Genomic DNA, 112793 nt, shown 5'->3' on the forward strand with positions numbered 1-112793 from the left:
AGCAGCCCGTCTAATTCTATACATGGACGTTGGAATCGAGTGACTTGTACATCACCAAGACGACACATTTGCCAAATACCTCTAGGTTAGTATTCTTTCAAATATTAATGATTTGAGTCGAATAAAGAGGAACCATGCAAAATGTTGCCTTCATTTTTTCCTCCATCGTTACAGTCAGAGTAATTCAATTGAATATATAGTAATCAGAAATAATTGCATTATCAAGATCATTAATTCTGAATAGGGTGCCGAGAAACGGATGAATGACACCCTAATTAAATATGAATGACATTGAAAAAAGTCCGTTGCCCTGCCTGTAATCCAGTTGGATTAGAGCTAACAAATTATCAATCAATCTTCAAAAAACCAAATACATGGTATTCAGTAATACTATAGATTCGTTGCCTCTTGATATATGTATTGAAGATATTCAGCTGGAAAGTGTCTCGTCAATCAAATTCCTGGGTGTCCATGTAAATAACAAACTCTCCTGGAAATGTCACATTGACAATATTTGCAAAACCATCTCTCGTAACATAGGCATCATAAATAGGTTAAAAACATTTATTCCTGTTACCTCTCTACTAACTCTATATTCTTCTCTTATATTACCATATCTCAACTACGGAATCCTGGTTTGGGGCAATACACACCAAAATTTACTAAACAGAATATTACTACTACAAAAGAAAGCTCTTCGTATCATTTCATTTTCACATCCCCGTTCTCACACTGACCCGCTATTCCTCGAATATAATTTGTTTAAAATCCAAGACTTGTATTTATTTCAACTAGGACAGTTTATGTACAACTATAAAAACGACATGATTCCCTCCGTATTCCACGATATGTTTCTTCAAAATAACAGTTATCATACATATCCTACCAGACATGGCGATCACTTTCATCTACCAATGCTAAGAACTATTTTTGCTCAAAGTACTTTCATTTTTACAGCCCCAAAATTTTGGAACTCTCTCCACAATGATATTCAACAGGCCCCCTCCATTAACTCCTTTAAGAGAAAATTAAAAGTATTTTTGTTAGTATCCTACAAACGAAGTTGATTTGTTTGTAGGTCCTGATTGTCTTGTATCCATCTTGTATTTAACACTAAATTTTCCTTTATCACCCGGGTATCAATCCCAAATCTGTGTTTTCATGCTAGCGCTCTCGTTGATCCATGTTCAAATTTTGTTCTCCCCCCCTCTCTCTCCCTCTCCCTCTATCGGTCAGCCTAATTCTTTTTTCTCTCTCTCTCTCCTCCATCCTCTAATATGTCACTATATTGTTTTCTTTGTTCGCGTGTCTGTATGTGTGTGTGTCTTTGATAATACATGTCCAATAATTTTGTCACCTTATTTCCAATTTTTGCTATCATTTCCTTTCTTACTCTAAAATAGTTTTTCATATTATATTTATCACATTTTACTTTCCCATTTTTATGATATTGTATTTTCGTTCAGCCGAATGAATTTCCATATTTACTTAATTTTTATTGCTTTGTCTTGTCTTAATTGCTTTATATAAATTATTTATTCAACTAGCTATAGGGGATCCACGCTCTACAAGCAATGCTTTTTTAGTGGATCCCCTCATTTCCATATACGCTTTTTTATACAATCGTTTGTTATATAATTATGCTAAGTTAAAAATTATTTCTTATTCGTACTTTGATTTGTTTTTGCATTCGATTTATATTTGTTTTGGAAATGAAATAAACCTCTTGAATCTGAATCTAATATCGCTTACACGAATAATGAACAAAATACCTAGATCCATAACAGAGGTCATGGTGAAAATGAGGTGCCGGGTTATGTGTCTCTGTGGCAAATAGGAGAAAAAAAGGAAAAAAAATAGAGAATTCGATAAAAGCCATTTTTGCATACTATGTGGGTTTCAAGTTTATGCTGAAACACAAAATTCAGTATCTAAATGTAGAGAAATTATAAAAGTCCAGATTTTTTGAGGCAGGACAAGCACCAATTATTAAAAAAAGAATCCAGTCCAAAATTTATGCTCTATTTTTAAAGTAACTAAAACGCATTTTGATTCCTTAAATGCTATACCAGTATACTGTGAGAAAATGGGTTGTACTTGTGTTTTTGCATGTAATGATCATAGTAATGTTGAATACAATCTCAGCCAAACATTCCAATGAATTTTGCATGGTTCCTCTTTATTCGACTCAAATTGTGTTTACCTTCAAAATAAAACCCCAAGAATTCCCATAGAAAAGCGATAAAAACAAAAAGTAGAAAAGCATAAGAAATTTAGGGAAAAATAAAATACATAAGAAAACATATATGATGTTAACATGTACTCCACTACGTATTATGGCCAAAATGTCCTTTTCCCCAAAAGTTTTAGTTCATAATACATTTTTCTTTCATGATGACACTAAACAATATACTACCTGGGTTATATTTAGATTACTGCCCCAGGGGAATGGGTACTTAGGAGAAAACCTCAAATCCCTGATTATTTAGTGGCCTATGGGAAAGTTGTCCTTGCCCTTTGTCACAATTTACTTACCAAGTTGCCAATTTGAAATCTACATACTATTAGTGATCTCAATTTTAAAGCAGCTATAACTTTCTTATTGCTTGTCCGTTTTCTTTCAAACTTTACCATACTATTTAATCAATTTTTCTCCTTCCCAACACAACATATTATGGTCAAGGCTGGATTCCCCTTTAAGAAAAATAAATCTTAAAAACCGAGAGTAAGACCCTATCTTATTCTTATTCTTGTGGAATAACAAGAGTATGAAAGCGTAGTCTTTCCTCCAGACCCGGTTAATCAAAAAGTGAATTTGGAGGTACAACCGAGGGTCAGCAGACCCGCTGTTTGAATGATAGCCTCTCAATTTTCCGCACAAATAAACTTCATCTACGAAATCTTGTGATCACTGTCGTTCAAAATTCTTGATGATCATCCACTTTTTATTCGATATAAGGCCAAGTAAAAAAAGAAAGTAGTTGATCGTCCGGGTTTTTTGAGAGCAGTGATGCATTATGAAAAATACGAGACATTTGACTTCCTCCTGCTCGTACGCACGGGCGTCCGTCGATATAACACATAATATTTTTATGAAAATATGCACCTTTTTTCTTAAAAGTTGATGGAGAGGGGGAAAAATTAATCGTATCAAGTCGGGGTATTCAGTAATGAGTACAGGAGAAACTATATTTCACTGATTTTCATGATTCATCCCATTTGATTAACTCATCTATTCGTGTTTTGTGGCTAATCTTTCCCTTACGCATTGCTTTTTGGCAGAAGTTCTATGGAAAATGCACCTTTTTTCACACAAACTTTGAGACACTCTGTATTCATTCCCCCCATTGCTCGAGAATGAATGGGCAGTTAACGACGGGGTTAAAGATTTATTGAAGAATGGAATGTATATTTCATGAAAATGAAAGCCATTTCCCCCATTGGATGTTATCTTCAATACGTGTTTTTTAGATGAAGTCAGTTATCGAATATGCTCTCCTGGCATTTGAGGTCTCTATCGGTGACGTCACTCAGGATCGTCATGCCTGGACCATCGGCCAGGCAGGGGTCGCAATGGTATATGATTTATGCATAATGCACTCGACAATAATCTTGTCCTCCCGTTCAAATGAATGTGAAACTCATATAATTTCCATCAGAGCATTCAACAGGAGTACTGTAGTACACATTTCTTTGTTATAAGTGAATTAAAGTCCCTCCAGTGAGTTTGCCTCACCCCTATTGTGAAAATGTACACCCCTGTTGTAACACAGTTGTACACAGTCAGCTGTTTGCACTCAGGGTCACTCCGTGACCTGTGTGTGCGTTCAAGAGTTGTACACGATTTTCTGTCTCATTTAGGCAGAAATCTTTCATAATGGGGAAGTCCTTACTATTTGCTATTTTTTTTTAAAAACAAGGAGGCATTTTCTCGGCCCTTTTTTGACATCAGTGATGAGGGAGGTCCTATTTTTTTACTATTTTTTTTGCTATTTTTTATTAAAATAGTTGTCAGGCCATGCCAAGCTCGAAATATGTGATCGGTGCATGCTCAATATTAATAATAAATGAGTAGAAATGTATATATATATATATATATATATATATATATATATATATATATATATATGTATATATATATATATATATATATACATATATATATATATATATATATGCATAATATGCAATTGATTGGAAATCGATGGAAAATGTATTATGTGATAAAATTCTATTGATGTATTTATACTGATGTATACCGGTACTGTATTGTAAAACAAAACGTTCATGTCAAGTGAATGATTTAAACATTATTCTATATTAATATATATATATTGTAAAGGTAAAATGCATGGGGGTGGGGCCATTTTATTACCATGGAGCCATGTTTAGTTTTCCAGAGCCAATCTCTTTTTTTTTTAGCTCTGGGCATGGTTTCACATCGCAGTTTTCCAGCTGCTTGTATATTCATTTACATGTTGTTTAATACTGTTCAATTTTTATTCATTTTTAATTGACATCAAATGTTAAATGATGATTGAGTTAATTGTTAATTGTTCTCATGGGCCTAATGTTTATTATTTTCTTGTTTGTAACTGTAAGTGTTAGATACTAATTTTTACAATTTTCCATCAAATTGAATAGCTCAAGGAAGAATAAAGTTTATCAAATTTGAACAAAATTGGCACTTCTTGGAATCCCATTAATTATTTTAAATCTTCATAAAGAATAACCCACTTGAAATTATTTTCTTAAATATTCGATGCACTGCCTGCTGACGTTAGAAAATTCAATTCATTTCACAAATTCACATCTTGCGCCAGCACAGTCAATAACATCATCCCAGCACACAAGTCATGCATTACCCAACAGAGTCACAACAAGCAGTCAATCACCGTAACACACATCGAAGTACAGGTGCTATCACTCACCAAAAACCCCGCCGAAATACAAATTTACGTCATTAAAATTGATTTTTCTGCGCCATATTTCCAAAGTATGCGACGGATTAGTTCAGATTCAGAAAGCGGGGTCCCCGAAAATGCACTAAAAATGAAGAAATCCGTGATCTTCCCCGAGTTTGCAAACTTTATTTTCACGCTAATTCATGATGGTATCTTCAAAATTCCAATAGAAAAACAAATCAGAATTTTTTTCTTTCTTGCAGTTACGGCGATATCGGACTTTGCAATTGTTTTTGAAGTTGCGAGAGAGTTCCCAAAGCACATGAGAGTAAATCGCTCGCCAATTTTGTGATTTTTTTCGCTATGCAGCAGCCATAAAAAATAGTAAATATCAAGAAAATTGATGCTGCAATGAAAAAGGGAACATCAAAAAAGGAACATCATTTTTCTTTTTAGCCAATTTTTGAAAATAGTAAATATCAAAAATTTCCATGCGGCGGCCAAAACAGATGCGCGCGAGGACGATCAACTACTTTCTTTTTTTACTTGGCCTTAAGTTAGCCTGCGTGTTTACAATTTGAGTCGAACGGACCTCTCATTAACTGTAGTCGGGTAGAAGACGTGCGCAACCTACCCAGGAACTGGTTAGCAGTAGATCAATAGGCTTACATTGTAGGACTATTTATGGAAGATAGAATTTGTCTAAATTGTTTACACAATCAGCAATGACTAGGTCTACAAGTCAAAGAGGGATACCAGGCGTTTCCTTCGAAAGCATAGTGGGAATAATTAATCCTCGGTTGGACAGGCAATAATAAATATTTTTCCTCGGGGCTTCGCCCTTCGGAGAAAGTAGTGTTTGCCAGTCAAACCTCGGCATGCTCGGATAGATAATTCCCACTTTACTTTCTCAAAGCCTGATATATTGCTATAATACACGCGGTAAATAGACATAATGTACGAGATGAGAGAGCTTTAAGACTAAGTTTCTCATTAGACATCGCTTCAAAAATGGATGTGTCTTACAGAGATAACATCGTTTTCAGAATACGAATTCGGATAGATTTTAAGGGTATAGTATTTCAATGATATTTAATGGAAATAAAATATTTAATTTCATCTCAGATAAAATAGATCTCAGAATACCATCCCAGGACAATAGATTGGAAAATGGAATTATCTGAATGATGTTTCAGAATTGATTCAATCATTGTGCTGCTACAGTTTTCGGCTAGAGAGCTGAAGATGCCATACAAAATAATTTATAGAATGCAAAAAAACTTTCGAATGAACTATCTGATCCTACTTTAATTAAAAAATTGGTTTCAATATATCAGTATCTTAGCTTCTAGAAATCTCTATCACTTGTAAATTTTTTGGTAGCTTTGGACTTTGAAATAAACCATAGGAAAAGAAAAAGGCCGACTATAAAATTTTCTGTTTGCCCTCTTTGTTCAACTGGAGTGAGGGCACTGGGAACGATTTACCTACCTGGGGGTGCTGAGGTGAATTTCACAAGTTCACCTCAGGCAAAAAAAAAATGGTTTCAATACAGAATGAAGCTAGTTTCGGTCCCGAGCTATTTGAAAAGCCCAAAAAGAAAATGGTTTCACTGCAAACTGAAGGGGGTTTCGGTCCAGAGAATTTGAAAAGCAAAGAAAAAAAGGGTTTCCCTCCAAAATGTGGTTCATTTTGGTTACATTTCGGCCATTTGTCCTTTTTAGTATGTACTGCCTATGGAAAGTAATACGCCCCAAAGCCCTTGCTTTCGAGAGCCATACATGATTATTAGAGTCACATACACCAGACTGCCAAGTTGGACTCGTGTAACGATCTATACACACACATTAATTCTGTTGTTCATACATTTATGCCTATAGACAATAGTAATGTATGCAACACATTGTACTGTGAACACATAGAGCTTTCTTTCCAATCCAATTCAAAGTTCATTTGATAAAGCGCCTTTTCCGTTCGGTTCCAAAGAGCTGCGCAGTCCTTGATGAAGCCACTAAAACAATAATTAAACACATCAGAATGGTTTGCTTAGTCTATATGCAATTCATTATCCTCTACAGAAAAAAATAGATGATATTATTTACAATCCAATCAAAGGTTATTGTGAGCTGAATTAGAATACTCCATGCGAAACCCCTGTTAAGGTAATTGTACCTTGAGATTAACGTGATACAGGAGTGATTAAGTCTTAAACTCCGCTAACCCGGTTGTTTAATTTTGGCCCTTACGGCTGCCCATAGAAATTTTCATGAAACTTGCGCTCAACTTACGCGGTCTTTTATAATAAGCCGGGAAAAAAAAATCGATATTCAGTTCATGATTTGAGAAGCGTGGTCAAATATTTAAAACAGTATGTAATTGTTAAGGTCAAGTTTAGCTTCAAACTTAAGCATAGGTTGAGCTTCAAATAAAGCCGGTTTGTCAAGGAACCGTTTCCCCCACAAACACTATGGTAAGTACTGTGAACTTAGTTTCGAAATTCATTTACCTAGGGCTATGCCATTGTACATGGATCTGTTGGTATATGGTTAGAGTAATCTGTAATATCATTAATATGAATATGTATAATGTATTTATGTATGTTTGTGTATGGGGGTGTGTATGCATGTATATATCAAGAGTTTAGTTGCAAAAGGGTTAGGTCCGCTTTTTACCAATCCGAGAAAAACCAAGATTTTTTATCCTCACTTACTGCAATGCTCTTATGAGTAACTAAATTGTCATGATGTACTACCCTATCATGTGAACATAAAATTGGGTATAAAAGAAATCTACCGGTCTCCAAATTTTTCTATATATTCTTTAAAAAAAATCATTGTGGACCTAACTCCTTTTGCAACTAAACTGAAATGAATCCAATCTAGTTTGATATTTTTCTTTGCCACTTTCATTCACGTTTTCATGTGAATTTTAAATTTTCGTTGCTTTCATCAGAACACTCAAAATTGAGAGGATTTGAGACAAAACTATAAAAATATATGAACAATGGACCTAACCCCTTTTGACAAATGAGTTCTTCAGAATAGTTTGTTTGCGAAAGGGGTTAGGTCCACTCCAAGAAAATAATTTTTTATTCTCCCATATTGCAATATTCTTATGCGAAACTAAATTTTCTTGATACCCTACCATGAGAACATAAAATTGGGTATAAATAAATCCACCTGTCTTGATATTTTTGTAAATATTCTTTTCCAAAGAATTCTGTGTGGACCTAACCCCTTTTGCAACTGAACTGAAATGGACCTAACCCCTTTTGAAAAAAGGGATTTTTCTTTGCCATTTTAGATCACTTTTTAATGGGAATGTCAAATTTTCTTTGCTATCATATCTTATAGAGCTACTAAAAATATGTACATTGAGACCACAAAAAAAATCAAATCTGAAGAAAAATGGACCAAACCCCTTTTGCAAGTGAGCTTTTCATATGTATGTGGGAGCTATATCTTATAATTTATAAACTCTTAGTAAGTAAGTATACGCGGGCTCTTCCAACACAGAACAAGAACAGATGGGGAGGAATGTTTTGCTCAGGCTGGAATGAAGTTCTGTGCTCTACTGTCTGATCTTAGGAAGGCATAATTCATTGCTTACAGAAGCAATTGGTTGGTACATAGATAATCAATAAGAAAGTAATGTATTCATGTAACAGATCCAATCACATCAAATAGTCTTAAAATAAATATTTAGGATTCAATCAACCAGGAGAGGGGGGGGGGGGGGGGAGAGTCATTAACATAGCCGAAGAGAGGACCAAGAGAAATGATAACAGAAGGAATGGTTCAGTGAGGGATGCAAGGAATGAGGATAGATGAGGAAAACAAAGAAGATGGGGATACCAAGGATAGATGAGGATAACAGTTAATGGCAACATGGCTGATAGAGACTGAGGATAAGAGGAAAGGATTAATTTGGAGCAGAGCAATGTCCTGTAAATGAGAGTGGGGGTTAAGGAGGTGAAGTCTGGCTTAAAAGCAATGAAGAGATAAAAAGATCATTATTCCTGATTACTAAAAAAATCTGCAATGAAATTTATTAATGTACAAACTTACAATATACGTATATATATATATATATACATGTGTGAAGCTATACATGTACAACAGCTTTGGCAACTCTTTTATTTAAATATTGTAAAGAAATGGATGAAGAGAACAATGGTAGACGTAGCTTAAATCAAGGTTCCCCAGAGCTATCTATCCTTTGGAAAAATTGGTTATGCCGAAAAAAATCCAATCACATCAAATAGTCTTAAAATAAATATTTAGGATTCAATCAACCAGGAGAGGGGGGGGGGGGGAGTCATTAACATGACGGCTTGTCATTGTTCAAAACCCACCTTCACCCGACAAAGGTAACAGGTATAGTGTCGAAAATCTGTCTTTCTGACGGTCAATCGGATCTCGGTCGGCCTAGCCACTGGCCCGTCTCTGTGGTCTAGTGGTTAAGACACCGGCGCACAGTGGGCCAGGAGAGAGCAAAAGTGCGCCCAAACTGGTTTTTGGTCATGAAACAAATTTTGTTTTTTTCATGTTTTAAGCAAAGATAAGAACCTGTAGGATGTCTCCATACAATATTTCTCCATGAAATAGATTATTAGTTGCCCATTTTATTCAATATTACCGGAAAAATGACCCTTTACGGCTACCGCATGTGAAAATGACACGTTTTTAGATATTTCACTGTTTTAACAAAACGGATCGCTTAATTTATTTCTAATTCACGGTACTCTTTGATAAATGATTGTTTTAAGTGATCAAAAATTTTCAAGATAAAATGATGATCCCTTTTGACAAATGAGTTCTTCAGAATAGTTTGTTTGCGAAAGGGGTTAGGTCCACTCCAAGAAAATAATTTTTTATTCTCCCATATTGCAATATTCTTATGCGAAACTAAATTTTCTTGATACCCTACCATGAGAACATAAAATTGGGTATAAATAAATCCACCTGTCTTGATATTTTTGTAAATATTCTTTTCCAAAGAATTCTGTGTGGACCTAACCCCTTTTGCAACTGAACTGAAATGGACCTAACCCCTTTTGAAAAAGGGATTTTTCTTTGCCATTTTAGATCACTTTTTAATGGGAATGTCAAATTTTCTTTGCTATCATATCTTATAGAGCTACTAAAAATCGAATTGAATTGAATTGAATTGAAAAGGTTTTATTCAAAATAATTGCACGTTGCAGCCAAAAGGCTGAATTGTGTACAATTTACAGGTATATACATGTATAAATAGGTGATTTAAAAACATCAAAACTTGACATGATTAAGAGAATATAATGCAACTTAACAAAAGAACAACTAGAAGACTGAAAGGTGGTGGTGGTGGAAGAATGCCCATTGACAAACATCGCCACTCAAATTCAAACAATAAAAACATAGATTTAAGCAAGTAACAAAAGAACTAAAGACAGGAGGGTGTCCGGGGACGAGCGAGCAGTCAAGTTTAATGCACAGCTCCAGCCAGGGAATGCCAATCCCTCAACAACACCATTCAACCTGGGCAATGGAATTGGTTATTCAAATCCATCGCTCAGGCGGAACTTAGGGTCAGCTAACCCCACTGGAGCTATGCATTAATAGGACCGACAAACAATCTCTTACAAAAAAAAAAAACATTCACATTCACATTCATAGCACACTCATTCATCCAACAACCATAAACACGTTAAATCAAACAACTGCACCCACCAACCCAGCAGTCACCCCTCACACCTTGCACTCATTAAGCATACAGATTAAAAAAAAAGAACCAAGGGGGGGGGGGGTGAGTGGTCGCCCGTCCCAAGAAACCGTCCTGCTCAATCCTGAGAACGATTACTTAAAATTTGAAGAATGACGCAGTTTGTAAAATAACACATCTTCCACCACATGAGAAATCTTAATTAAAATGAGTAAAATATTGGCATAAAAAACATTGTTTCCCTTTAGTTGTTACAATGTGAAATACATGCATTAAAATCATGACTAATAAAAACCTGTAAACCTATTCAATTGTGTTTGAGTTTAAAAAGTTCTAAAAATTGTAAAATTTCCATCTGAAGCTTGTGAGCTAATAATAATAACAAATTAGTATTAGGCGCGATATATTAGCAAAACACAACTTGCACAGTAGATGTTTGTAGACCTATGTATATCAACCGGGTAACTATCTATATTAAGGAACTCTAACTTATTTCAAGTTAGCGTTTCATAAATTTATAAAGTAAGGTAATGGGCTGTTTTGGAAACGTTTGGTTTTACAATGAAACTGACGATATTTAAGTCTTTTCCTCAATGAGTAATCAACATCGTTGTTCATAGGTAGCCAATGGTTACAAAGTGGGCTGTTGGCAAGGGATACAGCAAAGTTCGTACACAATTGTTTTCGTCTTTCAGATAAAGATTGTAAAGAACACACTTCTAAAGCATCAGTATAATTAGTGTATTTTTCACCGAGCATAATTTTGCATGCTCTTGACTGAATACGTTCTAAACAGGAAACTTGGTTTTGTGTTAGGTTTCCGTTAAAAACCGGTACTCCATAATCCAAAATTGGCCTAATGTAACCCTTATATACTGTTATCAAATCGCATAGTGGTAATTTATACGTTTTGAGACAACGAAGCATATAGAGCTTTTTATTACTTCGACATAAAAGGTCTGATATATGACTTTCCCATTTCAAGTCAGACTGAACAATTATACCTAGTATTTTAGCTTTTTGCACTGTTCTCAAGCATTCATTTCCAATAAAAATACGATTTTGATCAACAATATTTCTAGAGAAAATTATATGCATGCACTGACATTTAGATGGATTAAGTGTCATATTATTGCTAACGGACCACTGGTCGAATTCAGAGAGCACGTTTGGTAATTTGGATGGTTGAAATTGTTTGCGACTTTCAACTCGTGTGAGGTCATCAACATATTTAAAATATGGAACTTGAGATTTTATACATGCATCATTTATCATTATTAGAAAGAGAATAGGCCCAAGTTTTGTACCTTGAGCTACACCTGCATGTGATGCTGACCAATCTGAAAACTGACCAAGGTATTTGACTCGTTGTTGTCGATTTTCGAGGAAGTCCAAAACCCAAGAAATAAGACATGGTCTAACTTCGAGGTTAAGTATTTTTTTTGCAAGGATATTGTGATCGATTCTGTCGAAAGCTTTTGAGAAGTCTGTAAATATGAGAGTTGATATAGATTGGGATTTTTCAGCATTTTCATACAATGTACAAAAATCTGTACATTGAGACCACAAAAAAAATCAAATCTGAAGAAAAATGGACCAAACCCCTTTTGCAAGTGAGCTTTTCATATGTATGTGGGAGCTATATCTTATAATTTATAAACTCTTAGTAAGTATACGCGGGCTCTTCCAACACAGAACAAGAACAGATGGGGAGGAATGTTTTGCTCAGGCTGGAATGAAGTTCTGTGCTCTACTGTCTGATCTTAGGAAGGCATAATTCATTGCTTACAAAAGCAATTGGTTGGTACATAGATAATCAATAAGAAAGTAATGTATTCATGTAACAGATCCAATCACATCAAATAGTCTTAAAATAAATATTTAGGATTCAATCAACCAGGAGGGGGGGGGGGGGGGGAGAGTCATTAACATAGCCGAAGAGAGGACCAAGAGAAATGATAACAGAAGGAATGGTTCAGTGAGGGATGCAAGGAATGAGGATAGATGAGGAAAACAAAGAAGATGGGGATACCAAGGATAGATGAGGATAACAGTTAATGGCAACATGGCTGATAGAGACTGAGGATAAGAGGAAAGGATTAATTTGGAGCAGAGCAATGTCCTGTAAATGAGAGTGGGGGTTAAGGAGGTAAAGTCTGGCTTAAAAGCAATGAAGAGATAAAAAGATCATTATTCCTGATTACTAAAAAAATCTGCAATGAAATTTATTAATGTACAAACTTACAATATACGTATATATATATATATATATATATATATATTGTAAGAAATGGATGAAATGGATTGTAAGTAATGGCGGCTTGTCATTGTTCAAAACTCACCTTCACCCGACAAAGGAATATATAATTGGTATAGTGTCGAAAATCTGTCTATCTGACGGTCAATCGGATCGGGCTCGCCCTAGCTACTAACCGTCTCTGTGGTCTAGTGGTTAAGGCACCGGCGTTCAAAGCTGGGGGCCCGGGTTTGATTCCCGGCAGAGACATTTTTTCGGCATCACCAATTTTTCCAAAGGGTAGATAGCTCTGGGGAACCTTGATTTAAGCTACGCCTACCATTGTTCTCTTCATCCATTTCTTACAATATTTAAATAAAAAAGAGTTGCCAAAAGCTGTTGTACATGTATAACTTTACACACACACACATATATATATATATATATATATATATATATATATATATATATATATATATATATATATATATATATATATATATATATATAAATGTGTGAAGCTATACATGTACAACAGCTTTGGCAACTCTTTTATTTAAATATTGTAAAGAAATGGATGAAGAGAACAATGGTAGACGTAGCTTAAATCAAGGTTCCCCAGAGCTATCTATCCTTTGGAAAAATTGGTTATGCCGAAAAAAATCCAATCACATCAAATAGTCTTAAAATAAATATTTAGGATTCAATCAACCAGGAGAGGGGGGGGGGGGAGTCATTAACATGACGGCTTGTCATTGTTCAAAACCCACCTTCACCCGACAAAGGTAACAGGTATAGTGTCGAAAATCTGTCTTTCTGACGGTCAATCGGATCTCGGTCGGCCTAGCCACTGGCCCGTCTCTGTGGTCTAGTGGTTAAGACACCGGCGCACAGTGGGCCAGGAGAGAGCAAAAGTGCGCCAAAACTGGTTTTTGGTCATGAAACAAATTTTGTTTTTTTCATGTTTTAAGCAAAGATAAGAACCTGTAGGATGTCTCCATACAATATTTCTCCATGAAATAGATTATTAGTTGCCCATTTTATTCAATATTACCGGAAAAATGACCCTTTACGGCTACCGCATGTGAAAATGACACGTTTTTAGATATTTCACTGTTTTAACAAAACGGATCGCTTAATTTATTTCTAATTCACGGTACTCTTTGATAAATGATTGTTTTAAGTGATCAAAAATTTTCAAGATAAAATGATGATCCCTTTTGACAAATGAGTTCTTCAGAATAGTTTGTTTGCGAAAGGGGTTAGGTCCACTCCAAGAAAATAATTTTTTATTCTCCCATATTGCAATATTCTTATGCGAAACTAAATTTTCTTGATACCCTACCATGAGAACATAAAATTGGGTATAAATAAATCCACCTGTCTTGATATTTTTGTAAATATTCTTTTCCAAAGAATTCTGTGTGGACCTAACCCTTTTGCAACTGAACTGAAATGGACCTAACCCCTTTTGAAAAAAGGGATTTTTCTTTGCCATTTTAGATCACTTTTTAATGGGAATGTCAAATTTTCTTTGCTATCATATCTTATAGAGCTACTAAAAATCTGTACATTGAGACCACAAAAAAAAAATCAAATCTGAAGAAAAATGGACCAAACCCTTTTGCAAGTGAGCTTTTCATATGTATGTGGGAGCTATATCTTATAATTTATAAACTCTTAGTAAGTAAGTATACGCGGGCTCTTCCAACACAGAACAAGAACAGATGGGGAGGAATGTTTTGCTCAGGCTGGAATGAAGTTCTGTGCTCTACTGTCTGATCTTAGGAAGGCATAATTCATTGCTTACAAAAGCAATTGGTTGGTACATAGATAATCAATAAGAAAGTAATGTATTCATGTAACAGATCCAATCACATCAAATAGTCTTAAAATAAATATTTAGGGTTCAATCAACCAGGAGAGGGGGGGGGGAGAGTCATTAACATAGCCGAAGAGAGGACCAAGAGAAATGATAACAGAAGGAATGGTTCAGTGAGGGATGCAAGGAATGAGGATAGATGAGGAAAACAAAGAAGATGGGGATACCAAGGATAGATGAGGATAACAGTTAATGGCAACATGGCTGATAGAGACTGAGGATAAGAGGAAAGGATTAATTTGGAGCAGAGCAATGTCCTGTAAATGAGAGTGGGGGTTAAGGAGGTGAAGTCTGGCTTAAAAGCAATGAAGAGATAAAAAGATCATTCCTGATTACTAAAAAAATCTGCAATGAAATTTATTAATGTACAAACTTACAATATACGTATATATATATATATATATATATATATATATATATATATATATATATATATATATATATATATATATATATATATAAATGTGTGAAGCTATACATGTACAACAGCTTTGGCAACTCTTTTATTTAAATATTGTAAAGAAATGGATGAAGAGAACAATGGTAGACGTAGCTTAAGTCAAGGTTCCCCAGAGCTATCTATCCTTTGGAAAAATTGGTTATGCCGAAAAAAATCCAATCACATCAAATAGTCTTAAAATAAATATTTAGGATTCAATCAACCAGGAGAGGGGGGGGGGGGAGTCATTAACATGACGGCTTGTCATTGTTCAAAACCCACCTTCACCCGACAAAGGTAACAGGTATAGTGTCGAAAATCTGTCTTTCTGACGGTCAATCGGATCTCGGTCGGCCTAGCTACTGGCCCGTCTCTGTGGTCTAGTGGTTAAGACACCGGCGCACAGTGGGCCAGGAGAGAGCAAAAGTGCGCCCAAACTGGTTTTTGGTCATGAAACAAATTTTGTTTTTTTCATGTTTTAAGCAAAGATAAGAACCTGTAGGATGTCTCCATACAATATTTCTCCATGAAATCGATTATTAGTTGCCCATTTTATTCAATATTACCGGAAAAATGACCCTTTACGGCTACCGCATGTGAAAATGACACGTTTTTAGATATTTCACTGTTTTAACAAAACGGATCGCTTAATTTATTTCTAATTCACGGTACTCTTTGATAAATGATTGTTTTAAGTGATCAAAAATTTTCAAGATAAAATGATGATCCCTTTTGACAAATGAGTTCTTCAGAATAGTTTGTTTGCGAAAGGGGTTAGGTCCACTCCAAGAAAATAATTTTTTATTCTCCCATATTGCAATATTCTTATGCGAAACTAAATTTTCTTGATACCCTACCATGAGAACATAAAATTGGGTATAAACAAATCCACCTGTCTTGATATTTTTGTAAATATTCTTTTCCAAAGAATTCTGTGTGGACCTAACCCCTTTTGCAACTGAACTGAAATGGACCTAACCCCTTTTGAAAAAAGGGTTTTCTTTGCCATTTTAGATCACTTTTTAATGGGAATGTCAAATTTTCTTTGCTATCATATCTTATAGAGCTACTAAAAATCTGTACATTGAGACCACAAAAAAAAAAATCAAATCTGAAGAAAATGGACCAAACCCCTTTTGCAAGTGAGCTTTTTATATGTATGTGGGAGCTATATCTTATAATTTATAAACTCTTAGTAAGTAAGTATACGCGGGCTCTTCCAACACAGAACAAGAACAGATGGGGAGGAATGTTTTGCTCAGGCTGGAATGAAGTTCTGTGCTCTACTGTCTGATCTTAGGAAGGCATAATTCATTGCTTACAAAAGCAATTGGTTGGTACATAGATAATCAATAAGAAAGTAATGTATTCATGTAACAGATCCAATCACATCAAATAGTCTTAAAATAAATATTTAGGGTTCAATCAACCAGGAGAGGGGGGGGGGGGGAGGGAGAGTCATTAACATAGCCGAAGAGAGGACCAAGAGAAATGATAACAGAAGGAATGGTTCAGTGAGGGATGCAAGGAATGAAGGATAGATGAGGATAACAAAGAAGATGGGGATACCAAGGATAGATGAGGATAACAGTAAGAGGCAATAAGGCTGACAGAGACTGAAGATAAGAGGAAAGGGTTATTTTGGAGCAGAACAATGTCCTGTAAATCAGAATGGGGGGTAAGGAGGTGAAGTCTGGCTTAAAAGCAATGAACAGATAAAAAAATCATTATCCCTGATTACTAAACAAATCTGCAATGAAGTTGAATAATGTACAAACTTATAAATAAATAAATAAATATATGTATATATATATATATATATATATATATATATATATATATATGCATATACATCTACTTACATATGTATGTGTTGTGTGTGTGTTACGGGTTTGTTTGTGTATCTATACATAATATCCTTGTTTATTATTTCCCCCTTTTCCTTATATTTGTAAGCTCCCCCAGACCATTTTTATTGATATACAAGCCGCTTTTATTTCTATCAACTTCCAATCTACACTGTGAATCGTTCATTTCTTGATCATGGTACCTCTAAGACCTTTATTTGATTTGTATTGTTTTATATTACTTTGTATTATGTTTTGAATGGAAATGAAATAAAAGAATTGAATTGAATTTATTATTTATTATGATAGTTTAGGTTCTATACCATTATAGCATTTACTTATTGTATTCTTTTCCTTATCCTGATTTTTAAAAGGATTTCAATATCCGCTTTGAATGATATAAAAATAAAATGCATAGGTTATGTCATTGTCCCTTCACAGATGGCTATTTGTATGCATTTTCTATTAATTTTTCATCTAAGCCAATACATGCTGAGTGATCGAGTATGAATGCAAGATTGTAATGTCATACGCCGCCGTTGTTTGTGACTAGGTTTAATGATTGCATAAGTTATGTCCTACTTTCTCCCAAAGAGCCATGTCATTATTTTTTTTGCTGCTCCTTATTTTGAATTCGTTCGAGAAGACAAATTCAATATTTTGTGTTTGTGTTTCCTTATTACAGTACATGGTATAGATGTATCTGTGATATACAGAAATGTATCTGATAAAATTCTGATATACTTGTACATATTTCTTAATAGCAGACTGTCTTGACAGCAGTCTTGTTAAGTCTCTTTACATGGTTTCTGGTATTACACATCGTGTCTGGTGATGCATGCTTTAATAGCTCGGAATCCGTCAGTCGTTGTCTATGTTACAGCGCGCCACCTCGTTTGCCACCGCAGCCCAAGTTTTATTGTAAGTAGAACGTTCCTAAAACTTTACATTTCTGAGAACACCTAAACCCCAATCATGCAAACTCACAACCTCACCCCCTCCCACAAACACAAAGCATCATTCGTATGTATACTTGATAGAACTATTGATTTTACAATGCATTAAGATAGGGCATAGCAATGACGTAAATATGTAAACTTGCAATGGTAAATTGCGTAGGCCTATATAGTACTTGGGAGTACTTTGCAAATTCTTAAATGTTTATTCGGGTGATGTGTGTATGTACGTGTATAGGGTGTGTTTACCTGTAACTAATCTCACATAAAAATCCTTGTATTTAATATTGTAACGACGACTCGGTTTGTCCTACGAGTCTCGCTATAAGAGTCTAAAATAAATGTCGAGGATGGCCAGAGCTTAAATAACACAGTTGAAGCGAATAACAGTCATTACACAGGAAATTAAAGTTCAGTAGTTTATTACTTCTCAAAACTTAATGAAGGTGCAACAGAGTATGTGATGATGACAATTAAACAAACTCCAGCGATACATTGAATATGATAACTGAGATAACGTCGAACGATGCTGGAACAATCATAAGAATTTTACTTGTGATAATTCTGAAGTATACATACGACTGGAATCATGAAGGAAACTCTGAAGTAAAACTCTTAACTCCAAAACTAAAACTAAGAACTAAAAACCTAAAACTAGCTAAGAACTAAACTTGACTGAGATGCTGCTCGCTTATATACACTTTCTGGACATAGCATGAAGGTCATCCCCAGCACACAGCGAAAACCCAGATTCAGAGAGGGGAGAGAGAGAGAGGGAGAGAGAGGATAAATCATTCCAAACAAGGATAGGATAAAGTCAAGTAATAGAATAAGCACATAACGAATCAGGGTACTAATGGATAATTCGTTTTTCATACCCGTTCAGCGTACAGCGAAAACGGAAAATCAGTACGTGGTTCGGTCTTTGAAAACAAAAAACGAAATCACAGCGTGAAAACCCGTGCTGTGATTTCGTTTTTGTTGATCAAAAACAGAATAGGAAATCAGAAATGTTTTGGGCTCTCTCTGATTTCTCATTTTATATTTGTGTTTTTATGTATCAAAAACAAAACCAGAACACGCTCTCCGCTCCGTGATTCCGTTTGTAAAAACGAAAACAGCGAAGACGAGATCAGAGACTCCCTTTTCCAGTCCCTGCAACGTGATTTCGTTTTTCGTACAACCTACAGGCATATTAAAGAGCGCCCTCCAGGAGGTGAGGCAAGTTTCAATGGAGGTTTTAATAAACTGTACCACACATATTATGTTGAAGCCAGTTTAAAAGGAGGTGAGGCAAGTTTCAATGGAGGTTTTTATAACTGTACTCTAAATTATGTTGAAGCCAATTTAAATGGAGGTGAGGCAGGTTTCAATGGAGCTCAGTTTTTTAAAAGAATAAACTGTACCACACATTGTGGTGAAGCCAGTTTAAAAGGAGGTGAGGCAAGTTTCAATGGAGGTTTTTTTTTCAAAAGAATAAACTGTACCACACATTATGGTGAAGCCAGTTTAAAAGGAGGTGAGGCAAGTTTCAATGGAGGTTTTTTTTTCAAAAGAATAAACTGTACTACACATTATGGTGAAGCCAGTTTAAATGGAGGTGAGGCAAGTTTCAATGGAGGTTTTTTTTTAAGAATAAACTGTACCACACATTATGGTGAAGCCAGTTTGAAAGGAGGTGAGGGAGGTTTCAATGGAGGTTTTTTCGAATAAACTGTACTACACATTATGGTGAAGCCAGTTTAAAAGGAGGTGAGGCAAGTTTCAATGGAGGTTTTTTTCAAAAGAATAAACTGTACTACACATTATGTTGAAGCCAGTTTGAATGGAGGTGAGGCAAGTTTCAATGGAGGGTTTTTTTTTAAAGAATAAACTGTACCACACATTATGGTGAAGCCAGTTTGAAAGGAGGTGAGGCAAGTTTCAATGGAGGTTTTTTAAAAGGAATAAACTGTACCACACATTATGGTGCAGACAGTTTAAAAGGAGGTGAGGCAAGTTTCAATGGAGGTTTTTTTATAAAGAATAAACTGTACCACACATATTCTGTTGAAGCCAGTTTTAAAGGAGGTGAGGCAAGTTTCAATGGAGGTTTTTATAATTGTACTCTAAATTATGGTGAAGCCAATTTAAATGGAGGTGAGGCAGGTTTCAATGGAGCTCAGTTTTTTAAAAAGAATAAACTGTACCACACATTATGGTGAAGCCACTTTAAAAGGAGGTGAGGCAAGTTTCAATGGAGGTTTTTATAACTGTACTCTAAATTATGGTGAAGCCAATTTGAATGGAGGTGAGGCAAGTTCCAATGGAGGTTTTTTTAAAAGAATAAACTACCACACATTATGGTAAAGCCAATTTGAAAGGAGGTGAGGCAAGTTTCGATGGAGGTTTTTGTCTCACCTGCGAAGCAAAGTGAGACTATAGGCGCCGCTTTTCCGACGGCGGCGACGGCGGCGGCGGCGTCAACATCAAATCTTAACCTGAGGTTAAGTTTTTGAAATGACATCATAACTTAGAAAGTATATGGACCTAGTTAATAAAACTTGGCCATAAGGTTAATCAAGTATTACTGAACATCCTATTAGAGTTTCATGTCACATGACCAAGGTCAAAGGTCATTTAGGGTCAATGAACTTAGACCATGTTGGAGGAATCAACATCGAAATCTTAACCTGAGGTTAAGTTTTTGAAATGTCATCATAACTTAGAAAATATATAGACCTAGTTCATGAAACTTGGACATAAGGTTAATCAAGTATCAATGAACATCCTGCATGAGTTTCACGTCACATGACCAAGGTCAAAGGTCATTTAGGGTCAATGAACTTTGGACGAATTGGGGATATCTGTTGAATTCCCATCATAACTTTGAAAGTTTATGGATCTGATTCATGAAACTTGGACATAATAGTAATCAAGCATCACTGAACATTTTGTGCAAGTTTCAGGTCACATGATCAAGGTCAAAGGTCATTTAGGGTCAATGAACTTTGGCCGAATTGGGGGTATCTGTTGAATTCCCATCATAACTTTGAAAGTTTATGGATCTGATTCATGAAACTTGGACATAATAGTAATCAAGCATCACTGAACATTTTGTGCAAGTTTCAGGTCTCATGATTAAGGTCAAAGGTCATTTAGGGTCAATGAACTTTGGCCGAATCGGGGGTATCTGTTGAATTACCATCATAACTTTGAAAGTTTATGGATCTGATTCATGAAACTTGGACATAATAGTAATCAAGCATCACTGAACATTTTGTGCAAGTTTCAGGTCTCATGATTAAGGTCAAAGGTCATTTAGGGTCAATGAACTTTGGCCGAATCGGGGGTATCTGTTGAATTACCATCATAACTTTGAAAGTTTATTGGTCTAGTTCGTTAAACTTGGACATTAGAGTAACCAAGTATCACTGAAAATCCTGTGCGTGTTTCAGGTCACATGTCGAAGGTCAAAGGTCAATGAACTTTAGCCGAATTGGGTGTATCTGTTGAATTACCATCATAACTTTGAAAGTTTATGGATCTGATTCATGAAACTTGTACATAAGAGTAATCAAGTATCACTGAACGTCCTGTTCCAGTTTCAGGTCACATGATCAAGGTCAAAGGTCATGTAAGGTCAATGAACTTTGGCCATGTTGGGGTTTTTTGTTGAATAACCATCATATCTCTGTAGGTTTATTGGTCTAGTTCATAAAAAGAGGACATAAGAGTAACCATGTATCACTGAACATCTTGTGCGAGTTAGAGTAGTATGCAAAGTCAGCACTGCTGCTATATTGAACCGCGTGATGCAGGTGAGACGGCCAGAGGCATTCCACTTGTTTAAAAATAATAAACTGTACCACACATTATGGTGAAGCCAGTTTAAAAGGAGGTGAGGCAAGAATAAACTGTACTACACATTTTGGTGAAGCCAGTTTAAATGGAGGTGAGGCAAGTTTCAATGGAGGTTTTTTTTTAAGAATAAACTGTACCACACATTATGGTGAAGCCAGTTTGAAAGGAGGTGAGGCAAGTTTCAATGGAGGTTTTTTAAAAGGAATAAACTGTACCACACATTATGGTGCAGACAGTTTGAAAGGAGGTGAGGCAAGTTTCAATGGAGGTTTTTTAAAAAGAATAAACTGTACCACACATATTCTGTTGAAGCCAGTTTTAAAGGAGGTGAGGCAAGTTTCAATGGAGGTTTTTATAATTGTACTCTAAATTATGGTGAAGCCAATTTAAATGGAGGTGAGGCAGGTTTCAATGGAGCTCAGTTTTTTTTAAAAAGAATAAACTGTACCACACATTATGGTGAAGCCACTTTAAAAGGAGGTGAGGCAAGTTTCAATGGAGTTTTTTATAACTGTACTGCACATGATGGTGAAGCCAATTGAAAAGGAGGTGAGGAAAGTTTCAATGTAGGTTTCTTAAAAGGAATAAACTGTACCACACATTATGGTGCAGACAGTTTAAAAGGAGGTGAGGCAAGTTTCAATGGAGGTTCCACTTCCTGCACCGTGATTTCGTTTTTTGTACGAGCTACAGGCATATTAAAGAGCACCCTCTACGATAATTATACACGTGAACGCAGCGCCTGCAGGTGACATGAGCCTAATTACATCAGGAGGGCTCAAGATATTCGTTCGACCCAACCCATTCGAATTTTTTTCAATTTGATGTTGCTGATTGTAAAAACTGTATGAATATGATTCAAAATCTAACACTGATTCTAGAAATGGTAACTACTGAACTTCCTTCGCCCAAATTGGGAAGATAAAAAAGTGACTTGGAACTATTTTTTTGACTGGCGGACTAATTAGGGCTATTTTACTGTTTGAGTCGATGAATTTGATCCATTCATAGTTATCTTCATAAATGGCAATTTATTTTTAAAATGAGCTGGCTACGCTACCCTTTCCTGGTCAGATATGGAATGCCAGATATATATCCTATCCAATGGTAGTAAACATTCCACCCTCTAATTTCACATTTATTTTTTATGAATTTTTCAAAAGTGCCATTTTAACACACAAGTCTATGGGGAATATTTTACGCGCGTGACACCTGCATCGAGTCAGTACAAACAGTGCAGGCATTTTTTGATACTACCACGTGCGTGATTGTGAATCAAGAAGTTGACGAGAAGCTACAAGATGGCCTTTTCAAGTGTGTCCATTGAAACTTGCCTCACCTCCTTTTAAATTGGCTTCACCATAATTTAGAGTACAGTTATAAAAACCTCCATTGAAACTTGCCTCACCTCCTTTTAAAGTGGCTTCACCATAATGTGTGGTACAGTTTATTCTTTTTAAAAAACTGAGCTCCATTGAAACCTGCCTCACCTCCATTTAAATTGGCTTCACCATAATTTATAGTACAGTTATAAAAACCTCCATTGAAACTTGCCTCACCTCCTTTAAAACTGGCTTCACCATAATGTGTGGTACAGTTTATTCTTTTTAAAAAACTGAGCTCCATTGAAACCTGCCTCACCTCCATTTAAATTGGCTTCAACATAATTTAGAGTACAGTTATAAAAACCTCCATTGAAACTTGCCTCACCTCCTTTCAAACTGGCTTCACCATAATGTGTGGTACAGTTTATTCGAAAAAACCTCCATTGAAACTTGCCTCACCTCCTTTCAAACTGGCTTCACCATAATGTGTGGTACAGTTTATTCTTTAAAAAAAAAACCTCCATTGAAACTTGCCTCACCTCCATTTAAACTGGCTTCACCATAATGTGTAGTACAGTTTATTCGAAAAAACCTCCATTGAAACTTGCCTCACCTCCTTTCAAACTGGCTTCACCATAATGTGTGGTACAGTCTATTCTTAAAAAAAAACTCCATTGAAACTTGCCTCACCTCCATTTAAACTGGCTTCACCATAATGTGTAGTACAGTTTATTCTTTTGAAAAAAACCTCCATTGGAACTTGCCTCACCTCCTTTTAAACTGGCTTCACCATAATGTGTGGTACAGTTTATTCCTTTTAAAAAACCTCCATTGAAACTTGCCTCACCTCCTTTTAAACTGGCTTCACCATAATGTGTGGTACAGTTTATTCTTTTTAAAAAACCTCCATTGAAACTTGCCTCACCTCCATTCAAATTGGCTTCACCATAATTTAGAGTACAGTTATAAAAACCTCCATTGAAACTTGCCTCACCTCCTTTTAAAGTGGCTTCACCATAATGTGTGGTACAGTTTATTCTTTTTAAAAAACTGAGCTCCATTGAAACCTGCCTCACCTCCATTTAAATTGGCTTCACCATAATTTAGAGTACAATTATAAAAACCTCCATTGAAACTTGCCTCACCTCCTTTAAAACTGGCTTCAACAGAATATGTGTGGTACAGTTTATTCTTTTTAAAAAACCTCCATTGAAACTTGCCTCACCTCCTTTAAAACTGTCTGCACCATAATGTGTGGTACAGTTTATTCCTTTTAAAAAACCTCCATTGAAACTTGCCTCACCTCCTTTCAAACTGGCTTCACCATAATGTGTGGTACAGTTTATTCTTAAAAAAAACCTCCATTGAAACTTGCCTCACCTCCATTTAAACTGGCTTCACCAAAATGTGTAGTACAGTTTATTCTTGCCTCACCTCCTTTCAAACTGGCTTCACCATAATGTGTGGTACAGTTTATTCTTTTTAAAAAACCTCCATTGAAACTTGCCTCACCTCCTTTTAAACTGGCTTCACCATAATGTGTGGTACAGTTTATTCTTTTTAAAAAACTGAGCTCCATTGAAACCTGCCTCACCTCCATTTAAATTGGCTTCACCATAATTTATAGTACAGTTATAAAAACCTCCATTGAAACTTGCCTCACCTCCTTTAAAACTGGCTTCACCATAATGTGTGGTACAGTTTATTCTTTTAAAAAAACTGAGCTCCATTGAAACCTGCCTCACCTCCATTTAAATTGGCTTCAACATAATTTAGAGTACAGTTATAAAAACCTCCATTGAAACTTGCCTCACCTCCTTTCAAACTGGCTTCACCATAATGTGTAGTACAGTTTATTCGAAAAAACCTCCATTGAAACCTGCCTCACCTCCTTTCAAACTGGCTTCACCATAATGTGTAGTACAGTTTATTCGAAAAAACCTCCATTGAAACCTGCCTCACCTCCTTTCAAACTGGCTTCACCATAATGTGTGGTACAGTTTATTCTTTAAAAAAAAACCTCCATTGAAACTTGCCTCACCTCCATTTAAACTGGCTTCACCATAATGTGTAGTACAGTTTATTCGAAAAAACCTCCATTGAAACCTGCCTCACCTCCTTTCAAACTGGCTTCACCATAATGTGTGGTACAGTCTATTCTTAAAAAAAAAACGGCCATTGAAACTTCCCTCACCTCCATTTAAACTGGTTTCACCAAAATGTGTAGTACAGTTTATTCTTGCCTCACCTCCTTTCAAACTGGCTTCACCATAATGTGTGGTACAGTTAATTCTTTTTAAAAAACCTCCATTGAAACTTGCCTCACCTCCTTTCAAACTGGCTTTACCATAATGTGTGGTACAGTTTATTCTTTTAAAAAAACCTCCATTGAAACTTGCCTCACCTCCATTTAAATTGGCTTCACCATAATTTAGAGTACAGTTATAAAACCTCCATTGAAACTTGCCTCACCTCCTTTTAAAGTGGCTTCACCATAATGTGTGATACAGTTTATTCTTTTTAATAAACTGAGATCCATTGAAACCTGCCTCACCTCCATTTAAATTGGCTTCACCATAATTTAGAGTACAATTATAAAAACCTCCATTGAAACTTGCCTCACCTCCTTTAAAACTGGCTTCAACAGAATATGTGTGGTACAGTTTATTCTTTTTAAAAAACCTCCATTGAAACTTGCCTCACCTCCTTTTAAACTGTCTGCACCATAATGTGTGGTACAGTTTATTCCTTTTAAGAAACCTCCATTGAAACTTGCCTCACCTCCATTTAAACTGGCTTACCACATTCTGTGGTACTGTTTATTCTTTTTAAAAAACCCTCCATTGAAACTTGCCTCACCTCCATTTAAACTGGCTTCAACAGAAAATGTAGTATACAGTTTATTCTTTTGAAAAAAACCTCCATTGAAACTTGCCTCACCTCCTTTTAAACTGGCTTCACCATAATGTGTGGTACAGTTTATTCTTTTTAAAAAACCTCCATTGAAACTTGCCTCACCTCCTTTCAAACTGGCTTCACCATAATGTGTGGTACAGTTTATTCTTTAAAAAAAACCTCCATTGAAACTTGCCTCACCTCCATTTAAACTGGCTTCACCATAATGTGTAGTACAGTTTATTCTTTTGAAAAAAACCTCCATTGAAACTTGCCTCACCTCCTTTTAAACTGGCTTCACCATGTGTGGTACAGTTTATTCTTTTTAAAAAACCTCCATTGAAACTTGCCTCACCTCCTTTCAAACTGGCTTCACCATAATGTGTAGTACAGTTTATTCGAAAAAACCTCCATTGAAACTTGCCTCACCTCCTTTCAAACTGGCTTCACCATAATGTGTGGTACAGTTTATTCTTTTTAAAAAACCTCCATTGAAACTTACCTCACCTCCATTTAAACTGGCTTCACCATAATGTGTAGTACAGTTTGTTCTTTTAAAAAACCTCCATTGAAACTTGCCTCACCTCCTTTTAAACTGGCTTCACCATAATGTGTGGTACAGTTTATTCTTTTGAAAAAAAACCTCCATTGAAACTTGCCTCACCTCCTTTTAAACTGGCTTCACCACATTGTGTGGTACAGTTTATTCTTTTAAAAAAACTGAGCTCCATTGAAACCTGCCTCACCTCCATTTAAATTGGCTTCAACATAATTTAGAGTACAGTTATAAAAACCTCCATTGAAACTTGCCTCACCTCCTTTTAAACTGGCTTCGACATAATATGTGTGGTACAGTTTATTAAAACCTCCATTGAAACTTGCCTCACCTCCTGGAGGGCGCTCTTTAATATGCCTGTAGGTTGTACGAAAAACGAAATCACGTTGCAGGGACTGGAAAAGGGAGTCTCTGATCTCGTCTTCGCTGTTTTCGTTTTTACAAACGGAATCACGGAGCGGAGAGCGTGTTCTGGTTTTGTTTTTGATACATAAAAACACAAATATAAAATGAGAAATCAGAGAGAGCCCAAAACATTTCTGATTTCCTATTCTGTTTTTGATCAACAAAAACGAAATCACAGCACGGGTTTTCACGCTGTGATTTCGTTTTTTGTTTTCAAAGACCGAACCACGTACTGATTTTCCGTTTTCGCTGTACGCTGAACGGGTATGAAAAACGAATTATCCATTAGTACCCTGATTGTAACGACCAATACACTGACCACAAGGTTAAACTAGGAGTTTGGACATTAGGAGTAGAGGGAGAGAAGTCTGAAGGGCAGGGCAAAGTCGAAGTGAGGAGAGAGAGAGCGGAGGGAGTTACTGAACATAAATGTGTAGCCAAGGTAATAAACAAGAACGAGTTTCTGAAAGTAGTCGCAAGGTTAAAGGGAATTACACAGGTTTGAATGTCACTGGAAAGGGAAAGAGAGGAGGGATGAAAGTTACTGGAAGGGTAAGTGAGGAGGGTTGAAAGTCACTGGAAAGAGAAAGCGAGGAACAAGAGTTGAAAGTCACTGGGAAGAGAGAGTGAGGAACGAGGGTTGAAAGTCACTAGAAAGAGAAAGTGAGGAGAGTAAAACTATCCGATAGATGCAAGGTCGTAAAGAAGGGAGATGCACTGTTCGCATTTCTCAAAGACGAAGGCAAGCCAAATAGAATACAGAGTGGACAGACCAGAAGAGTTTGACCCTGAGCAAGTTACAGTACAAGAGAGGGCTTGGCTGTGTGCTGGTTACTGGGCAAGTTGAAAGTGACATTCACAATTGATCTTAGCAAGACATTCATTACATAAATGAGTATAATACAATTTAATATAATAATCAGTACTAATTAAATGAATATCGAACATCAACCAAAATGCGTGACAATATTTCCATTTGAAATCACTCTTCGTTGAAGGTGTTGAAGTTTTATTTAAGCCTTCCATCAGGTCTACGCCATGTTCATAAATCCTGAGCATAGTTTCCCAGTGTGACTCATAAACGTCGATGCCATGTCCATATCTAAAGTTAGTCCATGCCCAAGCCATTGCACTTAGCGCTTACATGGTAGCATGCAATTGAACTTTGGACAAATACTGATAATGTTACGGATACACTTGATTATCGTATTAAGGCTATCAAAGTTTACTTCAACATATCTTTATCATGTAATCAGAAATATTGAAAGATTTTCTCTTAACTCTTCGGAACATGACAAAAGGACTGTTTCCATAGTTTCGGAAAAACGATTTGAATTGGTATGGACAAGGAAGGTGTTCGAAGCGGGACCCATTCGTAATTCCGAAGCTTCGGATATTTCGAAGGTTCGGTATTCCCAAGGTTCGTAAGTCTGAAAACAAAATAAGGTTCGTAATTCCGAAGGTTCGCTACAAATGTTCGGATTAACGAACCCTTTTACGTTTTCGGATTAACGAACATCGAGGTATAGGCAATTTACGTGTTTTGGAATTACGAACCTTCGGAATTACGAAGTGTAATCGTTCGAAGCGGGACGCGGGAAAAAAGGGACAGTTATCAGTGGGTGGGACGAACAATAACCTTTTCTTTATTTATTTATCGGGTGAAACGTCGTCGTTCTTTTCAACCTTGTATGATTTTGACCCGAAAAAAGTTATTTTCATACTAGCAGAACTAAGCAATCTTTCTACAAATAGATAGACTTTTTGGGCACCAGCCTAGATATACACATGGATAACTTAGATGACAACAGAAACTCAACTGAGAAGTTTTTATTTTAAGATTTTTCACAATGCTATTGGAGTCAATACTTTTTTGTTCAAGATAAGGAAACGAGATTGTTATTTTTGCTCAGAAGAACCTGGAACATCGGACCATTTATTTTGCAACTGTAATAATGTAGGCCTATGTGGGGATCGACGATATCTACATCTTTGGTATTCCTATGGGTAAGTGTAGGAAATAAGGGTTCGCAACTCGAAACAAATAATCATTAAAAATGTCAATAAGTTTACTTGTTATATTGCTTACGAAATTGAATAGTGTCCCTATACCCCTTTTGCTTGGGAGAAATATATCTTCTTTTCTTCTCAGTTTTATTGACATTTTCGTTATAGTGGTTTTCTTCACGCAAATGATTAACCATTGGTTTGTATAAACGTTGTTTTTCCTCATAATAATAATAATAATAAAAATAGGAATTTGTTTAGCGCCATCTATCTAGAAATATTCTATTCCGAGGCGCGTTATTATTACCCCGGCTTTAGCTTGAGCTGCCTTTCAGCGCTCGTGCATTCATTGAATTAATCCTGCCGGGTACCCATTCACCTCAAATGGGTCGAAGAAAATTACGCCATGGCTGGGAATCGAACTCACGACCCTCTGTTTCTAAATCACAAGACTTATCCACTGGGCTACAACGCTCCTCATAAAGATCTTTCCCCCTTATGATCTGTAGAGGTTGGCCTATGCCATCTATATTTGCAAAATGCGATCAGTGAAAACGAATCAAGAATGACGTCTATAGCAGTAAACTGTTTTACTTCGACGTAGGTTTCACTGAACTTAGAATATAAGGTAATTTAACTTTTGTTTTATTATCCATCCATCTATAATGGATAGATTCGTGACATACATCAATGTAATACCACGTATTATGAGTCATTTCGCTTGAGTCAATCTTTTTAGAATACAAATATATTTTTTTCTTGAGTATCAATTTTATTTTTTCTACACTTAGTGAAAATACAAATTAATGAAATGTTTTGCATTGTGGTTTTTCTTCTCCACCAGCGACACCCGCAGCGACATCCCCCGAGCCAGTGTCTACTTCTTCATCACTTATATCTTCAATATCTTCGGCTTTATCTCCACATTCTGTTACTTCACGTTCCAATATTCCAACATCGCACATTGCTACGTCAACAGAGACAACTTTTCAAAGTCCATCGTCCTCACCATCGACTTGCTCCGAATCATATAGAGGTAAATGACGGTAGTATGAGTACCTGAAGACACTGTCAAACCAAGGTCCATGGTCAAACTTGGAAGATATCGGTCGGCATTCATTTTTGCAATGATGTTTCTATTTTGTATCAGCTGCCCAAAGAATGATATTCTAAACTTGTTTTTTCTTGTGATTGCTTGCTAATTCGAAATAAATTATAAAATATGCCAGATATTCCTTTGTTACTAAATATGTTTTTGCCAATCTCTTCCTATTAGAGAGTTTGTTGTGAGAGTGGTGGGTGTGTGTGTTTCGAGGGTTTATTTTTGTGTGTGCATCCCTGTGATTTAAAGGAAACAAAAATATACGGAGAGAATCCATTTTATCAGAAAAAAATAAAATGAAAGGAGGAATCTAAAGCATGTTTTATCCAAATTGGTTATAGAACAAGAAAGTTTGACAAGTATCGTAGTAATTTCTATGGGAGATCCTCATATTGGCAAACATGCTTCAAAATGACTGATTTTGTGGATAAAAGTTTCTATACAAAAATTTTCACATTTCCCCTATATTTTATATATGTCACATAATCTCCGGCCTTGACATACAGTATGTGGTGTGAATTATATTTGTGCGCGCGCGGGAGTGCGCGTGGGTGTGGGTGGGTGTGTACGAGGGTGTGTGCGTAGGTTTTGAGGGTGTTTGCATGTGCCCTATGATTTAAAACCATCCATCATGATCAGATGATGATCATACTTTTATTCTTTTTTTATTCCAAGGGATGGCGATTGGTTTCGGAGTCGTTTCATTGTTTCTGCTTTTGTTTGGGATTGTGATCACCTTACTTTACATAAAGCTTAGGTATGTATTTACACTTTCAAGAAAAAAATGCAACTGTAACAATGATAATAATAGGGGGAAAAGTTTATCGGAAGTTAATAGGATTGTTGATTTACCACTTCGGGAATGGATTGGTGCGTTCTACAAATATGCGTATTTAATACTTAGTTATTTAGCCATCGCCATTTGCTGAGTGCTTTGCTTGATGGCAGAAGGTTCAGTTTCCATTAGCCTTTGTTGTAACTGTGCAAGGGGTCGAATCCACCCCCCCCCCCATTACAGGTAGACTCTCCACCAATGAACCAGCATCCCCGGTTATGCATGTGCAACTGACGGTGTTCTATGTTTTCATGATTTTTTAAACTGAATTTATTTTCATTGATCCAAACAGATATAGCAAATATTCTATATAAAAAAACGTTTCGAGAAAGGATATCATTTTTCAATCTAACTTATGTCAAAATGTATTAAACACAATAAACGATCACACCACGATGACGTATTTTACGTAATATAAGAAAGCACTATATGCATTAAATCAATTTAGCAATATTAGTTGTTGCTATTCCTAACAAGCATACAAGATAAATTGTAACATTTACCTAAGAAGAATTTGAAGTACAGAACGGAATACCGACGGTCATGAATGAATAAAGTCATGTTCGTGTTCATTTGGAATTAACCTTGGAACGAGTAGAGCTGAGATCTGACAAATTGTCGATTGTTGTTCGCCCTCTTCGTCTACGACGTTTATCGTCTCATCATCATCATCATCATCATCGTTGTACGGAAGTAGGCAGTCCTGTAGTGCTTCCGATCATTCCTTCAAGATTACTTAAACTGGTCTTTAAAAACAACTAAACGTGTGTGGAGGGCGGATATTTATGGAAGTATTTGGTGCATGGACGACCAGTGTTTGTCCAGTCTAGTTTTGAAAATGTTTAAAGTAGATGCCGAGATTACAGAAGAAGGAAGACTGTTCCAGGAGTCAACCACTCTCTGACTAATACTGATTTTCCTTAGCGATGAGTTGCTTCTATATTTGTACAGCTTCATGAGATGACCTCGAGTGCTTTGGCCCACGGGTGTAAAGAAGAGATCTGGCTCAAAGTCTGTCAGTCCATTCATAATTCTATAAACTTCAATCATATCACCTCTGGATTCTGTTGTAATGTAGAGAGAACGTGTTGAGTTCCTTCAGTCTTGTTTCATACGTTAGATGCTTCAATTCAGGCAATAGCTTGGTGGCTCTTCTCTGGATCTTCTCTATCTTGATGGCATCCAATTTGAATCTTGGATACCAAATAACATTGCAATATTCAAGTAGAGGACGAACTAGTGTCTTAAACAGGACAGGTAACGTTTCTCTATAAAAGTATTCATAACAAGTACTCCTAGGTCTCTATCAGCCTTGGTCTCTTCAAGTATCTGGTCGTCGATGTTATTGTTTTTGCAACCCATGTGCATAACTTTACATTTGGACAGGTGTTTGTCCATTTTGTGGCTTCATACAGATCTTCTTGTAGTGATAGATGTTGGCTATTTGAAGATACCTCTCCATAAATCTTGGTATCGTCAGCATAGATCTGAATATCGTTGAAAACTCTGTACGGAAGATCATTGACGTAGAGGATGAAATGTAATTAACATAGCCAGTTTGTCTACTATGATCTGACAATGCGTTTTGATTATTGTTTAGCGCATAATTAGATTTTAGCATAATCTTGAATAAGGCTTAATAAAATCCTGGAATTACTTAATCTATTTGATTAGATGATCTGTTAATGAACCCGATTTAATAGAAGGACACTGTATTTTTTGGGGGTTTCATGATCCTACCACGCTGTCAGAAGTCCCTTTCGGGGGGGGGGGGGGGGCAGTCAAATTTATTGCTCGATACATGGTAATTGGTTATATACCAGCTTGGCGTTTACCAGCAAATGCTGTCCTGCCGAGTTCCTACGGGAGTTACCACAAACAGAAACCTGATTATTTCTAAACACCGCTTTACGAGTTTTTTTTTCTATATTGTGTGCAAATAACCTTCGGATCAAGTTTTTCGCGGACTCTACACATTTTGGCCCCTAAACAAGTTGTCGCCAGAACTTGACCCGGAGGAAAAGATACCATAAACACGTTAGTAAAAAAAAAGAAAGCTTTGGAAAAAAATACCCTAGATAGGTTTCAGTCTGCAATTGACCATTGACCAGTCTTTCAAAACCATCCTTGACCAGTCTTTCAAAACCGGCGTTGTTTTTAATACCCTATTAACGAGTGGCATCCACGGCCCGCGTCCAAAACTGAAAAAAACACACCTTTAAACGCGTTTTTGGGGGTCATCATGCATGTGTAAAGCAATACATTTGACTGCCCCCGGGAGTACCATGTGCATAGGCGGCGGAAGCGGGGGGGGGGCCTGTCCCCCCCTAAATGTTGTTTTGATAACCTTTTTTTTGCTTGTCAACTTTGTTCCTGCGTCCCCCCCCCCCCTAAATTCACGTGGACCTCCCCCCTGAAACGTATGTTTCCCCCTAAAATTTAGGTTGATGACCCCTTTTTTTGCTTCTCAAAAAAATTTTGGTTAGCAACTCATAAAATTTTCATTCAAAACCTTTTTTGGGGGCGCTTGTCAAATCTTTTACCTGTGTCCATCCCAAAAACTTCAGGTTGACACCCCCTAAATTTTCTGGCTTCCGCCGCCAATGACCATGTGTAACGAAGTAGTTGAAGACTCATTGCAAATACTTGACCACTATTGAAACAAAATTCTTATTGTTTTATTCAGGTTCGCCTACTCGAAAAGCAAATTGCAGCAGCAAGAGAGGCCATACATGGACTTGGTGCCTTCTAGCACTCCAACGGCAGCTTATGAAACTATGGGAACTCGATCCGTGTCAAAGGTCGGGGACGGGTCGTATGGGAACCAAACGATGGTGGCTCAGCACCAACATATGAATGAGAAACCAACTACAGAAGATGAATATGAATATGCACTTCCGGTTTAAATTAGGCCTATTCTCTTAAACCATGGACCCATAGTAGGTCCATGCTTAAAGATAGGAATCTGCAACATGAACCGGGGTTTAAACGATATTCACAGAGAGTGCCTGGTGGAAGATGGAACTACATTCTTTGCCTTGACGCATTTTCAACTAGGATAGTCCTTTTTTTGTTGAAACTGTCATGAGGTAAACGCGTAACGTATGTGCGACATGGTCATTTTATTGTTTATAAAATCCAGTTATTAGCTCATTGCATGTTATTAAAACAGTAAACTATTTTTGTGTTTCTAAAAGACTTTCAATTAACACCACGTAATATCCACAGGCGGTGTCACACGTCTTAGTTACTATACAGTGCGTATCAAAAAAAAGTTTACACTTAGAAAAAATCCTGTGAAATTGTACATTTGGAATATCCTGAAGATTTTTCCACATTTTAACATTGGTACAGATCCATTTAATCAAATGACGATATAACTGTCGAAAAATATTTCCGCTTGAGTGAGCACCACTTACTTTTGAAAAGCTGGTGAAAAATCATTTGCGCAGAACTTTGAAATAGTTATGCAAATAAAAGTAGACATTAATCATGAAGAACACGTGGAATTTAGCTAGTAAAATTGATTTGAAGATCTCTTTAACTTTTTAAAACTTGTTTCCTTTCCCAAAACCCTCCGAAGAGTGCATTGCGCCCCATCCCACTTCCCCACACACCGAGGCCATCGTGACGATATTTGCTTTACACTGAGCTGTGATTTACATGAGATAACTTAGGCTTGATTTTCATTGTGTTAATCATTTCCAAGCTTGGGAAAAGTGTGGAGAAACAAGTATTAAATGAAAAATGAAATGTAAACCCACTTTAAATGATAAAAACTTAGTGAAAAAATGCTAGAGATGTCCGATTTTAACTTTTCTTCAGATTCAGTTATGTCCTCAGATCCAGCTGGCACAAAAATGGTAAAGGTTGTGCTTACTAAGTGTTGAAATTTCAATTTAGGTGGAAAATTGTTACAAAATGGTTGAATGTATCCGTTTTATTTCAATTGACTGAAAGTGCAAGGGAAATGTAAGAGAAATGTTTCGCACGGTAAGTTTGATGTCACCCTTTCCCCTTCACACAGCGTGAAAACGAGCATTTCTGCGCAAACAGATTTCTGCGAGCTTTACAAAAATGGACAGTGCTCACTCAAGTGTAACATTCTGTCAAAACTTTTACTTTCATGTGATAGATGAGACCCTAACCCAAGATTATATGTCAAAAAATTACCCACATGTTGTATATTTTTTAATTCCCAGAGCTTTTTCAAAGTGTAAACTTTTTTTTGATACGCACTGTAGAGTCTATTAGAGAGTTGCTTTTAGTTTAGTAGGGAAAACCACGTTTTCCTAAGAAAGACCATAGATCTCCGTTTAGGCAGTAAAAGTTATCTGAGGGAATCCACGTTAGTGACGAGTCTACAAGCCCAGCTGCCCCCCCCCTCCCGGTTCTCCATCGACATGATACGCTATTCATGTCAATCTCCGGGCTCGATCTCATCTGTAATCGTCGAAGTCCGATCCGAGGGGCATCGCCATCTGCGGAGGCCAAGGAACCGTCTACCAAGCCAGGGCCAAGTGGAACAACGCCAGCTGCGGAAGCCAGGGACTGCCGCCGAGTGCATGGAGTGCGGCGTGTCGCATCCAGACGGACGATGATTCCTCTTTATTTTGCCTATGATCATTTCAATATCCGTATGTGTCATATATCTTCATATACAAATCAAAGAAAATATTGAAAAGAGATTTAAACAGTAAATCTTATATAACATTACACAGCTTGTTTATATTTTCTTTATTTGGTGTCTCAAGTAGCAATTAATAAATAAAAAAAAGTCACGTGACAGTTTTTTACCAATAAAACAAGCAACTTCAACGCTAGCCACCGTCTCTTCACGACTCATTTGCTGGCTTCAAAAAAAAGGGTGTCGATAGCGACACCAAAACTTCTTAAAGTGATGAACCCTCCTTTAAGGTCTGCATATAAACATTCTAGTCCGTGCTTAGGACTTTTATATTTGTTTGTCAAAATTTTTCGGGAATGAAATATTTGTCTGACAAAAAGTGTGAAATCGAGTCTAGATCACCTTCATTCACGATTATAATCAAATTATCCCTAACAAGGTGTGTCAGGATCCGATTAAGTTAGCCTGCGCGTTTACAATTTGAGTCCAACGGACCTCTCATTAACTGTAGTCGGGTAGAAGCCGCGCGCAGCCTACCCAGGAACTGGTTAGCAGTAGCTCGACAGGCTTACATTGTAGGACTAGGTATGGAAGCGATAGAATTGGTCTATATTGTTTACACATCAGCAAGGACTAGGTCTACAAGTCAAAGATGGATACCAAGCGTTTCCTTTGAAAGCAAAGTGGGAATAATCAATCCTCGGTTGGACTGGCAATAATAAGATATTTTTCCTTCGGGCTTCGCGGCCCTCGGAGAAAGTAGTGTTTGCCAGTCAAACCTCGGATAGATAATTCCCACTGTACTTTCTCAAAGCCTGATATGTTGCTATAATACACGCGGTAAATAGGCATAATGTACGAGATGAGAGAGCTGTAAAACCGAGTTTTTCATTAGACATCGCTTCAAAAATGGGTGTGTCTTACAGAGATAAAATCGTTCTCAGAATACGAATTCGGATAGATTTTAAGGGTATAGTATTTCAATGATATTTGATGGAAATACAATATTTAATTTTATCTCAGATAAAATAGATCTCAGAATACCATCCCAGGACTAAAGATTGGAAAATGAAATTATCTGAATGATGTTTCAGAATTGATTCAATCATTGTGCTGCCACTTCGGCTAGAGAGCTGAAGAGGCCATACAAAATAATTTATAGAATAAAAAACCTCTCGAATGGATTATCTGATCCTACTTTAATTAAAAAAAAATTGGTTTCAATACATCAGTATCTTAGCTTGCAATCTCTATCACTTGTGTATTTTTTTTGTAGCTTTGGACTTTGAAATAAACCATAGGAAAAGAAAAAGGCCGATTATAAAATTTTCTGTTTGCCCTCTTTGTTCGAATGGAGTGAGGGCACTGGAAACGATTTACCTACACTCTAAAACCACTGAGTAAAATTTTACTCAAATTGGGTAGAAAGGGAACATGCATGTTTGCTGGGGATTTTTTAACCCAAAATTTGGCTATTTCAACGCAACATTGTGTAAAATTTACAACATATTGGGTATCTTTCTACCCAACCAACATGCATGTTCCCATTTTACCCAATATTGGGTAAACCTTCTTTAGAGTGTAACTGGGGATGCTGAGGTAAATTTCACAAGTTCACCTCCAGCAAAAAAAATAAAAATAAAAATGGTTCCATAATACAGAAGCTAGCTTCGGTCCCGAGATATTTGACAAGCGCAAAAAGAAAAGGGTTTCACTGCAAACTGAAGGGGGTTTCGGTCCAGAGAATTTGAAAAGCAAAGAAAAAAAGGGTTTTCCTCCAAAATGTGGTTCATTTTGGTTACATTTCGGCCATTTGTCATTTTTTAGGATGTACTGCCTATGGAAAATAATACGCCCCAACGCCCCTGCTTTCCAGAGCCATACATGACTAGAGTCACATACAGCAGACTGCCAAGTTCGACTCGTGTAACAATCTATACACACACATTAATTCTGTTGTTCATACATTTATGTATGGAAGCTTAAAAGTGCCACCGAGATGTTGAGATAATTATCTCGGGAAGTCGGCATCTTGATAGCAAAAGATAAGATGACGAGATCCTGGATCTCATCATGTCGACATCTTTTAGAAGAGATGATGAGATGACAAGATCCTGGATCTCATCATGTCAACATCTTTTAGAAGAGATGATGAGATGACAAGATCCCGGATCTCATCATGTCAACATCTTTTAGAAGAGATGTTGAGATGACAAGATCCCGGATCTCATCATGTTGACATCTTTTAGAAGAGATGATGAGATGACAAGATCCTGGATCTCATCATGTTGACATCTTTTGGAAGAGATGATGAGATGACAAGATCCCGGATCTCATCATGTTGACATCTTGTAGAAGAGATGATGAGATGACAAGATCCTGGATCTCATCATGTTGACATCTTGTAGAAGAGATGATGAGATGACAAGATCATCTCATCATCTCATCATCTTTTCTACAAGATGTCAACATGATGAGATCCGGGATCTTGTCATCTCAACATCTCTTCTAAAAGATGTTGACATGATGAGATCCGGGATCTTGTCATCTCATCATCTGTTCTAAAAGATGTTGACATGATGAGATCCAGGATCTTGTCATCTCATCATCTCTTCTAAAAGATGTCGACATGATGAGATCCAGGATCTCGTCATCTCAACATCTCTTCTAAAAGATGTTGACATGATGAGATCCAGGATCTCGTCATCTCAACATCTCTTCTAAAAGATGTTGACATGATGAGATCCAGGATCTCGTCATCTCATCATCTCTTCTAAAAGATGTCAACATGATGAGATCCAGGATCTCGTCATCTTATATTTTGCTATCAAGATGTCGACTTCCCGAGATAATTATCTCAACATCTCGGTGGCACTTTTAAGCTTCCATATTTATGCCTATAGACAATAGTAATGTATGCAACACATTGTACTGTGAACACATAGAGCTTTCTTTCCAATCCAATTCAAAGTTCATTTGATAAAGCGCCTTTTCCGTTCGGTTCCAAAGAGCTGCGCAGTCCTTGATGAAGCCACTAAAACAATAATTAAACACATCAGAATGGTTTGCTTAGTCTATATGCAATTCATTATCCTCTACAGAAAAAAATAGATGATATTATTTACAATCCAATCAAAGGTTATTGTGAGCTGAATTAGCATACTCCATGCGAAACCCCTGTTAAGGTAATTGTACCTTGAAATTAACGTGACAAAGGAGTGATTCTGTCTTAAACTCCGCTAACCCGGTTGTTTAATTTTGGCCCTACCGGCTGTCCATAGAAATTTACATGAAACTTGCGCGCAACTTACACGGTCTTTTATAATATAAGCCGACAAAATCGATATTCAGTTCATGATTTGAAAAGCGTGGTCAAATATTTAAAACAGTATGTAATTGTTAAGGTCAAGTTTAGCTTTAAACTTAAGCATAGGTTGAGCTTCAAATAAAGCCGGTTTGTCAAGGAACCGTTTCCCCCACAAACACTATGGTAAGTACTGTGAACTTAGTTTCGAAATTCATTTACCTTGGGCTATGCCATTGTACATGGATCTGTTGGTATATGGTTAGAGTAATTTGTAATATCATTAATATGAATATGTATAATGTATTTATGTATGTTTGTGTATGGGGGTGTGTATGCATGTATATATCAAGAGTTTAGTTGCAAAAGGGTTAGATCCACTTTGTACCAATCTGAGAAAAAACAAGTTTTTTTTATTCTCACTTACTGCAATAATCTTATGAGAAACTAAATTGTCATGTACTACCCTATCATGTGAACATAAAATTGGGTATAAAACATATCTACCCGTCTCCAATTTTTTTCTATATATTCTTTTAAAAATCATCATTGTAGACCTAACCCCTTTTGCAACTAAATTGAAATGAATCCAATCTAGTTTGATTAAAAAAGTGATTTTTCTTTGCCATTTTATTCACGTTTTCATGTGAATTTTAAATTTTCGTTTCTTTCATCAGAACGACAAAAAATTTAGAAGATTTGAGACAGAAAACAATTAAAAAATTATGAAAAATGGACCTAACCCCTTTTGACAAATGAGCTCTTCAGAATAGTTTGTTTGCAAAAGGGGTTAGATCCACTCCAAGAAATTTCTTTTTATTCTCCCATATTGCAATATTTAATATGCGAAACTAAATTTTCCTGATACCCAACCATGAGAACAGGCGCGCCGGAACACTTTCAGTTTTTTTTTTTGGGGGGGGGGGGGCAAAATCCCGAAGGGGGCACAATATTTTTGACAGCGTGAGATACCGAAGCGATCGAGCGGGAGAGGCTATGGGACCCCCCCCCCCCACGGTAAGGATTTTGTGTAAAATGGAGTATAAAAGTTGCGTTTCTACACTGTAAAAAATATTGGGCAAAATTTTAACCAGCACGAGGGTAATTATGTATCCAACCAATTTTGGGCAGTATTTTACACAATGCGGGAAGCATATTGTCCAGTATGGTTAAAAAATAAGCAGAAGTTACTTTAGAATGAGCAAATTTTCATCACACTGGATAAATAATAATGCCCAAAAGAAATGCCCAATGTTGGTTGGATACATAATTACCATCATGGAGCATTTTTACCCAATATTTTTAAGAGTGTAAGTGCATTCAAAAATAAATTTCTTGAGAATTAAACAGTCTTGGAGTTCTTTTTGCTCCTTCTGACCCAGCCTGGTGTTTCTTCATGACCAGGGTCGCAGTTCCAGCAAATTGCGAGCCTTATTGCAAACGAAATTGTTTCAAACCAGTGTAATATAGGCCTTTTAAAGACTTTAACATGTTTAAGATGACAAACATGACCGTACGCAGCCGGGGGCCGCCGATCGAGAGGGCAAAATTCACCAAAAGTGTGCACGAAATCCTTCAATTTCATTCTAGAAAATGCAAAAGCTCTCCCATCACAAATCCCCTCGCTCTTACGTTTCTTCGAAAATTTAGGTCTTGCAGCCCACCCACTCCCGGGATGTTGTTTTTTTTATTTTTGCAAACGTCCATGAATAACAAAAGCTGGGATGAACCAGAGAACATAGCTGCCATCTCGATCTGATTAGTAACAGGTAATGGGAAGAAGTTTTGGAATCTAAAATACATAAGTGCTATATATGAGCTGAAATAGTATCAGACAAAACGCCTTCCAATCATGCCAATGAAAAGGAATAGAGGAAATACGGGGCTGTGAAAATATCTTAAGATTTTTTTTTATAGTAGAGCACTACTGTAACGCTTATTTTTTTCTTTTATATTCTTTACATTTTTATTCATATCTCGGATAATATCTTCCGGTCAAGAAGACACTTTCACAGATGATTTTATTTTTTTCATGTCTAAACATTATCTCTAAGTTGCTTTCGAGTGGGATTCACCATTTTTACAAATTATAATCCTCTACACATGATTATTCTGAGTGTAATTTTCTGATAACATGTCTATATTGAGTTGAAATGACCTTGGTATTTTCTTTAGGGCACTGAATTGTTATTATTATTTGTTTGGCGTCACCTGTGCCTGGGAGGCGAAAAGTGAACTGAATCACTATGATCCACAGGTCTCTCCTCCCGATATAACTGATTGGGGGGGGGGGGGATGCAGGTGGACCTCGACACCGGGGTTTCCCCCTACTCTTATACGAATAGTGCAGTGGGTTCTTAACGTGCCAAGGTGGTGACTCTCCTCTACACGGGGCCTCCATTTAACGTCCTATTCGAGGGACGGAGTGTTTTCCATTGTAACATAGCCTGCATCTATGAAACATGGGAGAGACGTTTACACACAACGCACTGACTTCAGTCATCCGCCAAGGGTGGACTCGAACCTACGATCTTTGGTTCGACTTCGACGGGCAGACGCGTTACCGACTGAGCCAACACCGCTCTCTTGTTATCACTGTATTAACTCAATTTATATTTAGTTGAAAATGAAATAATTGAAACAAGTTTCTCGAGATGTTATGGTTTCTGGGCTTGACAGCTATGACATAGATTCCATATCTTACTCGAGTAACTAGTGTTCACGCGCGTTAGTTATATCGGGTCCGGTCTGAGCGTTTCTGGGCGACCGCGCGTTTGTTAGACGACACAGCCAGCATCATAGAATTATAAACCTAATCATTGGTGGACCACTATCAAGTTGCCATTCGCTTTTAGTCTGAAATGTATTCATTAAAAGGTTAAACGTTATCACACTGTAATAAGATGGAAAAGGGGCTTATCAAAGCTATGTTTCACAGAGGAACTGTTCGTCAAAAGACGCGAGGCTTACTATGATAATGTATTTGCCCCGTCAGGGGCAAAATTTTTTTCATTTTTGACAATGGAAATGACAATTTTCAGGCAGAAACAAGAACACATGGAAAGGTATATTTGCTCAGGATGGAATGAAGTTCTGTGCTCTACTGTCTGATCTTAGGAAGGCATAATTCATTGCTTACAAAAACAATTGGTTGGTACATAGATATTCAAATTACAGGTAAATGCTAGTTTTGGTAACGATATCAAAATGAGTTCGTACAGAATCCAAAGAAATGACCACCAAAGTGTCTGTTTGTATAAATGAAACGTTTGTGCCAAATGAAGCTGGAAGAAATTGTGTAAATGCTGAGAAATCAACAAATAAGCACATGATTTGGGTAGAGCGTCGTGCCCGACATTCAAAGCAAAAATTATACACAGTCCCACGTGCTCCTATCTGTGTTGGGGATCTTCAGTCTGAACATTTTTCAGCGTAGATTTCAAGACTTCTAGATCCTCGATGATATACTGACAATTAAGCCTTGTTTTACAGACTTTCTCATCATGAAATCAGTGTTTACTGCAACTACTGGAATTTCTCTTTAAGTAGAGTATAATACTAAGAAAGTAATGTATTCATGTAACAGATCCAATCACATCAAATAGTCTTAAAATAAATATTTAGGATTCAGTCAACCAGGAGAAAGTGGAGAGTACATTAACATAGCCGAATAGAGGACCAAGAGAAATGATAACAGAAGGAACGGTTCAGTGAGGGATGCAAGGAATGAAGGATAGATGAGGATAACAAAGAAGATGGGGATACCAAGGATAGATGAGGATAACAGTTAAAGGCAATCATGGCAATATGGCTGATGGAGACTGAAGATAAGAGGAAAGGGTTATTTTGGAGCAGAGCAATGTCCTGTAAATGAGAATGGGGGTTAAGGAGGTGAAGTCTGGCTTAAAAGCAATGAACAGATAAAAAGATTATTATCCCTGATTACTAAACAAATCTGCAACGAAGTTGAATAATGTACAAACTTATATATATATATATATATATATATATAGTAAATAGTGGTAGTAAAATACGAGCTGTGATTGGCTGGATTTGTACCACGTGACCTCCCTTCAAAAAGTTATATTGTACATATGTACAATATAACTTTCGATTTTTGGATGGCAAAATCCATGATGGGGGGCTTAGATTGAGGGATCTATTTACTATAATAAATAGTGAACGTTCTATCATACAATATTACTGGACTATATGAACTCCAAATATAAAATTATTCCTCGTGCAAGCCTATTTCACCTCGGCCTTCGGCCTCGGTGAAATAAACCTGCACTCGGGATAATTTTATATTTGTCGTACATATAATCCAGTATATTGTACAATAGATTGTACACTATTTATATAATAATGTATATATGTAGTGTATATATATATATATATATATATATATATATATATATGTATATATATATATATATATATATACATATATACAGATATAATATATATTATGTATGTGTTACGGGTTGTTTGTGTATAATCTATACATAATATCCTTGTTTATTATTCCCCGCTTTCCGTTATATTTGTACGCTCTCCCAGACCATTTTTATTGATATACAAGCCGCTTTTATTTCTATCAACTTCCAATCTACACTGTGAATCGTTCAGTTCTTGATCATGGTAACTCTAAGACCTTTATTATTTATGATGATAGTTTAGGTCCTATACTATTAGAGCATTTTACTTATTGTATTCTGATCCTTATCCTGATTCTAAAAAGTATTTCAATATCCACTTTGAATGATATAAAAATAAAATGCATAAGTTATGTCATTGTCCCTTCACAGGTGGTATTTGTATGCATTTTCTATTAATTTTTCATCTAAGCCAATACATGCTGAGTGATTGAGTATGAATGCAAGATTGTAATGTCATACGCCTCCGTTATTTGTGACTATATAGGTTTAATGATTGCATAAGTTGTGTACTACTTTCTCCCAAAGAGCCATACCATTTTTTTATGCCCCTTCATTATGTTTGTGTTTCCTTGCACATCTTATTACAGTACGTGGTATAGATGTATCTGTGATATACACAAATTTATCTGATAAAATTCTGATATACTTGTACATATTTTTTAATAGCAGACAGTCTTGACAGCGGTCTTGTTAAGTCTCTTTACATGGTTTCTGGTATTACACATCGTGTCTGGTGATGCATGCTTTAATAGCTCGGAATCCGTCAGTCGTTGTCTATGTTACAGCGCGCCACCTCGTTTGCCACCGCAGCCCAAGTTTTGTCGTAAGTAGAACGTTGCTAAAACTTTACATTTCTGAGAACACCTACACCCCAATCATACAAACTCACAACCTCACCCCCCCCCCTCTCACAAACACAAAGCACCATTCGTATGTATACTTGATAGAACTATTGATTTTACAATGCATTAAGATAGGGCATAGCAATAACGTAAATATGTAAACTTGCAATGGTAAATGGCGTAGGCCTATATAGTACATTGCAAATTCTTAAATGTTTATTCGGGTGATGTGTGTATGTACGTGTATAGGGTGTGTTTACCTGTAACTAATCTCACAGAAAAATCCTTGTATTTTATATATCCCTTTTAAATCACTCTTCGTTGAAGGTGTTGAAGTTTTATTTAAGCCTTCCATCAGGTCTACGCCATGTTCTGAGCATGTTTCCCAGTGTGACTCATCATAAACGTCGATGCCATGTCCATATCTAAAGTTAGTCCATGCCCAAGCCATTGCACTTAGCGCTTACATGGTAGCATGCAATTGAACTTTGGACAAATACTGATAATGTTACGGATACACTTGATGCTATCGCATTAAGGCTATCAAAGTTTATTTCAACATATCATTATCATGTAATCAGAATTATTGAAAGATTTAACTTTTCGGAACGTGACAAAAGGACTGTTTCCATGGTTTCGGAAAAACGATTTGAATTGGTACGGACAAGGACGGTGTTCGAAGCGGGACCCATTCGTAATTCCGAAGCTTCGGATATTTCGAAGGTTCGGTATTCCGAAGGTTTGTAAGTCTGAAAACAAAATAAGGTTCGTAATTCCGAAGGTTCGTTAGTCCGAAAACAAAGTGAGGTTCGTAATTCCGAAGATTCGCTAGTTCGAAAACGTAATGATTAACGAACCTTATTTCGCTTTCGGACTAACGAACCTTATTTCGTTTTCGGATTATCGAACCTTCGGAATAACGCCACAAATGTTCGGATTAACGAACCCTTTTACGTTTTCGGATTCACGAACATCGAGGTATTAGTCCAGGATAGGCCCCATAGAAAATCTTAGAAAATCATAGAAAAACCAAACCTTGTTTTTTTATATATACAATATTTTTTTATGGTTTTTTGTAAATTCGAGGGTGCTGATTACGAATCTGAATGATGCCACTCGTGTAACCTTGAGCATTTTCCGCAAATTGGCAAAATCCAATATGGCCGCCAAAATATGCAAATTACCCATGAAACTCATAAAATTGTCCGCACATTGGCTGTGAAATGCATGAAATTGTATGGCAGGAGTGAAATCCTGATACTCAAAATGGCCGCTATAGGCCATTGTATACGCTATCATGTACAATACGAATAGGTAAAACTAATTTACACAAAAAATAATGAGCACTAAACTGCAAAAATCGCGATATATGAACGAAGTAATATATGCAAATCATCATTACTAATGAGATATATTATTTATTATGTCAAATATGGGAACATTGCTGCATTTTGATATAAAAAATAGCCGCCACTGGCCCAAAGAGTATTATGTACAATGGCAATGGCCGGGGCCAAAAAAATGACAAGATTGAGCATTCAAATGCATATTATTAAGATAAATGAGTGGAATACTGACTAAAAACATTATTGTAAATATGCCATTTATGTGATAAATGCTGTATTTTGAAATTCAAAATGGCCGCCATAGCTCCTATATTCATCATGTACAATGCGAATTGAGAAACCTATTTTCACACGAGTAAGAAACATAAGATGATGTAATTGTGATCTCTGAGTAAAATATTGTCTGACAACATGTTTTATAGCAAGACATATCATTTTTTGTCATGCATGAGATAAATACTGTGTTATGAAATTCAAAATGGCCCCTATAGGCCGTAACAGTATTATCTACAATGTGAATTGGGACATATAATTTTGGAAGAATTTGGATTTGCTTGACTATGACATCCATATAATCCTGTTGTATGAGTAAAATGTTATTTAATTTTTTTTTTAATCATAGCATTTCTTCTTCCATAAAGGTGATAAATACTGTATTTTGACATTCAAAATAACCTCTACAAGCCCTAACTAAATTATGTAACATACGAACAGGGAAACTAATTTTCACAAGAGTGAGAATCATAAAATGCATATAACCATGATAACTGTGATGTACGAGTAAAGATATTGTCTTAAACATTATTTCTAACTAAATACATCACATATTGGTCGTGGGCATGGTGGAGGTAATAAATGCTGTACTTTGAAATCCAAAATGGCTGCCATAGGTCCTAAAAGTATTGTGTACATTGTAACATGGGACATATGATTTTGACAGAATTTGGCTTTTCTTGACTCGAAATATTGCATATAATTGTGAACTGTGATGTAAGGGTGAATTATTGTCTAAAACCATGGTTTCTAACTAGGTATATCATAATGTTGTATAATTAAGGTGACAAATGCTACATCTTTAAATCGAAAATGGCCACCATAGGCACTTATCGTATAATATACAATATGGATGGAGACAAATAATGTTCACAAAAAGGGCACATGGCAGCCATTTTGAATGTTGAAATACAGTATTTATCACCTAAATTACATAAGATATGATATATTTTGTTATAAATCATGTTTTCAGACAACATTCCACTAATACATCACCATTTGACCAAGCAAAGCCAAATTCTGTTGAAATGATTTGTTCCCATTCATATTGTGCATAATACCGTAAGGGACTGTAGCGGCCATTTTGACTTTAAAATAACCGTATTTATCACCTAAATGGCAGAATAAATGATATATCTTAATAGAAATTATGCTTTCAGACAATATTTTACTCATAGATCACTATTACGTGCATTTATGGTGCTCACTCCTGTGAATATTGGTTTCCCACTTTGCATTATACATAATACAGTTAATGTCGATGGCGGCCATTTTGAAAGTCGAAATACAGTATTTAACACAAACTTGAAACCTGAATGATATATTTCGTTAGAAAATACGTTTGTAGACAGTATTCAATTAATTTATCACATATATATGCATTTTAGCGCTCACTCTTTTCTCCCTTTTCTCATTGTGCATAATACTTTTAGGGCCTTTGGCAGCCATTTTGATTATCAAAATACAACATTCACTACATACTTGGCCTACTAATTATATATTTCGTTAATAATTATGTTTATAGTCAGTATTCCACCTGTTTAATCTTCATAATAAGCATTTTAGTGATCACTCTTGTGAATTTTTTGGCCCCCATTGCCATTGTACTTAATACTGTTTGGGCTAGTGGCGGCTATTTTAGATATCAAAATACACCAATGTTCCTATATTTGACATAATGAATAATATATCTCATTAGTAATGATGATTAGCATATATTACTTCCTTCATATACCGCGATTTTTGCAGTTAAGTGCACATTTTTGTGAAAATTAGTTTTACCTATTCGTATTGTACATGATAGTGTATACAATGGCCTATGGAGGCCATTTTGAATATTAGGAAAATATTTTTCTGTCAAAAATTATTTTTTAAGATTGAATTTCACTCCTGCCATACTATTTCATACATTTCACAGCCAATGTGCGGACAATATACATGTAATGAGTTTCATGGGTAATTTGCACATTTTGGCGGCCATTTTGGATTTTGCCAATTTGCGGAAAATGCTCAAGGTTACACGAGTGGCATCATTCAGATTCGTAATCAGCACCCTCCAATTGACAAGAAACCTTAAAAAAATATTGTATATATAAAAAACAAGGTTATGTCTCTTCTATCCTGGACTAGTATAGGCAATTTACGTGTTTCGGAATTACGAACCTTCGGAATTACGAAGTGTAATCGTTCGAAGCGGGACGCGGGAAAAAAGGGACAGTTATCAGTGAGTGGGACGAACAATGACCTTTCTTTATTTATCGGGTGAAACGTCGTCGTTCTTTTCAACCTTGTACGATTTTGACCCGAAAAAAGTTATTTTCATACTAGCTGAACTAAGCAATCTTTCTACAAATAGATAGACTTTTGAGGCACCAGCCTAGATATACACAGGGATAACTTAGATGTAGAACAGAAACTCAACTGAGAAGTTTTTATTTTAAGATTTTTCACAATGCTATCGGAGTCAATACTTTTTGTTCAAGATAAGGAAACGAGATTCCCCCAATTGTTATTTTTGCTCAGAAGAACCTGAAACATCGGACCATTTATTTTGCAACTGTAATAATGTAGGCCTAGTCCCTCTCTGGGAAAAATTTGATAGATAAAATGTATACTAATTCTGACATCTCCCGGGAATTAGTATTCTCAAAATTAAATTATTTGTTAGGTGTACATACGGGAAGTAAACATGACTCTTGTATTAATGTTCTATTTTTGTATTTTGTAAATTTTACATTTACTAATGTAAATTTCAGGAGAAAAGAGCTGAGGTTTGAGGTCTTTATCTCAATGGTTAAGTCAAAACAAAATGTAGAATATAAGATAGCTAAAACAATACGTTGAGTGGTCTTTTCAAGAAATGGAGCATACAGTTTTAGTAAATTTATCCCGGTTCAATTATTTTACTTGTTTTGTACTTGTTATGCAGTAATGAGGGTCCTCTTTTTAAACGTAGGAAAGTATAAAGAAAGTAAAACTTTATGCAAGCGTTTAACATTGGGAAGACGTGCGTGTGTGTGTGTATATGTGTGTATGGGTGGGTTTGTGTATGTGTGAGTGGTACATGTATGGTGTGAGGATGGATGTTTGTGGCTGATTATTAAGTTAATTTGAGATAATTTAGCTTGTTAATATTAATGTGTTTAAATTGTCTTGAACTTATTGTCAGCCTAGATATTGTTTGTAACTGTTATTTTATGAAAACCAATAAAAACAGAAAAACAGAGATAGACTTTTGCCTTTATTTTTCAACGCGTCGAAGAGTGAGATTTCAAAAAGGTATCTGCACATGCTGTACAACATCTACATAAACTGTTAGATTACTCTACTCCGCAAAAAAACAAGCAAAAAAGGGGGTCTTTAAACAAAAATCAAGGATTTCTTACCAGAAAAAAAAATGACAAGCAAAAAACTAAAAATAAAAAAGGGCTTCAACAAAAAAAATCGATTAATTAGGCTTCTCGGAAGGGCAGGGGCATGTTCTGGATCAGTCGTGACTAGTCAGGGGGGGGGGCAGGGATACGTCCCCTGCATGAGTTGAGACTCGCCAGGGTCTCTCCTCCCGTCATGTACGCTAGTGGCCCCACCCGTTTCATTCGATTTTTTTGCTACCATAGGTTTAGCTACTGTTTTTTATAAATAATTTTATAATCACCATCATGAAAGACCTAATACAAATATTCATTTGGTTCCTTTTTTCATACAACTGTATACAGGTGATGCAATCTTTTCATGTGTCTTCGATCATGGCGATAGTCTAACGAATGAGACCTTCTGTGGAATGGAGCAGAGTATAGATAATGATTTTGACTGGAAACTAACTTCAACCTCTAACAAATCAGACACAGGACCTCAGTATGATCATACAGGAAACCTTGATGGGGAAGGTATGAAATTGTATTAACAAGATAGAACTTCTCAAAACGAAACAACAAATTATGACCCCCCTCAGTAGGATAACACCCCCTCCCCCGTATTGCATTCACGAAATAAATGATATGAAAACGAGAGTAATGGTGATGTAACTCAGTAAATCCTTTTTTATGGTCATTTTATCATATTTGATACTTTTTATCAAAATGATAATGAAGAGGCTTTTGCTAGATTAAACACAGGATAAATCCGGGATCGTACAAAATTTCAAGAAGACAGGATCCTGATATTTCTGCATTAACCATTTAAACGGAGTAAAGTATCAAAGTGATATAGACAAACACAAACGCAAATGAGGAGGATCGAGGTATCATCCTTCTTTCCCAAAGGCGATGACACAAGCAGGGGGGGGGGCTGTGTCTTTTAAATCTATAATACCCCTATAAGCCAATTGGAAAAAAAATATGACGTGACCTTTATGTCGTTTTGCCTCTCCCTTATCAAAATATTCTTCATTTTCAACCGCTCATTTATTTTGTTCGGGGGTAACATTTTTAAGGGCAGGGACGGACGCAATTTTTTTTGCCTCTTGCATAAAATCGAGCACGAATCGCGAGCCTATTTTAAGCCCTACCGTTTTGAAAAGGAACGTGTTTGCACTGACTCGTGAAGATGATGTCTCACCAAATAAATAATGCAAGCGCGAAGCGCGAGCTAAATCTTTTATGAAACTGAGATAACTGGACGTTCTAAGCACTTTTTTGTCACCATGAACAATACGGGTATCCATTAAAAAAGTTGATGTGAGCTTGTAGCGACAGCCGAATTCTGTAATGCAGGATGCGAATCTCGTTAAAAATAATGGCCTGAATCACAAAAATAACAAATTTTTCAGCCTCTTGCTATTTAATTGAACAGATGACATGTTTATCTAAATGAACAGCAACCGTGATTCCGAAGCACGAGCAAAATTCTGCATTTTATAGAATGTCCTTAAAGATAAATGTTAGTGACTAATATTGTTCTTTTGTTGGGAACAGGCAGTGACATGATAAGAAAATATTTTAAAATTTGAAGAGTGATAAATGCTATTTTGGAGTAATTTACAGCTTGGGTAGGATGTATGGCAAGATTAATTACTACATTTTCACTTAAGGGGGGGGGGGGGTGGCGCAATTGCCTCATATGCCCCCCCCCCTCCCCCTTCCCATTGGTGCCGCCATTGGTCTTAATTGTTCGAAAAGTGCTCAATGTCGTACCACGTATTAAAACCAACAAACTTGAGATTTGCTAAAGCAACTGTGTAATATTTTTTTTTCTCATGGCCAGGGATGTTCTTATGGTCAGACTCGAGAGATGCATGCCCTGGTTCGAAGGCTACTATAGCAACCCCTCCATTTAGTATGACACGCGATCAAACATTGGTTTCTTTCTGGTATCATATATACGGGGTAAGTACAAGGAGCATTGATACATTTATGCCCCATTCTCTGAAAGAACATTATATGCATTCTGAACACACAGGGGGTGGGGGTGTATTACACAAATTGTTAGAATGCAAGGTAACCTGAATTTATGAGATGGGGGGGGGGGGTCATTAAACCCCTTTTTATCTCGGAACCGTATCCGCCTAGCAGCGAATCCGCCGCCACACCGGCACTTGTAATTGGACAAAATTAATGGTAAAATGAAATGGATTTTGCCGATAAATGAAGACAAACTGATATAGTCTCCTTTTGTAGTTACAATGTATTTCATATTGTTTGAATGGAATTAACGAGTACAGATAGCTATGGACATGATGGAGGGTGCACCCTATACACGCTCCGCTTTCTTAGCAGCCTCCTACAATTCCAACCTATTTTATAATTTTAATCATGATTATTGTACAAAGAAATTTTGCTACTGTGGGTTTTTTTTTAAATGTTATATAAAAATGTACGAAACAAATGTTAATGTTGGAATGGGAATAAACGAAATAAATTGAAATCACAGTTGAGCGAACAGAACTTACCAAAATGTGCCGTCAACGTCCTACACTTTTTTTTTAAATGCAGTTACCCAAATGTGTCGTTACATAGTAGGCCTACGGCACATTTTGGCAAATTGCGCAGTTTACCAAAATGTGCCGTAATACATGTACATGGGTGTACCATCGGCACATTATGGTAAACAGATTTCTTTTACCGATATGTGCCGTAGTTTTACACATTTTCAGTAATTAACAAAATGTGAAATTTACCAAAGTGTGTGGTAACAGGCCTCCTATTGGTGCAATTTACCCAAATATTCCCTCGTTCTGAATTCTTGGTGCGCGGAATTCTATGTTTTTTGCACTACGTCTACGAATATCAAGCTCTTTCGAGACTCTTTTTCGTAACTATATGAGCAAGAAAATAAGATATCTCACTTTTTATTGTCATTTTCTTTCTTTTCTCACTTTTGTTCATTCATTTATCAAGGACTTTTATTCATTCATATCTTAATCTTATTTTTCTAATTCATTTTATTCTATTCTTAATATATTCTTATCGGTTTTATTTACCCGATAATATAAGACGGACGACTGCTAAATGAATCGGACCTGTTAACGTGTAAATAATTCATATTTAAATTCTAGGATGGAAGACTTGAGATTGCTGAATGTCAAGGAGGGAATGTGGTTCTTAGTCTAAATGGACATGTTGGACATGTTGGAGATCAGGGAAACCAATGGCATGAACAAAAGATGTCAGTGTATTGTGCAAACCAACCAGTTCAGGTATGGAAAAAATAGTCAAATAAACACACCGATGTCCAATCATAAATGCGTGATAGTTTGAAATGCGACCATGCATTTAATACAGTTCGAATTAATTTCAAATCATCTAAATATATATTTGTATTATATAGATCAAGAATCCCAATACTTACAATAGACCGGTATGATAACAAATACATACGAAATTTTGAAGAGCTCACTTGCAAAAGGGGTTAGGTCCATTTTTCATCAAATTTGATTTTGTTTTGGTCTCAATGTATAGATTTTTAGTAGCTCTATAAGATGATACCAAAGAAAAGTTTAAATTCCCATTAAAAAATGATCTAAAATGGCAAAGAATTTTTTTTTTCAAAAGCGGTTTAGGTCCACACAGAATTCTTTTGGAAAAGAATTTTACAAAAATATCAAGACATGTGGATTTATCTTATACCCAATTTTATGTTCTCATGGTAGAGTATCATGAAAATTTATTTTCGCATAAGAATATTGCAATATAGGAGAAAAAAAAACATTTTATTGGAGTGGACCTAACCCCTTTTACAAACAAACTCTTCTGAAGAGCTCATTCTGTCAAAAGAGGTTAGGTTCATTGTTCATAAATTTGATTGTTTTCCGTCTTCAAAACCTATAAATTTTTAGTCGCTTTGATGAAAAGAAAGAAAATTTTGAATTCACTTGAAAACGTGAATAGAAGTGGCAAAGAAAATCATTTTTTTTAAACTAAAAATAGATTGGATTCGTTTAAGTTTTCTTGCAAAAGGGTTAGGTCCACAATGAAAATTTTTAAAAGAATATATAGAAAAAAAAATGGAGACGGGTAGATTTCTTTTATACCCAATTTTATGTTTACATGATAGGGTAGTACATCATGACAATTTAGTGTTTCATAAGAATATTGGAGTAAGTGAAAATAAAAAACATGTTTTTTTCCCGGAATGGTCCAAAGTGGACCTAACCCTTTTTGCAACTAAACTCTTCATTTGTTATAGTCTGTAGAAATAATGCCTGGCGCTTATTCTATGAGGTAAAAGTAGCATCATCTCTATAGATTCACAAACATGACTGAATAAAATCGAAATTCCCATTTTTTCCCTTATCTAAAACATGACAGAAACAATGCTAAAATCAATGTTTATCATGACATTACGCTTCAATATGTAAACTGTTAAACATTTCAAAGTTATGGAGTCGAGACATTATTTATTGCTTTGCCATGGCATATGACTCTTTTTTGCGAAAATTTCGTCTTGGCCATCCAATTTACCCTTTCTATCATACATCGTACAATAAACTTAATATGACTTTTTTTAAAATTTTATTTGTGAATTATTTCAAGTTTATAATCTAAATTCTGAATTATTTTAGCAATTTTGATAGCGTTTTCTTTGTTCGTTCATCAGCCTAACCCTAGAAGGACTTGGCTATTTAAGATGTATTGAGATGGGGGGGCATGATGCCCCCCCCCCCCCCTCTGGTCGGGCCGCCGTTCGCGCGATCGCGCCGAAATTTGGCACGCGCATTCTTCACCACATAAACTACAAGCCAGTATAATAAAACAAATCTGAGAATAGATATATTTTTTTTATTTATTAATATTTTTTTCCTTATACATTTATAAATTTCTTTGTTTTTAGAATTTCTCATGCATTTCTTTGTTTTCTTTTTCATCTTTTTTTCACCGGAAATTGTTATAGGAAATATGAAATATTCTAATTTTCTCCTCATTGTCACATGAAACAACGATTAATTCATCCCTGAAGCTATATGGTTCAGTCAAGTTTGTCCTTATTGTAAAATATGAAATAAAAATGAAATATTGTATAATTCAAATAATAAAAACAAAAACAAAAGAAATAGAGAGTGAAGGACATCATCAACCGTCTCATTGGCATGTCACTGAATTGTGCATATCACTGTTTTGTGAAAACTGAGCGAATTTTTTAAAAATGTCACAACTTTCTTATTTTACATCTGATTTTGATGACATTTTCAGCGGTATGCTAGTTTGATTTTTTTTCTGTTCATCTGACTCAAATCTTTCTGGGGTGGACTTGACCTTTAGGGGTCACTAATCTAACAATTTTGATTATCTTCATTACAAATAATCCCACGCCCCGATTAATTTATATAAATTAAATAAAGTCGTTTTATGGTGAATCAATTAAAAAGTGGAGGAAGGGCAAGATGAAACTGCAGATTCTATCTTAATAGCTCGGGAGCAAGGACCTGTGAAAATGAGTTCGTACGACCCAAACCACCGAAAAGGTTTGATAACATAGGTAGTTGGTATAGACCCTCTAGATCACTGCTAGGTAGGTAGTAGTCTAAAATTGTGGCATTACTTTTTTTACTACCCTTGAATTTAAAGAGCAATGTAAAATAGCAAAAAAATACAAATCAATATTTTTTAGGGGAAGGTAGGATGTAAATTGCCATATTTCCGCTTGTATTTGTCATTTGTCAATGTTTTTAAACATTTCAGATTTTTGTGTTCAAGTCCTATCTTACCCCTTATTCTCCTGACTCTCATGAACACATTGCTGAGATCCACATGATAAAGTCAAAATGCTGCACTAAGAATTGCAATCCATGATAACTCATGCATTAAATTTCAATTAAATAACTCATTAAATTTTCCCAAACAGCAAACTGTTCACAACTGATCATTAATTCATCAAAAAACGCCTCAACTTTGCAAGTTCCAAAAAAACCTGATAGAAATTGGAAGGCTAATTCCGATCCAGCCTAATTTTCCTACCCTTTGTTTCAGTGGGCAGTGCTCGCTCAATCATGAATAGTTTGCAAAGTTTTTGGTGTTATTTGAAAGTTGGTTTTATTGGATTTCCATATATTAAGTCTCCCTCACCCCTCAAGTGTTATATTTTTTTTATTTGGCAGCCATTTCAAAAGTGTATAGCTTTTTTTGGACGCGCTGTATTTGGCAAGTTTCAATATTAATCAAGTTTTCAATGCTTTGTATGTTCAGTGCATGTTTAGTTATCATGAATTTTCCGGTCACTTTTATGTATTAAACTTTTAATATTGATAAATCATGTATTAAAAGAATTGTGCTCGTTTTTCCATTAAAGAAACATGAATTAACTTTGACATTTGATGATGGGTTCTTGCATAGCGCCGGTATCCGCCTCAGCTGGGCGCTCATGATGGCGCTTGCTAAAAAATAAGAGATATCTCACAAATTTTCAATGTCTTCAAACAGTGCTTAGGATTATCATTCAGTTCAAGTACTGTCCGAGTAATGCTACAATTGAGTTATTCTTGCAATAAAGTTGGGGTGGGGAACAAAAAGGTTTTCAGGTAAGACTCAAGAGTTGATTGGGTCTCTGCTCTCCATATAACTTGGGGAAGGCTATTCCACAGCTTTGGTCCAGAGATGTAAAAGGTTCTGTCACCCCAGGTTGTGTTGCTGGGAGATTCTGTCAGCAATGCTTGATCTGCTGATCTGAGACTGTGTGTTGGTCCATGCTGAGATAAGAGCTCTGATATGTAGGGTGGAGATTTATCGTTAAGCGCTTTAAATACAAGGACCCCAAGTTTATAGGCTATTCTCTGGTTGACAGGCAGCCAATGTAGGTCACGCAGAATTGGAGTAATGTGTACACTCTTTCTTTGAAGGGACACAAGACGTGCAGCCATGTTCTGCAGACGCTGAAGTCTCTGAACTTGATATTGAGTCAAACCAGTCAAAATTGAGTTGCAAATGTCAAAACGGGTTGTTACAAAGGCATAAACAAGGAGTTAAGCAACTTTCTTAGTTACATGCTTGCGGATCCTTCCAAGATTACGGATAGAGATACAGGCAGCCTTGGAAGTGCCTGTGACATGCTGCTCCATTGTAAGTGAGGAATCAAACACCACTCCAAGGTTTCTCACTTGATCAGAAGGCTTGATTAAAGAGTTGCCAATTCTTAGATGGTTTATTGTAACTTTGGCTCGTTGTTGACGAGATTCCACAACAAGGAATTCCGTCTTGTCCTCATTCATCTTGAGATAGTTATTAGACAGCCATTCCTGGAGGTCAGCTACACAGGATTCAAATGAAGTCCTATTTGACTTCAGTTTGAGATGAGTTGACGGTACAGTAAATCTGTGTATCATATGCATATCGATGGTACTGGAGTCCGTGCCTCTTGATGATGTGAGATATGGGCGAAGTGTACATGCTGAACAACTGCGGGCCGAGGACAGAGCCTTGAGGAACGCCATACTTCAGCGTTGATGAGTCGGATCTGGTACCGTCGACGGAAACATAGCTCGTTCTTCCTGTCAGGTACGACTCCGCTGATTCCATATACATGTAGGTCACTAAGTCGATGGACAAGAATATCATGGTCGACAGTGTCGAATGCTGCTGAAAGGTCCAGTAGGACTAGAAGCGATATCTTCTTTTGATCCATGCCGGAAAGTATATCATTCTGGACTCTGAGGATTGCTGTCTCGACACTATGATTGGCACGATAGACAGACTGGAATGTATCATAGAGAGAATTATCTGTGATGTATGAACTCAACTGGATCATCACGACGCGCTTCAGTGTCTCGCTCAAGAAGCTGATGTTGGAGATCGGGCGATAGTTGCTCATGTTCTCTAGATCCAGTTTTGACTTCTTCAGCACTGGATTAACTTGTGCAACTTTCAAAACTTCTGGGACTTCTCTGGATTGTAAAGAAGTATTAATGATTGATGTCACAATAGGGATCGAAGTAGAAGAACAGGATTTGAGCAACAGAATTTGGATAGGATCAAGATCACATGATTTTGGTGGTGAAGATAATACAATGCGTCGTACCTCTTCGAAAACCGACACGTCACTACGTGATGACAGTATTCCAGCAGAAGGAAGGCTTAGGTCAGTAGAAGGAAGGCATCCTTGGCGGATGTTTGAGATTTTTTCATCAAAGAACTTACAAAATTCTTTTGATAGCTGTTCCTTTGACTGGTGCTGTGGGAGAAGAGTCTTGCTCTTGCGATGAAGGACTTTATCAGCAAAACTGTCTTCTCTGGCCTGTTCATTCTCTGTGAACAGGTCATTGTAGCATGTTGACTTTGATTGACGAATGAGTCGATTGACCTTCTGCTTCTGCGATGTATACATCTGCCGATGAATCTCAAGTCCAGAGTTTCTCCACAAGGTCACTAGGCGACGTCTTCCCCGGTTTTCAATATGAAAGCTGCTCTTGAACCATGGAGAATGGGGTCTCAGTACCACTATAAGTGTCTTCATTGGAGCATGACTACCGAAAATATTTCCAAGGATGATGTTATACTGCTCAGATTGTGATGACAATGAGTTAAGTTTGAACTCTGTATTGGAAAGCTTGGAAGACTTTATATCATCACCGAGAGCCTCCTTTACTGATGGCTGATACATTCCTTGTTTTTACTTCAACCTTCTGGTTCTGAGGGTGCTCAAGATGCAGCGTGAGGGTTATTGCTGAATGATCAGCTATCCCATCAATGACATGCAGATCATAAAAAAAAACGTTATCAAGTTAACATTTACTATTACCTTGTATGCACCGCTTTGCTCGAATTACCTAATAGATATTTCATTTTGTATAGAATTGATGTTTTTGAGAACGGTTTATCATTTCTTTGTCTTCTTCCTATTATCATTATTATCCTTATTTTTTTCTTCTGTTTTTTATCGTTTTTTTCTTCCCCTTCTCCCTTTCCCTTCATCTTCCTGGGGAGCGTTTCATAAAAGGACTTGTCAGACGTTTTATCCGATAAGTCCTATGTTATCCGACAGTTACTATAGTAACAATGCTTCTCAACCAATCAGAATCCAGGAAAGTTGTCAGATCTGACAACTTGTCGGACGAAAATATTGATGAAACGCCCCCCAGTTCTTCTTTCTCCTTTTCTTATATTCTTCAATATTTTTTTTTTGTCTTCATGACTCGCCCTTTTCTAAATTTTCTTCTTTTTTTTCAAAACGGCACCAGGAGCGGTGATCTCCTGTAAATTCTTGTTATTCTAAACATTAAACATGTTTCAATTTGCAGATATCTTTCACATCAACGATAATATCAGAGTTGTCCGATGTGGGGATCGACGATATCTTCATCAATTACATTCCACTGCGTAAGTATAAACTACAAATAACGGTACGCAACGAAAAAAATATTTTACATTTCTGATTGATTTTTTCAATGAATACTGTAAAATGAGCCCTAGGAAGCATTTCGTTGAAGGACTTGTCGGACGTCATGTCTTGTTATATCAGACAGTATAACCGTGTTTATCAGCAAACCAGAATTATATGTATATATTTGTCAGACAACAACTGCTGCATGGCCCCGGCAAGATTTTTCTGGGGATGCTGCTTATTGTGTTACACCATACACAGCACCCTTGGGAAATAAATTATAATAATACGCAACAGTTATATAACGATTAATACAAATGTTTCTAAGCGCTGCATATTATTACCCCGGCTTAAGCACGGCTACCCTGATCGGGCGCATCAAGCATTCAATAAATTCCTTCCTACCGGGTACCCCTTTATGACACCTGGTTCGAGAGTGGCAAATGTAGATAAACGCCTTGCCAAAGGATGCTAGTGCTGCGGTGGGATTTGAAGTCCGGACCTTGTGGTTCACAGGCCGGAGACGTGTCCACAGAGCCACAACATCTCTACAAATTAGGTTGACATGCTAAAATGTGGAGATTCGAATGAACTCAACTTCATTTTGGAATACAAAAAAACTTTTTTTTTCGGGGGGCGGGGTTACACCCACAAATGTAATAACTCATGGAATGATCAAGACTCTTTAACCATATTTCCATGTAAATATTCATATCTGAATGGTGCGCACCTTAAAACCCAAGAAAACAACAACAGCTATTCATTGTACATAAGATCAAAAGTCTTTTTTTTTGCCGTTTGTTTTTCATGATTTTTTGATAATTTGGTCCGGAGGAAAGACTACATTTCCATGTTATTCGACATTCAAAAGATCACAGGGTCTTTATTATCATTAATGTTATTATGATTAATTTAAATTTTGGTTTGCTATTTGAAATATCTAGGTCAGGAGGAAAGACTACGCTATATTTCTATGTTATTCAACAGTGAGAAGATTTGACTGTTGTGTCTTTGCTTCGAAGTTTGTTTAAAGGGGTGGTCCGGACTTAAAATGTTCATAGCCCATTAGATAGAGTAAAATTCACTGAGCAAAATGCCAAAATTTCATCAAAATCGGATAGCAAATAACAAATATATTGAATTTTAAAGTTAAGCAATATTTTGTGAAAATAGTCGTCATAAATATTCATTAGGTGGGCTGATGATGTCACATATCCACTAGTTCTTTTGTTTTTATTACATGAAAACAGGTTTATTCAATTTTTTTCCTCCAAGAACTAGAAAAATTGGATTGACAACTGATTTAGTGCATTAGATATTTATTGCTGAAACTTATTTTATCATAAAGGAGACATATTATTCACACAAGTATGAATTAATGACGAAATTATGATTTTATGTAATAACATAAGAAAATGGAAAGTGGAGATGTGACATCATCAGCCCACCTTATGAATATTCATGACGACTGTTTTCATAAAATATTGCCAAACTTTAAACTTCAATAACTTTATATTTGTTGACCGAATATGAAATTTTCAGCATTTTGCTTAGTGAATTCTACTGTCTATTAGGCTATGAACATTTTCAGCCCGGACCACCCCTTAATAAACTGTTTTATATAACCGGGTCTGGAGAAAAGACGGTGACTTTGCACTAATGAACGCATTTTTACTATGCGGTTTTAGTTAAGAACAGATTCGTCTAAAATCCTTTCAAATTCAATACATTTGTGGGTAAAGTCATTATTAAATTTGTGGGCGATCACAAATTATTACATAATATGTGGATAAAGTCTATTTTTATATTGTCGGGTATAATTGTTACATTTTTGGGCGTTGTTACTTTTGTGGGCGTTTATTACATTTGAGGGTGTAACATGGGGCTTTATTAGATATCTGCACTCTTTAAATACCGTTCCCATACCTTTCCTGAAGTGTTAATGACCAATCCCCTACCCTGGAAAATTCAAAAGTATAATAATGGTGTTTGAAAACATTACAAATAGTTCAGTAGTAAACTCCCTTTCCATCACAAATTATCATCTTGACCTGGAGATTGGCCCCAAACAAATGAATAAAAAAGAAAAGAAAAATCATTTCCTGTATTAGATATATTTGTAAAATACATGTTACAACACGTCGTCTCGGTCACTACGCTTGATTTTCATTCTAGTCAACCTTTATTAATTATATAACGTGTTTTTTTTCTTGAGCTCTCACTTATATTTATTATAAGGCTTAACATTTCAGCTAGTGAAAACCAGGACACAAAAATGTCTCCTTCTGTTTTTGTTTTCTTTTTCATCAGGGACAACCGCCGAGCCAGTATTTACTTCTTCAACATCTTCGGCTTCATCTCCACATTCTGTTACGTCACGTTCCAATTTTCCAACATCGCACATTGCTACGTCAACAGAGACAACTGGTCCATCATCCTCACCATTGACCTGTCCCGAATCATGTAGAGGTAATTGCAATTATGGTAGTATGAGCGATTGAAGACTATCAAACCTGGAAGACCCTGGTCTGCATTCATCTTTGCCATATTGTTTTTATTTGTAGCATGTTCTTGCGGAAAAGTGATATTCCAAGCTCTTCTTTTTTTAATTGTGCTTAAAAACAATTCTTTCCTTTTTTCATTTATTTCGCCTACACACTGTAAAAAAACTTGGGTAAAATTCGAACGTTTAAAGGTTTAAAAGATATAAGATATCAGTCGAGTATGATTAAGGTTAAAGGTAAAAGGTCACTTCAGATCAAATAGCTGGGTAAGAATTTATATTTTTTTAATTACTGAAAATACTTGATAACAATAAATGAAACTTGTATGAGATCTGTATTTGATATCACAAATGACATGAAATGACAAAGCATGTTTTTAAGTCAAGGCCAAATGTCAATTGAAATCAATAAACTTTACTTTTAAATTAATGGGGTTTTCATTAAAAAAATATTCATCTTACAAGTACGGTAGCTTTCAAAGTCAATACTGCTGCTACATGTATATTGGTTTGTGAATTTGATTTAGTTTACTTTGACAACATTTTACTGACCCTAAATGACCAATGATCTTCTCTAAGTGCCCTAAGTGACCTGGAATTCCATTCGATTAGGTGATACTCGAGAACTACATTGCATTATAATATGTCCTGATACTTTCAGAGTTGTGATGACACTTCAAAACATAATCCTTACTTCTATCCTATGTTACGTTGAAAGAGCGCATTTGATTGTCCAATTTGGCTCAGTAGGGAATAAGGGTCACGTGGTCCAGTCGTTAGAGCATTAGACTCATAATCCCAAGGTTGTGAGTTCGAATCCCAACTCTGCCATTATCCCCACTTTTAGTAGACTTGTTAAGAGGTTGAACGCTGCATTTTTGAGTACAAATGTCCCACTTGGCACAAATGTTCCTTGAGTCAAAAGAAAAAGATTTATCCAAAGAGACACGCTGTATCTATGCGAAAAAGCAAGTAATTTGCATACATTTGCATATTAGGTCGATATAGTGAAAACAAGTATTTAAGAATATATATATATAACCAGAACTGCCCTAAAATTGGAAATAAAGACTTAGGGTAAGAAAGGGAAGAAAACTGTCATAAAATAATTGGGATATCCTTTTTTATTATTACCTAATTTACATAAATTATGCAAATTATAATTTAAAACAGAGTATTTTTTCATGAATCCTGAATTGTTTTTTAAGAAAAAAACGGCAACTAATACACAATGTCAACATTCTACATGAAAGAGAATATATTAGCGAAAACATCGATATGCTTCATGACAGTATTTAGTGTCTTAATTTGCTTAGAAAGAGGGCAAATATGTCAAAATGTATGACGTGATATTGCGCTAAAACGAGACCAAAACAACCTCTATGTCACAGTCACACTCACGAATCGGACAATAAAGCGATCAATGGTATGTCATTCGAGATAACACAATCCCAACACAATAGCTTCCATCGGCTTCTCGTATCGCTTTTGTTGGTGTGTCTGCCACACCGTAATCTATGATACATACGGGCAAAATGCATTTCGGTATCGGTAAAACACTATTAATTTTGTTTTATTTGTTTCTAATTTGTTTTTCTTGGAAAATTTACAGGAGACATTGCTTTGCAGGTTACTGCTTTAATGAAACTCTGGCACATGAATCATGACGAATGTATCTTACCTCAATCCATATTTTAACTTTATTAAAATATATATCTTTTGGAGACCCCGAAGTGGCAAAACTGCATCCCCCGGCATTCCCGCCACTTTACAAAACCTGTTTGACTTGTATATAATCGACTTGGAAAAGACAGATGTATGAATATGAGACATCAGTCAACATGAAAACAATAAAAACATAATAAAAAAACATGTTTCCTGAAGAAAGTTTTTTTGTTTATTTAAGCCTATGCCCACGGGAGCCCTCCGAATTTACCCCATCCCCTCTCCGTATTTCGACTTTAAATAAAAAAAAATATTGTGGTTTAAAGTCATAGGCAAGGCAAATTGCGTTTTTTTGGGGGGTGTAAAATAAAGCAACTTTATATCGATATTTTTATATTTACATTCATCATTATTGATATTATTATAATTATTGTTAATATTATTATCATTATTATTATTATTGTTGTTTTGCCGTTTGTAATAGTGCTCTCGCACAGTAAAGGCTATACCCCAACAGGAGCATGCCTGGGATACCTTTTCCCTTTTTGGTTTTATGTATTGAAAAATAGTTTATTGTCTTTAGAACTCTTAAAGATTACTTTTGTTTGTATTGATATCTTGGAATAGATTGAGGAGAAAATACTCTACAATTGACATGTAGAGGAGCTGTGGTACATTGAAGAACAGCCACACAGCCCTTTATTGATTCCACTCTATGTTGAATTTAAATATTTTTAGAGCCCAATCGGAAGAAAGATGCATTTCTACTACACACAGTAAAGCCTCTTTGCGTTCTCCTCTTGAAAAAAAAAACATAGAAGGCATTGTTTTATATCTCATAAAATAAGTTCGTGTACGTGACGGTGGCCTGTCGAAGTTGCCCAACCCTTTATTTTGTTTTGACAATATATATTTAGAATATCGTCTAAATGAAGCCCTCATCTGGAAAAGGGCACTTATTAAAGGCAGCATCTACATTATATAGAGGAGGCCTTGGCACTGGGAAGAGGGGGCTGAAGCTTGTTCAATTTCTTGGGACCAAAATTTTACATTGAACCTTTTTTGCTTTTCAAATTTACATCAAGAAATTTAACAAGCAAATAAACAAAAAGGATTGCACTACAAAATGAAGGATTTTTGGGTAACGTTTTTTGCCGGAATTCCAGGGGGTGCTGTCTATAGAGAATAACACACGCAGCACCCCCCCCCTTCCGGAAAATCTTGCGGGTGCTTAAGCCCCCGCTTCCCAGTGCCAGGGCTTCCTCTATATAATGTAGATGCTGCCTTTAATAAGTGCCCTTTTCCAGATGAGGGCTTCATTTAGACGATATTCTAAATATATATTGTCAAAACAAAATAAAGGGTTGGGCAACTTCGACAGGCCACCGTCATGTACACGAACTTATTTTATGCGATATAAAACAATGCCTTCTATGTTTTTTTTTTAAGAGGAGAACGCAAAGAGGCTTTACTGTGTGTAGTAGAAATGTATCTTTCTTCCAAATGGGCTCTAAAATATTTAAATTTAACATAGAGTGGAATCAATAAACAGTGATAAAGGGGTTTGAGTATTTTAGAGCTTACGTGTGACTTTTCTTAGATGTACCACAGCTCTTCTACAAGTCAATTGTAGAGTATTTTCTCCTCAATCTATTCCAAGATATCAATACAAACAAAAGTAATCTTTTAAGAGCTCTAAAGACAATAAACTATTTTTGAATACATAAAACCAAAAGGGGAAAAGGGTATCCTAGGCATGCTCCTGTTGGGTTATAGCCTTTACTGTGCTAGATGATTATTACAAACTGCAGAACAATAATAATAATAATAGTATTAATAATAATATTGATATAGATAAATATGAAATATAGATATAAAAGTTGCTGTATTACACCAAAAACGCAATTTGCCTTGCCGTTGGCTTTAAAACACGTTTTTTTTTATTTAATTTCATAATACAGAGAAGGAATGGGGTAAATTCGGAGGGCTCCCGTGGACATAGGCTTAAATAAACAAAAAACTCTCTTTAGGAAACATGTTAACTGATGTCTCATACATCTGTCTTTTCCAAGTCGATAATACAAGTCAAACAGGTTTTGTAAAGTAGCGGGAATGCCGCGGGGAATGCAGTTTTGCCACTTCGGGGTCGCCAAAAGATATATATTTTAACAAAGTTAAAATATGGATTGAGGTGGGGGTACATTCGGCATGATTCATGCGCCAGAGCTTCATTAAAGCAGTAACCTGCAAAGCAATGTCTCCTGTAAATTTTCCAAGAGAAACAAATTAGAAACAAATAAAACAAAATTAATAGTGTTTTACCGATACCGAAATGCATTTTGCCCGTATGTATCATAGATTACGGTGTGGCAGACACACCAACAAAAGCGATACGAGAAGCCAATGGAAGCTATTGTGTTGGGATTGTGTTATCTCGAATGACATACCATCGATCGCTTTATTGTCCGATTCGTGAGTGTGACTGACATAGAGGTTGTTTTGGTCTCATTTTAGCGCAATATCACGTCATACATTTTGACATATTTGCCCTCTTTCTAAGCAAATTAAGACACTAATACTGTCATGATGCATATCGATGTTTTCGCTAATATATTCTCTTTCATGTAGAATGTTGACATTGTGTATTAATTGCTGTTATTTATAAAACAGTTCAGGATTCATGAAAAAATACTCTGTTTTAAATTATAATTTGCATAATTCATGTAAATTAGGTAATAATAAACAAGGATATCCCAATCATTTTATGTCAGTTTTCTTCCCTTTCTTACCCTAAGTCTTTATTTCCAGTTTTAGGGCAGTTTTGGTTAAATATATATTCTTGAATACTTTTTTCACTATATCGACCAAATATGCAAATTTATGCAAATTTCTTTCTTATTTGCATAGATACAGAGTGTCTCTTTGGATGAATCCTTTTCTTTTGACTCAAGGAACATTTGTGCCAAGTGGGACATTTGTACTAAAAAATGCAGCGTTCGCCCCTTTTTTTGCAGTTAACAAGTCTACTATTTGCTGACAGCAGCAAAATGCTGTCCTATCGAGTTCCTACGGGAGTTACCCCAAACAATAACAGAAACAGAAGCCTAAAGGGAGGTGATTGAACGCTGATGAAGTTTTCAGAATACGAATTTAGAAGTCTATTAGCGCTCCATGACATAGGTAACATATGAGGAAAGTTACGAGGAACCTTATCAGACATTTCAGAATACCCCAAGTACAATAGCAGTCTGTTGATTTATCAATTTGTCACCAATAATTACAAAATGATTATTTAATGCATTCGCAATATTAAATTGTCAGACAATGTTTGATCATCAGGAATAATAATTGAGTCAATAGGTTTAAAATTAAGTTTCTTACACATTGTATTTCTTATTAATTTCCATGTAGAATGAATATTGTTTTTCACCTGTTTAAATTCATGTGTGTAGCCTAATAATGAGATTGACTGTACGCACCTTATAAGTCACTAAATTCATATATTTTGCTATTTTTTATTTAGATTTGTCAGATTTCTAATATATTTCTTGTGTAGTTTATTATTTTTATACATAATTTTGTTCATAAGATAACTGGTCTTTTTTGTGGTTGTTTGTTACACTACGTTTTTACATTTGCGGGTGATATTGTTACATTTTTTGGTAAGGTGTTCATACATCCATGAGCGTTGATTACATTTGTGGGCTTTTATTACATTTGTGGGTGTAACAGGGGGCTGTATTTCAAATCTGCGCTCTTTAACAAACCGTTCCAATGCCTTGCCTGAAATGTTAATGACCGATCATCCACCCTGGAAAATCCAAGCATAAAATAATGGTGTTTGAGTACATTACAAATGGTTCCGTACTTAAATTCCCTTGCCATGATAAAATGTCACCTTGACCATGAAATAGAACCCCCTCCAAAAAAAAACACGAAAGTATAAAATGAATAATTAAGAAAAATGAAATATCATTTCCTGCATTGAGTGGATATTTCCGTGAAATACATGCTACAGCACGTCATTATTGGTGAGTTCCATTCTAGTCAACGTTTATTAACTATATAACTTTTTTTCTTTTAGAGCTTTCTCTTACATTTTTAATAGGCTTAACCTTTCAGCCTAGTGAAAACCAGGAAATGAAATGTATCCTTCTGTTTTTTTTTCTTTCCATTAGTGACAACCTCCGCGACTGCCGAGCCAGCATTTACTTCTTCAACATCTTCGGCTTCATCTCCATATTATGTTACGTCACATCCCGATGTTCCAACATCGCACATTGCTACGTCAACAGAGAGAACTGTGACCTACCACCCCAAAACCAATAAGTCGCCAGGTAGGGTTCTCTGTTGATAGCCAAAATAGTGATTTAGTCTACAAATTACAAAAAATAAAAATCGTCAAATCACGGCAGGTGTAGCAATGTTTAGCGATAAATTAATCTTTGATTCCGACAATAAAAAATGATAAGAATAGACACCTTTAGTATTTGAATAAAATTCACAATAATTGTGAGTGAACGATGTCATCATTTCCCCATCTGTATACTGTCATAACTTTTGTAAATCCGATTTTTAAAAAGATTTCGCCGGCTTTTAATATAATGCTCGTCTTATTTTTTAAAGATCTTTTCATTCAAATCAGCATTTTGTTGGAGAAGATTTCCCATATAGTAAAAAAAAGGAAAGTATGTTATCTTTTTAAATAAGCAGGAATTAATAGAAGATCTCCCTCCATCGAGCAGGGAAGCGAGTTTAAGAGGCATATAAAATACTGTTGAAGAAAAAAACAACGAAAACTACAATGGATTCAAATAGATGAATGTGAAAATAAGAACGCGCTCGAAAAAAGAGAAAAAACAAGATAAAGGTACAAGAAAAACGAGAGAGAAAGTGACACGACAACGAACTCCAAACTCTGATGTTAAAACTTTTAGCATTATAATATCAGCAAAGCTTCGTTGTATCAAGATCATGGCGCAGTGCACCTGCAGCAGCTGGGCGCTGCGCTGTAAGCCAGCAAAGTGAAGAGACATTGCGCGCTAGTACTAGTATAACATTAAATATTACGTCGAAAGAGCGCATTTGATAGACCAATTTGGCTCTGTAGGGGAATGGCCTAACGGAGATAACTGAGTGCTGGTTTTCAGAATAGGAATTGGAGGTCTATAAGCATGATTACCGCTCTATTAAGTGGGTAACTTATGAGGAACCAGATGAAAATTTTCCGAATACCTCAAGTACGGATGAAGAGTTGATAGCAGTATATTGATTTATCACTTTTTCACCAATAGTTACAAAATAATTATTGAATGCATTCGAAATAAAATTGAATTGTCAGAGAATGTTTGAGCATCAGGAGTAATAGTTGAGTCAATAGATGTAGAATTAAGTTTGTTACCCATCATATTATTTAGTTATTTCCATGAATAATGAATAGCGTTTTTCACCCGTTTGAATTCATGTGACTGTGTAATTAAAAGATTTGACTTTACGCAGCTGATAAGTCACAAATTTAAATTTATATTTTGTTTCGTTCAAAATTATTTGATTTTTAACATATGCTTATACAGGTTATTTTTTACACATAATTTTTGCGTAAGGTATTACACGTAATTTCGTTCATAAGGGTTTATATGATTGTTTAATAACTTGGTCAGGAAAAACTGCTTTATTTTCTTGTTATTTCCTGGCGCAAATATTCACTAATGAATGATACGCGCCGTATGAGCTAAAAACAACAACAACAGTTATTCAACATAAATAAGATCGCGGGGTCTTATTTTATCATAATGATTAATTTTCGGTTTTGTTTTATTATTTGCTATTTGAAATATCTGGGTCTGGAGCAAAGACTACGCTATATTTTTTTATGCTTTTCAACATTAAGAAGATTTGATTTTGGGGTCTTTGTTTCGAAGATTCATTAAATGTTTTCTATAACCGGGTCATTAAATGTTTTCTATAACAACAGTTATTCAACATAAATAAGATCGCGGGGTCTTATTTTATCATAATGGTTAATTTTTGGTTTTGAAATATCTTTTCCTGTATTCAGTGGATATAACAGTAAAATACATGTTACAACACGTCTGCCCAGTCTCGAAATGTCTCCTGTTTTGTTTTGTTTCTTTTCCATCAGGGACAAACTCCAGGCCAGTATCTACTTCTTCAACATCTTCGGCTTCATCTCCACATTATGTTACGTCACGTTCCGATATTTCAACATCGCACATTGCTACGTCAACAGAGAGAACTGTGACCTACCATCCCAAAACCACCAATAAGTCGCCAGGTAAAGTTTTCTCTTAAAGGGATGGTCCGGGCTGAAGTATTTATACCTTAATAAATAGAGTAGAATTCACTGAGCAAAATCCCCCCCAAAAAAAAAAATCATGAAAATCGGATAAAATATAACAAAGTTATTGAATCTTAAAGTTTAGCAAAATTTTGTGAAAACAGTCGTCATGAATATTCATTAGGTGGGCTGATGATGTCACATCCCCACTTGTTCTTTTACATTTTATTTTATCAAATTATGTTTATTCAATTTTTTTCCTCCAAGAACTAGAAAAATTGGATTGACAACTGATATAGTGCATTAGATATTTATTTATTGCTTATTTAGTTATAAGGGAGACCGTGACACATAATTCACACAAGTATGAAATAATGAGAAAAAAATATGATTTTATGTAATAACATAAGAAAACGGAAAGTGGGGATGTGACATTATCAGCCCACCTAATGAATATTCATGACAACTGTTTTCACAAAATATTGCTAAACTTTAAACTTCAATAACTTTATCATTTGTTATCCGATTTCGATGAAATTTTCGGCAGATTTCTAAGTGAATTCTACTCTACGTATTAACATATAAATATTTTCAGCCCGGACCAACCCTTTAATAGCCAAATTAGTAATTATCCTTCGAAAAAAAATCATTTCCTGTATTCTGTGGATATATTAGTGAAATATATTACAACACGTCTTCTCAGTCACTACGCTTGATTTCATTCTAGTCAACCTTTATTAATTATATATGTATAACGTGTTTTTTTTCTTGAACTCTTACCTACATTTTTTAATAGGCTTAACCTTTCAGCTAGTGGAAATAAGGAATCGAAAAGTCACCTTCTGTTTTTTTTTTCCTTCAGGGACAACCTCCAAGCCAGTATTTACTTCTTCAACACCTTCGGCTTCATCTCCACATTCTGTTACGTCACGTTCCGATATTCCAACATCACACATTGCTACGTCAACAGAGACAACTGTGACCTACCATCCCAAAACTGAGATCCTCCACCCCAAAACCACCGATAAGTCGCCAGGTAAGGTTATCTGCTAATATCTAAAATAGTAATTTGGTCTCCAGAATCCAAAATAGATAAATGAAAAATTGCTACATCACGATAGGTGCAGCAATGATCAGGGATGAATCAAACTTTGTTTCTGACAATTAAAGATAAGAATAGACACGTCTATTAATTGAATAAATATTCTCTCATAGAATAAAATACACACAAATCGTGAATGATCAATGCCATCATTTTCCCATCTATAAAATGTCATAACTATTGTACATCCGATTTTGATAAAATTTCGGCTTTATCATGCTTCTCTGATTGTGTAGATCTTTTTATTCAAATCCGCATTTTGTTGGAGAAGATTTCCGATATGATAAAATTGAAAGTATGTAATTTTCTTGTAAATAAGTAGGAATTAATGTTAAAGAAGATTCCCCTTCCCCTGGACAGGGTGCCGAGACAGAGGCAAATAAAATATTGTAAAAGAAAAAACAAAGAAAAAAAATGATTCAAATAGGTAAAAGTGAAAATTAGAAATCGCTAAAAAAAAAAATCCAAGAGCGCATTTGATTGACCAATTTGACTCAGTAGAGGAATGGCCTAAAGGGAGTTAATTGAGCTCTAATATGGTTTTCAGAATACGAATTGGAAATCTGACCAGACGTCCCTTATTTCCCGGGATTGTCCCGTATTTGCTCCTTTGTTCCGGCGTCCCGACAAACCCTTCCCGGGACGTCTATTTGTCCCGTATTTCAGAATATTTAACAAAATGTAGTTAATACATTAAGTGACGAATTTTCATTAAATAACCAACAGATGACGAAGCAGATTAAATCGATAACTGTAAACTTTTGCAAGTTCTGCGATGATTTTCTTGCTAATTCATTGCAAACGAACTGGGCTCCTGCCTGTGTGTGGCAGGCTACTAGCTAGGAATATAGGATCGGAGCAAATTCTCAATGGTGCAAACAATCTCACATGATAAACAGTTTTTCCAACAAAATAATCACAAAATCGGCGGGAAATTCTTATAATTATATTATGGATTCTCAGATTAAACGGACTTGGAGATGTAATCAGAGGAACAAGTTATGGACTCTATATAGATCTAGTTGTTTCAGCTTTCGTTTTGAATTTTGGTGTGTATGATGCCGCGATGTTTTATCTAATTTTTAAGTTTGACAATATGTTTCACTTTGAAATTTTATTCATTTCTAAAACATTTGACTTTTTAAAACTTTTGATATACATTTAAAATAAACACAAAATAATATTATGATTTTTATTAGATGATTGGATTTTTTTTGGTTTGCTTGATGTTTGAACTTTTTTCCTTTTGCTTTCTTTTCTTCCCTATCCTTCTGCTTGCCCTATATTGTTCCATTTATCTTTATTTCCTATCTATCTTCTCTGAATATATTTTGCTCTCTCTCTGTTCATTTTTCTTTCTTTCCTTCTTTCTCTCACTTTCCCTTTTTTTAAATCAAATTTCCATTTTTATTTCCTTCATTCTCATCTTTCCTTGAAATTACGTTGGCTTCATGTTCTCTTCCCCTCCTGTTTCTTTTCGTTCTTTTTCTCCTTCCATTATTTCATCTATTTTCGTTCTCTCCTCCCTTCATTCTTCCCTTCCTCCCTCTCTTTCTTCCTTTCTTTATTTTATTTTTTCCTTCTAATTCTTTCCCTTATTCTTTCTTTCCCTTCCTTCCTTCCTCCCGCCCTTCCTGTTTTCTTCTTTCTTTCAAAGAATGAAGGAAACATATTTCTTTCCTTCATTTCTTTCCTCCTCCTTTTTCTTACCTTTTCCCTTTAATTCTTTCATTTATTTCGTCTTTCACACATTTATTCATCTTCCCTTCCTTTCCTTTTTCTTTCTTTCTATATTCATTTTAAAGAATGACGGAAACCCTTTTTATCTTGTTTATTCTTTCTTTCATCCTTTTATTCTAACTTTCTGTTATTTTTGTCTTTATTTTCTTTCCTTCTCAATTCATCTCTTTTCTTTCTCTCCTTCATTCTTTCGTTCACACTCCCAATTCTTTATATTTTTTGTACTAGTCTAACACTTTGTGTGGGCTTCTTGGTTGATCTTTGTCAATTGTCCCGTATTTAATTGTGTGAAATCTGGTCACCCTGTCTATTATAGCGCTCCATTAAGTGGGTAATTTATGAGGAAAGTCATGAGAAAACCTTATGAGACTTTTTTTCAAGAATACCTCAAGTACAGACGAAGAGTTGATAGCATTATATCGATCTATCACTTTTTCACCAATTCTGAAAAAAAGATTATCCTAAAGGGGGTTAATCAGAGCTAATAGAATTTTCAGAATGCGAATTTCGAGGCCTATTAGCGCTCCATTAAACGGGTAACTAATGAGGAAACCTATTAGACTTTTCAGAATACCCCAAGTAAAACAGATAAAGAGTTATTAGCAGTATGTTGATTTTTTAATTTTTCACCAATAGTTACCACATGTTTATTAAATGCATTCGCAATAAGTGAATTGTCAGACAATGTTTGATCATCAGGAGTAATAATCGAGTCAGTAGGTTTAGAATTAAGTTTCTTAATCTTTATCGATTTCCATGCAGAATGATTAATGTCTTTCACCTGTTTGAATTCATGTGTGTAAGAAATATTTTTGACTTTACGCAGCTGATAAGTCACAAACTTCCCTTTTTTATATTTGGCTTCATTCAAATTTGTGGGATTTTTAATATATTTTTAAATAGTATATTACTTTTTATCCATAATTATATATAATCATAATTACATAATCATAAGGGTCTTCTCGTTATTGTCCCTTTTGTGATTTTCAAATAACCGGGTCTTGAAGAAAGACTATGCTATACTTTCATGTTATTTAATATTGATAAGATCGCGGATTTGTTTATATTATTATTATGATTATTATTTTTTTTATTTGCTATTTGAAATAGCTGGGTCTGGAGGAAAGACTACGCTACATTTCCATGTTCAAAATTAAGAAGATTCGATTTGGGCCTTTGTTCGGTAGATTGTTTAAATGTTTGATATAACCGGGTCTGGAGATAAGACTGTGACTAGTGCTATATGAACGCATTGAGATAGGGTTTAAGTTGAGAACAGGGGGGCGTTTCATGAAAGGACTTGTCAGACGTTTTATCCGACAAGTCCTGTCTTATCCGACAGTTACCATAGGAACAGTGCCTCTCAGCCAATCAAAATCATAGAAAGATGTCAGATCTGACAACTTGTCGGATGAAAATATTGATGAAACGCTCCCCAGATTCGCCAAACTCCCTTCAAATTAATTAAATTTGCGGGTATATGTTTTATTACATTTGTGGGCGATCAAAAATTATTACGTTTGAGGGTAAAGTGCATTTCTTACATTTGCTGGCGAAATTGCTACATTTGTGGGTAAAGTGTTATTACATTTGTGGGTGTTTATTACATGTGTGGGTAAAACAGGGGGCCGTATCACACATATGCACTCTTAAAAATCGTTCCCATGCCTTGCCTGAAATATTAATGACCAACACCCTGGAAAATCCAAACATTAAATAATGGTGTTTGAGTACACTACAAAAAATTCAGTGTTAAACTCCCTTGCCATGATGAAATGTCGTCTTGACCTTGAAATAGACCCCCTCCCCCAAAAAATAATTATTAATAAAAAATAATAATAATGAATAAAATAGATAAATACATAAATATAATAGTAATACTAATAATAATACCAATGATAATAAATGAATTTCAAAAAAAAATATCATTTCTGTATACAGTGGATATATTAGAGAATGCATGTTACAACGCATCTTCTCAGTCAGCGCTTGATTTCATTCTAGTCAACCTGTATTAATTATTTAACTTTTTTTTTCTTGAGCTCTCACTTATATTTTTTTATTAGGCTTTACATTTCAGCTAGTGAAAACCAGGAAACGGAATGTCTCCTGTTTTCTTTTCTTTTCCATAATTCAGGGACAAGCGCCAAGCCAGTTTTTACTTCTTCAACATCTTCGGCTTCATCTCCACATTCTGTTACGTCACATCCCGATGTTCCAACATCGCACATTGCTACGTCAACAGAGAGAACTGTGACCTACCACCCCAAAACCACCAATAAGTCGCCAGGTAAAGTTTTCTGTTAATAACCAAAATAGTAATTATCTTACGAAATAAAATATCATTTCCTGTATTCAGTGGACATGGTAGTAAAATACATGTTACATCACGTCTTCTCGGTCATTATGCCTGATTTTTATTCTAGTCAACCTTTATTTATTATATAACGTGTTTTTTTTCTTAAAGGGGAAGTTCACCCTGAAGAAAACTTTCTTGTAAAAATAGCAAAAAAAATAGTAAAAAATATTGGTGAAGGTTTGAGGAAAATCCGTTAAAAAGTAAGAAAGTTATTAGAGTTCAAAGTTTTGGATTTGTGACGTCATAAACGAGCAGCTGTCCCATGTGTTATGTAATATAAAATGCATAAATTTCAAATTTTGTATGGTTCCTGATGACTTAATTTTGTTTTCTTTTCATGATCGGGTGTGAAACGATTTGTCTATTGATATACAAAAGTTACAGTGAAAACCATTTTCAATTTTCTGAGAAAATGACATTTTATTGATTTTTTACCATTCGCTATGTAGGAATGCTGCTCGCATATGACGTCACAAATCAAATAATTGAAATTCTAATAACTTTTTAATTATTTGATGAATTTTTCTCAAACCTTCGGCAATATTTTTAATTGATTTTTCTTCTATTTTTACAATAAACTTTTTGTCAGGGTGAACTTCCCCTTTAAGCTCTCATTTATATGTTTTTTTAATTGGGCTGAACCATTCCGCTAGTGAAAGCCAGGAAACGAAATGTCTCCTGTTTTTATTTTTTGTTTCTTTTCCATCAGGGACAAGCTCCAAGCCAGTATTTACTTCTTCAACATCTTCGGCTTCATCTCCACATTCTGTTACGTCACGTTCCGATATTCCAACATCGCACATTGCTACGTCAACAGAGAGAACTGTGACCTACCACCCCAAAACCACCTATAAGTCGCCAGGTAAAGTTTTTTGTTAATAACCAAAATAGTAATTATCTTACGAAATAAAATATCATTTCCTGTATTCAGTGGATATGTTAGTAAAATACATGTTACAACACGTCTTCTCAGTCGGTTTGCTTGAAGTTCATTCTAGTCAACCTTTATTACTAATATGACGTGTTTTCTTCTCTTGAGCTCTCACTTATATTTGTTTAATATGCTTAACCTTTCGGCTAGTGAAAATAGGAAACAAAATGTCTCCTGTTTTCTTCCCACCAGGGACAAGCTCCGAGCATGCCGAGCCTGTATTAACTTCTTCAACATCTTCGGCTTCATCTCCACATTCTGTTACGTCACGTTCCAATATTCCAACATCGCACATAGCTACGTCAACACAGAAAACTGTGACCTACCACCCCACTAAGTCTCCAGGTAAAGTTTTCTCTTAAAATAATTAAGTCTCCAAAATCCAAAAATGAAAGAATAACTTATCTGAAAGGGCAATTCTTATTCCTGTTCATACTGTGGAAATTTGAAGTCTTGGAAGATTAATAAAACAAAAGATACAAAGGTTTCTTGAACACTACTTTTCCCAAACTGCTTTTACTGAGATTACGCAGTATGCACATCTCACACACTTGAGTGAACCCCAAACTTCAAATCTTGTTTTCTCCTTATTTTTTAAGCTATTGCTGAATTTCCTCTGCATTCAATCAAGTACTTGTAATGGTTATTGTTGGTCAATTTTAACACATTATGTATCATTTTAACGCTTAGGGAAATAATTTTCAAGCTCAATAAAAATCTCAATATTCATTTGAGTCGACTTATTGTTGGTATTGGAATGGCAGGTCTATCATCCTCACCCGAATCACATATAGGTAATAACATGTACGGTAGTGTGAGTAATTGAAGAGACTCAAACTTGGAAGATCTCGGTCTGAATTAATCTTGGCCATAATGTTTTCATTTTGTAGCATGCGCCTTCGGAAAAGCGATATTCCAAACTTTTTTTTTTATTGTGAATGAATGCGAATCGACATTAAACCTTTGCTTAAAAGACAAATTCCTTCGTTTTGGCATTTTAATACGCCTAGGACTATACACTGTAAAAGAAAACAATATCGGTTAAAATTGTAACCAGCATGGGGTAACTTGTGTGTGTGTGTGGGGGGGGTTGAGTTCGCCTGGTGGATGCCTTCCCACAGAGCTCTTAGTTTCTATCTGCATGATCTGTATTTTTTATTGTTCATGCATATGTTCTCTCATTATTGCTACGTGATATCTTTGTTCATGTCTTCAGGATCCTACTAGACCATTATGGTCACATTTCGTTCTATATTTTTCATATATTTGATATCTTAGGATTTTTTTAAAATTTCACCATTCCATTACTTTGTTATAAATAGCCATTTTCACATGCATGTTGAACAATTGTTTTATAAGTTAAAGCACAGTCTAAGGTTGTGCGCACTAATGAAGGTGGCTAGCCTGACAGCCTTTGTATCTATTGTTTTCATTTTTATTATGTCTTACACTACTGATTCAAGTGCTTAACTTGTTCATTATACTGCCGGTACGTGTAGTGCTGTTAAACCTGAACCATAATGGTAAGCATAAGTATGTGGGTACACCGATTCAGCGGAATGCCAACTCTGTTTCTAGATTTCGCATTTTGCTACGGATCTCGGGAGACATCAATCCTAATCCTGGGCCTTCTTCTAGTGGATCTTACCTTTCAAGTTGATTATATTACATCACATTACACATAAGACGGACACTTCATGCACTGAATGTTAGGGATGGTTGTTCCACTAGAAGATAGCTGGAACCCGGGGGGGGGGGGCCACTTACATTGACGAGTGGATACCATGCGCGACTAAAAAAAACACGTAAAAAGGATGTACTTTTCACGATAGGGCACGTTACGTACGTAACGTGATAAGGGTGTCAAAAACACAAAAATAATGAAAAAAGGGTATCTATTTCGCTAGGAAAATTACGTGTTTAGGGTCGAATTTGCGGGGATGATAAAACAAAATTAAAATGTTTTATAAAGGATGTCCTTTTTGCCCCAACACTTCGTGTTTAGAGTCTGATTTGCGCGAGGTGTAGAAGGTGGGGTCGTACTTAACCAAATAAGGTAAAGCCGACGACTGAAGGACCCGTCACAATAAAACATTCCTGTACTTGTTTAGGGGTTCATTTCAGGGAATATTTGTCAAGAGTATCGTTTTGTTTCCAATACTTGTTAAGGGTAGGGTTTCACACGCCAATACTTGTTAAGGGGTGCATTTTCATAATATGGAAATTACGTGTTTAGGGTGCTTTTTGAGACCCCATGGTCGCGCATGGTATCCACTCGTGAATGGAAGTGGCCCCCCCCCCCCCGGGAGCTGGAAGAAAATCCCACTGTATGGGACCGGTAGGTGTCTCTCGAAATTTGTAGACCATGCAGAAGGCGGACGACTCATCGGGGTAAGCAGAGGCGTCGATTATGGGGGGGGGGGCAGGGGGGCGATCGCCCCACCAATGAAAATATTGGGGGGCAAACATATCATTTTGCCCCCCAATAATTCCGCATGTGCTAAAAATAAAATAAGATTGTAATGTTACACAGAAATCAGCAAGCGAGATTGAGATACACAACTCGTTCTTCGTCTAAAATCGTGCTCAATTTGTCCACTTTTCAGATTGAAATATCAAAAAATTTCAGCTCGCGCTTCGCGCTCGCATCATTTTTGTAACAAAAACCCACAATTTCCATGATTAAATAGGTGAATATGGTCCCGTTTTCAGTTCTAAACCTCAAAAGAACTCCCACTTCGATTTGCAATAATCTTTTGTTGGATATAAAAACGTCCATTAAACTCAATTTTTTAACGTCGAATTATCAAAATTTTCAGCTCGCGCTTCGCGCTCGCATTAATCTGCTGGTGAGATATGTATATATATATATATATATATATATGTGTGTGTGTGTGTGTGTGCGTGTGGGTGTGTGTATATATATACATATATATATATGTACACATATATATAGGCATATGTGTGTGTTTGTGTGACGAGCGCCTTTGGACCTTTGGAAAATTGATTCATGATTTTGCCCCCCCATCTGAAAAATGGATCGACGCCCCTGGGGCTAAGAGAGGAGGGCGTTGTCGCTTTAAGGGGCATCTTGAATTTGGCAGCATTAATTCCCGTTCTCTCCGTAGAAAAAAATCAACTATATATCAAAATTTTGTTATAGATTACAAATTAGGTTTTGTCTGTAATCATAGTGAGACATGGCTGACATCAGATGACGATGCAGTCGTTGGTGATCTGTGTCCTGACTCCTACACTTTCAAGCATTGTCCCAGGGTCTCTTTGCGTGGCGGTGAAATGACTTTTCTTCACAAGGACAGTCTCCACGTTGCCACTATTAAGCCGCATGAAAAAAAATCGACAATTTCGAATGTCTATCCGCAACCATCTCCAACCATGTTAATTGTATGGACATCTCTGTAATCTACAGGCCACCTGGCGGACAAAGTTTTTCCATATCCGTAGATGAATTCTCTGAATTCCTGGATAGAAGCATATATCGAACTCCACCTTTTATCATCACTGGCGACCTGAACATTCACTAGGCAATAACTCTTCACCTAACACACTGAAGATCAATGACTTAATTAGCGGTCACGCCATCTCTCAGCTAGTTGATTCTCCTACACACGACAGAGGTCGCATTCTTGATGTTGTCATGGTTAAGGGCTCCGATTATCGAGCTCTCCTATCGAAGACTCGAGTCACACCTGGCATCTCTGACCACTCCACCATCTTATGGAAGGCCAACTTTCCCAAGCCGAGTCGGTCCAAGTCTACTATAATCCGTCGCAACATCGACAGGGTGACTTTTTGCGAACGACATCACCGAATGTGACATCGTTGCCCCTGGGACAGAGAGTGCGGACTTTTGTCAGTGTCGACACCGCCGTACATCGTTATAACACTCAGAGCTGTGAACGATTCTCGATATTCAAGCGTCCCCGAAAAAAAAAAAGTCTGAATTCATGTTGATTCTCCATGGTATAATGACAACATCCGTACTCAGAAAAACAAGGAAAAGGGCTCGAGAGGCTCACATTACTCCTATTTAAATATCCTTACATTGGCTCCCTGTAAAACAACATAAACTTTGCATTGTGTCCATGGATCTTCTCCCAAGTACCGCATTTCACTGATCAAAGTTAAACCCTTCAAGATCCCCCGGTGGGGTCACTCACCCGCAAAGGGGGACGCGTATGACCGTTACCACAAATGCAAGTAACCCCCTATTGCAGTCATTTTCAAGGACATTTTGTGAAATTTACCCCCCTATTTTCACGCAAAACAAGGACAAAATTGCGGTAAAATGGTACCTTGAAACACCCTAATTTTAAGGACACTTTTGCCCATTTCGCAAACTTACCCCTATTTACCATATTTCAAGGACAGGGCATTTACACCCTTTCCTCATTAGAGAAAATTGCAACACAGGCGTCAGAGTGCTCAGTCCTTAAAGATGACCAAGGGCCATATACTGATACAATAATCCAGAAGAAATTTATTTTTCTTGAAAAATAAGAAAAGTAGAATTCTTTGTAAAAATAAATGTAGAGTTGTACACATAAAGATACAGAGCATGTTGAGCGCGCCCTCTGCGGCTGGTGCCTCGGCGACGGATTTTACATCTCGTGATCCTTCTCCCCTTTTTCCTGACCCCTATTTCCATCAGATCGAGGACGGTGAGCACCCCTATTATCACTACTTCGAGGAGTTTCTGTCCGCGGACATTCCGTGAAATTGACCCCTTTTCCCGGGATTTTGGTAACGGTCATGCGGTCCCCAAATCATATTGAATGACCCCACCGGGCAAGATCCCTACGTTTCTCCTCTCCCAGTTCTCTCGTTGCCTCAAAGTTCCCAAAACCTGGAAGGAAAAATCATCTGTTTTACTCATCCTCCAAGTTATGGAATAGCATCCCTGAAAACATTAATCAGTGCTTGATTTCTGTTCAATTCTTCTAAATTTCCTTTATAATTTCCTTTAAAAAAAAACGCCCTGAGCACTCTACATAGTACTGTTGCTTTGGCGCGATATAAGTCTAATTATTATTTTTTATTATCAGTTGTCCAACCAATTTGTGGCAGTATTTTGCTCAATGCGGGAAGCATATTGTCCAGTAGGGTAAAAAAAAATAATATTAAACAAACAGTAATTACTTTAGAATGGGAAAATTTGTCATTACACTGGATAAATAAAAATCCACAAAAGAAATACCCAATTGTTGGACACATAATCACCCTCATGGAGCAATTTACCCAATACTTTGAGAGTGTATAGTAGTCCGATTTCACTAACTAGTCTCTATTCAAAGGTAAACCGAACTATCGGCTGGGTCCGTCTGTTAGGATCAAACATGGGACTTTGCTTACGTAAAGGTTGGCATGGTTGGGTCACAATCACTCAAAATCACATAAATAACATCACATACCCCAAGCATTCCTTATATATATATATATATATATATGAAGAGGACTAAGATGTAATCGAGGTACACAAAGCAATTGCACTGCAAAACAACAATTCCGGTTTTATAGTTGTGGGATCTTATTACATTTGCCTTACAATAAGAATTGTCTTAACACATCTGTGGGTGTAACAGAGGGCTTTATTACAAATATATACTCTCTAAAATATCGTTCCCATACCTTGCCTAAAATGTTATTGACCAATCCCCTTTCCTGGAAAATCCAAACATTAAATAATAGTGTTTGAGTACATTACAAATGGTTCAGTAGTAAACTCCCTTGCGATCACAAATCGTCATCTTGACCTTGAAATAGACCCCCTCAAAAAATGAAAAAAATGAAAGATCATTTCCTGCATTGAGTGGATATATTAGTGAAATACATGCTATAACACGTCTGCTTACTCATTTTATTCTAGTAAAACTTCATGAATTATATAACGTGTTTTTTTCTTGAGCTCTCACTTATATTTTTTTATGAGGCGTACCCTTTCAGCTAGTGAAAACCAGGAACCAAACTGTCTACCACTCTTGTTTTTTTCCATCAGGGACAACCTCCGATCCAGTATTTACTTCTTTAACATCTCCGGCTTCATCTCCACATTCTGTTACGTCACGTTCCAATATTCCAACATCGCACATTGCTACGTCAACAGAGACAACTGGTCCATCATCCTTACCATTGCCGTGTCCCGAATTATATAAAGGTAATTACATGCACGGTAGTATGAGTAATTGATTACACTCTCAAACTTGGAAGATCTCAGTCTGCATTCACCTTTACTATAGTTTTTTTGTATTGTCTAGCATGTGCCTCCGGAAAAAAAATATTCCCAACTCTTTTTTTTTTATTGTGAATGCTTGCGAAATTGGCATTAAACCTTTGTCTGAAAGACAAATTCCTTCCTTTTGGCATTTTGATACGCCTATGCTCTGTAAAAAAAAATATTGGGTAAAATTTTAACTAGCACGAGGGTAATTATGTGTCCAACCATTTTCGGGCAGTATTTTACCCAATGCGGGAAACATATTGTCCAGTAAGGTAAAAATAAAATTAGGCAGCAAATACTTCAGAATGGGCAAAATTTTCATCACACTAGATAAATGAAAATCCACAAAAGAAATAGCCAATTGTCAGACACATGATTACCCCCGTGATGGAGCATTTTTTTTACCAAATACTTTTTAGAGTGCATAGTTGTCCGATATCACTATCTAGTCTATATTCAAAAGTAAACGAACTATCGGCTAGGCCCGTCTGTTGTAACCTGGGTTTTTATTTACCTAAAATTTGGGTCACCATTCACCCAAAATCACATAAATAACTTTACATACCCCAAGCATCCTTTTTTAAGTGAAGAGGGCTAAGATGTAGTCGAAGTACACAGAGCATTTGCACTCCACAACAATCGTTCCGGTTTAAAGTGGTTTACTACAACTGTATCATTTGGTTTCCAAATCAGATATCTTTCAACGAAAATTTCAACAATCGCTGCAACATGATTTCACATATAAAAGATACCGACTTTCAAATGATTTTTCGTTTAATCAAAGTTTGATTCGAGAGGAATATCTGTCGTCTATAAGGTCAGCCATTATGACTGATTAAAGTAGACGTAAAATGTTTTCTAGATAATTGGTTATATACCAGCTTGGCGTTTACCAGCAAAACGCTGTCCTGCCGAGTTCTACAGGAGTTACCATAAACAGAAACAGCTAAATAAAAGTGAATTGCTTGTGACACCCCCGGGGGGGGCACTCGACCAAAAAAGTGGTGGGGGTGTGCCACGGGCGAGGCAAAAAACGGGGGCTTTGGAGCGGGCTAATTGTAAAAAGGAGGGCTTCGGAACTACAAATGTTTGTGAAAACGGGGTTCCTGGAACGAGTCGCCTCCATGTGAGTGCGTATATGCATCCCTATGGAAAGGGCATACGTGCATGCAGCTAGCCCGGCGGAACGGGCGCCGGGTGCGCTAGCACAAAGGCAATGGTCGGACATCGCTCAGCGGCCGCTTTTCACCAAAATTGCGGCTCATTGCAGCAGATCAATGCGACCGGAACGGCGTAACGGAAAATATGCGAAGCTTTGGGGCGGATTTCTTTCTTCCATTTACACGATAAGAAGAAAATGCTATGCCTTGGAGCGGCTTTCTTTGGTTTTTTTTTCTCAATAAGACAAAAATGCTATGCCTTGGAACGGAAATTTGAGTGTAAAAATGGGGGTCCTCTCCGCGGCACATACCTACTATGCATTATATACTGAGTGCCCCCCCCCCCCGGGTGACACCGTCCCTTTTATTTCATATAACGAAATTGACCATATCGTGCCATAATTTGGGGACCATGGTTGGATACGGTGCACTCCCAAGCTCCCAAATTCGCACGAAATCTCTCCCTATGAGATAGTGTGTGGTGAGAGTGGTCATGGTGGTGTGTGCGTGCATGAGGCTGTTCTCACTACATTCCTAAAACTAGTTTACTGGAAACTAGTTTAGTGGAAACTAGTTTCACACGTAGTGAGAAAGGCGGAAGCGATCTTCCAAACCATTTTGGAAAACCACCTCGCGATGTAGTTTTCAAGATCGCTTAAACTGGTTTTAACATAAGTGAGGACAGAACCGTTCTTCGCGAAGCGATCTTCGCACATTTTGAGCGCGCTACTCCACACGACAGGTCTAGAATGCCTATGCTGCGGTTTCGGTTTTCGCGCGAAACGTGTCATCCCACTGAGAGAGTTTCCATAGCAACAAGAGCGCTTTGCGTGATATGATTTAACCACTTTCGTGTGATCAAGTGGGAACGCTAGCAAAGCGATCTTCCAAACTGGTTTCCTGAATCGGCTTCCCGTACACTAGTTTTTGAAATCATAATGAGAACGGCCTCCATGTGTCTTGAGAATGTTTGAGTGTATGCCTGTGCACCTACTTCGTGAGTATCCCTCGCGTTAAACGATGCATCACCATCACCAGATGATACTTTATTCTTTTATTCTAAGCATTGGCGATTGGTTTTGGCGTCTTCTCACTGTTTCTGCTTACGTTTGGGGTTGTGATCACCCTACTCTACATAAAGCTTAGGTATGTATTTACATTTTCAAGAAACTTTTAAACTGAAATAGTGATAATGATAGGGAAAACTAAGGTTACTGTTAGTAATGAACTTATCTTCTGCAAATGTATGCCTATGTAAGGCTCTTTCCAAATGACCCATCATACCGGTTCTAAGTATGAAATGATGTAGTAGTTTGTTTATGCTTAGTGCTGCATTTATTTTCCAAAAAAAAAGATTTTACACATTGAATGAAATTCCATGGATAATCCCGCACACGCATAACAAAGTCATACAAACTTCTTTCCAAAAAGGACATAATCTTTCTATTACGTACACGATCATGTCATGCTAATGTATTTCACATATCACTTTACGTATTAAATCCAGCTTGCAACATTAATCAAACTGTAAGCTCGCCATTGGCAACCTTTACTAAAAAACGGGGGGGGGGGGTGGCAGAATGCCGGCGGTCATGAACAATTCAAATGCCATGGTTTGTGCTCATTCCATTCTTTATATGACCTATGGTCACAATATGCCAGCTTTCAACTAATTGTACATTATTATGTTTAACGAGTATGATAAATAATCATTAAACACTTTTGACCACTAATGGAACAAATTTTGTTCTTTTACACAGGTTTGCTTTCTCAAAAATCAAAGAGCAGCAGCAAGAGAGCCCATATATGGATTTAATGCCATCTAGCACTCCAGCAGCAGTTTATAATACATTGGGAACTGGTTCCGTGCCAAAGGTCGGGGATGAATTGTACGAGAACCAATCGGTAGTGGCTCAGCACCAACAAATGAATCGGATACCAACTATCGGAGATGACCCTGAATATGAATTTGTGTTTTAAAATATTTTCATAAACATCGGGTTCTGAGGAATATTCCTCAACTGAATGCCTTTATGTATGGCTACTGTTGTTGTGTTCATTTCCGTAAGATTAAAAATATCATAATATTTTACAAATAAAAATGTACAGTATACTAGCGAGATAAAATTACGACTGGTAGCCCATATTCAGCTGCAACTGTAATTATTGCTGGGGCCAGTGCAATGTAAAACAATTTAACAAATCATGACATGAAATATATCCATTGATAATGATATAACGAATTGAAAAAAATATATATGTACCAAAGTAAAACGTATATGAAAAGAAATATATATATATATATATAGCTACAACTTTAATAAAAACGATAGTGTGTAAAGATTTTGAAGGTGATTTCTAAAGTTAGTTAGAGTGGGAAGGCGACGCAGAATAGTGGGTAATTTATCATATTCTGAGGAAGCTCTGTACACGAATCTTCCTTTCCAATAATTTGAATTTGGTTAAGCTAATGTAAGCAGGTTAAAATTTCAGAGGGAATGTAGAACAGATTAAAAACCGAATATGTCTTTCAAATATTCTGGGGACAATTTATTTACTACTTTATAAGTGAAGAGTAGGAGATGTATTTTTGACTGTCAAATAGAGTTAATTTGCCAGTCAAGGCGGCTGTGAATTTGATTCGGAGAAGAATGAGAGTATGGGTTAACATTGGTTATTATTCGTCCAGCTATGTTTGGGATTTTCTGCAGTTGTGATAAAAAAAGTGCTGGTAGACTGCCGAATCACATCACCATAATCAGAATGGTGTAATAAGATATATTTATATACCTATTTAAGTTCAGACATGTTCGCATACTGTCTTAATCTACCTAGATAACTGATCATTTTACTAATCTTGCTACACATCTCTTCGATGTGTACATCCCATCGTAATTTATTATCTACATGAATACCAAGATATTTAAAGCTGGTACTTGAGACAGCTGCTGATCTTTGAATTTTATATAAAAAAAAACTTTTTAAGCATTTTTTTATTTATTTATTATTATTCATCCACGTTACTAGACTTTTAAACTCTTTATTTAGGACATTTTTCAAAACTTCCGGATTTTTATGCAAATAATGAATGGCCGTGTCATCTGCATGAAGTTGAACTCGGCACTCATCGAGAGCAAAATTTATGTCATTTATAAAAAAAGGATGAACAACAGCGGTTCCAGTAAAGAACCTTGTGGTACACCTTTCGTTGTCGCCATTTCTTCAGAAAGTACATTATTGATACAAGTTCTAATTTTCCTGTTTGATAAATGGTTTGTTAACCCTTGTAATTCTTTACTCTTGACATCGATAGACTCAAGTTTAGAAATAAGTAATAAAAGGTCGACCATGTCTAACGTTTTTTTTTCAAATCTACGAAAATAGTGCCAAACGTTGGAGCCACTATCTATTGCGTTGATCCAGTCATCATTCTGTGCCTGTGGCTAGTGCAGTTACAGTGGACTGTTTTGGGGCGATATCCAGACTGATTTTGGCAGAGTAAGGAATGCATCTTCAAATAATCGAGTAATTGTCTTTGAACTATTCCTTTCAAAACTTTAGATGCACAAGGCAACAGCGAGATCGGCCTGTAGTTATTATAATCTGATTTGCCTCCCTTTTTGTTTATGGGTATTACATGTGCCGCCTTACATTTGTCAGGCACTATTCCTTCCGATAAGGATTTAGTCATTAAATAAGTAAAGGGTTCAATCATCACAGTCATCGATTACTTGATATAAACATAGAAATTCCATCTAAACCAGATGACTTTTTAGTTTGCTTTAAGACACTAGATGGCGATTATATAAGAATTCAAATTTAATAGGAGACCTAATATCCTGAGAATCAAGTCTATTCTTAGCTTTGTTGTGAGTACTACCGATGTTTGAAGATATATTTGCAAAGTGATTATTAACCTGGATCGAGGTAAAGGGGTGTGGGAAGGAAGACATGTGGGTCATGGTAATTTTAGTTAACCTTTTCCAAAACCAGGCAGCCCCTTCATCTCTATTCCAGGTCCTTTTTATTATGTAACGTATATCATATTGTCATGTAATTTGTATTGTACTATAATTCATGTATTTTTTGGAAATGCCGAATATGTCGAGTACAACCAACTAGACAAGGTGTACTGTAACTTTGGCATTGTTGTGAATGAGATCCAGAAAAAAAAACAATAGTACAGTTTAATGTACTAGCCATCATTGTCCATTCAAGACCAGTGTGCTCTGTCAACTGGACAGCTGGATGAGACATACTAGCTTACTGTGAAGTTAATGTAGTATCCACCACCATGCATACGGTATATAAGGAATTTTCATCACTTGGACCTTCCTTATACTAGAACTGAAAGATATAGGAAGTCAAGTGTACCGTCACTTGTCAAACTGGTTAATGTTCAGTTGTAAATGTTTAGCTATGTGAATGATTTTTAATTTATATTGCATGTATTTGTTCTCATCAAATGTCAATTTTGATTTTCTTTATATTATGAATTATTTTATCAGCCTAAATCCCATATCTCAAAATAATCTCTGTTCCATTCTTAATGGACTTCATATCTTAAATTTTTTTTTTTAAATGTTCTATAACTATGATTAATTATGTTGCAATAACTAAATTTTAAATCTCTATTTCATAACTTCATCATAGAAATCAAATCTGAATCATATTTCTGACCTTTTTGTTGTATGATTTTAAGTTTAAAACAGTTTTTTCCCCCAATACACAATTATCTGAATCCCATGCTAATACTATCATCTACTGAAATCTCACTTATGCATGACTCAATCAACCAACTGTTTCTCATTTATATGTGAATATTTTTTTTAAGTGTGTAAACAATCTTCAAATGTAAATAATGTTCAATGTAAACTTTGCACAATTAGTCTTCGGACTACAGCATTGTATTCTGTTTTATATCTAATAAACCGAAATGAATTGAATTGAAAAAAAAAAAAATGATTAATAATAATTAAACTCATCAGCAATATCATTTGAGTTTTGTTTAGGGAAAGTGCTTCTAGTAGAATTACAATCATTGCCCATTCCTCAATCCCATTGGTAACTTTAGATAACTTTTCACAGATATGTTTTTGTTTAGATTTCCTTATTTTCAAACGTTTATGTAGCTTCCATAATTGAACACTATATCTCGTTTTGGCTTCAACGTTTTGCTTTATCTCTTTGTTTCATTAAAGGGGAATGAAACCTGTGAATCAAATAGGCTTGTGTAGAAACAGACAAATCAAAGAATAAGAATAAAGAAAGTTTGAGAAAAATCGGACAAATAATGAGAAAGTTATGAGCATTTGAATATTGCAATCACTAATGCTATGGAGATCCTCCTATTGGCAATGCGACAATTCAATTCAATTCGTTTATTTTCAATTCCAATAAACGAATTGAATTGAATTGAATTGTCGCATTACCAATAGGAGGATCTCCATAGCATTAGTGATTGCAAGGATGTGTGATGTCACTGATGAACAACTTTCCCTTTGCTGGACTATAAAATACCCTCAAAATGTCTTTTTTGCTTTTTCTTATGATGATACAAACTCTTTGTCCATGATGTATTCTTAAAAAAAATATGTATTACATGCCCTCATGTAGAAAGAACACATGATCTATGGATAGATGTGATAAAAGAGGCAATTCCAGTGAAATATATACTAAAGTAATGGGGAGAGTTGTTCACAAGTGACATCACACATCTTTGTCGCATTGCCAATTTGCTATCTCCATAGCATTAGTGATTGCAATATTCAGATGCTCATAACTTTCTCATTATTTGTCCGATTTTTCTCAAATTTTCGTTGATCTGTTTCTTTGATTTTTCACACAAGCTATCTTGTTTAAATGGTTTCATTCTCCTTTAATGACAGTATTTCATTGTACATCTACGGGGATTGCATTCTCCTCACTCTCCTTGTCTTTATACGCAAATATGTGTTCACTACTTCTAGAAGCAATCTTTCCCATTCATCAGTTGCATCTTGCATCATTGACTTTACTACATTCTTTGACTTTCTCCCATTGTTGATTATGTAAATCCATTCTGAATGCCTCTCAAGTCAACATGTTTCGACTTTCTAGACGATATAACCGTTTCTTCTGAACAAGTATGTTTACCTTTCCATATCAGATAACTGGCATAATGATCACTCATACACATGGGCGGATCCATGATTTTTCGAGGGGGGGGGCACATTTTCTCAAGGATAAATTTGACAACCCAAAAAAAAAGCAAAAAAACAAAGTTTTAACTAAAGTTTATAAGGGGACTTCGTCCACGTTAACAATTGACAAGTAAAAAATGTACAGATTACAGATTTACTTTAGAAAATTTTATTGTCCCACTCAAAGGGAGGGGGCACGGGCAAGGCTGCCCCCCCCCCCCTCCCCCCTGGATCGGCCAGTGCTCAAACCATTCTGAACAACCCCACACGAGTATATTTTACTAATAGGTCCTCATAGGAACTAAGCAGTTAATTTTTTTTAATTTGGTCGCCTACACCAATTTACAAAGTAAAACTAACTTTCTTCTAACGAAAAGTGACAAAGCGCATTTAATTTGATAGACTTGTGAACATAAATAGCCACTTTACCTCCATTTCTATCCCTGTCTCTTCCTAGCAATGTATATCGAGGAACACAAATGTTGGTATCTGTAATACAATTGTCTAATATTGTATCATTTAAAGCGAAAATATGAATATCATTCAACAAGAGAATTTGCTTTATTCCCTCGTAATATTTTAAAAGGCTTACAATATTCATATAAATGAATTTTATAATTGGTACATATTTTAAGTTCATACATATGACAGAGGACAGGCTAGGCGCGGATCCGTGGGGGCGCCGAATTGTTCTGCAACTTACTGGGCGGGTTGAATTGATATTCTACCTAGGGGCGCAAAATTGATGTTTGAGCATGAATCTGATTGATTGATTGATTGGTGGTGATTTTTTACCTGATTGCTAAGAAAGCACGAATGCTTGTAAGCAAGCAACCAGAGGACCGACGGCGTAAGGTCCTCTCCGAAGGACCTGGTACTGAGGATTAATGCCTTACCAAAGGGCACTAGCGCACCAAGATCGAATCGAACCCGGGTCACCGGAATACGAATCCCCCGCTCTACCAACTGAGCTATCTCAAGCTCAAATTTTTGACATTTTAATAAGAAATGACAATAGAACATTCTGAACAGTTTTTGCTATCATTAAAAAGATGTGCATCTAACTGAAGAATTAATTTGATTTGATTTGATTTTATTGTTTACTTCTGCAATTACATCATTCGTATAGAATACATTTTCCATAACATAACAAACATAGTATATTGATAATTTTTTGGCATGAATCATAACTAAATGTACTAAAATTATCATTACAAACAAAATTGATCTCATACCAAATTAGTTAACATTTACAATTTGCAGGAGAAGGATTGTCATCATAAGCAGATTGCTTGAAAAAATGACAACCCCAGGTTAAAACTCATTGATTAATATAATACATTAATACAGCAGAATCGATACACAATACATTTTAAGAAAAACAGCAGTAATCTAATTTGAGCATTGAAGATGGAGATGATAAGGATGAAGATGACGGTGAAATGGTGAAGATGAAGGTGATGGAGAGAATGATGATGGTGATGATGCTTTAATGACACAACGACACAGAAATTTTACTTCAAATATTCTGATATCAACATGGATTTAACGTTTGCTTTAAATGAGTAAAGGGACGTGGATCTTTTTATAGATTCTGGTAGAGAGTTCCACAAATCAGGACCATGGTGTCTTATGGATCTCTGCGCAATAAGCAATTTGGGGTTGATTAAATGGAAATTAGAAGAGTTCCGCGTAGGGTATGAATGGATAGATGTGTTCATAGTATAAAAATTGTGAAATGAAGGTGGGAGCATGTTATTTACGTATTTGAACATAAGCAGTAAGCTTTGAAATGAATTTATGTCAAAAATAGTTAGAGTCTTTAGTTTATGGAATAATGGATTTGTGTGTGATAAATATTGCGAATTAGTACAAATTCGAATTGCTTTTTTCTGTAATAAATATATTGTATTAATTTTAGTTTTTGCACACGTTGCCCAAACTATATTGCAGTACGATATATACGGCAATATCAATGAATTGTAGAGTAAAACGAGTGTAGTATGAGGAATTATGTTTTTCATTTTGTAAAGTACACCTACGTTTCTGGAGATGTTAGTAGTTATACAACGTATATGTTCATTCCAATTTAAATTTCCATCTATTGTGACACCTAAAAACTTTGTTTCTTTTTTCCTTTTGAGTGGAATATTATCTATGCTTATGTCGTATGGAAACTCAGTAATATGTGAACTTGTATGCTTAAAATACATAAAGTTTGTTTTGTCTATATTAAGTGATAGCCTATTACATTTAAACCATAAAGATAGTTTAGGTAATTCACGATTAAATGTATCTACTAAAGTTTCTAAGCTAGTGTGTGAACAAAAAATGTTTGTGTCATCGGCAAATAATACAAATGATAATAAAGGCGTTACAGTAGTCAAATCATTAATATATATAAGGAAAAGTAGGGGGCCAAGGATCGATCCTTGTGGAACTCCGCATTTTATTGTCTGAAAATTAGAAGAAATATTATTGTGAGTGACATATTGTTTTCTATCAGTCAAATAACTCTCAAACCATGATAGTGTGATTCCCCGAATTCCATAATTTTCAAGTTTTTTAAGTAAAATCTGGTGGTCAAGAGTGTCGAATGCTTTGCTTAGGTCCATGAATACTCCTATTATGTGTTCTTTATTTGTCATTGCATTTGTAATTTTATCGTATATTTGTATTAAAGCCTGATCAGTTGAATGCCCTTTCCTGAATCCATATTGGTTTGAATTTAGAAACTGAAAAGTATCTAGGAACTTATAAAGTCTTTTGTAAATAATCTTCTCTAATATTTTGGATATGCTGGGGAGAATAGAAATAGGCTTATAATTTGTTATTTCATGTGGATTGTCCTTTTTTTAAACAGGATTTACCTTTGCAATTTTAAGGGGATCTGGACATTTACCGGTGCTGATCGACAGATTAAAAATATGACACAATGGAGTGACAATATAATGTATGATCTGCTTAAGGAGGAAAGTACTAATTCTATCATATCCCTTTGATTTGCTGGATTTGAGATTTTTTGTTATTTCAATTATTTCTTGAACATTTGTGGGGTTAAAGAATAGGGAAGAATTGATGGGTGTGGGAAGAAATTTTGCAAAACTTTGGTTTGGTCTGGCAAGGTTGTTTGCCAAAGAGGGTCCTATGTTAACGAAAAAGGAATTAAAGGTATCAGCTACATCATCTGAATTTATTGCAGCAGCATGAACTGTGAAATTGTCTTTAGGTAATACTTTGGGTTTCTTGCCAATCAAATCATTGATGATCTCCCATGTGGCTTTCATGTTTGATTTAACTTTGTTAAGTTTCTCGGAATAAAACAATTTGCGAGAAGCCCGAATTATATTGGTTAGTCTATTTCTATAAGTTTTATATTTATTTTTGTTTTGAATAGAAGGGTTCTTTAAAAATGTCTTGTATAGTTTATTTCTGGTATGTATGGATCGTAGAATAGCTTTAGTAATCCATGGCATTTTTGCTTTTCTTTTTTTGATAGGTGATAGAGGAAAAATTTTATCGTAATATTTCTGCAATTTTTGGTTAAAATTTGTGTAAGCAATATCTGAATTTGACTCATTAAATACATCTAACCATTCCTCAATCGCAAGATCACTTTTAAACGATTCAATATTTATTGGGGATTCTTTACTATACATTGTAGATTTAGGTGAATTTTCTTTTGAAATATCATTATCACATAATAAGAAAACCGGTAAATGATCAGCTATATCAGATATTATTAGTCCGCTGGAAGTATCTCTGTTTAGTATGTTTGAAAATATGTTGTCGATAAGTGTTGATGAATGGCTATCAATTCTGGTCGGTTGATCTATGTGGGGATAATAACCAAATGAATGCATAGTATGTAGGAATAAATCGTTGTCATTATTTTGGGATAACAGGTCAATGTTAAAGTCACCCATTAGATATATTTGTTTATCTTCTTTTGTTATGGTATGAAGGCATATTTCAAGCTCTTCGCAAAATAAATTTGCATTGCCATGAGGGGGTCTGTAAACTAATCCAATAATTATATTTTTGCCTTTCGGCTTCATGATTTCTAAGAATAGAGTTTCACTTTGTTTTAATGATATTTCTTTTCTTATTTTAAACTGCAAATGTTCATTAATGTAAAATGCTACACCACCTCCTCTTTGATCTTCACGATCTCGCCTTATAAGATTATAGTTTTGCAAGTTGAATATGTTAGGTGAATTATTATGAAGCCATGTTTCCGTGACACCGATAATGGAGAATTTGAAATTATTTAGAGTAAAGAGTAATGATTCCAATGATTCAAAGTTTTTGTTCAAACTTCTGGCATTAACGTGAAGCAAACTGAATTTGTGTTCTGTGTCTCTAAATTTAGAAGTAAAATCTTCAGTTGAGTAATATTTATTACATGATGCATTGTTTGTATTGAAAATAGAAAAAATGTCTATGTCATTACTCGTGAAGAAAAAACGATATTACCAAGATTTTAAGATCGAAGATATGATAACTGATTTGTATGTAAATTTTCTGTGCCGGAACAGTATGATGATGATGATGATGGTGGTGGTGATGATGATGATGATGATGATGGTGGTGGTGATGATGATGATGATGATGATGGTGGTGGTGGTAATGATGATGATGACAATGATAGCAAATCATACGGGAGGTCAATGAAGTCCTAACCTGCGAGCATCTGGCCACCTTAACGTTAACAGAAAGTAGAACCAGAATTGTTGTAATCACAAAAGTGAATAAAGAAATGAAACCTGTCTAAATAATTCTATAAAAATCTATCGATAAACCTTAGTCAAAGAACCAAACATAAATTAAAAAGAATAGTAAAAATCGGAATACATGCAGTGTAAAATTGCGGGTAACAGATCGATTAAATTCAGTACAGGTATTAAAGAGTATTTCTTGTTGGATTACAATTAACGAAATTAAGCAAACATGTGGTGCGAGGCAATTTGATCGTGAAGTGCGAGCTAAAATATACTGACCAGAAAAGGCACCTGTTAATGACTGCGTTTAGTGACTCGTGTATAGGATACATCGAATAATGCGAGTGTGAAGCGCAAGCTAAAAAAGAGATTCCAGCCTTAAAACTGCACATTCTAAGCCTTTTTAAAACAGAAACGGAGAGTACCTTGCTAAACAATAACTGCTAACAACCCCAAAGATCGGGATTTCTCTAATCTAAAATGTTTACTTTAAAAGGGTATTTTATTCCGAAAAAAGGGGTATTTCTCATATTAGAATAATAGTATTTCGATGCTATAGATTTTCTTCTTTTTTTTGGTGGGGGTGCAAGTGCCCCTGCCCCCTCTTATTTAACCTTATTCATTTTCGGATTGACGAACCTCATTTTGTTTTTGGACTCCCGAACCTTTAGAATTACGAACCTTATTTCGTTTTCGGACTAACGAATCTTCGGAATTACGAACCTTCGGGATATTCGAACGTTCCTTGCCTTAGTGAGCAAGCTCACTTGGGTCTGCAGAAAGTTAATCAGTATCACATGCTGAATTTGATCAGGTTCGTAGGAAGTTCCAAGAATCTTTCTGCCAATATCGAATGCAGGATGAGTATATAGGCTTTCTCCAAGGTCTGGTAGATGCGATGCATCTTCACTGGGAGGACCGAAGTGAACTGACCATTGAGTACACCTGGCTTGGTTGAGAGGTCTTATTGAATTAGCCATTCTTCAGCAGAGATGGAGCACCAATCTCTTCGCATAGAGGTGTTCTTGAGTTAGGAGCAAAACTTCGCAGAGCATGCCGCTTATGTGAGACAGATAGCTAGGACTTCAATCACTTTACATGACTTTTCTGAGATTCATGTAGATAGCGTTTTCAGATGATTATTCTTCCATGGTTTGCTGAAACAAGAAAGATAAATCTTGAAAGTAATCATGGTGTCTGTGCAGCATCTCGTAAATTTATTTCCACATATACTATGACAGAAGCTCAGATCCAATCAGAATCATCTTTTCTCATTTGAAAGATTTTCCGACCATTTTCAAAAATTAGCATTTAGCATGTACAATAGGTATTGTCAGGTTTTCGTTTGCACTTGAATAACCACGAACGGAAGGTAATATTTAGGTCCCTTCTGAATGGTCAGGTGGGATTGGGTTTCGGCTTGATCTTGATTACTGTTATCAGTCCGAGAATGAAGACGTCGATGAAAGTTAGGAATTTAAACGTAGCGTCATAGGTTGAGAAGTGATCGGCAATCCAACCTGGACAAAGAAAATACAAAGTAAAATAAGCAATCATGCTAAGCAGAGCCGGATTACTTACACCCAACTTTTCATCAGTTAATTGTATTTTAATCTTTCAACTATCACAGTCCCGGGGAGTGTTTCATTAACATTTTAATCCGACAAGTTGTCAGATCTGACATCTTTCTCTGATGTTGATTGGCTGAGAGGTACTATTACTATGTAACTGTGTCGGATTAAATGGGACTTGTCGGATATAATGTCCGACAGGTCCTTTCATGAAACGCTCCCCTAATGACCTGTTGGACTATCAGTCACATTTAATTAAAAGAAACAGGGGATTTTAACCTTTCTTTTTAAAACATGTCCAATGCTTTGCTGATTTGACTTTACCCGATGCGTTCGAATGATATACTTTCAACCGAGTGGATATGCCTTACCTCCAAAGTAACCACCAACAAACATCCCAAATCCTTGAAAGACTTTATCGACAGAAAATGCGATGTGGAATTTCTCTGGAGACGCTCTGTCCCTCAGAATCAGCGCGCCCAAAATTGCCCTTCCTCCTATCGACATTGCGGAGACACATGACGTCACTAAGATAAGGTAGTAGTTGACGACATAAATATCGCAGAGGAGTGCAACTATGTCCACCACTGTAGCGAAGAGAAATATAGTGACCGGATGGAAACGGTTGTTGGTGAGGACACCTACAGCAACCCTGCTGAAGGTATTCCCTATTGCTGCTGTAAATGTAATGATCAGGGTGTCTCGGATAGAGATTCCTCTCTGGAGTGTATGTGGTACGAGAAAGGAGTGCCAGCCGCTATAGAACACAAAGAAAGTCATGTTGAGACTGATTATCACGTTCAACAGAGGGTCCGAGTAGAAATCTGACTGGCGAATACTGGTGGTGATCCGTGCCAAAGCTCCAGGCTGATAGTCGTTTCCTGGAGGGATATTCAGTTGTAAGGAAGTGAAAGAATACTCGAGTTCTAAGTCGTCGATTAAGAAATATTAGATACGTGTATAGCACTCGAAGTAAAATACCTGATGTTATCTTTCTCATTGTGAACACTTCGAGGAAAATTTCTATTAAAAATAGAACGATTCCCGAGTCCGATAGAAACTTTTCAAGCGAAATTTGAAGCATGATTATTGTCCCAACGGACCCATCAATATCTATGTGAAATTCTAGTGACGCATATATATGTTAAGTGAGGATTTACGTGTATAATGTATCAGAAAATTTGGCAAAGTATGACGAGTTTATAGCAGTCATAACAAAAGTCTGTATTATAATTGCAACCTAACGCTTCTAACAGTCTCAGGGCAGTGCTGATATTTTAGAATAGACAATAACCACTATTGGCCAGATCCAGGATTCCCTACGGTTCATGGGAGGGCCCCTGAAAGAGCCACACCTTTTCTTAATAAAAATCAGAGCCCTCTCACACGGTCAAGTCGCTGAGGGTCATCACATTTGCAACTTCCGTCAGTTATCATGGTTATGTTTTATCATGTTTATAGGCTAAATACATTTCAATCACCTCCTCCGGCGTCTGTGCGCCAAGGGTGCGGTGGGGGCGGGACATGAACTTATGACATGAAATTATGACATTGCCCTACATGATCCTGAGTGCCAATATAATCATATATTTGTCTTGATTTCCTCACCTTTTGTATCCCGACGGATGCAGCTATTACAGTCATGTTTTCCTTTCCCCGTTTCTTCCTCTCCTTGTTCTTCTTCATCTTCTCTATCACTACCAATGGAACTACTCAGAACTTGCCGATAATCACGTTCGATATTCTCATCAGAGTCCAGCTTTATACCAACAGCACAAGGAATAATATGTGCCATCAGTCCACTCATGATAAGCAATCCACCTCTCCAGCCATAAGCTTTACGCAACAGTTCAGCCAAAAATGGTATTAGAACCATACCAGTCCCATATCCAGTCTTTCCAAGACTGAAGAGTAGATTGTAATTGTTTGAAGCAACACGATGTAATGAAATGATAGAACAAACCATTATGACACAATGTCCAAGACCTATCAGAAGAACAAACGATATGTTGAAAAAAAGAAATACTGTATTAAAAGCTTTTGCTGTGTGTTTTTCTGCAAAAGAAATCAAATGGACAGATTTGTGGGATATACACATCATTTTAATTCTAAATCATGTAGCTTAACCCAAGATTACACCAGATTTCTCGCATTTAATGCATATGGTTTTGGCACTATAGTCATGACGTCATGAAGACAGACAAGTAAATTAAGATGAAAGGCCAGACCGTGTGACTACGACATATACCTTGGCAAAGACGAATGTTCAATATTATGTTGAGGGATAAAAAAAAACGGAACCTGAAAATTATTTCAACTCAGGAATGCAGAAATCGTTATACTCGTAGAAGTTTTCAAGCTCACTGTAGCGATTAAATATACATAAATATTTACCAATGAACAATGGCATGAAAACGTAACGCCAGTGTTTGCTGCAAGCCACTTACAGTGCTTCTAAAATCGTAAAACAGTGAAAACGTTTCAAATGTAGCATATTGTAATCAAGCTCTGTTGAAACCGTTTTTCGGTCACCCTTTAGCAGAAGATGATGATGTGTTGGGATAAAGGGAGACAAGTATTTTGGAAGAGTGGATAAAGATCAAGAGGAAGATAAAGACAAAAACCATACTGATTGAAAGAGGGAGATTACCTGTAATTGAAAGAAATATTGCCATTTGAGCGTTGGTGGTTGCCATGGATGTTAACGCCACTCCTACTGGAGTTAGACACGCCCCAGACACAAGGAGGAAACGACGGATTGAACGACGTTGGTAGAGGGCAGCAATTATTGGAGCTGTAAAGATGGTCAACATCAGTATTTCAAATGTGTATGTGACTTTTGATATTACTGATGATAAATATAATCACGGGTATATATCCGTGACGTCTTTTTTTTAACCAGTGCATACCTAGTTATCAATAATGCGTATATCATTTCCATTTATTGAATGCAGGGTAAAGGGGCATTGCTCACGGGCAAAGGCGCCATGGCCGGTAATCGAACCCCGGACTTTCCACGGATAGCCAGGTGCATAAGACCATTCGGCCACGGTATCTCATGCAATTGAAGGTAGGGGGATGAACAAATAGACCCCTCCCCCGAACAAGAGGCGTGACGCAAGGATTTACCCCAATGAATAAGATACATGTGTACATCAACAATAAGGGCAAATACAATGGAAATCTCTAAATGACAGAGACATACAAAATGATACTGAAATCGAGGAATTTGTCGCACGATTTCGGCGGATTTTGATGTCGTTTTCAGGATGAATGAAACAAATGCTAAGTGGATTGATGGAGGGTACCCCTGTTGCACCCACAAAGGTAATAACGCCCACCGTTTCCGACCTCAAATGTAATAACACTTTACCCACAAATGTAATAACGCCCACAAATGTAATAACACTTTACCCACAAATGTAATAACGCCCACAAATGTAATAACACTTTACCCACAAATGTAATAATTTCACCCACAAATGTAATAATGCACTTTACCCACAAATGTAATAATTTTTGATCGTCCACAAATGTAATAATGACTTTACCCACAAATGTTATAAATTTGAAGGGCTTTTTGGCAAATCCGTTCTAAACCAAAATTCTATAGTAATGCGTGCATATAGCACAAAAGTGCAGTCTCTTTTCCTGACCCAGTTTTAGATGTCTCCTCTTTTTTCCCTTTCTTAAAGTCAAGGCTTTAACAAATGTAAAATATTCTATCACATGCATAATAGCTTGATAAAAGATATAGTGTGATGCTTTGCGACCAATCATCCAAGGTTAGTTACAAGATATTGTGGGCGGTTAGAGATGAAAAAAAACCCACAAGTATTGTAATATATTATATCGTGTGTACATCCAACGCGCGTCTGATTCAGTTGATGAATAATAGTTGCTATAGTAATACAACTTCCAATAGTTGATATGTATATATGTGTGTATACCCACACAAATATATTCAAATATAGTAGTTTGTAAGTTATGATTAAGTAGAAAACTGCAAGAAAATATATTTCTAAAAATCGTTTCGCTATTGAGCGGTGCCATGCAGTTATTACATTTTATAATACATCCGAAAGGTTTTGCATGAATGACAAAAGTCTTCTAGGTGAATATTTATTTCAGAACATCGTGCGACAATAAAACAAGATAGCAACTAAAATTCTGCATAAAGATAATATGGAGATCGATTGTAGACTTTCTTCCAGACAAAATTATTTCAAGAATAAAAAACAATAAAAACCCAACCCCCAACCACGAATCTTAGAACCAACAATCCTCCAAATTAAGACCAAGTAGAAAAGCACATGTTTAGAGCGTTGTCTCTATTCAAGACCAAGTCATTTAGAAATTAATTTAAAAATCTTAAAAAACATAAGACTTCGTCATATTCTTATTCCTGTTGAATAACTTGAGTATTATGCTTTGACCTTCGTCTAGACCCAGTTATTTGTAAGATAAACAAATATTGAAAAAAAAACAAAGCTAACAACAATCTTTAAAATTAAACCCAGTTTAAATGCTTGGGCTTAGAGAGTTGTCTTTACCCCACCTCTAGTTCTCTTAAAAATACAAATTAAGCAAGAGATTAATCTTAAAACTTGGACACCAGCATCTCCCAAACTATAAAAACCCTGTGATAACGCATCCCACAAAAACGACAAATTAATAAAAGGCGTAAATATTCAGATCTGAATGGTACACCCCTTAAAAACCCAAAATAACAACAACAACGTCATTCTAAATCAATGATATTGTGGCGTCTTTGTTAATATTGTTTGTCTGTTTTTATCGTTTCTAATAATTTCCTATTTTGAAATAACTGGGTCTAGACCAAAGACTACACCATATTTAAAGACGTTTGTCCCCTGGAAAGATCAAACCTCAAGATGTTGATGGACGTGAATCCACCGACGGGACAGCCTAACCCCGTAACTCTGGTACGGGTGTGGAGGGGGCTCTTCTTTCTTTGCCTGTCTCTCTTTCAGTCATTTCAAATCAGTTTTTTTCCTATCTTATCACTTCTTGATCACATAAATCCCCTCTCTCTATCTTTACTTTACGGGTCAATATAACCCAAGAAAATATATCTTAGGCCACTGAGATTATTGGAATTGTAACTAATAAAAAAGAAATGCTGAATATATATATTAGAAATGGTGCTTAGTACACTGAATATTTAAAGTACCGAAGAACTTATCAAAAAACGTTATTCCCTCTTGATAGAATGATTTTCTTTTATATAATATCACATAGATCGTCGATCAACAACCTTATCGTCTTCGGGAAGTAATCCCCATATTGTGTGCTGATATCTTATTCCTCAGTTTGTTTGTTTTATATGTATTTAAAGGTTTTGTTTCGGGTTTTTTCATAGAAAAAAAGGAATGAATACACAAGAAATAATAATAAAAAAGAAGTAATAAATATAATACTAAATAAAATTTTTACCCTACTTCTCATACAGTGGGTGGCAAAAATAGTGAATCATGACTTATTGCCAAATAAATACATGGAATGTAATTGTTATCCCCTCTTGTTAGAATGTTTTTCGTTTATATACTTTATCATAGATGGCCGATCAACAACCTTATCGTTTTCGGGAAGTAATTCCCTGTTGTTTACTGATATCTTATTTCTCAGTTTTTCATATGTATTTAAATGTTTTGTTATTCGTGTTTTTTTCATAGAAAAAAGGAAGGAATATACAAGAATTTTTTTTTAATGGTTGCAGGGTCTTTGTTTTGTTGTTGTTATTGTGGTGTTTTTAATGATTTTCATAACTGGGTCTGACAGAAAGACTACGCTATATTTCCATGTTATTCAACATTAATATGATCGTGGGTGTTTCTTTTTATGATTATTATAATTTTTGAAATAACCGGGTCTGGAAAAAAAACTTTGCATTTATATTATGATTTTTTAAACAACCGGGTCTGAAATAAAGACTTTGGATTTATATTATAATTTTTGAAACAACTGGGTCTGGAAAAAAGACTTTGGACTTATATTACAATTTTTTAAACAACCGGGTCTGGAAAAAAGACTTTGGACTCACATGTATATTATAGTTTTTGAAACAACCGGGTCTGTAAAAAAGACTTTGGACTAATATTATAATTTTTGAAACAACCGGGTCTGGGGAAAAAGACTTTGTACTTAAGTTATAATTTTTGAAACAACCGGATATGGAGAAAAGACTTTGGGCTTATATTATTATTTTTTAAACAACCGGGTCTGGAATAAAGACTTTGGATTTATATTATAATTTTTGAAACAACCGGGTCTGGAATAAAGACTTTGGACTCACATGTATATTATAGTTTTTGAAACAACCGGGTCTGTAAAAAAGACTTTGGACTAATATTATAATTTTTGAAACAACCGGGTCTGGGGAAAAAGACTTTGTACTTAAGTTATAATTTTTGAAACAACCGGATATGGAGAAAAGACTTAGGGCTTATATTATTATTTTTTAAACAACCGGGTCTGGAATAAAAACTTTGGATTTATATTATAATTTTTGAAACAACCGCGTCTGGAATAAAGACTTTGGATTTATATCATGATTTTTTAAACAACCGGGTATGGAGAAAAGACTTTGGGCTCATATTATTATTTTTTAAACAACCGGGTCTGGAATAAAGACTTTGGATTTATATTATAATTTTTGAAACAACCGGGTATGGAATAAAGACTTTGGATTTATATTATAATTTTTGAAACAACTGGGTCTGGAAAAAAGACTTTGGACTTATATTACAATTTTTTAAACAACCGGGTCTGGAAAAAAGACTTTGGACTCACATGTATATTATAGTTTTTGAAACAACCTGGTCTGTAAAAAAGACTTTGGACTAATATTATAAATTTTGAAACAACCGGGTCTGGGAAAAAGACTTTGTACTTAAGTTATAATTTTTGAAACAACCGGGTTTGGAAAAAAGACTTTGGTCTCATATTATTATTTTTTAAACAAACGGGTCTGGAATAAAGACTTTGGATATATATCATGATTTTTTAAACAACCAGGTATGGAGAAAAGACTTTGGACTTATATTATTATTTTTTAAACAACCAGGTCTGGAATAAAGACTTTGGGCTCATATTATTATTTTTTAAACAACCGGGTCTGGAATAAAGACTTTAGATTTTATATTACAATTTTTTTAAACAACCGGGTCTGGAATAAAGACTTTGGACTTATATTATAATTTGTTAATTATTCGGGTCAAGAAAAGAGACTGCACTTTTGTGCTATATGACCGCATTACTATAGGATTTTAGTTTAAAACGGATTTGCCACAAATTCCTTCAAATATATAACATGTGTGGGTAAAGTCATTATTACATTTGTGGGCGATCAAATATTTATTACATTTGTGGGTAAAGTGCATTATTACATTTGTGGGTACAGTGTTATTACATTTGTGGGCGTTATTACATTTGTGGGTAAAGTGTTATTACATTTGTGGGCGTTATTACATTTGTGGGTGTAACAGCCCCCTCCCCCCACACACACATTTACGTAGGGATTGCAAGGTCTTATTTATCATGCACACCAAATTTCCATATAAAGTATTGTAGAATTACCCTGGTCAATTTTACTCACATAAACAGACTTGCCTATTTTCATTTCTGGGGTAACCACCCAATTTACTTCAAGCGGATAGGCTGCGGACATACTTGCTTGAATAAGATTATTTTGATCACATGAATCCCCATCATAGACGTCGGCAAGCTATATAAGACCAATCACGACATTTAGTCCAGTCATTTTAAATTTTCACTTGGAACAAATTGCAACAGAATTTACTTCAATGCAGAACATTTATTTGAGGTCCGTAGAAGACCATACTAAAAGTCCCAGAAAATTCGAATGGGGAAAGTGTTCTAATTTGCATAAACATAATGGACGTAATTTTGGTCATATTCGCTCATTAAGTTTACGTAGCAGACGACGCTAGTGTATACTATGTACTCAGACCCGATTACAAATCATATCAATTCCGGCCTCTATATACTATAAACATTGGCTTCCTCAAACTATCGCTATATCATAAATATCAGTAAGCAAATGTTTGTACTACAAGAACATTGCTACTATTTACATTAAATGCATAAATTCGATTCTGTTTAGACTGTATTAATTGTTTAACATGAAAAGGGCCTATATAGGCACGGAGACTATCTAATTCTAGTCACGTGACGTTGTACACCAAAATAATGACATTTGCTGCTTGCTCGATCTCAGAGTTCAAGAGAAAAATAAGTTGTAGCTAATATTAGACCTGCCACATCCTATTTATACTAGTATTAAACTATATAGCGAAGTCACACTTTTTCCGTATTTTGCCAATTTATGGGAAAATCTGTGAATTTTGAGCCCCTAAAGAGGAAAGGGGTTGATGCGCTGACAGACTAAACCTACTCATCTTTAAGTTTCAAATAATAAAAGTGACATAACCATATAGCAGAAATGCCTTTTGCCTGAATAGCGGGGGGGGGGGGTCAAAAACTGCGATAAGGAAAATAAGCAAAAAAGGGTGGAGAGACTTCGGGAACCCCTGAGGGGGTAGGCTTTGCTCAGCACTTCTTTGCTGTAGTTGATAGAGGATAATCTCAATGAAAGAGGTTTGCCATAGAGCAGAAAGAACGTTTTGCCTCAATAGGGGCTCCAAATTGGCAGATTTTCCCCATATATTATAAATAAAATAAGGAGGATAAAATAGCAAAATGGGTGGGGAGACTTAGGGAACCCCTAAGGGGTAGGCTTTGCCGAGCCAGCACTTTTTTATATGTAGCTGATAAAGGAAAATCTTCTCTTTTTTTTATCGCCAAGTTGTTACGAAACAATAAAAATGGTTTGCTATGTATAAACAAAAACATTTTTGCATCAATGAGGGCTCTGAATTGATAGATTTTTCCATAAATAGGCAAAATATAGAATTTTACAAGAAATGGGTAAAATACGCAAAAGGGGTGGGTGATTTCAGCAGCCCCCTAAATGATGTAGGATTGATTTGCCAGCAGCACTTCTTTTTACGTAGCTGATAGAGGAAAATCTAATATTGTTATCTCCAAGTGGTTACAAAGAACAAGTGATCTACTGCAAAGGGAAACGCCTTTTACCTCAATGGGGCTCCAAAATTTTTCCATACATTGGCAAAATATGGAAAAGGGGTGATTGACTTTAGCAAACCCCGTAGGTTATAGATTTTGCTGTGCCAGCACTTCTTTAATTTTAGCTGATAGAAGAAAATCTATTTTCATCCCCAAGTGCTTACAAAACAATTAAATCGGTTTACTGCAAAGGGGAAACGCCTATTGCCTCAATGGGGCTAAAAATTGCGAATTTTCCGAGAAATGAGCAAAATACCAAAAGGGGTTGGTGACTTCGGCATATCCCTGAGGGGGCAGGATTTGCTGTGCCATCACTTCTTTATATGTAGCTGATAGAGAAAAGCCTGCTCTTTTGCCTCCAAGTAATTTCAAGACAATAAAAGTGTTTTCTTTGTAGCAAAACACCGCTTTGTCACATTGGGGGCTCCAAAAAGCACGATATTTTTAATAGTTGAGCTCCGGAAAAGGGGTTTTACTTTGACAAGCTATTGCGGGACTATGCTTTGATGTTCTTGAACGTAATTGCATGCAGCATGCAGAGCAATGCATCCTCTAACCTTTTCCAAGAGAGTTTATTAACATAAAAGTTGGTTTAATATGTAGAAAAGGCCCTTTGCCCACATATCAAGTCATATACACCTTTCTATCGCTACACGTCATTGTATTTACGCGTGTTAGTCAACACCGACAGAGGCGAGGCAAGACCGATTTAATCTATTGTACTATCTTCAAAGACATGCCAGCGATCACGTTGTAGTCGATATCAGAAGTGTGACTAAGACACGGAGGATGGTGTTTGGTGTCACTTTATCGCAATATCGCATACTACATTCAGATGTATTTGCCCTTATTCTAAGCAAGTTAAGACATTATTACTGTTTTGAAGCATATCAATTTTCTCGTTGATACATCGCCTTTCTTTTTCGAATGCTGATATTTTACATTAGCTGTTGATGCTAATGATCAAACAAAAAGATATCAACGCACATACAAATTTTTGACCGAAAACACGGAAATTTGGCATAAATTCTCACATTTTTCGAAAAATATTAACCGGACAGTCCCGGAAACGATTGCAATCGATTTTTGATATCTTAATCATAGTGGATTGCGTATTCATTTCAAGATTTTTCCATTATCTGTACAAAAAATATTAAGGAGAAGGCATATCAATTAATTTTGGCAGCCATCTTGGATTTATGCAAATTAGATGCCTTTCCCCTATTCGGAAAGTTTGGGACTTTTAGTATGTTGTACTAGGGACCTCACAGAAATGCATAATTATTAAAAAAAATTCTGTTGCAATTTGTTCCAAGTTTGGTCATGATTTGGACTAAAATGACTGGGCTAATTGTGCCTTTTCCAGTTTCTTTTAAATACAATTGTGCTAAAAAGTTAGTGAACGTCTGTATACCGAGTGTTCTATGCAGACAACAACACTATGTTCGGGGAGCCCAGGGAAACAAACGAATATCGAATCATCTGACTTCACAATTGAATACCAAAAACATGGCAGAAATTGTACACTGGCGGAGTTCACTAACCATTGGGCACCACTGTATGTAACTCCCATGTACGAAATGGTGAGGCACTCGTGTTATTGTACAGTATAGTTTTACGAAAGGGGTGGGGTATTTTACTTATCTTCAGGTTGTCGTTTAGGTGTTCCACGTATACTGTCTTATGGAGGAGCCCAGGTGTGAATTGAGATGATCTAACATGTCATGCGCGAAGCGCACAGGGAAAGGGTTACCATATTCATCTTTCCCCGGTCGCCCCTTCCGAGTGGGAACGTCCGTGCATTTAAAATATAAAAAAATCAGTTTCGTTAATGTGTTATCTTATCAAAACGGATTACATATTTATTCTCACCTGGAAAACTGCTGAATGCACTCAGAAGACCAAGAGCGATTCCTATATCGGTTGGTGTCGTTCTAAGACTTCGGTTGATGTCTTCCAAGTAAATACCCATAGTCTTGATAATTCCCACATGGCCACAGGTTCTTAGAAATGTTACTAACACTATTAGAAAACTCTCAGAAGTTACCATCGCGTGAAAGTTACCAGCCATGTTAAAAGAGGCACTGCAAATTTAAAAACCTTGTTTTGATCGATAAGTAACACAACAAATTAACCTGAAGAATGTGTGATATCACTGTCGCGTGTAGCACATTATATCATTGATAAACCAACAATCCGTTGAAAAAATGTTAATAGCAGAAGAAACATACCAACAAGATCTTGAACTGCGTCATATAAATAATGCGTGTTAAACGCACGATGGTACTGCGTGGTCGATGCACGTAGCCAGCGTCCTACCATATAAAGTAACAATAGAAAAAAAATACTCTACAATATTCTTACAAACCCCCAAAATCAGAGTTTGCAATGTACAGTGATGTGTATGAATGGACTTGAACAATAAAAAACAGAATTCGTATATATCAAAATTTTACTCTTGCGATAAAAAGCCGCCGACAATATAAATAGCACAATTTGGCAGTTGAATTGATTACTGAACCAACACGGGTTTTTTTTTCAACCGTTGCAGTTCTATATATCGTTTTCTTACTTGCCTTTGTTCGATCGAATCACAAGTTTTCTCTTTTTTTTGTATTGTGTATAAAAACTGATAATTTAGTGTTACCTTGTATCATTTTATCTTGTTTTCTTTTAATCCTATTTTATTAGAAACGATAATTTGTAGACACGACAGTAAACCAAACCATTACATATCCATGGTAATATCTGGGGGTAATATGCATAGTATTGCTTCAATAAAACAATGAAAACATTAGAAATCCATACCACCTTCATGCTCAAGCGATCAAGACATTGTTCCCTTTTAGCGGTAATGCTGATCGCCCCTATTTGTTAAACAAAATCATGATCTTAACTGGCCCTATACAGTGCGTCCCACCAAAAAGGAAACCGAGATTTATCGATGATTTATCATAACTTAATCACAAATACAATAGACAAATGACCTACCATTTTTAAGCTTAGAATCTCCTCTTTCATCTGAAATCACTTAAATGATTTTTCATTCAAGCATGAGTGAGCAAAAACAATTTGAAAAGGGGATTTCAAAAAGTCACTTGGCGGGCCGTATCTGGGTTTTAAAAAGAAAACCACATTGCAAATAAGTTCAATATCTGCTCTTTAATTTGATACCTCAATTACAGAAAATGGTCAAGGAATAACAAAGTTCTGGTTATTTGAAATAAGGCTTGAATTTCAATAATTTAATAAGATGAAGAAGTTTTACAGGCTAGCGTTCAAACTCACTCGACGCCCCGTTTTGTTGACGATCTGCCATGCATTAACTCTTTTGTTACCGTGCGATAGCTTCTGTGGGAAACTGGTGAAAACACGTTTATTTACTGAAATTATGGAAATACAAGCATTGTTTGGAGGGATCATAATCTTTTTAATTCTTGACCATTTTTGTGATTAAGGTATCAAATAAAAGAGCAGATATTGAACTTTTAATCATGTGACTTTTTTTTTGAAATTTAGATACCCCCCGCCAAATGAGTTTTTGGCATCCTTTCTTTGAATTATTTTTGCTCACTCATGCGTGAATGAGGAATAATCTTAGTAGTACCAGATAAAAGAGGAGATTCTAAGCTTTACGTTGGTAGGTCATTTGTCTATTTTATTTATGATTAAGTTATGATAAATCATCACCAAATCTCGGTTTCGTTTTTTCTGGGACGCACTGTACAACCACCCCCACCAAATGAATTAAATGTATACCAAGGTCATCGACCTTGAAATACATAAAATCTATACTACTGAAGTAGCATCGTACACTTTTGTATTACGTAGGCTTGATATGTTTTTTTTTATTTTGTATCATTCATGAATGCTGAGGGAAACATAGTAAGGCTCGAGTCTATGGCCCGTATTCTGAAGTCAGGTTTAACTTAAACTCAGGTTTAATGTTGTGGTTTAAGTATGGAGAGCCAATTGTTACATAATTCACTTACAGTAGAGATATCATACTTCAGCTTGGCTATCAAATCATTCATAATTGTCTAGGAAGTATAAAAAGATGATTGTCTTCACCATCGATGAATCAGGAAAGAGCATAGTAAACTTAAGAAACATGCAACTTAATAAAACTTTTGATACTTTTGGCTTTCCATACTTAGATCACAACTTTAAACCTGAGTTTAAGTTAAACCCGACTTCAGAATACGGGCCTATGATTATAAAGCAAAGTAATCACCGGCTTCCAATGCTAATGTAAGAGGTGTAAGTTGCTACTCCGTCTCCACACATCAGAAAAAAATAAGCATACGTTGTTAATTGAAATAATTATTCAATTCATTATATATTTCTCTGTAGATTTATCATTTCCAATCATAAATGCCTTCAACTCACACAATGCACAGACATAATGCTTGGTACAGAAAAGAATAAAGACGTACAACGTATTTGTATGATGATAAAATAAATTGATGAAGGTTTGATAACAATACACCATTCAAAGAATTAAAAACATAATCAGCAAATTTATTTTTGTGACCTAATGTGCGAGCAGCTTCGCCACATCTGAAGTGTGATTTTTTTTTAAATAATCAGGTCCAGATTTGAGAAAAGTAGACTGCCTTAGGCAAATCGTGTTAATGCTGAATTGAGAAGTGCTTTAACATAATTTGAGGGCGCTGAGTCCAAATTTGCTGTTTGCCAACCTTGATTTTGATGTTAAAATCCTAAAATTGGCAAAAATAAAATGGCCGCCATTCTACACCCATTTTTACTCTATTCTGACCCCCAAAACTTGTAACAAAAATGTTTGTCAACGGTTTAAAATAACTGGCACTTTATCTACCCTAGACACATTTTTCGGTACATACATGTATTCAATTGTGGAGGGCGAAAAAGGAAAGAGCGAACATAAGCACTCCAGAGTACCTGAAAATCCAAGATTGCGTAAAAATGGCTGCCATGGCCTAAAAATTCATAATTCATCTCTTACGTATTTTAATGTCTTTTATTTGGGTTGTATTCATTGTTGATTTTAAGGGTCAAGAATTAAACCGGGACAAGTTACATGGACAGTCAACTGTCCACTATGTCCAAAAATCCAAGATGGCTTTCAAAATTGGAGTCTAAAATAGCTGTTGTTATCTAAAACCCCCCAAACCCAACATAGTTTGTTTAATACCTGCAATGGCATATGATCATGTTGGTGTCTAACCTATGGTTTAATGGGTCAAGAAATACGTTGGGACAAGTAAAAAAAAAGCCCTCCATGTCCAAAAATCCAGGATGGTTTGCAAAAATGGAGTATAAAATGTTTGTTGTTAATTACAAACCGACACAGTTTGTTTAATAACCGCTTGGAGAATGTGATTTTTTTAGTATAACGCATAGTTTAAAGGGTCAATTTGGACAACTTACAAGGACAGTTAGTGGTTCCATTATGTTGTTGACTTCGCCGCCGCCGTCGGAAAAGCGACGTCCATGTCTTGCTTCTGCTATGCAGGCGAGGAAAAAATGGCGGACACGTTAAAGATATCCAATGTGAATATGCCAGCATCTCCCCCAAATGATAAAATATTTTGCCATATTATTTATCAGCAGCTGTGAATCATGGCAGCCATCTTAGAATTAAAGATGGCTGATGAATCAATCGGACACATTATGTTTGCAACCCTGGGTATCAAAAATATCGCATAGATCCTAATTTTTTAAATATAATCACCCATAAAAATCGTTTAATATGGGAAACTGCCGATTTGAGGATGAAAACGTCGGAATCAAGTTTGGCAAACAACATTTTTTGGGTTCAGCATCCCTGAATTACCTTAAAACAATTCATAAATCAGCATAAACACAAATGCCAAAAGCACTTTTTCTAAGCACATTTTTTAAAATCTGGACCTGACTAAATTTAAAAATGCGTTTGTTGTACGGGCTCGCTGCGCTTTGCTACGCTATATCCCTCGTTTCGCTCGGGAAGCAGCCGCAAGGGCATCGACAAGACTCAAAGAGGCTAGTTCCGCATACGCTTCTGAGTGGTTGATTGAGACGCCTGTGAGCATGCGCGCGACCGTGACACAAGGTTCTCTATAAAACAAAAACAAAAATAAAATTGAAGCACAGGCGGACAAAAACCCCAACTCTCCCGCTTCCGGCGGGAGATCTCCCGCCGAAAGCCCATTTTCGCAAAATCTCCCTTTCTCCCGCTCGAGATTTGATATCTCTCGCCCTAGGCACTATCTCACGCTTAACATGCGTAAGATGTGTTTTTTAAACTTATTGGCCCGTATTCTGAAGTTGGGTTGAACTTAAACTCAGGTTTAAATTTGTGGTTTAAGTATGGGAAGCCAAAGGTATCATTTTTTGTATTAAATTGTATGTTTCTTATATTTGCTGTGCTCTTTCCTGATTCATTGATTGTGAAGGCAATAATACTTCCTAGACAATTATAAATGATTTGAGAGCCAAATGAGCTGAAGTATGATATCTCTTACTGTTAGTGATTTATGTAAGAATTGGCTATCCATAATTAAACCTCAACTTTAAACCTGAGTTTAAGTTAAACCTGCTATCAGAAAACGGGCCATTGGAATCAAATTTTCATATCCCAGCCGATATTCAAGTTCAGACCTTACACTTAAGTAGAGCGCCAACGCTCCGCGCGATCTCGTAATCGTAAAAAAAATAGCGGGCGCGAGCTAGCATCATCCCTACAGGTACAGTTTTCCTAAGGCCTACGTGTGTGATTTGATTCATTGAATTCTTAATTGCTAACTACCATCCAAAAGCATACATGCCCCCCCCCCAAAAAAAAAAAGTCATGACCAAGAACAAAAGAGAAAAGGGTGAAATATGACATCATTTTTCATATTTGTCAATATGTACCACAAAGTTGGATTTTTTCAGTAAAAATTTTTTTGCTCGTCGATCCCCTTCGCTCGCAACTTTTTAAAATCGATTTTAAGCGATAAACCATATATCTAGCCCCCTCTAAATTTTTGACTCATTATGCCTTCATATATTGAAAAATTAGCCTGAGATAGCACGAGAGAAAATAAAAACCCTGAAGCTTCCTGGGCCCCTTTAGCGAGACCTGGACCCCGCCGCAAGGGACTTCGCGCTCGTGATGTCCGCTGAGTTGGACTCTATAGGGATCAAGGCGGGAGAATCTTTAGATCAGAAGGTTCTTGGGGCTGCAGGGCCTTCGCCAATAGGGGGCGGAATATTTTTTGCAGCCATATTTTCCCCGATCGGCTGCTCAAACATGTATTTTGTTTGTTTCTTTGAAGTGGTAGTCCGAATAGTTACTTCTTAGCTTTGATTCTAATAAAATAAACACCAATATATGATATCATAATCCTTATTAATATAATGCGAGCGCGAAGCGTGAGCATTTTTTTGTTGTTGAAAATTTTATGTAATTTTTCCTAAAATTTGAACATTCTAGGCAATGGTAATGCAACCAAATAATTACGCGAGCAGAAATGTTTTATGTTTTTGAATTGATTGAAAAGGTAGGCCTACCTACTGCTTGCAGTTAGCCATGAAGACGTTACATATTTCAACAATCAAAATAATGCGAGCGCCAGGTGCGAGCTGAAATTATTTTGACATTTTTACCTAAATAATGGAAATTCTAAGTACTTTTTGTAAATTAAACAAAGTAGGTATATAACTAAACAATTGATGGGAAAATTTCGAGATTTAGATCTAAAAACGACACACTCTATTCCTGTTTTGTGAATCATGAAAATGATGAGTAATTGGGAAGATTTCTTACGTTAATAATGCGAGCGCAAAGCGCAAGCAGAATTTTTTTAGATACGTTTTGAACTGACCGAAAAGGTAGACACTGCCTGTCAAGGACTGCTTGCACTTAGCCATGGAGATTTAATTGTTTCAACAATCAAATAATGTGAGCGCAAGCTGATTTTTTTTACATTTCTACATAGAATTAAAATTTCAATTAATATTTGTAATCATGAACAGGATAGCTATATAATTAAACAAGTGATGCGAGCGCGAAGCGCGAGCGGAAAAAATCGACATACACCTAAAAAGGGGACACTATTCATGTTTTGTACATCATGAAAAGGATGAGTAATAGCTATCTTCCTACGTTAATAATTCGAGCACAAAGCGCGAGCATATGCGCCTGCGGGTTTCAGTTTTAATCCTAGAATCTAGACATTCTAAACACATCTTTTATCATGAAAATCAAAGCGAGCGCGAAGCGCGAGCATAAAATATTTGATATTTCCATCTAAAAAAAGGGTCAAATTTAGCTCTACAGTGCGTATCGAAAAAAGTTTACACTTAGAAAAAATCCTGTAAAATTATATATTTGTAATATCCCGACGATTTTTCCCCATTTTAGCATTGGTACAGATCCATTTAAGCAAATGACGATATAACTGTCGAAAAATATTTCCGCTTGAGTGAGCACCACTTACTTTTGAAAAGTTGGTGAAAATGATTTGCGCAGAACTTTTAAATAGTTATGCGAATAAAAGTAGACCTATCATGAATAACACGTGGAAATTAGTTAGTAAAATTGATTTGAAGATATCTTTTACCTTTTTAAACTTGTTTCCTTGCCCAAACACTTCAAAGAGTGCATTGCGCCCCACCCCACTCCCCCACACACCGAGGCCATCGTGACGATATTTGCTTTACACTGAGCTGTG

At 36.0% G+C, this 112793-nt stretch overlaps 2 protein-coding genes across 2 annotated transcripts; one reads left to right on the forward strand and one right to left on the reverse strand.

Moving 5' to 3' along the window:
- Nucleotides 1-49547: 49547 nt before the first annotated feature.
- On the forward strand, nucleotides 49548-85636 carry LOC121431444 (MAM and LDL-receptor class A domain-containing protein 1-like). Its single transcript, XM_041629013.1, has 7 exons — nucleotides 49548-49653; nucleotides 50969-51090; nucleotides 52260-52400; nucleotides 58431-58509; nucleotides 60824-60982; nucleotides 83574-83655; nucleotides 84270-85636. The coding sequence occupies exons 1-7, from the start codon at nucleotides 49548-49550 to the stop codon at nucleotides 84487-84489; spliced, it is 909 nt and encodes a 302-aa protein (XP_041484947.1). The 3' UTR covers nucleotides 84490-85636.
- Nucleotides 85637-93054: 7418 nt separating this feature from the next.
- On the reverse strand, nucleotides 93055-106289 carry LOC121431401 (monocarboxylate transporter 13-like). The gene is made up of 5 exons (XM_041628966.1): nucleotides 105985-106289; nucleotides 97634-97777; nucleotides 96592-96969; nucleotides 95355-95864; nucleotides 93055-94932 (listed from the first exon to the last, which is right to left on the reverse strand). Exons 1-5 carry the CDS (start codon nucleotides 106181-106183, stop codon nucleotides 94811-94813), a joined length of 1353 nt encoding a protein of 450 aa, XP_041484900.1. The 5' UTR covers nucleotides 106184-106289; the 3' UTR covers nucleotides 93055-94810.
- Nucleotides 106290-112793: the final 6504 nt, after the last annotated feature.

Source organism: Lytechinus variegatus, chromosome 17 (genome assembly GCF_018143015.1).
Source record: "Lytechinus variegatus isolate NC3 chromosome 17, Lvar_3.0, whole genome shotgun sequence".
NCBI lineage: Eukaryota > Metazoa > Echinodermata > Echinoidea > Temnopleuroida > Toxopneustidae > Lytechinus > Lytechinus variegatus.

Excerpts from the sequence above, each read along its gene's own strand:
- LOC121431444 (XM_041629013.1), top strand. The coding sequence starts at position 49,548 with ATGGAGCAGAGTATAGATAATGATTTTGACTGGAAACTAACTTCAACC. Across the intron at positions 49,654-50,968 it reads AGGAAACCTTGATGGGGAAG|GGATGTTCTTATGGTCAGAC; the intron begins GTATGAAATTGT and ends TCTCATGGCCAG. Across the intron at positions 51,091-52,259 it reads TCTGGTATCATATATACGGG|GATGGAAGACTTGAGATTGC; the intron begins GTAAGTACAAGG and ends TTTAAATTCTAG.
- LOC121431401 (XM_041628966.1), bottom strand. The coding sequence starts at position 106,183 with ATGGCTGGTAACTTTCACGCGATGGTAACTTCTGAGAGTTTTCTAATA. Across the intron at positions 96,970-97,633 it reads AATATTTCTTTCAATTACAG|GTCTTGGACATTGTGTCATA; the intron begins GTAATCTCCCTC and ends TTCTTCTGATAG. Across the intron at positions 95,865-96,591 it reads CATCCGTCGGGATACAAAAG|GAAACGACTATCAGCCTGGA; the intron begins GTGAGGAAATCA and ends ATATCCCTCCAG.